This window comes from Artemia franciscana, chromosome 8 (assembly GCF_032884065.1).
Source record: "Artemia franciscana chromosome 8, ASM3288406v1, whole genome shotgun sequence".
NCBI lineage: Eukaryota > Metazoa > Arthropoda > Branchiopoda > Anostraca > Artemiidae > Artemia > Artemia franciscana.
This window is the reverse complement of record NC_088870.1, coordinates 52,943,290-53,087,381: the sequence shown is the minus strand read 5'-3', so window position 1 is coordinate 53,087,381 and position 144,092 is coordinate 52,943,290. Positions and strand designations below refer to the sequence as shown.

General features: G+C 35.3%; 2 protein-coding genes across 2 annotated transcripts in view; both read right to left on the bottom strand.

The window, feature by feature from the left end:
* Positions 1-22,515: 22,515 nt before the first annotated feature.
* Positions 22,516-121,084, bottom strand: LOC136030562 (probable helicase with zinc finger domain). The gene is made up of 12 exons (XM_065709623.1): positions 120,935-121,084; positions 107,253-108,735; positions 101,072-101,171; positions 93,711-93,837; positions 82,834-82,960; positions 79,461-79,579; positions 78,406-78,552; positions 70,626-70,772; positions 64,579-64,762; positions 62,452-62,668; positions 51,057-51,245; positions 22,516-26,735 (listed from the first exon to the last, which is right to left on the bottom strand). The coding sequence occupies exons 2-12, from the start codon at positions 108,715-108,717 to the stop codon at positions 26,072-26,074; spliced, it is 3,486 nt and encodes a 1,161-aa protein (XP_065565695.1). The 5' UTR covers positions 108,718-108,735; positions 120,935-121,084; the 3' UTR covers positions 22,516-26,071.
* A 12,721-nt stretch (positions 121,085-133,805) lies between these two features.
* Positions 133,806-144,092, bottom strand: part of LOC136030717 (paramyosin-like) — a 37,884-nt gene continuing 27,597 nt past the window's right edge. The window contains exons 10-12 of the mRNA XM_065709788.1: positions 140,952-141,166; positions 138,095-138,222; positions 133,806-134,186 (exon numbers count right to left, since the gene is read on the bottom strand). Coding sequence (XP_065565860.1) covers positions 133,990-134,186; positions 138,095-138,222; positions 140,952-141,166 — 540 coding nt within the window. The 3' untranslated portion in view covers positions 133,806-133,989. The remainder of the gene's footprint in view (positions 134,187-138,094; positions 138,223-140,951; positions 141,167-144,092) is intronic.

Below are 144,092 nucleotides of genomic sequence, written 5' to 3'. Positions count from 1 at the left end.
GGGGGGTGCGAAGCGCCCCACCAACTAGGAGTTGGGCTGGCGCGAAGCGCCCCACCAACTAGGTGTCGGGGTGGCACGAAGCGCCACCCCAACAGCTAGTATATATATATATATATATATATATATATATATATATATACATATATATATATATATATATATATATATATATATATATATATATATATATATATATATATATATATATATATATATACTAGCTGTTGGGGTCACCCCAACACCTCGTTGGTGGGGGCACTTCGTGCCCCCTCAAGCCCCCCCCCGCGCACCTAAGTCGTTACGCGCCATTGTAGTTGTGTCCCTGTGTTTTACCTGTGAATATAGATAGATATATGTATATGTTTTTAACTACGTATAACTTGCAAATATACAACATTCTTCGATGTCCCATTGTCTCTGCATATCAATAGATTGTCAGGTTTACCGACTCTTGAACATGCAATATTAGATTGTCCATGGGGAAAAAAATACGAATTCAGATATATACCTCATTATTCAAATGATTGCCCTTGAGCTTTGTTGATGATGATTGCTAATCGAACATTCCCTGTGTCCCCGTCGTCATTTATATATCTCCCTGTGCCCCTGGAATCCCCGTTGTAGTTGTGTCCCTGTGTCCTGGTCGTCATTTATATTCCCTGTATCCCGGTCCTTATTTGTGTCCCAGTGTCCCAGTCTGTAATTTTTCTTTGAGTGTCCCTTTCGTCATTTATATTCTCTGTGTTCCGTTCTTTAGTTTTCTTTTTCTCCTTTATTTTTCTGTTTTTTCTGTTTTTTAGTTTTTTTATTAGTTTTTAGTTTTTTTCGTAGTTTTTATCTTTTTTTAGTTTTTTTTGTTTTTTTTCTTTTTTAGTTTTTCACCTTTTTTCAGTTTTTTTTAGTTTTTTAGCTTTTTTAGTTTTTTTAGTATTTTCTTTTTAGTTTTTTTTTCTTGGCTAAAGCCAAGGTTCGAAGCTGGAACCTCTCGCACCTAGAACCTGGAACATAACACTTTACCAACTCAGCTACTTCGGCTTGAATACATTCGTTTTTGAATTGGTATATGATGAAATAATTCAAACGTCATATAATGACGTCACTCGACAGACACAAAGACAACTTATTTATATATATATACTAGCTGTTGGGGTGGCGCTTCGCGCCACCCCAACACCTAGTTGGTGGGGCGATTCACGCCTCCCCAAGCCCCCCCGCGCGCGTAAGTCGTTACGCGCCATATTAGTTACGCGCCATTGTAGTTGTGTCTCTGTGTCCCACCTGTGAATATAGATAGATTTATATATGTGTTTCAAACTACGTAAAAATTGCGAATATACAACATTCTTGGCTTTCCCATTGTCTGTGCATATACAAAGCCGTATGAACTAATAATGACGTCATATGCAAACGCTCTTTTTACAAACAAACAAACATGCATACACACAACTCGTTTTTATATAGATAGATAGATAGATAGATACAATACAAATTAACTGCGTAAAACTTGCGAATATACAACATTCTTCGCTGTCCAATTGTCGCTGCATATAAATAGATTGTCAGGTTTACCGACCCTCGAACATGCAACGTACAATTGTCCATGGGAAAAACAATCAGTATTAAGATCTATACCACATTTTTCTAATGATTGACCTTGAGCTTTGTTAATGGTGATTGCAAATGCTAATCGAATTGGGAATTGCAATCTTTTAAATTGAAAAGGCAGATCCGTTGGAATCATGGGAATGCGAGGAATAAGAACAGCCTCACCCTCAAAAGGCCCTGTCAAGATTGTGGCCTCTATTAGGTTTTCCAATGTTTTTTTACGGCAAGTCGCGTGCCATTGCAAAGCTTTGGTGGGTTGATATTTCTTAAAAGTATTATTGGTACGCCTATTTTTAGTTGTAGCACGTGTGGTGGTTACCCTGAAAGATCTATGGAATTTAAAAATTCAGATGGATAATTAACCGCTTCATTTGGTTCCAAAACTGTGTCGACTGACTTGTAAAGGACTGCCTGGTCTCGAATCTTGGTCAAAACAATATTTTTGATTTCGTGGACGTCTATATTTTTGGGTGCGAGAATCGCTCTTTCACTTAGCCATTTATTATTTTTTTTATTTTTTAGAATAATCGGAAATACTTTTTCAATCAATTCATTTTTGGACGTCACTAAATTACAGAAATCAGCAGGTAGTTGTATACGTCCTGAAATTGAGTATACTGGGAGCTTTCCGTTTCCAATTGCCAGCAATTGATCTGAAATTGCTTGACCAGAGTCATCGTTTTGCAATCGGACACGCATATTTGTAGTTAATTTTAATATTTTTACGTGTGCCCATAAATTAGAATTTTTCAGGCAAGCATTCATTTCGTCTGCAGGAGTTGATCTAGGTATTGTAGGTAATGTTTGCCTGAAATCTCCCGCAAGCAATATTAATGTGCTGCCAAAGGGTTTCGACTTCCCTCTCAAATCTTTCAAGCATTGATCCAGAGCCTCGAGTGATTTTTTGTGTGCCATTGTGCACTCATCCCAAATAATAAGTTTGCATTGCTGCAATACTTTACCCATCCCAGATGATTTGGAAATATTGCACGTGGGAGTTTCTGTAGAATGCAAATTCAGAGGCAATTTCAAAGCGGAATGAGCAGTTCTTCCACCAGGCAGCAATGTTGTGGCTATTCCAGACGACGCAATTGCCAACGCTATATCATTTTTTGATCGAATTGATGCCAAAATCAGTTTTCTCACAAATGTTTTACTAGTACCTCCTGGCGCATCCAAAAAGAAAATTTCTCCAACGTTGTTATCGACACAATGCATTATCGTATCATAAATGTCTTTTTGTTCCGACGTTAACTTGGAAATGTTATTTTGTACATACGACAATAGATCACTCGTACTGTAACTTTGTTCACGATCCAATTCTACATATGTCGAAACAGCAGCGATACGGTTAGGTGAAGGCATTCCCAAATCCTGAAGAGGTTTGTTTGCCATACGTACACACAAATCTTCTATAATAACTAAAGTGTAGTTATAAATTTCTGATGTAAAATCAAAAGTCATATCTGACGTCTCTAACTGTTTTCGATGGAGTATATCTTCGGACATTTTTGACTTATATTTTTCCCATAACTCTGTAGAAGCTGATGGAGAGCAAGTTGTTAAAATGATGCCAAACAATGCACGAATTTGACTTGGGGTTGACGTTTCGCACGCGTCATTGATGCAGTTATCCCAGTGTATGTCATTCTCCAATAAATTCAGAGCTTGGCATGCACTACGGTAAGTGTCATGTATAGTACCGTTTACAGTTCTCAAATACTCAAAGGATGTCAGACCGGGTACATTCACCAAAAGCAGGCGTAGAAAGAAGCATTCATGTTGATTGGGTTGTAAAGTCTTTCTATCGTGGTATCTTTGAAGATGGTAGGTTGGCCGTCGACTGACTTACCCTGTTTTCGACGTTCAAATACTTTATTTTTAGTATTCCACGTGTAATACGAAGGCACTTCAGTATACAGCAGTTTTTTTGCAAAAGAATCATTTTTGCAAAGCGAAAAAAAAGCTGTTAATGTTGTATCCGGTGGATTCAGGGCTCTTTGTTGCACGTTGGTTTCCGTGAAATAAACACGTTGACCATTCTGTAAATGTACCGCTAAGTGAACAACAGCTGGACTACGTTCATGTATCGGAAATGAAAGAATTCGCGAAACAGCTTCATTACTGCTTATGTATCTTCCAGCCTGATATTGTACGATTTCGTCGAAATCTTTGATTTCGGGCTGCAAGCCAAAAACTGCCATGTCACTGCCTTTGTTGACGTCTTTACATATGTATTTGATTGCCTTTACGGAGTTACAGTATTCAACGTTTATGTGTGCATTAAATGTTTTTGATAATAATGGGGAATATGGAACAACCGACTGGTTATCTACTTCGATGGTGGTACCGTTACGCTTCTTTATTATTGCTGTTTTACCGCCATCTTCAGTAGATCTTCTTCTATATTGTGGGTAACCATCATTGCCAGTAATTGTGTTTGATACTAAAAGTCGAGAATATTGCTTTGTGCACCTTCCTTTGGCCATGCATGGTGAATTTTCGTTCAGTGCACCGCAAGGTCCATGTATCATATTTTTTACAATAATATCATGTAACCCCTTATCGACATTTTTATCAGGTATTTTAGCGGAAATCACATCATCAATTTCGTTCGAAGTAATTTTCTATGTAGCCAGATTAGTATATGTGCGTGTGGCAAACCTCGTTTTTGCCATTCCACTGAGTACATCCAGCATCTCACTGACCCAAACACTTCAAGTTTTACTATGTAGTTCATCAGTGATTTCAACTTTTGCCGGAAGACACGGGCCGTAATGTCATGCCTATGAACCGCCGATTGGGCTGTACCTGAATGCCAGGCGATAACTTTCAGGTTGCTCTGATTCATCGGCACGCTTTCTTTTCTTACTTTCTCTATCAGCAGCAAGCCTGATTTCTTGCTGTTTTTGTGATTCCTCGGCACGCCTTCTTTTTTCACTTTCTCTTTTAGCAGCAAGTCTGCTTTCGCCTTGCTCTGGTAGTTCCTCGGCACGCTTTCTATTCTTTTTTTCTCTATCAGCCTCAAGCCTGTTTCCTTGCTGTTCTTTTGATTCCTCGGTACGCCTTCTTTTTTCACTTTCTCTTTTAGCAGCAAGTCTGCTTTCGCGTTGCTCTGGTAGTTCCTCGGCACGCTTTCTGTTCTTTTTTTCTCTATCAGCCTCAAGCCTGTTTCCTTGCTGTTCTTTTGATTCCTGGGCACGCATTTTTTTCTGACTTTCTCTATCAGCAGCAAGTTTTTTGGCATAGACTCTTTGAGCATCTTCATCGGCTTTGCCATTGTAAGTTCATCAGTCATTTTAAACTTAAACATTAATAGATTTCTACGTGAACATATATGTCTTAAATATCTTTAATGACGTCACCGTCATAGCAAAAATTACGACAACTAACTTCATGACGTCAGTCCACACAGAAACATGACGTCACCTGACAGACCCACACACACAGACAGACAACTTATTTTTATATATATAGACTAGCTGTTGGGGTGGCCAACCCAACACCTATTTGGTGGGGGCGCTTCGCGCCCCCCCCCCAAGCCCCCCCACGCGAAAGTCGTTACGCGCCATATTAGTTACGCGCCATTGTAGTTGTGTCCCTGTGTCCCACCTGTGAATATAGATAGATATATATATATTTTTAACTACTTAAAACTTGCAAATGTACAACATTCTTGGCTGTCCCCTTGTCTGTGCATATAAATAGATTGTCAGGTTTACCGACTCTTGAACATGCAATATATAATTGTCCATGGGAAAATGAATCTGTATTCAGATCTATACCTCATTATTCTAACGATTGCCCTTGAGCTTTGTTGATGGTGATTGCTAATCGAACATTCCCTCTGTCCCTTTCGTCATTTATATATCCCCTGGTGCCCCCCGGCGTCCCCGTTGTTGTTGTTTCCCTGTTTCCCGGTCGGCATTTGTGTTGTCCCGGTCTGTAATTTCTCTTTGAGTGTCCTGGTCGTCATTTATATTCCCTGTGTCCCGGTCGTCATTTGTGTCCCGGTGCTTTGTTGATGGTGATTGCTAATCGAACATTCCTTGTGTCCCGGTCACTTTCTCTCTGAGTGTCCCGGTTGTCATTTGTGTCCCGATGTCCCGGTGTGTAATTTCGTCAATCAACAAACATGACGTCAGTCGACACACAAACATGACCTCACTCGACATACAGACACACAGACAACTTATTTTTATATATATAGATAGATGTCCCGGTGTCCCGGTCGTCATTTGTGTCCCGATGTCCCGGTGTGTAATTTCGTCAATCAACAAACATAACGTCAGTCGACACACAAACATGACGTTACTCGACACACACACACACAGACAACTTATTTTTATATATATAGACTAGCTGTTGGTGAACTAGCTGTTGGAGCACCTAGTTGGTGGGGGCGCTTCGCCCCCCCCCAAGCCCCCTCGCGCGCTTAAGTCGTTACGCGTCATATTAGTTACGCGCCATTGTAGTTGTGTCCCTGTGTCCCACCTGTGAATATAAATATATATATATATATATATATATATATATATATATATATATATATATATATATATATATATATATATATATATATATATATATATATATATATATATATATATATATATATATATATATATATATATATATATATTAGTTTTTTTTATATATATATATATAAAACTTAGTTGTTGGGGGCGCTTCGCGCCCCCCTAAGCCCACCCCGCGTGCGTAAGTCGTTACGCCCCATATTAGTTACGCGCCATCTTATCCGAATATTGAACATGCAACATATACTTGTCCATGGGAAAAACAATCCGTATTCAGATCTATACCTCATTATTCTAATGATTGCCCTTGAGCTTTGCTGATGGTGATTGCTAATCGAACGTTCCCTATGTCCCCATCGTCATTTATATATCCCCCTGTGCCCCCCGGCGTCCCCGTTGTAGTTGAATCCCTGTGTCCCGGTCGTCATTTATATTTCCTGTGTCCCGGTCGTCATTTGTGTCCCGGTGTCCCAGTCTGTAATTTCTCTTTGAGTGTCCCAGTCGTCATTTATATTCCCTGTGTCCCATTGTCCCGGTCGTCATTTATATATCCCCCCTGTGCCCCAGCGTCCCCGTGGTAGTTGTGTCCCTGTGTCCCGGTCATCATTTATATTCCCTGTGTCCCGGCCGTTATTTATGTCCCGGTGTCCCAGTCTGTAATTTCTCTTTGATTGTCCCGGTCGTCATTTATATTCCCTGTGTCCCGGTCGTCATTTGTGTCCCGGTCTGTAATTTCGTCAGTCGACAAACATGACGTCAGATGACAAACAACTTCATGACGACATACAGCTCAATCCTTATAATGACGTCAGTCCACAAACATGACGTCAGTCGAGAGACACACAAACAACTTATTTATATATATATATATATATATATATATTCACAGGTGGGACACAGGGACACAGCTACAATGGTTCGTAACTAATATGGCACGTAACGACTTACGCGCGAGGGGAAGATTGTGGGGGGGTGAAGCGCCCCCACCAACTAGGTGTTGGTGTGGCGTGAAGCGTCATTTCTCTCTCTCTATCATCTTTAAAAAATCCATCACAAATGATGTCAATTTCTGATTTCACTGCAGATCCTCATTAAGTTGTTGTTTCTGAGGAAAAGATAGTTTTATGGAGTTTAATAGGAACTTCAATAGCGAAATGAACATACATAATGATTTTCTTTTTTATTCAGGAACTTATTCACGATTTGCACGTTTGTCAATTCTCATGTAGAAACGTCTAGCTCACAGCGTGCGGTTTGCATATGCCGTTAAAAGGGCTCGCCTAATATCCAAAATTTGAAAAAACTCGAATATAAAAATCTCTCGTCAGGAACCTCCTTTGAAGATATTTTTTTACACTATTTCATGCCCTTTAAATTTATAAGTATACTCACAGAAATCTTCAACACATAATAGCACCCGTTGAGTTAGGACAAAGAAATCAAACCAGTTCTCATTGATTATGCAATATCAATGTCATGTTCATAAAAAAAAACTTACCACTCAGGTTTATTAATTGTCCAATGACAATTACGAAAATCCAGCGTTCACTCAATGAAAGTTAGTTTGCTACTAATTGAACCTAAATCCAGAAATTCTCTAGACATCCACAATGCTATCACATTGTATTGTATTTGTATAGTCAAAGTATAAATGATAGAAAATATAAATACGAAAATGAAATTATGAAATGAAACAGCTATTCCTACAATGCAATACCGTAGTAGACAAAGCTGCACCTATTAAGTCAAGGTTTGCAGATTCATTCCCACGTGTCGCAAGAATTCATTTATTTTTTACTTACATACTTTGTAAAAAATGTGCAACCAACAAACAACCATCCACCTTCCTTGCGACAGCTGGAATCGAACTTAAGTCCCGAAACTCTCTAGACACGGATGCATCCACAAAGCTGTCACAAGTTATTAAATTTGTATATTCAAAGTATAGATGATAGAAAATATGAGACAAAATGACATACTTCAGATAAGTAAATGTCAATATGCAGAGAAATTGTAGTTAATTAATTTTGAAGGTGTTTCCACGTTATTTTAACCTTCTACCTCTTATGTTCAAGTACATGGCTCAAACTGTAGATTTCCCAAGCATTTTGCCATGCTTAAATCGTGTTTCTTACCTAAAAATATGTAACTTTCGCTATATATTTGCACATTAGGGGGGGGGAAGAAAAAATTCGCCCCCTGGACCTATTTCATGACCTATTTATGAAAGAAAACCACAATTTCTTAAAATGTTTCTCTTGACCTTTCCGAATTATGAAGCCATTAGCAATCTATAGATTCCGGTAGACAAATAAATCTTCAAATGAAGGCTACACCTTATTCAGCTGTTTGGGGCTAAAAATAGACGTACCAATAATATTGTTACGAAATATCAACCTATCAAAGCTTTGCAATGGCAGGCGACTTGCCGTAAAAAAAAACAATGGAAAAAGTAACAGAGGCAACAATCTTGACAGGGCCTTTTGAGGGTGAGGCTGTTCTTATTCCTCGCATTCCCATGATTCCAACGGATCTGCCTTTTCAATTTAAAAGATTGCAATTCCCAATTCGATTAGCACTTGCAATCACCATCAACAAAGCTCAAGGGCAATCATTAGAAAAATGCGGTGTAGATCTTAATACAGATTGTTTTTCCCATGGACAATTGTACGTTGCATGTGCGAGGGTCGGTAAACCTGACAATCTATTTATATGTTGCTGCAGGCAAATAGCCCCCCTCCATTAGCAAGTCAAGCGATACTGTTCTGGTTCAGTGAATACTGACTGAAGTGAGACCCAAGCAAGCTAGTGATTATAGAAGGCACAGAACAACTGAGTGATTCGAACGCATATGACCTATTGGTCGAACGCGTCAAACCCCAAACAACAACAACAACAATCTATTCATATGCACTGACAGTGGGACAGCGAAGAATGTTGTATATTCGCAAGTTTTACGTAGTTAATTTGTATTGTATATGTATCTGTCTGTCCGCATATGACGTCTGAATTATTTCATCATATACCAATTCAAAAACGAATGTATTCAAGCCGAAGTAGCTGAGTTGGTAAAGCGTTATGTTCCAGGTTCTAGGTCCGAGAGGCTCCAGGTTCGAACCTTGGCTTTAGCATTACTACAAAAGAAGAAAAAAACAAAAAAAGGTAAAAACTACAAAAAAATCTAAAAAGAAAATACTAAAAAAAACTAAAAAACCTAAAGTCCGTTGACCGGACTTTGAGTCCGGGTGAGTGTCGAGAAAAAGCGTTGAGTGTCCCGACCGGGACACTCAAAGAGAAATTACAGACTGGGACACCGGGACACAAATGACGACTGGGACGTGTGTGTCGACTGATGTCATGTTTGTGTGTCGACTGACGTCATGTTTACAACTACATTGTGGACGCCGGGGCGCACAGGGGGATATATAAATGACGATGGGGACAAAGGGAATGCTTGATTAGCAATCACCATTAACAAAGCTCAAGGGCAATCATTAGAATAATGATTTCCCATGGACAATTATATCTTGCACGTTCAAGAGTCGGTAAACCTGACAATCTATTTATATGTACAGACAATGGGACAGTGAAGAATGTTGTATATTCGCAAGTTTTACGTAGTTAAAAACATATATATGTTTTTATACTTAGTAGTTTTACGTAGTATATATATATATATATATATATATATATATATATATATATATATATATATATATATATATATATATATATATATATATATATATATATATATATATATATATATATATATATATATATATATATATATATATATATATATATGTATATATCGAATATATTCCCTGTGTCCCCGTCGTCATTTATATATCCCCCCCCTGTGCCCCCGGTGTCCCCGTTGTAGTTGTTCCTGTGTCCCAGTCGTCATTTATATTCCCTGTGTTCCGGTCGTCATTTGGGTCCCGGGACAAAACTAAAAAAAAATAAACTAAAAAACTAAAAAAATAACAGAAAAAAAAACAAAAAAAGGAAAAAACTAAAAAAAGATAGAAAAAACCTAAAAAGACAAAACTAAAAGAAGAGTATAAGAACATATTTTTTGTTTGTTTCATTGTTATGGTGCTAACATACTAGAAATACCATGAAGAAATTTATAGAAATACGAATTTCTTACGACACATGGGACCGAACCGGTCAATCTTTAATCAAGAGACACAGCTCTATCCACTACGTTATCGCAGGGTGTAAGAGAAAGTAATTCTTGTACAACTTCATGAACTCACTTTGGTAGATTTACCTTCCTATAATAGTCACTGGCTTGCATGACGTTTTCTTCTGCTTCAAACATATATAAAAAAAGAAAAAAAGAAAAAAAACTAATAAAAATAACAGAAAAAAACAAAAAAAAAGAAAAAAACTAAAAAGAGGATAGAAAAAAACATAAAACTAAAAAGAGAAAAAGGAAAAAATTAAAAAAATAGAAAAAAGGAATTAAAACAAAGAAAAAGAAAAAAATTAAAAGAAAAAACTAAAAAGAAATAAGGAAAAAAAACTTAAAAAAAACTATACGCAATTAAAAATTAGCACCTTGCATACGTGTTGCTGTGGCGCGCACCGCAGGACCGCATGGCAGTGGTGTTGCAACCTTTTGCTGGATCACGCAGCAATACAGCAACGCGTGGAAGGGGCGGGGGTTATAGGGGGAGGGTTGTAGTTGACACTCCACGTGTTGCTGGGGCGCAGAGCACCCCAGCAAGACGTAGCAGGGGTAAGCTAGTTTAATATAAACTTATCCATACAATGAACTCTTCGATTTTCCCACATAAATGTGACAAGTGTGACAACAGCTTTTCAATATTGTTGGATATGAAAATGACGTCACTCACATAAATACTGATTTTTCAAATTTAAGGCTCTTAGCGAATTTCCTCAAACTTTTGACCTATCTTCTATCTAGATCATTTTTTAGGGCACAATATCCTAGGAAACGAATTTTCCCGAAAAAATATGGAGCTGTTTTTGAGAAAAATACATAAATACATATACAATTATATATATATATATATATATATATATATATATATATATATATATATATATATATATATATATATATATATATATATATATATATATATATATATATATATATATATATATATATATATATATATATATATATATATATATATATATATATATATATATATATATATATACATTAAATTTTGTATCAAGGTCGATGTTTGAGGGATAATGAGCCAACATAATTGTCGGAAAGGCAGTAAGTTTTTTCTCCCACGGTGCTCTTTTAAAAGCTGAAGAGGTAATACACGGTGAGCTTGCGATCAGTTCTAGATTAAACAAATGTCAAAAAGGACGACGGTAATGTTTTAGATTTATTTAAATGGTTGTTAAGGCAGCTAAAGAGAAATAAGTCATACTATTATTTGCAATCTTTTCTCCGAGTGACACTCCTGTTATTGGTGATGCTGTTGCTGCTTCTGTGGTCTCGCAAGTGAATGTACTCAACCAAAAAATTGATGAACTTATCCAGAGAAAGTCGAACAAACAGAAATATCTGGCTTTACAAGCCTCCACACACCTCCCAATCAACTCCAGCGCAACGCAGAGCCACTTACTTATGCTGTAGTCCTAGAGAATTGTCCAAACTTGTCTTCAACTGAGGGAGCAATTTCTAGACAGTTTATGTCCGGTTGCTTCGAAAGATATTGAACAACTAAAGCGTTCTGATAACAAATGGAAAATTGTCCTACGAAGAGAAAATGCTGCCAACTATATCGCTGAAAGTGTGAAACAGTCCCAGCAAAATATAACATCGTCAGTGAAGTCTCCGACTTTCATCGCAATCGTTAAAAGTGTTCCACCAGAAATGGATGAGCTCATAGTATGTATTATTAAATGCTCTACAGTAGTTCAATGTGGTACATCTAGGGCATTTTAAGTTTATTTTGAACAGCGCCTTCATTTGCAGACATCCTTGAGTGAATTTGTCAAAACAGGCTACGAAAGACTGCCCGCTTAACAGTTCATTTTCTTGCCAAAAAACTGTTTTAATTGTCACCAAGTTGGCCACAAAGCAGCGGAGTGTAAAAATATGACCCCGTGTTCAAGATACTGTTCTGCCAAGCACATCGCATCCCGTGAGAATCCGTGCTCTAAGTCAATATTCTGTATACGTTGTAAGGTTGCTGGTGACACCAGTAACAGCGTAGAGTGCCCGTCCGATCTAGATAGTGAAAAAAGAATTTGTATTGCACCCGCCAGGGATCTCTACTAAACAGAACCAAGATGTGAGATTTGTTTTGTGGAACATAAATGGTAATTTCTAGAGTAAAATATCAGTATTGGAAGGTAAGCTGCTGAATAATGACATTATGTGTTCAGAAACATTTCCTTACACGTCCTAGTCTTTGTTTATTGGATATGAGTAGAGACTTTGGTACTTTTTCCGTTTTCGCAACTTTAGTCTCAGCGAGTATTTAATCAAGTTTGTTTAGTTCTAGTGATACTTTTCTGTAAGGTAGTGAGGCAGAAAAGGCAGGGTCTTGCGTAATAATAAATGTTTATTTGCCCACTAATCATAAGAATGATAAATCGGAAGTATTATTTGCAAAAGCCCGTGAGAAATTGCATGCATGGATTAGACTTATGTTGGGGACTCTAATTGTGATAATAGTTTTTTTGAATTTGCAGTATCACTTTGTGCTTCTATTCTCCGTGGCATTTTTTTCTGATGAGCTTATTATGCAGCCGAAAACAGAAAATTTCACATATTCACACTTCGTCTCGTACATCAAATTTGGATCATGTGCTTACTTCGATTGATTTCCCAGTTTCTGTGGTCACCGTAATATCTAATTACCAATTATCTGTTCATACCCCCATAGCAGCGTTTTTAAACTAGATATAACATAAACAACAATGAAAGGTACACCCAAGCCTAAGCGGTTTTTAAAGATAGACTGGGGTAAAGAAACACTAGGGTCGTTTAATTAGAACAATGGTGAGCCTTATTAAAAGTATTTAAACAATTCATCTTAAAGAGTGTTGAGGAAGGGGAAACCCCCTTCATATTTGTAGTAATTTGTGTTTTTGTTCGTTTTTAGTTTTAGTGTTACTCTCTGCCATCAGTTGAAAAAACTATTTTTTTTTTTTTATTTGATATCAGATAGAAACAAATCTGACTATTGTTAGAAACCTCAAATCTGTGTCTAAATAACCATAAAATAAATAAAAAAAAGTTTTTTTTAACTTAAAGTAAGGAGTGACATTAAAACTTAAAACAAACATAAAAATCATTCCGCATATGAAAGGAACTATTCCCTCCTTTACGCCCCGCTCTTTAAGCTAAAGTTTTTTATTGTTTTAAAAAATAGAGTTTTTAGAAAGAGTCAAGCATCAGCGTAAAGAGCGAGGTGTTGAGGAGGGGATAACCCTTTCATATACGAAATAATTTATGTTCGTTTTGAGTTTTAATGTCGTTCCTTAGTTTTCGTTAAAAAAAAACTTGTTTTTTTATTTCATTTCTGAACGTTTTTGAATTGATGCACGTTTCAAGGATTGCTCACCGTAAATGAATAGCTAGAGCGAAATGTGCATATAATTTTACTTTTTTTAACTAATAATAACCTTATAACAACCTAAGTTAGATATCCGTTCCAGTTACTTAAGAATGACCCTTGAATCACAAGGGCTGTTAGTTAGAATAATAACCTCTTTTAAAAGTTAAAAAAATAGTATAAGAGCCATCTATTTAGGAGAGGCAACCCCCCTCATATACGTAATATTTTCTGTGCGTTTTAAGTTTTAATGTTACTCCCTACTTTCAGTTGAAAAAAAAACCTATTTTTATTCAGTTTCTGATCGTTCATTAAATAATGCTGAGAAATCCGGCACCCCCTTCATGAAAAATTCCTCTCCCCATGAATCCTTTCCTCCATGGAAAGATCCTCCTATGTAACCTTCTCCCCCGACCTCCCTACCAGAAAAACACCCTGAAAACATCTGTATATTTCCCAATAACCAATACTACATGTAAACAATGGGCAAAGTTCACAACTTGAAGCCCTTCCCACGGGGACTATGGGGATTAAGTAATCCTCAAAGACATAGTTATTAGACTTTTTTGACTATGCTGCACAAAATGGCTATAATCAAATTTTGATCGGGTGAGTTTGGGAAAAATGAGCATGGTAGGGTGTCTAATTGTCCTCCGATTTTTTGTCACTTAAAAAGGGCACTAGAACTTTAAATTTATGTTCGAATGAGCCCTCTCGTAATTTTATAGAACCAATGGGTCGATACGATAATTCCTGGAAAAAAAAAACAACAAATAAACACACATCCCTGATCTTTCTTCTGGCAAAAAAATGCAAAAATTCCACATTTTTGCAGATAGGAGATTGAAACCTCTACAGTAAGGTTCTCTGATACACTGATTCTAATTTACGATTTTCCTTAAGATTCTACGACCTATGAGGTGTTCCATTAATTCTTTCCATATGACATCCTCCCACCCTAACCGTGGACGACATGCTCTACGTTTGGCTTTGAATGGTTGGCTGAAAAGAATATCTTTGGCAATCTGTCACCTTTTATTCGTAGAACGTGCCCTAGCTATTTCAACCTTGCACTCATTACAGCCCTAGAATGCGAAATTGAACCAAATTTTCGCACAGCCTACTATTTGAGATACGGTTAGTCAGTCGGGTACCTAAAACAATCCGTAGACAATTTCTCTGGAAAATATTAAGCACACCATGCGTTTTTCGGAGCGTCCATGCTTCAGAGCAATACTCGACCACTGCCATCGCTGTAGCCTTCAATATTCTAATCTTGGTTCTCAGACTTATCTTCCTATTTTTCCAAACTTTTTTTTTTAAACTGTGAAAAAACACATTGGGCTTTGGCTATGCTACTTGACTACTACACAATAATACTACATAGGTAAGTCAATCTGTCCACTTGATCCATCGTCTCACCATCACCTTTTCATCTTCAGCTATTCCTAGCCTTAGCGACTTAGTCTTATTAACATTAGTTTTGAACTTTTTTTAATAGTCTGAACTGAAAAACTTCTAAAAGTTCAATCATTTTGCTAACACTAGCATCTAGGATGCTTAAATCATCAGCCTAATCTATGTCTCGGATATTTTTACTTCCTCATTTGAATCCATTTTCTCCCCTTGTCTTTCCTGTGCTCCTTATGACAAAATCCATCAAAAAGATCCATGTAAAGGGGGATAGGACACAGCCCTGCTTAATTCCTGATTTAATAAAAAACCAGTTGCTAAACTCATTTCCTACCTTAACAGCAATGTTATTCTCGTACGTAGCACTAATCACTTTCTTGCATTTGTCTGATATATCATATAAGGGTGCGACCTTCGCTAAAGCTCTTCTTTCAGCTGAATCAAACGCTTGCTCATAATCTATAAGACCGGGGACTAAAGGTGTTTGATCACTCAGGCACTTCTCATTTATTAACCCGAGGGGGAAAATTCGGTCAATACATCCTCTAAACCTTCCTAAAACCATTCTGTTCTTCTCTTGGGACTTTATCTATAGCATTTTTAGGTCTAAATAGTATCATCATACTTAGTAATTTGGTACCTACAGAAACCAGACTAATGCCTCTATAATTACCACGCTCATTCTTAAAACTTTTCTTATAGAGAGGTTTAATTAGGATTTTTCTAAAATCCCTAGGTACTTCCCCTGCTTCAAAAATCATATTCAAAATCTTTAGTAAATTATTTCTAATTTTATAACCACCATATTTAAGAGGCTCATTTACCAAACTATCAGCACAAGGGACCTTCATATTCTTTAATCTTTTTAGTACTGTCACTAATTCTTGCTCGTAAAATCAATCTTCCTTCGCATTCAAAGTGTCACTAATTTTTCCATCCTCATCTGTAGATTTTCCAGTAAAGGAAAACATATCTTTATCTTTTCCTTTTTGATAATGAAGTGCTTCCACCTTACTTCATGCACTCTTTGAAGTAGACACTGTTCAGTAAGCTTTTTGTTGAGGAAATCACTCGGTGATGCACATAGAATCGAATTGTTATAGAAACCTAACCATCATATAGAATACTAGCCATCAGAAACATCAGACAAAATTTAACTGTATTAGTTTTAGGAGCAAATTAACGTAGTCTTAGCTCAAACACGCTGCAATTCAAAAATTGTCCAGAGCATCTAGCTTTGAGCTTAGTCAGTGATTGACTGAAGACTGGAAATCTGTAACTAAAATCAGTCTAAAATCTGCAAGACCTGGTAAGCTGCAAGACCGATACATAGCTGTCAGTAGCCGACAGATGTTGTTAGTTTTTTTCTTCGCTTTCCTCTTTGGATCAGGAATACTGGTGTCGCTTAGAAAAAAAAAAACAAAAAAAAAACAACATAGTTTTCGATATTACTGGGAAAATGTAAGGACTTCCGCTAAGGTTTCAAGCGCGTAGAGAACGTATTGTTAATTTTCCTCTGAGTTGCATCCGTATTTAAATGTTAATGTTTTATCAGAGGTGTTTTCATTTTCTTAATTTTTTTAATTAGGGATTCCAAAAGAATCCCTGAGGTCTTTGATGCAGGTGCGAGCAAACTGTCTCCCTCTTTATAGTGTTTGGAAAAATAGGTGTCACCCGGAAATGCGGTATACTTGCGGTTGTCTTGACGGGCTGGACAATTTCTTTTCATGTGTCAGGGGCTAAATGAGCTAAGAGGGAGCTTTCTTTGTGTGGGTGATCATGAGCCTCTTCTTGCAACTTTGAAGTCGACGTCGAAAATAAATATAGTATTAATGGGAAATTTTGTCCGGAAGGGTCTTATTATACGAAAGTCGAGTGTTACATGATTTAGTTTGTTTGTTGTTGTATATGTATGTATACGGCCTGAAAAATGGATTTAAATACAGTCATTCATTCATTTCCTATGCTGTAGTTTTGTTTAATGTAAATCAATTTTTGTTGTTTTTTACTTCTATGTTGTTTGACGGTATTTTCTTTTATCCTTTATTTACTAGTAATGTTGATAAAGAGTGCATAAATAAATTAGTATTATTATTATTATTCATCTTTAAACGAGTAACAATTGTGTATGTATGTATGTATGTTTATGAAAATGTTCAACATTTTTATGTTTGAGCATTGACGAGTTTAACAACATTTTACAAGGGAGTTGGGTAATGGCCACCACCAAAGATTTTTCAATATCCCGAGACTCATTTGCAAAAGTCACAAGGTTCGAAAATAAATTTCGAGATATAAAAACTAAAAATACAATTATTAATATGATTTTAGATGGTGACATTTGATATATCAGGTTAAAAATGTTCATGATATTTTATACTTGAGCATTGAGGAGTTTAACCACACTACTAAGTTCTTTAACAGCTGCCTCTGATAATCAATCAATATCCCAAATTGAACTTGCAAAAATCACAAGGTTTGGAAATAAACTCTAATACATTAAGAAATAAAAATACAAGCATTTAATGTACTTTTTGGGGGTAATATTTAATGTATAAGCTCAGGACTAGAATCCCAAGGAATGGAAGGTCCGAGTGGGGCAATGTGGCACCTAAAAATGATTTTTTATATAACTCATCTTCATACGTACAGCTCAATACTAAAATGTACTACCACATTCAATACAGCAATAGAAAATAAATTTACCACCAAATGATTGGTACAAAATACTAAACGAAAAGTGCATCTTCTTTAGCAGTCTTTCATTTTATTTTATTTTTATTATTTTATTTTTATGAGGGTTAATCAAATTGGCATCTGATCCGATTATACAAGGTGTAATTTTGTCTCTAATGACAAACACTATCTTCAATAACTATACATGATAGACATAAGAATTTAGCGCCAAAACGTTGTAATATTTGCAGGTTCCCTTAATTTGGCTATGACGTAAAAGTTGAAGTGTCCAAGACACTAATTATCTTCAATTTAAAAGCGAGAAAAAAAAGGACTGATTCCTAATTCAAATCATATACACATTAATTATCTTGTTCTGTTGTCTTTGCAATTTACCAACTTTCCAATTTATATCCCTCCCCCTGGACATATGCGCTAAATTTTTGATAAAAAATCGGAGCTGATAGTATATATATATATATATCAGTTACAGGTTTACACAATTCGTATGCACAAAACACAAGTATATAACATGTTTCTAACAGAATAAGCCTATTACCAAGAACGTCTCTTTAACGACTAACCGCATTTATTTCTTAAATAATTAGACAACACGAAAATAAGAGCACTTTAGCGAATTGGACATATATTTTCTGTACAATTCCAACAACACTAGTTGGACGCCATAGGTTCACTTAAACTAATCAATTTTGTAGCAATAGACCGCGCTATATCACCAACTAGTTGCTCAGGATTAATCATAAGGTACCTTATATTTCAGAGAATGGTAAGAATCATTATTGCCAGGGACGGACCCAGGGGGTTGTTTATGGGCACACGACTCCCCCCAGAAGATCGGAAATTTCCCTAATTACGGGTCAGAGAGGCGAAAGATAGTGATGGATGAGCTAAACAATCCTCTGATTGTTATGAAATTAAGATCTGACATACACAAGAAAATATTTATTTTTGAGTTCAGCCAATGAATTGCTATATGGAAAACATTCCTAGCCAAATGTAAGATTTTTAAAAGCAAAAAACATTCAGATTTCTTTGAAATAAACTTCCCAATTATCAAAATAAAATTAAGAATGATGAAAAAAAGTGACGTAAAAAAAAGCCACATTTAAGGTTTTAAAAAGCAAAAAACACTCAGATTTCTTTGAAAACAAACTTCTCAATTATTAAAATAAAATTAAGAATGATGAAGAAAAGACTGATGCAAAAAAAAGCCAAATTCAAGGTTTTTAAAAGCAAAAAAACACTCAGATTTCTTAACAGGAACTATCCAATATTTTTTAAAAATAACTAAAAAAATTTCTTTAACTTTTTTATTTTCAAATACATGATAAGTACCTTATTTTAAAAGCAGTAAACCTCAACCAGGGTTTCCAATGCATTTACTTGCTGTAATAAGCACCCCACCCCCCTTATTATTAGTATTACATACAAATACGTGCCACAATGAATACTGATATTCTAGAGCTAAAGTGCTACACGCTCAGAGGGAGCTTTCGAGACCGGTCCCTTGAATTTTGTATAATTTACTGAAATAGTTTTTGTCTTAATTTTGCAGAATTAGACGGGTTTACTTTAATGCAGTCATATTATTTGAAATAGGATGTAAGACCAACTAATTGTAACGATAATAAACACGAAATGACTGAATATTACTTGGTAGAAGGGAACCTTCTTTGGTTAAAAAACCTTATGCCATTACGGTACTTAAACGACAAAGAAGAAATGTTAAAATGAAACGCTGCAATCACATAAAACAACGTCGCACTCAATGCCGTGGAGGATAAGAAACAATAGACCAAAAGCACAGTGCCCTCCCCCCCCCAAAAAAAAAAAAAACTGATAAGTATCATTCGACAGAAGGAAACCTTCTTCGGGACGAAAACCTTCTGTCAAAAAAAGATTTATACGGTAAAGAAAAACATAAAATATAACACCATAAACACGTTCAACAATACCATTTACAATGAGAAGGAAAATTAGACTAAATGCACCAAATTCACCTGCACAGCAAGCAAAATCTAAATGGGTAGCTAATATTCAACAGAAGGAAACCTTTGGGACAAAAGCCTTATGCGAAAACAGCATTTATACGGCAAAGAAGAAATGCAAAATAAAACACCATAAACACTCTAAACAACACAATATACAATAAGAGGGAAAATTAGACTAAATAAACCACATTTATCTAAATACCAAGCAAAATATTAAGGAATAGCTAATATTCAACAGAAGGAAACCTTTGGGACAAAAGCCTTATGCGAAAACAGCATTTATACGGCAAAGAAGAAATGCAAAATAAAACACCATAAACACTCTAAACAACACCATATACAATAAGAGCAAAATTAGACTAAATAAACCACATTTATCTAAATACCAAGCAAAATATTAAGGAATAGCTAATATTCAACAGAAGGAAACCTTCTTCGGGACGAAAACCTTCTGCCAAAACAAAAATTAAAACACTATAAACACCCTAGACAACATCGTATGTAATAAGACCGAAAATTAGACTAAATATACCAAATTTTTCTGAATAAAAGCAAAATATAGAGACAGATTCGATAGACAGAAACCTGCAAAACACTATTCAAAACAAATAAAGGCATATAATAGAAATAAACATTGCAGTATTAATACTCTAACACTCTCGACCAACCACAGGCCCCTAATAACATTGAATATAAATTTTTATATAATTTGTATGATCTTCCTTCTACAAAAAAATAATTGGCGAAAAGTAATTTCAGTATAATTTAGGCAGTCTGCTAGAAAATCGAGCTGCTCTTATTTTGAACTTTTAAATGAAATTTTAGTTTCAAAGCAATTGACGTTGTATCGTTGAACAGAAATATATTAATAAAAATAACTGTTAACACCCTAAAATAAAAAATAAAAAATGCCATTTTGACATCATGTTATTTTTGAAATTAGACGTTCGTTCAGATATAAGGTGGTGGGGGAGTTAGGTATGCCTGAATAATATGCAAGATATATATATGCTGAAAGATATTCTAAAGAGGCTAAATATTCACCTTAATTTGGATATATGCAAATAAAAAAAAAATAAAAAATAGAACAGCTATCTCAAGATCAAAAATAAATGTTACGAAATAAAATAAATTAAGGCAAAACGACACGCAAGAAAGATATCAAACAACTGGCACATAAAGGGAAAAATAAAACAAAAAGAGAGAAAGATATACAGTCTATAAGTATGCTACCGTGAATATCCAAAATCTGGTTAGTGTCGACATTCACCGGTCATAAATTCCTTTTTCTCTGCTTGCATTCAATTAGCTTTACGAGTCAACTTTGTCAGTCTTATTCAAGCAATGATGGTAAAAGTTAAAGTGAGGTTAGATTAGATTATGTTAGTTTAGGTTACATTTGGTTCTAAATATCAGAAACGGGTTAAAAACCTAACCTAACTTAATCAAAACTCATCTAAGCTAACCTGTCATCATTAAACCTTCATTAAATTGAAAAGTTGAATGGCAACGCTGACTAAATCCAAGAAGAAAATAATAGGTATTTCAGACATTCATCAATTTACGGACATATATATATATATATATATATATATATATATATATATATATATATATATATATATATATATATATATATATATATATATATAGAGAGAGAGAGAGAGAGAGAGAGAGAGAACTAGAGGAAGAGGAAGAGAAAGGAATGGCCGATCTAGTTTATAACAGGGTAACCACCTAAAAATTTAGAATACCCCAAGATCCTCCAGCAAAATTCCGATATCTGAAAGAAATTTCCTAGATATAAAATAATAATAATATCACCGGGCTTATATTCAAAGAAACAATTTAAACTACCAGACAATATGTTTTTGCGTTTTTTCAAATGTGTCTCAAGATGTTATTAATAAATATTCGCACTTTCATGTACTTGAGGTCAGCAGTTTGACACAATCCACTGTGTCTTTATACGCCTCATACCTGTATTTACAGGTTAGTCCACTAGGAGAAAAATCCAGAAAAGAAAAGAAACAGAAAATAAAAATTTAGACGAAGAAGAAGAAGTTTTTACAGAAAAAGAAGAAGAAGAAGTTTTTACAGCAATAAATAATATAAAAAACAAAGAAATCTTAAAATAACTGCGATTCTCCACTTTAAAAAGGTACAAGGCTTTTAACACACCTTTTGATTTTAGGAAAGAAACAGATCTTTTGATCAATTATTCGTGTAATAAACACAGCGAGAGTCATTTTTTTTCAAGGCAATCAAAAGATAAGGACAAAACAAAAGTAAAATGAAAACCTGAAATTAATACAATACCCACAATTTTTGCGCAATGAGGTAAATTGACATCTTTAAATCATTTTCATTTTTGAGCAAATATGCTTTAAAAACTGGATTTATACAATTTAATCAAAACTCATGCATACAAATATATATACATATATGTGGAGACAGGGTGGAGCAAGGGGACTAGAAGGGCCAAATTTCCACAGTCCTGATAAGTAACTACATAGAAACTACAAACTGCAATTGCCAATGTCAATGCTGCATGCTGCAATGCTGCGTGCTGCAAAATGTCAATTTCTCATAATGTCAAATTGCAAAATGTCAAAATGTCAATGCTGCATGCTGTAAAATGTCATTACAATGAAAAATTGACAGAACTTGATAGAAAAGTAATAGCTATTCAATTTTTTTTTTTTAATACATTTTATATATAAAGAATATTGCTGTAGCGTAGTAATGGAAAAATAGAAACATTAAGCCGACGAAACGTAAAAAGTTTGATATTAAATCAGAACAGTGGCGTCAATTGGAGGAGGGGGGAGAATTTGCCCCCAGTGATCGAGCATAGAGAACAAGATTAAATATGTTTATCATATTTTTCTACCGTTGGGCTTACTGAGTTGTGCAAGGCCTTGTTACCCAATTTACCATGGACGCACACGTGAATAGTATTTAGAGGGAGTAAAGTGAGTATACAGAAGCTTTCTAAGGAGGGAAATATCGGAATAAGAAAAGTTGTTCTAAGAAGGGAAAGATTGGAATAAAAAAAGTTATTCTAAGGAGGGAAAGATCGGAATAACAAAAGTTATTCTAAGGAGGGATAGATCGGAATAACAGAAGTTATTCTAAGAAGGGAAAGATCGGAATAACAAAAGTAATTCTAAGGAGGGAAAGATCGGAATAACAAAAGTTATTCTAAGGAGGAAAGATCGGAATAACAAAATTTATTCTTAGGAGGGAAAGATCGGAATAACAAAATTTATTCTAAGAAGGGAAAGATCGGAATAACAAAAGCTATTCTAAGGAGGGAAAGATCGGAATAACAAAAGCTATTCTAAGAAGTGAAAGATCGGAATAACAAAGGTTATTCTAAGGAGGGAGAAATCGGAATAGCAAAATTTATTCTAAGTAGGGAAAGCTCGGAATAACAAAAATTATTCTAAGGAGGGAGAGATCGGAATAAAAAAGGTTATTCTAAAGAGGGAAAGATTGGAAAATCACATTTCGAATGCATGGAAGCTATCAATTTTTTTCGAGTACTGCAAAAATTCACACTAAAACACAATTTTTACTTTCTATAGAGAGCCAGGGGAGCCCATGATACCCCCCCCCCCCTTTCAGACAATGTTCAATAGGTGTTTTAGACTGCATATTAGACTAAGCTCAAAGAGCAAAGTAATACTTTAAAAACAACACTGTTAAATGAGTAAACTTACTGAAAACTTGCACTACAGAAATCAGGTGGCTTAATAAAACCTCTGTATTTAAGTAATGAAGTCGGGAATGCAAAAAAAAACTAAATAAAATAAGCAGTTTTAAATTCTATAATTAACTTGAGAAACAATATTAGGGACAAGAGGTCTCAAACCAGTGTTGTCTATTGGAAGGAGGGGCCATTGGCCGCGAAATATCCCCCCCCCCCAAAAAAAAAGAAATTGAAAAATACCCCTTTCCGGTATTAACTTTGAAAAATGGCGTTTTTAGGGCACTTTAATTGAAAAAATCATGTAGCAATAAAATTGCCCCTTCCCCTTCCTAGATTTTGAAAAATATGTTTTTGTCCAGCCCCCTAATTTCTGTGAACTGACACCACTGTCTTAAATTGAAGTTGTAAACTTCATACGAAAGGTCCGGCCATAAAAGGCAACTTATGTAAGCAGCTAAAACATTCATTAGCTTGCGCATCCCGTAAGGCAATAGATAATCGAAAATGATGCACTAAAAACAAGGGTGTAATTAAAAAACAACGAATAACAAGTAAAAAATCTCTTATTTTAACAGCTATGAAAAGTATAGTTACAATTTACATAGATTACAATGCAGAAAGCTCTCCTAATCTGTCATCCATTTATCTATATTATCTGTTCATAATCATATATTCATAATTATCTATTATTTTTTATTATAATTATGTATTATAGTTTAATCCATCTTAGTTTCAATAAAGTCACTAAAAAACAAACAAATATGAAGCTCATAGATCTACTTTTCGAATGGTTAAAATTTACAAAGACAAAAAACTATTCGTGTATGTAATTAATGAGCATCTTTAAGAGCATTAATTAAGAGCATCTTTATCGCAATCTTTTATTTTAACCTTAATCTATCTTAATCTTTAAGAGTATTAATTTAAGAGCATCTTTATCTAGTTTCAACCCTAGTTTGTGTGGCCAGTAGGCCTACTGGATAATACATGTATATACATGTGAAAAATTGTTAGAATATTATAAAAGTAAATTTAAGTAATTAATCTTAATCTAGTTTCAGCTACTGACTGTGTGGCCAATAGAACTTGAACAACTCGCAAGTTAAAGGATAAAATACAACTAATAAAACAATTAAATTTACTAAGTTACTAGTGTTTTAAAACACTTACTAAATTTACATTAATTAAACTAATACTGGCAGCAACTTCAATATCTTCTGATTGCATTCGAATTGAAAATAATCAAATCAATTGAAACTCTTTTCTCAACCGTTCAAGGCTATAACTTCACAGATTGTTAAAAAAAAAATATTCAAAAGACTCATGTTTCTTCCTTTAATAGGTAAGCCATTCCTTTAAAGAAAATAGAGCTTGATTAGATCAGATCCTAATTTAGGGTATATAGTCCCTCTGAAACAAGTGAATTTATGATGATCACGCAGCCGTAACTTGCACTAGGAGGACAAGCATTGAATTCATTAGTCACAGACCTATCAATTCACTTAGCCAGAATTGTGATATGCCTAACACTTTTTCTTGGAAAAGGATTTAAACGTGCTTGAAAAATAACAACATTATCATTCTTAAAAGATTTTTCATCAGTATTTAATGTATTTTGAATATAAAAAACTATGTCAAAAATATAATTCAGTAGATGGATAGTTATATCTCAGCTATGGAATAATAGCGAAACTACAGTTTTTCGCTGATATTATTAAGACCATAGGAGAGCAGAAAAATTGAACGGGGGACCAAGGCTGTATTCATGGTGAGGGTTAGGGAGTTTGGACCCCCTCTCCTGAAATATTTAACTGACTCGTACAAATATAGTAAAAATGCAAAGATACCTTTTCATCCGTTTTTTTTAACTTTTTTTTATACTTTTTGGATACAATTATTTAAACTTTTTGTACTCCTCTTGGATACAATATCCCAGATACGGTCCTACAGGAAACACAAACTCTAAAGAATTTAAAGCTTGACAAAGTTAGCCCGTGTTTAAAGAGTGCAACCTCTAACACAGACTTCAGTTTACATACAAATGACATAAATGCACAAATATAGATTCAAAGAAGGGGAGTCAAAGGATTCAGACGACGGAGGGACGGAGGTTAAAAATACCAAAGAGTGTGTTTTACATCATATTTGTTATTTCTAGAGAGAGATCCTTCAGACCAACATCATCATAGGTTGGAGTAACTAAGTCTCTAGCCTATGTTTAAAGATTTCAGAACGAATAAATTCTCTATGATGCAAACAAAAATAGAAGGGGAGGGAGAGGGATTGATTTTCAGGATTTAACAGAAAAGATTGAGAAAAAAAACAAAATTTAATCTTCTTTCACGATGAAAAACTCCATTTTTTTACAGATAAGAAATTTGCATAAAAAGTTTTCGATTAAGGAAAAAAAAATCCAATCATCATTTCTTTTAGCAAAATCACAATTTCACAGGTCGCGCTGCAGTGTGATGACAACGTAATGCACTTACAGTGTCTGTATTTTCAAATATTTAAACTATTTAAAATGAGAGCGAGAATCGGAATTCCTTAAGTATCTTCTTGATCACTCCCTTCCAAACTTCCATCTAATGCCGTATCACCATTACAAATAAATACACCATTTTCAAAATGAGGATCACTATTGTTTCCATTCCCAGTACTTGCCCTACTTTCTACCCTTGAATCAGATATTCTACCCTTCATTTCGGCAGATACATCCATGGATAAAAGTGATGCTTCCAGTTCTTCTACAGTAATAAGCCTGGGCGATGAGGATGTATTCAGTCTAGACGGAGAGGCTGTATTTTGAGGAGAAAAACCCGGTGGAAACCCGGTTCTTGTGGGTTCACTCGACGCTTGCTGCAGTGGCATACGACTTGCTACATGTGGATATAACCCTCGCTGCATCTGAGCCTGCATAGCCTGGAGTTGCAAAAGCTTCTGCATATGAAACTGAGCTTGTCTATTGATGGACTCAAAATTCAAATGATTCATCCCATGCTGCGCGGTCACTGGCTGACCCAGAAGGGAACGACTTCGACTTAACAATGGATTAAATGGAACAGACGTAGCTGGTGGCAGACGAGAAGGCATTTGTAAACGGTGTGGCATTGCAATGAGTGGAGCTCCTTCCACTGGGAGTCTGACAGGTGCCACTCCGTAGATTGGCTGAATCAAATATACCGGACGCAAGTGATGCAAAACATTGTCCCTAGAATCAAGCAACTGTTAAATCTAAGGTAATTTTGCATGATCAAAATGTAGAAAAGATGGAAGAGGCGAGATTCGTTCCTATTATATCGATCTTGAACATCTAAATAAACTTTAACTTAAAAAAAAGCAAAAATCAGAATTTTCCAGGCTAGAAAATCTGCTGGCAAAGGAAAACGTTTGCTATGATTCCGGATCATAATACAGATATTATACTTCAGATTTTGCAACATTTAAGTATATTTTTGAAGAAGAGAGTAGAGACAAGAAAAAAAGAGCTTTAACTCGTAAACCCTCACTAGCCCACACCGTCAAAAATTGAAATACACCAGTGTCTTAAAATTTCACTTAAATCCCGCAACGCATAATTGACAAAAAAAAAGAAGTCAAATAAACTTTCTTTTATTTGGTTTCATGATCTATCCCACCCGCTTACAACAAAATCACAACGTAATAAATATATAAAAACAGAATAAAGGAAATATGGAACAGAAAAATAATGAAAAACACCAAAAGCCATTGCTTTAATAGGTTGTAAAACAAACCTGAAAGCGCAAAAACATAAAATAAATATAATGATGTATCATTCCAGTGCTTTTGGTTCAATGAAGACAAATCAAGAGCGCGTTTGCCCCCCCCCCGCCCAGATTTACAAAATACGCTGTTTTGGCATTTTCATTGAAAAATTTCTTCTTTTTTTTTTTGGTATTTTCACAGAAAACAAGCAAAACAAATTCAATTTAACGCTTAGATTTTGAAAAAAAAATTTCACCTCCCCTCAAGCATTTTCATTAATTGGTGCCAATGAACAATTCGTTTTACAATCAAATTGGCCTTATATGAACTTGCGAAAACCGTTAACATTCGTCAAAATCCATGTATAAAACCAGATATATTAACCAGAGGCAAGAGGGCCGATACATATGACGGAACAAGGATACTTGGGGACCGAATTCCTACGGCCCTTAGTAAGTAACAATGTAACAACAAAACATGAGAATTTAGCAGAAAACTGATAATAATTCAGGCTTTGTAAAGTATAATTAAAAGTAAAACCAAGAAGTAAAACACGTGCTTGAGGGAGTAGAAATACACAAATGAGTAAATATGTGTAAAAAAAAACAAAAAAAAACTAACAATCAGTTTACAACACAATTCCCAATCGAGATCATACACCTCATAACAACCCATTTCACTGAATGTTCCATTCTCTTCATGCCCTGAGAGCGTATATATATATATATATATATATATATATATATATATATATATATATATATATATATATATATATATATATATATATATATATATATATATATATATATATATATATATACTAGCTGTTGGGGTGGCGCTTCGCGCCACCCCAACACCTAGTTGGTGGGGGCGCTTCGCGCCCCCCCAAGCCCCCCCGCGCGCGTAAGTCGTTACGCGCCATAATAGTTACGCGCCATTGTAGTTGTGTCCCTATGTCCCACCTGTGAATATAGATATATATATATATATGGTTTTAACTACGTAAAACTTGCGAATATACAACATTCTTTGCTGTCCCATTGTCTTTGCATATAAATAGATTGTCAGGTTATCCCCCTGTTTCCCCCGGTGTCCCCGTTGTAGTTGTGTCCCTGTGTCCCGGTCGTCATTTATATTCCCTGTGTCCCGGGTCCCGGTCATCATTTGTATCCCGGTGTCCCGGTCTGTATATACATTCGTTTTTTAGTTTTGTTTTTCTCCTTTATTTTTTTCCTTTTTTTTTCTTTTTTAGTTTATTTAGATTTTTAGATTTTTTAGTTTTTTTATTAGTTTTTAGTTTTTTTTTCTTTTTAGTTTTTTTGTAGTTTTTACCTTCTTTTTAGTTTTGTTAATTTTTTTTTTTACTTGTGTCTTGGTCGTCATTTATACTCCCTGTGTCCCGGTGCTTTGTTGATTGCTAATCGAACATTCCTTTTGTCCTGGTCGCTTTCTCTTTGAGTGTCGTCATTTATTTTTTTCTTTTTTAGTTCTTTTAGTTTTTACCTTTTTTAGTTTTTTTTTAGTTTTTAGTTTTTTTAGTTTTTTACCTTTTTTTAGTTTTTTTAGTTTTTTAGCTTTTTTATTTTTTTTATTAGTTTTTAGTTTTTTTGTAGTTTTTGCCTTTTTTTTAGTTTTTTTAGTTTTTTAGCTTTTTTATTAGTTTTTAGTTTTTTTTGTAGTTTTTGCCTTTTTTTAGTTTTTTCAGTTTTGACGTCACCTGATCCAGTTTTTTCAGGTGACGTCACCTGATCCACGATCCACAGATCCACAGACAACTTATTTTTATATATATAGATAGTTTTTTTTTTTTTACTTATGTCCTGGTCGTCATTTATACTCCCTGTGTCCCGGTGCTTTGTTGATTGCTAATCGAACATTCCTTTTGTCCTGGTCGCTTTCTCTTTGAGTGTCGTCATTTATTAGTTTTTTCCTTTTTTTTTTAGTTTTTTATTGGTTTTTACCTTTATTTTAGCTTATTTTTCAGTTTTTTCCTTTTTTTTAGTTTTTTTTTATTTTTTATTTTTTTTAGTTTTTTACCTTTTTTTAGTTTTTTTAGTTTTTTTAGTTTTTTAGCTTTTTTACTTTTTTTATTAGTTTTTAGTTTTTTTTTGTAGTTTTTGCCTTTTTTTAGTTTTTTCAGTTTTTTTTTTAGTTTTTTATTGGTTTTTACCTTTATAGTTTTTTTAGTTTTTTAGCTTTTTTATTTTTTTTATTAGTTTTTAGTTTTTTTTGTAGTTTTTGCCTTTTTTTAGTTTTTTCAGTTTTGACGTCACCTAATCCAGTTTTTTCAGGTGACGTCACCTGACACATCCATCCATCCATCCAAAGACAGACAACTTATTTTTATATATATAGAAGATATATATATATATATATCTATATATATATATATATATATAAATATATATATATATATATATATCTATATATATATATATCTATATATATATATATATATATATATATATATATATATATATATATATATATATATATATATATATATATATATAAATGTATATATACTAGCTGTTGGGGTGGCGCTTTGCGCCACCCCAACACCTAGTTGGTGGGGGCGCTTCGCGCCCCCCCCCAAGCCCCCCCGCGCGCGTAAGTCGTTACCCGCCATTGTAGTTGTGTCCCTATGTCCCACCTGTGAATATATATATATATATATATATATATATATATATATATATATATATATATATATATATATATATATATATATATATAAATAAGTTGTCTGTGTGTGGATCTGTGGATCAGGTGACGTCATGTTTGTCCGCATATGACGTCTGAATTATTTCACACTAATACAAAAGAAGAAAAAAACTAAAAAAGGTAAAAACTACAAAAAAAACTAAAAAGAAATAAAAACTAAAAAAGCTAAAACACTAAAAAACTAAAAAAAGGTAAAAATCTAATAACTAAAAAAAAACTGAAAAAAATAAAAAAAGGCAAAAACTACAAAAAAAATAAAAACTAATAAAAAAACTAAAAAAGCTAAAAAACTAAAAAAACTAAAAAAAACTAAAAAAAGGTAAAAAACTAAAAAAAAACTAAAAACTAAAAAAGAAAAAAACTAAAAAAAGGAAAAAACTGAAAAATAAAAGAGAAAAAGAAAACTAAAAAAATATGAATAAATATATATAAAAATAAGTTGTTTGTGGGTTATGTCTGTCTGTCTGTCTGTCGAGTGACGTCGTGTTTGTCCGCATATGACGTCTGAATTATTTCACACTAATACAAAAGAAGAAAAAAAACTAAAAAAGGTAAAAACTACAAAAAAAAACTAAAAAGAAAAAAAAACTAAAAAAGCTAAAAAACTAAAAAAAACTAAAAAAAGGTAAAAAACTAAAAACTAAAAAAAAACTGAAAAAACTAAAAAAAGGCGAAAACTAAAAAAAAAACTAAAAACTAATAAAAAAACTAAAAAAGCTAAAAAACTAAAAAAACTAAAAAAAGGTAAAAAACAAAAAAAAACTAAAAACTAAAAAAGAAAAAACTAAAAAAAAGGAAAAAACTGAAAAATAAGAGAAAAAGAAAACTAAAAAAATATTAATAAATATAAAAAATATAAATATAAATATAATATAAATTAGCAATCAACAAAGCACCGAGACACAAATGACGACCGGGACACAGGGAGTATAAATGACGACCAGGACATAAGTAAAAAAATAAAACTAAAAAAACTAAAAAAATGGTAAAAACTACAAAAAAACTAAAAACTAATAAAAAAACTAAAAAATCTAAAAATCTAAATAAACTAAAAACGAAAAAAAAGAAAAAAGGAAAAAAATAAAGGAGAAAAACAAAACTAAAAAACGAATGTATATACAGACCGGGACACCGGGATACAAATGACGACCGGGACACAGGGAATATAAATGACGACCGGGACACAGGGACACAACTACAATGGGGACGCCGGGGGGCACAGGGGGATATAAATGACGACCGGGACACCGGGACACAAGGAATATAAATGACGCCCGGGACACACAAAGGGAAATCACAGACTGGAACACCGGGACACAAATGACGACCGGGACACAGGGAATATAAATGACGACCGGGACACAGGGACATAACTACAAAGGGGACGCCGGGGTGCACAGGGGGATATATAAATGACGATGGCGACTCAGGGAATGGTCGATTAGCAATCACCATCAACAAAGCTCAAGGGCAATCATTAGAATCATGAGGTATAGATCTGAATACGGATTGTTTTCCCATGGACCATTATATGTTGCATGTTCAAGAGTCGGTAAACCTGAAAATCTATTTATATGCACAGACAATGGGACAGCAAAGAATGTTGTATATTCGCAAGTTTTACGTAGTTAAATATACATATATATATATATATATATATATATATATATATATATATATATATATATATATATATATATATATATATATATATATATATATATATATTCACAGGTGGGACATAGGGACACAACTACAATGGCGCGTAACTAATATGGCGCGTAACGACTTACGCGCGCGGGGGGGCTTGGGGGGGGGCGCGAAGCGCCCCCACCAACTAGGTGTTGGGGTGGCGCGAAGCGCCACCCCAACAGCTAGTATATATATATATATATATATATATATATATATATATATATATATATATATATATATATATATTTTTAACTACGTAAAACTTGCGAATATACGACATTCTTTGCTGTCCCATTGTCTGTGCATATAAATAGATTGTCAGGTTTACCGACTCTTGAACATGCAATATATAATGGTCCATGGGAAAACAATCCGTATTCAGATCTATACCTCATGATTCTAATGATTGCCCTTGAGCTTTGTTGATGGTGATTGCTAATCGACGATTCCCTGTGTCGCCGTCGTCAATTATATATCCCCCTGTGCCCCCCGGCGTCCCCGTTGTAGTTGTGTCCCTGTGTCCCGGTCGTCATTTATATTCCCTATGTCCCGGTCGTCATTTGTGTCCCGGTGTCCCAGTCTGTGATTTCTCTTTGAGGGTCCCGGGCGTCATTTATATTCCTTGTGTCCCGGTGTCCCGGTCATCATTTGTGTCCCGGTGTCCCGGTCTGTATATAGATTCGTTTTTGAATTGGTCTTTTTTTTAGGTTTTAGTTTTTTACCTTTTTTAGTTTTTTTAGTTACACCTCATGATTCTAATGATTGCCCTTGAGCTTTGTTGATGGTGATTGCTAATCGAATATTCCGTGTGTCCCCGTCGTCATTTATATATCCCCATGTGCCCCCCTGCGTCCCCGTTGTAGTTGTGTCCCTGTGTCCCGGTCGTCATTTATATTCCCTGTGTCCCAGTCGTCATTTGTGTCCCGGTGTCCAGTCTTTAATTTATTTATATATCCCCCTGTGCCCCCCGGCGTCCCCGTTGTAGTTGCGTCCCTGTGTCCCGGTCGTCATTTATATTCCCTGTGTCCCGGCGTCATTTGTGTCCCGGTGTCCCAGTCTGTAATTTCTCTTTGAGTGTCCCAGTCGTCATTTATATTCCCTGTGTCCCGGTCGTCATTTGTGTCCCGGTGTCCCGGTCTGTAATTTTTTTTCGAACATTCCCTGTGTCCCGGTCGTCATTTATATATCCCCCCTGTGCCCCCGGCGTCCCCGTATCAGTTTTTCTCTTTGAGTGTCCCGGTCGTCATTTATATTCCCTGTGTCCCGGTGTCCCGGTCGTCATTTGTGTCTCGGTGTCCCGGTCTGTAATTTCATCAGTGGACAAACATGACGTCAGTCGACAAACAACTTCATGACGACATACAGCTCAATCCTTATAATGACGCCAGTCGACAAACATGACATCAGTCGACACACAAACATGACGTCAGTCGACAGACACACAAACAAACAACCTATTTTTATATATATAATAGCTGTTGGGGTGACGCTTCGCGCCACCCCAACAACTAGTATGCGTAAGTCGTTACGCGCCATTGTAGTTGTGTCCCTGTGTCCCACCTGTGAATATAGATCTATATATATATATAAACGTGACAATTGTCTGTTATGTGGATGACGTCCTTAATCTTAGCAGGTCATTACAGCGTATTGAAGAAAACTTCAGCATACTCGAGAGTGAATATTGTAAATTGGAGCGGGAATTCAACTCTGAGAAATCGGAGATTCTTTTATTTAATTGGGTAATTTGGCCCCCAAACCGTCAGTCCACCTGGGACGTTCTTTAGGAATGCCATTTGAAATTTTTTTTTTATCTTGGTGGCCCATCCCTAAAGCAAACTTGAATAAAAAATAAAGCAAACTAAAGCTTGAATAAAAAATGTGATACATCTCCTCGCCAAACTGTATAATTTAAATACACTACCGCAATTTCTATACACAGCACCATTTTGGAAGATTTTCTCACAAACAGATAGACGTAAACTCCGTTCAGAATATTTCAATTTTGCAAAATATCTATTTCATTTAACCCTTGTGGACCCGAAATTCAGCATTAATTTCGTAATTATAAAATAGCCGACCCAGTAACAGTTCTATCAAAACGTATTTCGAAACACATTCACAACATCAGTTTTCATCAACGGTATCCCCTTCTTATACCCTAATATCTAAAGTTGAATGTATGCAAAAGTTGTTCAGTGCTTTGTAGATATACTTCATAAATTGTACCGATAGTTCAGATGTCTCTTTTCTTTCTCATATTCCTGTTTTTTGTTGTTTTATCTACATATTCCGTCTCTGTGTACTTTTGTAATGTATGATGAGTTCAAAATAAATGATTCTATATATATACAAATAAGTTGTCTGTGTGTGTGTGTGTGTCTGTCGAGTGACGTCATGTTTGTGTGTAGACTGACGTCGTGTTTTCGACTGACGAAATTACAGACCGGGACTCCGGGACACAAATGACGACCGGGACACCGGCACATAGGGAATATAAATGACGACCGGGACACCGGCACATAGGGAATATAAATGACGACCGGGACACTGAAAGACAAAGCGACCGGGACACACGGAATGTTCGATTAGCAATCACCATCAACAAAGCACCGGAACACAAATGACAACCGGGACACAGGGAGTACAAATGACGACCAGGACATAAGTAAAAAAAAAAAACTAAAAAAAAACTAAAAAAAGGTAAAAACTACAAAAAAACTAAAAAGAAAAAAAACTAAAAACTAATATAAAAAAACTAAAAAAGCTAAAAAACTAAAAAAAACTAAAAAAGAAAAACAAATAAAAAAAGGAAAAAAAATGAAAAATAAAGGAGAAAAACAAAACTAAAAAAAATAAAAATAAAAAAATAAATAAAAAACTAAAAAAAAGTAACAAGAGCTAAGAGCTCATATGGCACTTGTGACGAGGTCGGAAGAGCCGAGAGCTCATATGGTACGAGTTCGGAAGAGCCAAGAGCTCATTTGGACGAGGTCGGAAGAGCCAAGAGCCAAGAGCTCATTTGGCACTTGTGAGAAGGTCAGAACCTAAAGTTAAACTTTATAGCACAAGATCCTTCTAAATATCAAATTTCATTAAGATCTGGTCACCCTTTCGTAAGTTACAAATACCTCAATTTTCAAAATTACCTCCCCCCTCCCAATTCCACCAAAGAGAGCAGATCCGGTCCAGTTATGTAAGTCACGTATCTTAGACAGGTTTCTATTCTTCCCATCCAGTTTCATCCTGATCTCACCGCTTTAAGTATTTTCTAAGATTTCCGGTCCCCCCAACTGTCCCCCCCCCAATTACGTTTGATCCGGTTGAGATTTAAAATAAGATATCAGAGTTACGAGGTCCTTCTAAATATGAAGTTTCATGAAGATCCGATCACTCCTTCGTAAGTTAAAAATACGTTATTTTTCTTATTTTTCAGAATTACCCCCCCCCCCCGCAATTGAGCGGATCCGTTCCAATTATGTAAATTACGTATGCAAGACTTTTGCTTATTTTTCCAACCAAGTTTCATCCCAATCCTTCCAATCTAAGGGTTTCCCATCATTTTAGGTCTCCCCACCCCAAACTTCCCCCAATGTCACCAGATCCGGTCAGGATTTAAAATAAGAGCTTTGAGCCACGATATCCTTCTAAAAATCAAATTTCATGGAGATCCAATCACCCATTCGTAAGTTAAAAATACCTCATTTTTTCTAATTTTTCAGAATTAACCCCCCCCCCCAACTACCCAAAAGAGAGCGGATCCGTTCCGTTTATGTCAATCATCTATCTAGGACTTGTGTTTATTTTTCCCACCATGTTTCATCCCGATCCCTCCACTCTAAGTGTTTTCCAAGTTTTAGGTTTCCCCCTCCCAACTCCCCGCCCCCATCACCAGATCCGGTCGGGATTTAAAATAAGAGCTCTAAGACACGATATCCTTCTAAACATCAAATTTCATTGAGATCCGATCACCCGTTCGTAAGTTGAAAATACCTCATTTTTCTAATTTTTAAGACTTACTCCCCCCCCTCCCAACTACCCCAAAGAGAGCAAATAAGTTCCGATTATGTCAATCATGTATCTGGGACTTGCGCTTATTTTTCCCATCAAGTTTCATCCCGATCCCTCTACTCTAAGTGTTTTCCAAGATTTTAGGTTTCCCCCCTCCAACTCCCCCCAATGTCATCAGACCCAGTCGGGATTTAAAATAAGAGCTCTGAGACACAATATCATTCCAAACATCAAATTTCATTAAGATCCAATCACCCGCTCATAAGTTAAAAATACTTCATTTTTTCTATTTTTCCGAATTAACCGGCCCCTTCTCCCCCCCCAGATGGTCAAATCGGGAAAACGACTATTTCTAATTTAATCTGGTCCGGTCCCTGATACGCTTGCCAAATTTCATCGTCCTAGCTTACCTGGAAGTGCCTAAAGTAGCAAAACCGGGACTTTAGGTTTTCCCCCTCCAACTCCCCCCAATGTCATCAGATCCGGTCGGGATTAAAAATAAGAGCTCTAAGACACAATATCATTCCAAACATCAAATTTCATTAAGATCCAAATACCCGCTGATAAGTTAAAAATACTTCATTTTTTCTATTTTTTGCGAATTAACCGGGCCCCCACTCCCCCCCAGATGGTCAAATCGGGAAAACGACTATTTCTAATTTAATCTGGTCCGGTCCCTGATACGCTTGCCAAATTTCATCGTCCTAGCTTACCTGGAAGTGCCTAAAGTAGCAAAACCGGGACCGACAGACAGACCGACAGACAGACCGACAGACAGACCGACAGACAGACCGACAGACCGACAGAATTGGCGACTGCTATATGTCACTTGGTTAATACCAAGTGCCATAAAAACCAAAAAAAACTAAAAAGAAAAAAGGGGAAAAATACAAAAATTTATTTTATCATATACCATTTCAAAAACGAATGTATATACAGACCGGGACACCGGGATACAAATGACGACCGGGACACAGGGAATATAAATGAGGATATATAAATGACGACGGGGACACAGGCAATGTTCGATTAGCAATCACCATCAACAAAGCTCAAGGGCAATCATTAGAATCATGAGGTATAACTAAAAAAACTAAAAAAAAGGTAAAAAACTAAAAACTAAAAAAAGACCAATTCAAAAACGAATGTATATACAAACCGGGACACCGGGACACAAATGACGACCGGGACACAAGGAATATAAATGACGCCCGGGACAATCAAAGAGAAATCACAAACTGGGACACCGGGACACAAATGACGACCGGGACACAGGGAATATAAATGACGCCGGGGGGCACAGGGGGGCATATAAATGACGACGGCAACGCAGGGAATGGTCGATTAGCAATCACCATCAACAAAGCTCAAGGGCAATCATTAGAATCATGAGGTATAGATCTGAATACGGATTGTTTTCCCATGGACCATTATATGTTGCATGTTCAAGAGTCGGTAAACCTGACAATCTATTTATATACACAGACAATGGGACAGCAAAGAATGTTGTATATTCGCATGTTTTACGTAGTTAAATATATATATATATATGTATATATATATATATATATATATATATATATATATATATATATATATATATATATATATATATATATATATATATATATATATATATATATATATATATATATATATATATATATATATATATATATATATATATATATATATATATATATATATATATATATGTATATATATATGTATATATATATATATCTATATATATATAAATAAGTTGTCTGTCTGTGTGTCTGTCTGTCAGGTGACGTCATGTTTCTGTGTCGACTGACGTCATGAAGTTAGTTGTCGTCATTTTTGCTATGACGGTGACGTCATTAAATATATTTAATCATGAAGTTAGTTGTCGTCATTTTCGCTATGACGGTGACGTCATTAAAGATATTTAAGACATATATGTTCACGTAGAAATCTATTAATGTTTAAGTTTAAAATGACTGATGAACTTACAATGGCAAAAGCCGATGAAGATGCTCAAAGAGTCTATGCCAAAAAACTTGCTGCTGATAGAGAAAGTCAGAAAAGAAAGCGTGCCGAGGAATCAAAAGAACAGCAAGGAAACAGGCTTGAGGCTGATAGAGAAAGAAAGAACAGAAAGCGTGCCGAGGAATCAAAAGAACAGCAAGGAAACAGGCTTGAGGCTGATAGAGAAAGAAAGAACAGAAAGCGTGCCGAGGAACTACCAGAGCAACGCGAAAGCAGACTTGCTGCTAAAAGAGAAAGTGAAAAAAGAAGGCGTGCCGAGGAATCACAAGAACAGCAAGAAATCAGGCTTGCTGCTGATAGAGAAAGTAAGAAAAGAAAGCGTGCCGAGGAATCACAAGAACAGCAAGAAATCAGGCTTGCTGCTGATAGAGAAAGTAAGAAAAGAAAGCGTGCCGAGGAATCAGAGCAACCTGAAAGTTATCGCCTGGCATTCAGGTACAGCCCAGTCGATGATTATAGCTTGAGTAGATGTGTTCAAATCGGGACAATGTCTAAAATTTGTCCCTATTGCAAGGCCTTGAAATTCAATGGTGAAACAATGGGAATGTGTTGCGCCTCAGGAAAAGTTAAACTTCCTCTATTGGCTGCACCACCAGAGCCATTGAAGACTTTCCTTACTGGAACTACGTCAGATTCTAAGCGTTTTTTGTCAAAAATCAGAAAATACAACTCATGTTTCCAAATGACGTCGTTTGGAGCCCAAATCGAGAATCCAGATCAATTTATGTCTACTTTCAAAGTAAAAGGGCAAATTTATCATTGAGCAGGGTCCCTTCTACCATTCTCAGGCGAGAATCATAAATTTTTACAATTGTACTTCATCAGTGATAGAAATTCTGAATTGAATGCACGTTGCGAAATTTCTCCCAACGTTGAAAGGACAATCGTTTCCCAATTGCAACATCTTTTCCACGAAAATAATAATTTAGTGCGTCTGTTCAAAACAGCCATCGATTTGATGCCTACTGATACGCATAAAATTGTTATTTCCGCTGACAAAACGCCTCCTGGCCAACATGCGCGTAGACACAATGCTCCAACTATCGACGAAGTGGCAATCGTTATGGTCGGTGATCAGTTTTTACCTCGAGATATTATTCTTCATAAGCGAAACGCTCAGTTGTTAAGAATTGCTGAAACTCATCGATGCTACGATGCCCTACAATATCCTATCATTTTTTGGGATGGAGCCGACGGCTATCACTTTAATATTAAATTGATGAATCCAGCCACTAACAAAGAAATGAATAAGAAATGCAGTGTAGTGCATTATTATTCCTATAGACTAATGATTCGGCAGGATGAAGAAAATTATATTTTAAAATGCCGTGAATTGTTTCACCAATTTGTCGTTGATATGTATGCTAAAATTGAATCAGAACGTTTGCTAAATATCCGCCTGAATCAGACCAAGATCCGCTCTGAACAATACAATCATTTGCGAGATGCAGTTATAAATGACGGTAATACCACAAACGTTGGAAGATTAACAATTTTACCTTCGTCATATGCTGGCAGTCCCCGTCATATGCATGAATATGCTCAAGATGCTATTGCGTATGTTCGTCTCTATGGTCGTCCAGATTTATTTATTACAATTACATGTAATCAATCTTGGGACGAGATACTGCAGCTTTTACTTCAAGGACAATCGGCGGTTCATAGGCATGACATTACGACCCGTGTCTTCCGGCAAAAGTTGAAATCACTGATAAACTACATAGTAAAACTTGAAGCGTTTGGGTCAGTGCGATGCTGGATGTACTCAGTGGAATGGCAAAAACGAGGTTTGCCACACGCTCATATACTAATCTGGCTACATAAAAAAATTACTTCGAACGAAATTGATGATGTGATTTCCGCTGAAATACCTGATAAAAATGTCGATAAGGGATAAAATGTACATGATATTATTGTAAAAAATATGATAAATGGACCTTGCGGTGTACTGAACGAAAATTCACCATGCATGGCCAAAGGAAGGTGCACAAAGCAATATCCTCGACTTTTAGTATCAAACACAATTACTGGCAATGATGGTTACCCACAATATAGAAGAAGATCTACTGAAGATGGCGGTAAAACAGCAATAATAAAGAAGCGTAACGGTACCACCATCGAAGTAGATAACCAGTGGGTTGTTCCATATTCCCCATTATTATCAAAAACATTTAATGCACACATAAACGTTGAATACTGTAACTCCGTAAAGGCAATCAAATACATATGTAAATACGTCAACAAAGGCAGTGACATGGCAGTATTTGGCTTGCAGCCCGAAATCAAAGATTTCGACGAAATCGTACAATATCAGGCTGGAAGATACATAAGCAGTAATGAAGCTGTTTGGCGAATTCTTTCATTTCCGATACATGAACGTAGTCCAGCTGTTGTTCACTTAGCGGTACATTTACAGAATGGTCAACGTGTTTATTTCACGGAAACCAACGTGCAACAAAGAGCCCTGAATCCACCGGATACAACATTAACAGCTTTTTTTCGCTTTGCAAAAATGATTCTTTTGCAAAAAAACTGCTGTATACCGAAGTGCCTTCCTTTTACACGTGGAATACTAAAAATAAAGTATTTGAACGTCGAAAACAGGGTAAGTCAGTCGACGGCCAACCTACCATCTTCAAAGATACCACGATAGGAAGACTCTACACCGTTCACCCCAATCAACAGGAATGCTTCTTTCTACGCCTGCTTTTGGTGAATGTACCCAGTCCGACATCCTTTGAGTATTTGAGAACTGTAAACGGTACTATACATGACACTTACCGTAGTGCATGCCAAGCTCTGAATTTATTGGAGAATGACCAACACTGGGAAAACTGCATCAATGACGCGTGCGAAACGTCAACCCCAAGTCAAATTCGTGCATTGTTTGGCATCAATTTAACAACTTGCTCTCCATCAGCTCCTACAGAGTTATGGGAAAAATATAAGTCAAAAATGTCCGAAGATATACTCCATCGAAAACAGTTAGAGACGTCAGATATGACTTTTGATTTTACATCAGAAATTTATAACTACACTTTAGTTATTATAGAAGATTTGTGCGTACGTATGGCAAACAAACCTCTTCAGGATTTGGGAATGCCTTCACCTAACCGTATCGCTGCTGTTTCGACATTTGTAGAATTGGATCGTGAACAAAGTTACAGTACGAGTGATCTATTGTCGTATGTACAAAATAACATTTCCAAGTTAACGTCGGAACAAAAAGACATTTATGATACGATAAGGCATTGTTGTCGATAACAACGTTGGAGAAATTTTCTTTTTGGATGCGCCAGGAGGTACTGGTAAAACGTTTGTGATAAAACTGATTCTGGCATCAATTTGATTAAAAAAATGATATAGCGTTGGCAATTGCGTCGTCAGGAATAGCCGCAACATTGCTGCCTGGTGGAAGAACTGCTCATTCCGCTTTGAAATTGGCTCTGAATTTGCATTCTACAGAAACTCCCACGTGCAATATTTCCAAATCATCTGGGATGGGTAAAGTATTGCAGCAATGCAAACTTATTATTTGGGATGAGTGCACAATGGCACACAAAAAATCGCTCGAGGATCTGGATTAATGCTTGAAAGATTTGAGAGGGAAGTCGAAACCCTTTGGCAGCACATTAATATTGCTTGCGGGAGATTTCAGGCAAACATTACCTATAATACCTAGATCAACTCCTGCAGACGAAATGAATGCTTGCCTGAAAAATTCTAATTTATGGGCACACGTAAAAATATTAAAATTAACTACAAATATGCGTGTCCGATTGCAAAACGATGACTCTGGTCAAACATTTTCAGATCAATTGCTGGCAATTGGAAACGGAAAGCTCCCAGTAGACTCAATTTCAGGACGTATACAACTACCTGCTGATTTCTGTAATTTAGTGACGTCCAAAAATGAATTGATTGAAAAAGTATTTCCGAATATTCTAAAAAATTATAAAAATAATAAATGGCTAAGTGAAAGAGCGATTCTCGCACCCGAAAATATAGACGTCCACGAAATCAACAATATTGTTTTGACCAAGATTCGAGACCAGGCAGTCCTTTACAAGTCAGTCGACACAGTTTTGGAACCAAATGAAGCGGTTAATTATCCATCTGAATTTTTAAATTCCATAGATCTTTCAGGGTTTCCACCACACGTGCCACCACAAGATTGCAATTCCCAATTCGATTAGCATTTGCAATCATCATTAACAAAGCTCAAGGTCAATCATTAGAAAAATGTGGTATAGATCTTAATACTGATTGTTTTTCCCATGGACAATTGTACGTTGCATGTTCGAGGGTCGGTAAACCTGACAATCTATTTATATGCAGCGACGATTGGAGAGCGAAGAATGTTGTATATTCGCAAGTTTTACGCAGTTAATTTGTATTGTATCTATCTATCTATCTATCTATATAAAAATGAGTTGTGTGTATGCATGTTTGTTTGTTTGTAAAAAGAGCGTTTGCATATGACGTCATTATTAGTACATACGGCTTTGTATATGCACAGACAATGGGAAAGCCAAGAATGTTGTATATTCGCAATTTGTACGTAGTTTGAAACACATATATAAATCTATCTATATTCACAGGTGGGACACAGGGACACAACTACAATGGCGCGTAACTAATATGGCGCGTAACGACTTACGCGCGGGGGGGCTCGAAGCACCCCACCAACAAGGTGTTGGGGTGGCGCTTCGCGCCACCCCAACAGCTAGTATATATATATATATATATATATATATATATATATATATATATATATATATATATATATATATATACATATATATATATATATATATATATATATATATTCAATTCGTTCGAAAAATATTTGGAATAAATTTCCCCGCCTCAACCAAGAGTTGCCTTCTATACCCATAAGTCGTTTCTATGGTACTTATTTGGTATTTCCCCAGGAATTAATCATTTTGGCAGATATTTGTTGCACCATTGCTGCCGATTTGGTTTTGTGAAATTTAATCTAACTGTTTATTACTTATCTTTGGTGTAAAACCGATACCCGGATTCAGAAACAGCTTAATACCATCATACCAATATGGAATGGGAGTATAAGAAAAAAGAAATCTTGCATGTCTTTTTATGAATGTCATACAGTTAAGACCACCCAAAAGTGAAGAAATTGATAAGGCATTGTTAATCCAGATATTTTTGGCTATCACTCTTATAGCAGAATGCTCTGATACGTGTCGTGTTGCCTTTTTTATACATGCTCATCACACAAGCGTAAAAACTAGAACTATAAATTGAGATAATTCTAAGCTAGTTTCTAAAGAAATAAAAGTTTTTATAATAAAGAAAGAATATAATATAGAATATAATTAAGAAATAATATAATAAAGAAAGTTTTTATGAAAATGATTTTCAAAGAGAAAAATATTACAAAGTTTGTGAAAACATTAAAAATCGACTGTGTTTTGTCGCTCTTTTGCTAAAACAAGAGCCAAGAACTCTTATGGCATTTGTGACGAGGTCGGAAGATCCAAGAGGTCATATGGTACTTGTGACGAGTTTGGAAGCTAAAATTAGACTCGGTACTATAGTTATCGATTTTGCTGTTCTTTGTTTATTGGCAATTATTACGAAGATATACTTGCAAATACAGTGTTCCTGTAATATCTTCTTGTTCGGTATCATAACGTTTGTCCCACCACATTTCATCCCGATTTTTCCACTCTAAGCATTTTCAAATATTTCCCGTTTCTCACTCCAACTCCTCCCAATGTCACCAGATCTAGTCAGGATTTAAAATAAGAGCTCTGAGACACGAGGTCCTACTAAATATCAAGTTTCATTAAGATCCAATAACCCGTTCGTAAATTAAAAATACTTCATTTTTTCAAATTTTTTCAAATTAACCATCCTTCCACTCCCCCCCCACCCAGATGATCGAATCGAGGAAGCGACTATTTCTAATTTAATCTGGTCCTGTCCCTGATATGCCTGCCAACTTTCAGCGATCGCTACATTGATCACGTATTTAGTTTCGTAATGTCTTCACGTAAAAATTGAGGTTGTCCGGGATTTTAACCAGAGACCTGTCGCATCTTAATCGGGAATCATACCCCTAGACAAGAAACCACACTTAAGAAGAACAATCATTTGTTTTATGGGCAAATAAAATTGTCCTTAACTATCTCATCCCCTCACTCGCCCCCCCCCCTCCCCCCAGATGGTTGAATCGGGGAAGAGATTATTTCAAATTCAATCTGTTCTGGTTCCTGATTACGCCTGCCAACTTCCATCGTCCTAGCTTATCTGGAAGTACCCGAACTAGCAAAACTAGGACCAACAGACGGACAGAACTGCAATCGCTACATGTCACTGGGTAAATACCAAGTGCCGTAAAAATACCTAATTTTTTCTAATTTGTCCGAATTACCGAATTGTGCCCCCCTCCCAAAAAAAAACTCCCCCAAAGAGGGCAGATCCGGTTTAGGTATATCAATCACGTATCTAGGACCTGTGCTTATTCTTCCTACCAAGTTTCATCCCGATCTCTTCACTCTAAGCGTTGTACGAGATTTCTGGTTTCCCTTTCCCACTCCTCCCAATATCACTGGATTTGGTCGGGAATTAAAATAACAGCTCTGAGACACGAAAACCTTCTAAAAGTCAGATTTCATTAAGATCTGATCACCCATTCGTAAGATAAAAATAACTAATTTTTTCTAATTTTTCCAGTTACCCCCTCCCCGCACAACTCCCCCAAAGAGAGCGGACCCCGTCCGGTTATGTGGATAACGTATCAATGCCATGTGCTTATTCTTCCCATCAACTTTCATCCCGACATCATCAGTCTATGTGTTTTCGAAGATTTTCGGTTTCCCCCTCCAACTCCTTCCGATGTCACCGGATACGGTCGGGATTTACAAAAAGAGCTCTGCCCCATCAGGTACTTTTAAGAAAGGAAATTTTATTAAGATCCGATCACCTCTTTGTAAGTTAAAAATGCCCATATTTTTCTAATTTTTCCGAATCCCCCCCCCCCCAAGAGAACAGATCCATTCCAGTTATGTCAATCACGTGTCTAAGACTTCTGCTTATTCTTCCCACCAAGTTTCATCCCTATATCTCAACTCTAAGCGTAATACAAGATTTCCGGTTTCCCTCTTCAACTTCCCCCAATATCATCAGATCCAGTCGGTATTTGAAATAAGAGTCCTGAGACACAAGATCCTTCTAAATATCAAATTCCATTAAGATCCGATCACTCGTTCGTACGTTAAAGATACCTCTTTTTTCTAATTTTTCCGAATTAACCCTCCCTACCTGAATCGCGGAAAGCGACTATTTCTAATTTAATCTTCCTGTGTGTGTCAGGTTCCTGATACACGTGTCAAATTTCATCGTCCTAGCTTATCTGGAATGCCTGAACTAACAAAACCAGGGACGACAGACAGACTGACAGAAATTGCGATCGCTATATGCCATTTGGTAAATACCAAGTGCCATAAAAAGGATAACAAACGGGTTGCAAACTACCCTAGTTCCTGTACATAAAAGGTATGAGGGCACGAACCAAAGGATGAAGACACAAATGCAGGATCGAAGTTAAAGAGGCATAGTTATGTAGATTTACGACTTGAAACTATACAAAATTATGTCTACTTTAAGTGATATCTGCTTCTACGAAAATCCTTACGAAAACTCCCCCAAAGAGAGCGAATACAGTATGGTTAAGTCAATCACATATCTACGACATTTGCTTATTCTACCCACCAAGCTTCATCCCAATTCCTCCACTCTAAACGTTTTCCAAGATTTCCGATTTCCCCCTCCAACTCCCCCTAATGACAACAGATCTGGTCAGGATTTGAAATAAGAGCTCTGAGACATGAGTTACTTATCAATAGCAAATTTCATTAAGATCCGGTCACCCGTTCTTAAGTTGAAAATACCTCAATTTTAATAATTTTTCAAAATTAACAACCCCCAGTTCCTCCAAAGAGAACGGATCCGTTCCAATTATGTCAATCACGTATCTAGAAGTTGTGCTTACTCTTTATATCAGTTTCATCCCGATCTCTTTACTCTAAGTGTTTTCCAAGATTTTTGTTACCCCTCAACTCCACCAAAGAGAGCGGATCCGGTCCGATTATGTCAGTCACATACCTTGGACTTGTTTTTATTCTTCCCATCCAGTTTCATCCAGATCTCTCCGCTTTAAGTATTTTCCTAGATTTCTGCCCCCCCCAAATGACACTGGATCCGGTCGGGATTTAAAATAAGAGATCTAAGTTACGAGCTCCTTCTAAATATGAAGTTTCATTAAGATCCGATCACTCCTTCGCAAGTTAAAAATACGTCTTTTTTTCTAATTTTTCAGAATTAACCCCCCCCCACTCCTCCAAATAGAGCGGATCCGTTCCGATTATTCCAATCACAAATTCAGTATCTACGTCAATATACGTATCTACGTATATATCTAGATACATTTTATGTATCTAGAACTTCTGCTTATTTCTTCCCCCCCAAATTTCATCCCGATTCCTCCACTTTAAGCGTTTCACAAGATTTTAGCCCCCCCCCCCCCAACTCCCCCCAATAATACCGGATCCGGTCGGGATTTAAAATAAGAGCTCAGAGACACGATATCCTTCTAAATATCAAATTTCATTGAGATCTGATCACCCGTTCGTAAGTTAAATTACCTCATTTTTTTTATTTTTCAGAATTAACCCTCCCCCGTCCAACTACCTAAAAGAGAGCGGATCCGTTCCAGTTATGTAAATCCCGTATCTAGGACTTGTGCTTATTTTTCCCACCAAGTTTCATCCTGATCCCTCCACTCTAAGCGTTTTCTAAGATTTTAGTTCCCCCTCCCCCCCCTCAATGTCACCAGATCCAGTCGTGACGTAAAATAAGAACTCTGAGACACGATATCCTTCCAAACATCAAATTTCATTAAGATCTGAGCACCCGTTCGTAAGTTAAAAATACTTCATTTTTTGTAATTTTTCTGATTTAACCGTCCCCCACTCCGCACCAGATGGTCGAATCGGGGGAACGACAATTTCTAATTTAATCTGGCCTGGTTCCTGATATGCCTGTCAAATTTTATCGTCCTAGCTTACCTGGAAGTGCCTAAAGTTGCAAAACCGGGACAGAAAGACAGACCGACAGAATTTGCGATCGCTGTATGTCACTTGGTAATTACGAAGTCCCATAAAAACGGAATTTTGATACTAATAGATACATCAAAAGAATTGGATGTTTATGCTGATTTTAAATATAAAGGTCTCATCAAGTTTAGTGTTACCCATCAAAAATTACGATTCTGAGAAAATTTGCCTTATTTTCAAAAAGGATTACCTTTTAAAAATAAACCTATTTTCAAAAATTCCCCTAAATGTCATATAATCTTAATGAAAATCACATCATCAGATTCAGTGTATCAGGGAACCCTACTATAGAGGTTCCAACCTCCAATTTCCAAAATGTGGAATTTTTTTTTGATATTTTTTTTTTTTTTTTTATAATGTGGTTATAATTTTCAGTGTCAATGTTTTGTAATTTGAAATTTATGCAATCCTAATTAGGGGAGGATTAATGCCAGAATTGCCACTCACTCAATTGGACTAATGTCTTGGGTTTTTCTACAATTAGCCATGACTTGATGCCCACAACTATTTTATTTTAATTCAAATTCCATTTTGCGTTTTGATTTTTGAATTAAAATGGAATAGTTGTGGGCATCAACCCATGGCTAATTGTAGAAAAAGCCAATAAAGATAGTGAGGGGCAATTGTGGAATTAATCCCCCCTCCCATTATTAGGATTGTATGCATTTTTGCAGAGCACAGGGTTTTGAAGGGATTGCACATTTCTATCTTTCTCCAGCTTTGTGTACAACTTGACAGGGCCCGATTGAAAGCAGCAGTGGCCGATAAATACTCCTTATGGTTATGACTGTCATAAGGGGGTTGTCTGGGTATTGCTTTTATACTAGATGAAGGAGCTTTTTGTCTTGAAGATTCTATTTGAAGTCTTTTGTCAAGAAGCCTCTACCAGGCTTACCGGCCTTAGTGATTGATCTCTATTGTTGGTGATTTTTTATGTTACCTGAACAAACAAAAAAGACACTACAATCGTTAAGCCTCCTCTTCAATGAAAAAAAAATTATTTTTACTTAATCTATAAGATTTATCTCAACGTGACGTCTACCCTAACTCAATTTTCGCTTTGTAAGTGGTATGAAATCTAAAAAACATTCAAATTTTAAGTGAATGAAATTTTTAGGGAAAAATCTTCTCTATATAGTTCCTTCTCTCCTAACATTTCGGCTATATGATGTCTGGTTTTCCATAGAAATCGTCCTTTTATCTCATGAGTGAGTACTACCTCAACTTAGTTTCTGCCTCTGTATGCGCTGTCAAATAATCTATTTAAAATAAGATACGTTTTTATATTTCTGTCTTAAATATGGAATTTTTTAGTCAAAAATAAAATGCTACAATAATCAAAATATGGTCAAAAAATATAAAAACGAGCTTTTTATATTTTCAAATGGTGTCTATTTGAAGTCTTTTGTCAAGAAGCCTATACCAGGCTTACCGGCCTTAGTGATTGATCTCTATTTTTGGTGATTTTTTATGTTACCTGAACAAACAAAAAAACAGTACAATCTAGTGATTTTTTTAACCAGGTGGCAATGTTGGGTAGCTTCAAACCTGTAAGAGGTCGTATATAGGAAGTCAGAATGAATGAGAAAATTTATTTTTGTGAACTCTGTGTACGGGTGACATACCCAACCCTGATATCTTTAAGGACAGATTTGACTCAAATTTGTCTTTTTATCTTTTACCCACCTGTTTTCATCTCTTATGTGGAAATCCTAATGGTGTTGCGGAAAAACCCCAGTGTTCTTCATTTCCTTTTTTAAAAATTATTTTAGAATATAGTATTATCCTTCGAAATCATCTGTATCTCATCTTGATTTTTAGCAAATAATTTTGGAAAGGTCAATATGGATATTTTCAGGATATTCAGAATTTTCGCATTCTACATTTTTTTTTTACTTTTTTTCGACTTTTCGTAAGCATATAAAGCTTGACGACTTAAGTAGACTGAAAAAATTCCAGTTTCGATCTGACTAGCTGGTGGGGGGAGGAGGGACTGTCCAGAATCTTGGTCACTTTCATATCTACCGGTAGGAAACGCCAAATTTAAATCAAATGTGATAGGACATGAAGGCTATCGTCCCTGTTGTGCTTTTAGGATACCGGGACACAGAAGGATGTCGACCTCTCCTTATCCTTGTCGTATGAAAATCTATCACAATGGAAAGTTGGATCTCAACCAAACTTCATAGGAAGCTAGGAGTTGCGTCCTAGTTTGATCTTGTATGGATTTGAATCCAATCCAGCCTCTTTGAGTGATAATTAATTATTAACTTGGTTTTTTTTCCAATTAGCCATGACTTTCAGTTGAAAAAAATTGTTTTTTATTTAATTTCTGATGATTGTTTTAATTAATGCTGGAAAATCTAGCACCCTCTTCATGAAATTCTTTTCCCCCACGAAAAATTCCTCCATTGAAAGATCTTCCTTGGTAACCCCTCCCCCATTTAACCCCCCCCCCCCCCCCTAACAGGAAAAAGTCCTCTTTGAAAGTGTATGTATACTTCCCATTAACCAGTACTATGTGTAAACAGTGGGCAAAGCTCATAGCTTACAGCCCTTCCCCCGGGGACTGTGGAGGATTAAATAGTCCTCAGGAATATTATTCTTGGGGTTTTCGACTATGCGGGACAAAATGACTATTTCAAAATTTTCCACATTATAAAATTTTAAGACATTATAAATAAAATGCCACGACAAATAAAACACAACAAATAAATATAACTATATATATATATTTATATATATATATAAATAATATATAAATAAATATAATTACCGTCAGTGCAGGAGTTTTGTTTTATAATGTGAGTTTATTTCTTATTTATTTTATTGTTTATATTTATTTGTTGTTTTATTTGCCGTGGCATTTTGTTTATAATGTCTTTAAAAAAAAGTCTTAAATTGTTGGTTTTCAATTTTCTTCTTTTTTTCCGCTGAGAAAGGCTTCCGGTCGTGGGGCCGAAATATTCGGAGTATTTTTATTTTGTTAGCTGAAGTGCAATTTATATATTTTATTTTTGTTCACTGCTTTATACAAATTAAACCCGTTTTTTCTTCAATCAATTTTTCGTAAATAGAAAAGCAGTGTGGTCTAAGAAATTATTTATAGCTCTTGATGAGCTGATCAAAGTATATGTCATCCATTTTTTGATACACAAATTCCTTCATGAGATATACTAGTTTGAAAGTTTCAAGGGGTTGACGACTTCAGTAGTAGGGTACACACTGAAACCAAAAATAAGCCGATACCAATTGTGAGACATGTAGGGGACTTGTAAGGAAAGGTCAGCTGTTAGCTCATAATCATCTTCGGCAGTGAGGGGTTTGCAAATTTTGCTATTTGGTGTATCTTTTATTTGTTTCCAGTGTATTTGATGATAAGACCGAGTTGGTTCCAGTGGTAAGACATGTAGGGGACTTGTAAATAATAATCGTCTGTTAGGCTACAATCATCTTTAGTGAAGAGGGGTTTGTAACTTTTGCTAGTTGGTGTAGCCTACCCATACTCACTGTAACCTAGAATTAAGTGTTTACGCAACGGGTACAGACGATAACGGAAAACAACGAGGCAGTTTCGTAATACTTAATAGAGTGTCATCTATGTTATTTTGATCCTGCAAAGTTACGGATAGCTTTATAATACCAACTAGATTATATAAGATATTGTTCCAAGTCTTGATCCGTCACGATGTCTACGGTTGAAAACGATAAAGTACAACTGGCTGCAAAGTCAATTTAGTCCCTTCTTTCGATATTCTTTTGTTATTGTTATTTTTTCAACGCTGAGGAATAGCCTTTGATCAAGTGATTACTGATCGCGTTCTTCTTTGAACATGACGTTTTAAAAGCTATAGGCTGACAACTTCAGCGTTTAACCGATAGCAAAGAAACAAAACCAAAGTGTTGCTCTCGCAACACTTTATTCGGCGAAGCCAGACAAAGGTTGCCGCAACACTTCACGTTGCTCAGGCAACGTAGGTCTAGTTTTGTCTACTTTTGATAAATTTTGTCCGCACAAAAAAAAAAAAATCAATAAATAAAATAACCATTTGAATGGCTGAACATAGGAAATTTTATTATGAAGCAATATTTACCAAACTTGTTTTATTCTCCTTCTCGAACAAGAAAATGTTTAGGCATAAAAGAATATGACGTCAGAAAAACTTAAAGAAGTAACTTACACATCATAGTAAGATCTGTTTTCAAAGGGGCGCCAAGTCCGCCCTGGAACAAAAATTGGAGCAAGAGGATTTAAGCCATAAAGTATCTGGAGATCCACAGCATCTAATTCAAAGCGAAGCCAACGACTTTGCATCCCAAAGAAAGAGCCATTCCTTTCACAAGTATGTATGTATTTTTCCCATAGTTTCCTACAAAACAAAGGAGATAAGAAAGACGTTGGGTCAAGGGCGCATCCAGAATTTTTGTTTAGGGGGGGGGGAATTTAAAAACACACCAATTATTTCTATGCATTTTTGTTACATGTTTACGAGTCAGACAAAAATTTCGGGAGATACAACCCCGTAATCCACCAACAGAATTGAACTTGATTTGGGCAGTATTCCAATGACTGTTCCAGTCTGCTAAAAAAAAAGGAGAAAAAAACAAAAAAATAATAACAAGCAGTAAGTAAAAAAATCTCTTAAACCATCTATGAACATGAGACAGATCGCCCTGAAATTGGGATATTAGGGCAAAAAACAGAACTCTTTCAAATAGAAATTAAAAAGAAGATAACATATTTTGGGTACAAGTATCTTTCTCCTAAAGACTACTGGCTCTGCGGGCAAGGCAGGTCAAAATTTCTCCTTTTCAAAATTACATTAATCTTGAAGATAAAAGTCGATTCATCCCCAAGATGGATGAAATAAAAAACATAAAAGAAACTTACGATTTTAAATTTTTCAAGAAATTACCGTTTACAAGAAGTCATATTTTTCAGGAAAGTAAAAATAATGCTTGGGAGAGTTCCAAGAGCGGTTTCATGGGAGGGACAGAGGTGGCACTTGCCCTGGGCGCAGAAATATTAGGGGCTCGAAACCTTAAATGAATAATCTAACGGTTAAAATCATTTTACAGCTTTGAGATTTTATTATTATTATTAAAATAAAATAGAGGCCACAGTTAATAAATGGAAACAATTAATGAATCATCGATTAACTGATTAAATAAAAATAATTAATAATAATTAAATAAACCAAATAATAAATTAGTACATAATTAAACACTACACTATTAATAAATTGAAAATAATTTTATTAACAAGCAAAAAATTCGTTTAAATTTGGTATGAAAATTTTGTGGGAGACAGTGGGGAGCTAATCAAATATTAGCCCTATGCACATAATAGGCCAGAACCGCTTCCATAAGGGCAGGTACTAATTTGATCGTAGTTAGTTTTGCCATGGTTGATTTCCACCCTTCGTAAACAGAAGTCCGTGTGAACGTTTCTTTTGCTTGGAGAGCAGAAATATTTAATTTGAAAATAAACCAAATTCACATTGGTTGATTAACTTTCTGTTGTATTGGATACTTTTTTTCGGATAATATGAACGAGCATTACTCCAAAAAAAACAGATAAATAAAAAAACTTTATGGAATGATTTTAGGTATTCCAAACTAAGTAAAAAAGTACCTTATAGTTAATACCATTACTGTGTCACCTAAGTCTTACAACTACTTTTAAACAGGGGTGGTTGCTCCCCTGTCTACATTAGAACTAGTCATAATAGAGGGTTTTTTTTCTCAAATTCCGCTTATTACATAGTTTTATCTCTGATACTAAATAGGACAACTGACAATTAACCAATGGCAGATCCAGGAGGGTCGAAGGAGACCCCGGGCCCCCCCAAGATTTTATTTTTAACACCCTATTAACCTGAATTTCCTTTTTTTACTTTTTTTAGAAAAAATTTGTCAATTTGATCCATTATTGGCATCTTTGTCGCATTGCGTTCCCCAAGATTTTGCTCATTAGCGCCCTTGTCACATTGGCCCTCTTCTAAGGTTTTGCTCTAGATCCGCCCCTGCGTTTCAGTTAAAGGTCGCAACTTCCAGACCAGTCAAAAGAGGTAATTTTTCTCAAGTCAATTATGAAACGTAGCAAAAAATTACGCTATTGAAAGAAAAAAAAACGATAGGAAAATATAGTAGCAACAAATGATAAGAACATGTTTTGTTAATTTAGGGTTAACGTAAAGGGGAACTTGCAATTGATTCAAAAGTTTGTTAAGTTTAAAAACTTTTTTTTCCTCTTTGAAACTAAAAACTTAGCAATAATGACAATTCTATAAAAATAGTAGAGCAATAAGACTGTCGCCTGGCAGGGCTAATATTATGCCCTTTTAGCAACCTTTTTATCTCAAGCCCTTTTATGCTCGTCCTAAAACATGAACCTAAAATATTATAATTTTTTTATTGGCTTAATAAATTTGAAAAAAAAAACCAGCGAATATATTCTTGAGTACTTCTTGCCTAAAAAAAAAAACTTTGATCTAACTATTTTGATGATTATCTGAATTTATTTTTAAACTAATAACGTGCTGTTCCAGCAAAAAAAAACAGAAAAAAAAAGAAAAAAATGTACCACCACAGCTCCAATCATCCATAACTCAAAAATATGTCATTTTGTTTTTAAATGTTTCATTTTTTTGTTTCATTTTTATAAAGTGTGCCCGATGTCTAAAAATGTCGGTTTTATAATAAAAATGTCAGTTTTAATTCACTTCAGTTCTAATGGAAACCAAGTAAGTATGTATGTAAGTATGTATGTTTATGTATGTTATAGTATGTATAGTATGTTACTAAGTATGTTTTCTACTCGAATTTTATCTTTTGTTGAATTTTCTATAATGACTCCAAATTTTAGAAAAAAAATGTGCCTAATTAAAACTACTGAGTTAGAAAATAAAGATTTAAATACAAAAGTTTACAATCGAAAGGGACTACTTTTTAGGAGAAGCTTATTAACTTAATTAAGAAATTCTCTGGAAGACTCTTAGCCTCAGGCTGTTTAAAACTTTAAACTACAGGAAAGTTCTCAATCCAAGCCGAGATGAAAAATATCAACTTATTTCTCGTCAATAAAGAAAAACGGTTTTAAGAGAGTCCCCAGAACCTTTCATTAAGTTTTATTCTTTTCGGTTAGAGGCAAAATGGAAAGCACAAGATATTGGATGAAAAGAAAGAAGAATATCCTTTTTTATAGGGTTGTGGAGTCGGAGTTCTAGTAAATTTTTGCTGAATGGAGTCGGGATCATTATATTGAAATGTCTGGAGTCGAATATTCTACTACGATGTTTCAGAGCCAAGCTATCTGAGGAGAAAAAAAAAGATACTTGAATATGAAAATATCATAGTTCAAGCAAATTTTCTTGTTTTTCAAAACAATAGATTTTCGTCGTCATTCAAGTCAATGGACAGTTAGTTTCCTATATAGGGATGTTAGGTAAGGCGGTTCGAATAGTTTTCTTCTTTTTTTGATCTGACTCTAGTTTCAGGAGTTATACCTTTTATATTTCTTAGTAAGGGACGTGATCGTCTGTTACTATGTTTCTAGCTACCGCTGCAACCCAGATACCCACCAACTAAACAGTCGACCTATTTGCCATCAATGGCCCTCGGGAATCTTCATTTTTTATCCTGTACTTTAGTTCTGCTAATAATATCAAGAAGTATTTGATGGGGTTCCGGTTCAATCTTGTGCCACCAGACTCGTTATAAAAAGGAAAAGTAGGAAAAAAACAGTGAAGGAAGCGATTCTTTTTTACTTTTTTGATTTGACTTGATCTATTGACAAAATAAAAAACAATACATACACTTATTCCCGTACTGCCAACATGCTAGAGGCTATAAAAAGCCAATACGCGGATTTGAGAAATCAATCATTTGATAAAAATATTACGAAATATTTGACATTTATTGACAAGCAGAAAAACTAAACAAACAACAAACGAACAGAAAATAAAAACAAAAAATGAAAGCATTTTTTCCATCTACTCAATAAATTTTTTTTCAGATTAGGGAAATCAATTCTTCTATATATTGGGGCAATATAAGAGTATTCCACATATGAAAAGAAATAAATCACTTCACAAGATTATCGCATATACCTTATTCACAAAACGTTAAATGGAAAAACTAAACAAACAACTTTTATCTACTCAATAAGATATTTTTAAAACTTTTTTCGGAATGAAATTGAAATTGATTCCTTTATATAGTTGGGCAACATGTTCCACTCCTCTACACAAGCATGTGGTAATGACAGTGCCTCTCTATGGCTGTGGCTCATTTCTGATATGAGTAAATTATTTTCAGATGAGGTTGTTGGGTATGAGTGATATTCTGAAGCCGTTTGAAACATATTAAGCTGTCTTAGTCCAAGTGGTGCTGAAGAATTAATACACGAGTAAATCAAACTTACAACTTGGAGCGTAGATATTTTAGAATATATATTCATATTTTGGAGCGTAGATATTTTAGATATTTCACAACCTTTGCCAGTCGGATTGAATCACCTGAAGAGTATTAACGAAGAGTATAAACGTTAAAATAAACGTTTCACTGCCCGACTTGTGCTACTTGGATTTTACGTGCATTATAATTAAACAAATTAGACCAAAGAGCGTATCCACACTCTAAATCTGAAGAAACGAGAGAATATAAACTTCGAACATGAAGAAGGTTATAAATAATATAACGTTCTTGGCACGTGATTTTCATTGAAATGTGCAGTAATCAAACAGTTCGTGGTAACGAACTGTAGTAAGGAGCAACCCGGCTCAATAGTAACCGAAACTCTAAAAATAGAATTTTGATACCAATAGTTACATCAAAAGAATTGCATTTTTGCGCTGATTCTAAATATATAAGTTTCATCAAGAATAGTTTTACCCATCAAAAGTTACGAGCCTGAGAAAATTGGCCTTGTTTTAGAAAATAGGGGAAAACACCCAATAAAAATCAAAGAATCTTAACGACCATCAGATTCAGAATCACACCATCAGATTCAGCGTATCAGAGAACCCTACTGTAGAATATTCAAGCTCATATCTTCAAAAATGTGGAATTTTGTATTTTTTCCCAGAAGACAGATCACGGATGCGTGTTTATTTGTTTATTTTTTTTTCTTTTCCCCAGAGGTGATCGTATCGAACCAGTGGTCCTAGAATTTCGCGAGAGGGCTCATTCTAACGGAAATTAAAAGTTCTAGAGCCCTTTTTAAGCGACCAAAAAAATTGGAGGACACCTAGGCCCCTTCCCACGCTCAATTTTTTCTCAAAGTCACTGAATCAAAATTTTGAGATATGCATTTTGTTCAGCATAGTCAAAAAACTAAATAATTATATCTTACGGGACGACTTAATCCTCAAAGTCCCCGGGGAGGGGCTACAAGTTGAAAACTTTCACCATTTTTAATATATAGTAATGGTTATTGTGACCTGTAAAGACGTTTTCAGAGGGAATTTTTCACGTTAAAGGGAGTCGGGGGAGGGAATAATGTGGGAGGATCTTTCCAAGGAGGATTTTATCACGAGGGAAGAAAATTTTCATAAAGGGGCCGCAGGATTTTCTAGCATTATTTAAAGAAAAACCATGAGAAATAAATAAATAAAAGTTTTTTCAGGTGGAAGTAAGAAGCAGCATTAGAACCTAAAACGAACAGAAATTATTACGTATATAATAGGTTTGTATCCTCCACAATACCTCACTCTTTACGCTAAAGTATTTTTAGTAATTTCAACTATTTATTCTACGGCCTTTGTGATTCAGGGGTCATTCTTAAACAATTGGACCAAATTGAAGCTTTAGCGTAAAGAGCGAGGTATTGACGATGGGGAGAATCCCCTTATATACGTGATAAAAAAATACAAATATAGAAGTTCGTTAGGTAAGTTAATTCATAAGGTACTAATAAAACTATTTATTACTAATAGAAACTTTCGTAAAAAAATAAAAGTTCTAATTGCCTTTTTAAGTAACCAAAAATTGGAGTGCAACTAGGCCTCCTCCCCCACCCCTTGATTTTATCAGAATCTTCCGATCAAAACTATGAAAAAGCCATTTAGCCAAAAAAATTAATATGCAAATTTCGTTTTAATTATTCATTTGCGGTGAGCCTAAATTAAAACATGCATTAATTAAAAAACGTTCAGAAATCAAATATTAAAAAAAAATAAGTTTTTAACTGCAAGTAAGGAGCGACATTAAAACTTAAAACGAACAGAAATTATTCCGTATATGAAAGGAGTTTATCCCCTCCTCAACGCCTCGCTCTTTAAGCTAAAGTTTTTTATTGTTTTAAAAAGTAGAGTTGTGAGAAAGAGTCAAACTTTAGCGTAAAGAGCGGGGCATTGAGGAGGGTATAACCTCTTTCATATACGGAATAATCTCTGTTCGTTTTAAGTTTTAATGTCGCTTCTTCCTTGCAGTTAAGAAACTTGTTTTTTTTAATTTAATTTCAACAAGGATTAGTCGAGCGGTTAACCAGGAGATCGATTTGGAATGGTGCCAACTTGAATGCTAGTTTAGAAAAAATTAGACAACAATCTAAGAAGTATATTAACTTCATAAAGGAATCCTATACTGAATTTTTTTTTCCCTAGGGCCTTTAAAAGTTTTCAAAGTACATAACCTTCAAACCGATCCGCGATGGAAAACATAAAGATAGGAGAGAGGGAATATTTGAGCAAACTTTGGACACTTCCGTAAAGATTTATTCTTTTCGGTGGAAGTAAAGCTAACAGAGTCGTTAGGGTTAGAGAAGAAAACAGATATATTAATTGAAAAAATTTACAAGCCCTGAGATACCACTCATTATTCCATACATACCTTCATATCCCATGACATCAGGGATATGCATTTTTTTTATATTCCTCAAATATAAATCTTTATATTTATGTCCTTAAGAATATAAATCGGATATAATCTGATATATATATATATATATATATATATATATATATATATATATATATATATATATATATATATATATATATATATATATATATATTACTTTATTTTGGATAGGCTAATGTTATAAGATTCTAGGTGTATTAAGCAAATTTAATGGGTGAAATTAAAATGGAAACAACACAGCTCGACTTCAGCAAGTCCAGATAACCAGCTCTCGAGATGCAGGGTTCTTTATCGAAACCACTGAAAGATAATTATTTACTTCCATTATAATCATATCAGACGAGCAGAAAATTACCGGTCATAATTTTCCGGTAATAATCATACCGGTAAATACAATTTACCGGTAAAAATCATACAAGTACGAAACCATGCAAGACCAAAACAAACTTGTGGAACCGATTCGTTGCAATAAATATGATAACTTTCTGTCAGAAGCTGGAAACTAGAAAGAGAATCCAGGTATAAAGACGAGACGGTTAAAGACGAGACGGTAACCGTATAAAGACGGTTAAAACCAAGATTCTATCCTGGAGATGGAGTTTTCACTTACTATTCAAATTTATTACTACTACTGCTGCTGCTAGCAACTTACTGAAGTACCAGGCCACCTGAAAGCCAACACAGCTACTTACACTCCTTCTATTCACAGATTTCCTCTTCATACCCTCCCAAGAAGTCACTTCCCTTAAATATTTTCTTACGACATCCTCCTACATTATTCGGGGACGACCTGTTTTCGTTAGGTCCTAGACATTTTGACAGGCAAGGACGACATTTGGCAGTCATTGCTCATCCGCAAAACGTGTCCTAGCCATTTCAATCTTTTTGTCATTATAGCCCTAGGAAGCGGGATTGAACAACTTTTTTCGCAGAGTTTACGGTTTGAGAGTTAGTCTGGTACCCAGAATAATCTCTAGAAACTTTCTCCAGAAATCATCTAGCGAATCATTCTCCGTTTTTCGGAGCTCCCATGCTTCAAAACTATACTTGACCACTATAGCTTCCAGTATTATAATCTTGGTCCGCAGACTTACCTTCCCAATTTTCCAAACTTTTTTCAACTATGAAAAAACACATTGCGCCTTGGCCCTTCTATTTTTAACATCTTTACTGTTGAAAAATAGAAGGTTCGAATCCTAGTACACATAATTATTATCAGCTATATTCAAATCAAACGAAATAGAAGACGATTAAGAGCTGGGCTGTCACAAAGATCGAGGGCTCGCGATTAGCCATGGCACAAACATTGTCACTTTATATTATTTCCAGTAAAAAGGAAACATACATATGAGTTAGACATACTGTCTTCAATATGTTTGAATAAGTCTTCATTAAACAGCAGTGGGATAGTAAAGGGATAGTAAAGGTGCTAAATAAATACAAAGCACAGAGACATACGGGCCAATGCCCACTCCTAGATATTGTAGGAGATTTTTTTTTCCAGTGTGTAGTGCAAGAACTAGTGTTTTTTTGGTGTAAAAGTTTTTTTTTTTACATTGTCCTACACCAAACAAAAGGTTGAGTATGTATTCAAGTTACGGCTTAATAAAACAAATACTGATACTTAGGTAAATTTTCGGAAAGCACCGAATGTAAAGACAAGGACATGGCTTCGACGAGACTGACTGGAGACAATAAGTATACCGGAGATAACTGGAGATACCCGTTGATATATTGAATATAAAATTTTCTATCTATAAAGTACACACTGAAAATAAAGTTTATCCATAACACTCCTATCCGAATGGGGTAGTCCTATCCTATCCCCATCTGTGACCTAAGACCTTTGGTTCCTCAGAAGCATTGATCATATATTCGAGCCTTCCAATCGGTTAAGCTCTTTACCATCCACTAGTAATAAACCAAATCACGCACACAATCACTGCAGGATACGCAACCGTAGCTAACGCAAAATTACGTTTCAGCCGAGATCTGATTGCATCTCTTTTCAAGCCAATCCCTTTTTCACATATTCTGCACGTTACCCCCCTTCGGAAGATGCTTAATAAGTCAAATAATAGAAAAAGCCATTGACATCAGCAAAATAACTGCTTCAAACCCCTTCAATGGGCCAAAAATTTAAATCTAGTTCACAGATTTGGAGTTGCTGATCCCCAGTAAGCTTAAACTTGACCAAATGAAGACTAATAGAAAGATCACGAGCTTTCCTTGCTACCCTCTCCTAGTGCGAAGTGCATAGCTGAAATTTCATTATATAATTTAAATATAAGTTGCTTCTTATTTCTTATGAAATCAGTTTATTTTATTTTGTTGATTTTTTATTTTCTGCGGAGTGCACTAACTGTATATCAATTTTTCAATACAAAATAGCAAAAATAATAACAAAAAGCAAGGGTTAGCAAAAAACTAAGGGACTTTTATTAGAGACTAAGGTACTTTCTTTTTCATCATTGCGACGTGTGATGGAATGAAAAGACGATTATAGTAAATTAGAGCATGTCAATGGGCTAAGACATAGTAATACCTTCATAAACATGAAAAGGACTTGGCTTTGCATAGATCACACAGAAAAACAAACCCAGTTACCTGGAGTCCTAAAGTGAAATTGTCTTGTACTACGGAGGAGGAGGAGGCTCCTCCCCTGGGACTTAAAAACCAAAATTGTTATTTTTATATATTTTTTATATGGTGTCCAAATATTGTCTAACATTGGAAAATGTCAATTTTGGCACTCTGTTCTATGGGCTCTTCTAAAGGAAATACTGTGAAAACAAAACTGACATATTATAATATGCAAAAATTTATATTACAAAATACTACTCGGTCCTTTCCACTTAAATCCATGTTTTCTAATATGTTTCCATTTTATTTGAAATGATGTAATTAAACAATGTTAACTTTCCCAATGTTTCTGCATTTTAAATCATCTATAATATTAAACATCTATTCCTTTACAAATAAAGATTTACAAATACCTATTTCAAAGATTCTAGAATTTTAAAGAGGCTTAAATTGTTATTAGATCGGTAAAGTTGCATAAATGTAAATAGAGGCGCGGAAGGAGGGGGTTACTATTTCATTGTAATAAATTATTTACAAAATTATTTGGCAGGCATTTCAAAATATTTCAAACCAGAATATGTTACGACAATATTGAAAACGAAATAAAAATATAGTGGATAAATCGTGAATTAAGCGGAAGCATCCCCTCAGAACTTTGTTATTACAGATTGAAAAATGACCCTGACATGATTTGGAGACACAACCTTTTGATCTGGAGTCAGACATCTGGAGTCAGACGCGCTACTGTTGCGCCAAAAGGTCTTAATTAAGTATTTCGATTCAAATTAATGAAACAGTTCGCAGAAACGATCTTTCAGTAAAGAACGAATCGGTCCGATAGTAACTGAAATTCTAAAAAAAAACAAAAAAAAAACAATTTTGATAGCAATTGGAACATCCAAAGAATTGACATTTTTACTGATTCCAATTCTTTAAAAAAATTTCCATCAAAAGCTACGAGCCTTATAAAATTTGCCAGATTTTCGAAAATGGGAGGTAAATATCCTCACTAAGTCAAGCGATCTAAATGAAAATCACACCATTAGATTCAGCATACCAGAATACTCTTCTGCTGAAGTTTCAAGTCTGTATCAACAAAATGTAATTTTTTTTATTTGCCGATGAGACAACTTTGTCTTGTTTTTCAGTGGTAATCGTATCAAACTGATGGTCCTACAAAATCGAGAGAGCGTTGATTCGAACGGATATAAAAAGTTTTAATGCCCTTTTTAGGTGATCAAAGAGAATGGAGGATACATAGCCCACCATCCTTGCATGATTTCCTGGGATGATTTGAAAAACGGTCAGGAACTAAATAAAAAAGTTGTTCTTAACCGGAAAGCGGGAGCAACATTAAAAAGAACAGAAATCATTCCGTGTACGAGGGGTCTAACCCTTCCTCAATCCTCGCTCTTTACGCTAAACTTGGATTTTTTGTCTACATTCTTCAAGAAAAAACTGCTCAAGCACAAGGACCGTTGAATTTAAATAAGAAGTATTTTTAAAGAACTTTAAAACTTTAGTATGAAGAGCAAGGGTTGAGGAAGGGAAAGCCCCCCTCCTATATGGAATAATGCCAAGATTAAAACAAATGCCGGACCTTTTCACAATATGGTTAAGTAAAATTTCAGAGTTAGCTAGAGCCAGCCCCAAAATCCAACTTATCTGAACTATTTTGGAATTTAACCGCGGTAAGCTTCATTATCAATTTTCTGCTGTAAGAAAAAAAAACCATAAAAATTTAACCCTAGATTGAACACTTTGTATTTTAATGTGAGCTACCCAATCATACGAAATTAGCTAAAATGTTGATGTTAGCTATTCCTCATTGTTAAGTAATTGACATTAGCTAAATATCATGGTTAATGAACTTTTACCAGAAAAACTTATCCATCTAAATGTTGCATTATTCCGTTTTTGTTTGAATTCCCCATTATTTGTTTTATATATTTTACTTATATACTTATATACTTTAAGCATAAATAAGAACACTAGCTTTCCTGGGCTCAAACATCACTATATCTTACAAACAACGAAATTTAAAAAGAAATGAGAAAGAGAGAAAGTAAGGTGCAGAGAAACCGAGAATGAGAGAGAGAGAGAGAAGAGAAAGGGGCGGAGAGACTATACCTGCATCTTCCAATAGCACAAAGCGCAATCGGATCACCAACGGTGATTACAAGACTCTGTGCTCGAGTTAAAGCAGCATTAACAAGACGTTCATCAGAGAGGAGTCCATAATCTTCATCTGCCAATACAACTAAATTCGCTTGTCTATCCGTACGAGGCATACGAGTAGTCAGTCGTGTTCTTACTGTGCTCATTATTATTACACGATATTCTTTCCCTGTGAAAAAAATATACGGTTAAATCTTACTTTCTTCTACAGACAGTCATAGGCCAGTGTATTCTCCTGATGAGCCCTTGTGTTGGGTTGTTGCCTCTGAATTATTTGTCTTTATTATTTTTTCTATTGTTAGGTAAATGACGACTTATACTTATTGACGACATGACTGCCTGTCCATGGATTATTCTTTATGGTTGATTATGTTTGGCTATGCTGTTTGACCTATGTGATTGTATGGATGAGTAGGGTTAAGGCCTCATTCAAGTGCTGGTCTATATTAATCACCAATTTAGGAAAACAGTCTCTTTTTTTTATGTGTTTGTGCTGTTGCATTGGTGATTTCTCTTTTCATGATATATATATATACATATATATATATATATATATATATATATATATATATATATATATATATATATATATATATATATACATATATATATATATATATATATATATATATATATGCACCAAACACTTGTCATTTTGCGTGCGCGAAGAGGTGGAGTCATTAAGAGTACTGCTCAACCACGGACGTCAACAGATGGTGTTCTCCCCGAAATTATTTTCTGTGTAATTCTTTTAGCATTTAGACTTTAGACAGAATCCTCAACAAGAACAGTTCCTAGAACTCTATATTATATCCCTATTAAGACGACAGGATCTCATTAATTTCAATAATTTGGTATTTACTCCATTTAATACAGAATTTAATTTCAATAATTCAAATTTGGAAGGATACTTGCATTGATGAAGTCAGAGCTAGTGGATGTGATGAATATCACAGTAGACCATCCGCAGATGATTGATTCCAATATTAAGAACTTTCTTTAAGTGTCATTATTTTTTTTTCTTCTTTAGCCTTGCTTGGTTATTATGACGCTTGTCTTATTCAACATGTGGTAAGTTGTTACGGATGTAGTAAGTGACCGTTGTTGAGATAAATGACTGACATATGTATAAAGTACAGGCAATATTGACGAGTGCCCTCACGGGAAAGACTGGGCATAAAAGATTGGGGCTGTTCCGGTGTTGTGAGGTCGTTTAGGGTGTCCGTTCCGTCATAAGCTCCTGCCTTCACCCCTATTCCCGAAAGGGAAATCCTGCTTACGTGGCCCAATAATGGCGTTAGGGCGACCTTTCAGAGTTTTTCTAACTAGAACTGTGACTGCAAACAGCGCTGCAGAATGACCCTGAGGAGTGGCACCCCTTGAGGAAATTATAGCCTAGTAAAAGATAAAGCATTTAGTGCCAAGTGCCAAGTCTTGTTAAGGTTGAGAAAGTAATAATAATTGAATGCCAGCTACTCATTTAACGACTAAAAAGTGCAAGTTATTAGTCTTAGTTGTATATGACCTGTAGAACCAAACAGATGAGGAGAGTAGTGACTCAGATTAATGTTACTTACAGCTACAGACAAGGGCGTAACCATGATTTTTGTTCGGGGGGGGGGAGTTCACAAAAAACTTGAAACAAACGAATCGTAAATTTGTTTACATGCATTTTCGTTGTTTTTATGAGCTAGGCAAAAATTTTAGGAGGGGGAGGTTCAAACCCAGTGTACCCCAGTGGATATGGCCTTGGCTACAGGAACAAAACAGACAGGATCCCAGGTAGAAATATGACATTTTTATTATGGGTTTCAATGTCCAGATTGTCCACATGAATAGAGAACAAAGAAAAAACTATCAAGGTGAACTTAAAAAGAAATAGAAATATCTAAAAAATTGAGAGCAATATTTTCTGCAAGGTTGTTGGTGGTTGGGTAAAAAAGGTTACTAAGAGCCTAAAAGAGATAACAATATGAGCAATCAAAACTTACGACATCAAAACAACAAAAATATAATCCATTGATTCCGCTCCAGAGTGTCTTAATGAATAGAAATAATCAATTAAGAAAAGCAACAAACCTTGAACGTTTACGATGCGTTCTACTGATATTCCGTGTAGCTGACGACGTCTTAGCTCTCCACGTATTCTGAACACCTGATCAGCATATGGCGAGACAACGCCAATGCTAGATTCATTAAATTCTCCCCAGCACGCAGGCCATTTTTCTTTGAGAGACACAACCCTTTCAACTACCTCGTATACCTAGAAAAATGGAGAAATACATGGAGCAAAAATAGCAGAACAACACAAATACCAGTTTACTCCCACGGTTGAGCGAAAGAGTAAACAGACTCAATAGATATGGTAATCACAACAGAATCACAACTCAACACATATCAAAACTTAAATCGCAATCAATCACACCACAACTCAAATATAGTTACAGACGATGGTGTATCGTAGAAACCCGAACTGCTTTAATTAAAATTTAATCAACGGACTGTGTTAACACTTCAAATAAAAGGAAATTACCCTGTATATAAATAGGTGTGCAACCCCCTCAATCCCTTACACCGTTTACCCTGAAACTTAAATAGTGGTTCATGAAAGGAATTATGAATACAACAAGTATAGCCATCCATGGATGCATGTGTTTTATTTACCGGGTGCCTTTCAAGATAACTGAGCTCAGGGATTTATTGTTTAATAATAAACAATAAATCAACTGCTAAATAAGGACTTTCGTTCAGCAAGATGCAGAAAGAAAGATTTAAGCCACTCATAATATCATAGAATTTTCTGATTGACTAATTTTCTGCTTTCTGACTGACCAAACAGATAGTTCTGTAAAATTATGACTGGCTCAAATTAGCGCTTGGTGAGTTAAGTATTAGTAAAAATTCCGTTGTGAATGCATAATTAAAGTTAGAAATATCAAAACTAAATTTTCAGTTCTCTGTTTTCAAACCTTTGAAAAGGTTAAGGGGGGGGGGGAGCGATACATGTATCAGTGAAACAGACCCACATGTACATATGAGAAAGTTATTTCTGAAATTTATTTTCAGAAAGTTCATACTGTACTCCGTTTTTCGACATAGTTTCCAAGTTTTTTCAAATACTTATCATGCCTCTCAACTACTTTTAAAGTAGAGTCTTCACAAAAACTTGTCGCCGGCTCCAATACGCAAGAGTTGACTGCTGGTTTTACGTCGTCGTCATCTTTGTAACGGTTACAACTAAGGTGGCAACCGGTTGAACTAGAGATGAAACACGGATTTCGTATATTACATCCAAATCGAGTGAACAGAACATGTAAAAGAAAGACACACACTCCTCTAAAAATTTGAAGGCCAAACAGACTCTCCCCCAGCGCAAAATCATGGCGTCGGTGTTTTGGAATAGGCATGGTGGTTTTTTTTTGTCAACTTCATGCAACATAGGAACAACTATCAATGCAGAAGCATACTGCCCACCCCTCAGAAAGCTCCACAGAGCAAATAAAAAAAAACTTTCTGCTTATCCTTCATAAGCACTAAAGAAAAAAAATGATTGCCAATAGAAGTAAAAAACCTTATAAAAATTCCCCCCCCCCTCTTTTTTAAGCGAAAAACAAGAGCTAAGACCTCATATGGCACTTGTGACGAGGTCGGAAGAGCCAAGAGCTCATATGGCATGAGCTCTAGCAAAATTGTAAGAATCAATAGATTGATTTAAAAGGATAATCAGAGGCTTAATGCCGGTCGGGATTTAAAAAAAGAGCTCTGAGACACGAGGTCCTTCTAAATATCAAAACTCATTAGGATCCGATCACCCACTCGTAAGGTAAGAGTATCTCATTTTTTCTAAATTTTCCTCTCCCTTCAGCTCCCCAGATGGTCGAATCGGGGAAAACGAGTTTATCAAGTCAATTTGTGCAGGTCCCTGACAGGCCTACCAACTTTCATCGTCCTAGCACGTCCAGATGCACCAAACTCGCCAAAGCACTGGACCTCTCTAACTCCCCCAAAGAGAGCGGATTCAGTCCGGTTACGTCAATAACATATCTACGACAATGGCTTATTCTACCCACCAAGTTTCATCCCGATCTCTCCACTCAAAAGTTTTCCAAGATTTCCGATTTCCCCCTAAAACTCCCCCCAATGCCACCAGATCTGGTCAGAATTTAAAATAAGAGCTCTGAAACATGATTTCCTTCTAGATATCAAATATCATTAAGATCCGGTCACCCGTTCTTTAATTAAAAATAGCTCGATTTTTCTATTTTTTCCCAATTAACACAGCCCCCCCCCTCCCCCAAAGAGAACAGAATCAGTCCGGTTGTGTCAATCACGTATCTAGGACTTGGGCTTATTCTTCCCACCAAGTTTCATCCCGATCCCTCCACTATAAGTGTTATCCAAGATTTCCTGTTTCCCCCTCCAACTCCCCCAATATCACCGGATACTGTTGGGATTTATAATAAGAGCTCTGAGACACGAAGTCCTTCTAAATATCAAATTTCATTAAGATCCGATCACCCATTCGTAAGTTAAAAATACCTCATTTTTTCAATTTTTCCTCTCCCTCCAGCCCCCCAGATGGTCGAATTAGGGAAACGAATGTTATCAGGTAGATTTGTGCAGGTCCCTGACACGCCTACCGATTCTCATCGTCCTAGAACGCCCAGAAGCTCCGAACTCGGCAAAGCACTGGAAATCCCCCCGACTCCCCCAAAGTGAGCGGATCCATTCCAATTATGTCAATAACGTATCCAGAACTTTTGCTTATTTTTCCCATCAAGTATCATCCCGATCTCTCAACTCTAAGTGTTTTCCAAGATTTCCAGGTTCCAAGATTTCTGTTTCCTCCCTCCAGCCCCTGATTGGAATTGAAAATCGAGCATCTGAGACATAAGATCTGTCTGTATAACAAGTTTCATTAAGATCAGATAACCCATTCGTAAGATAAAGATACCTCAGTTTTCACGTTTTCCAAGATTTCCGGTTCCCCCTCCGTCTCCCCCCCAATGTCGCAGGATCTGGTCGAAATTTAAAATAAGAACTCTGATGCACAAGATCCTTCTAAATATCAGCTTTCATTCAGATCTGATCACCCGGTCGTAAGTTACAAATACCTCATTTTTTTCATTTTTTCGAATTCCCCCCCCCAACTCCCCCAAGAGCAGATCTGGTACAGTTATGTCAGTCAGGTATCTTAGACTTCTTATTGTTCCCACCAAGTTTCATCCTGAGCTCTCCACTCTAAGCGTTTTGCAAGATTTCCGGTTACCCCCCCCCCCAACTCCCCCTAATGACACTGGATCCAGTTGGGATTTAAAATGAGAGATTTTAGTTACGAGGCTCTTCTAAATATGAAATTTCACTTAGATCCCATCACTCCTTCGTAAGTTAAAAATACCTAATTTTTTCAATTTTTTTCAGAATTAATCCTCCCCCCAAATCCCCCAAAGACAACGGATCCTTTCTATTTACATCAATCACGTATCTAGGACTTGTACTTATTTTTACCACCAAGTTTCATCCCAATCCCTCCCCTCTAAGCGTTTTCCAGGATTTTAGGTCTCCCCCTCCAATTCCCCCCAATGTCACCAAATCCGGTCGGGATTTAAAATAAGAGCTCTGAGACACGATATACTTCTAAATATCAAATGTCACTAAGATCCGATCACCCGTTGGTAAGGTAAAAATACCTCATTTTTTCTGATTTTTCCGAATGTCACTTGATAAATACCAAGTGCCATAAAAAACGGTATGTTTTGCTTTCAAAAATCAGACGGAATAGTTGGATCTTCAGTATGAAAGAGGTGAGCGGAACTGCTGAAGATACTCCACCCGCTAAAGAAGAAAAAGAAGTGTCCACAAAAACTCGAAAAAGAAGATATACAAACAAAAAACCGCACAAAAGAAACATAAAAGAGGTACACACAAAAGGGAATAGTTGGTATTTCAACTAGGAAAGAGGTTGATAGATACTCCATGCGCTTAAGAAAAAAAAAGGAGAGTCCGGAAAAAACTAAAAAAGGAAGGAATCCAAACGAAAAAAAGAACTACACAAAAAAAAATAAAAAAAAGGCAAAGAAGAAATCTTTAGTTATCAGGAATCACAGAAAAAATCAGAGGGAATAGTTGGACCATCAACTATGAAGGAGGTGGTTGGAGGTCCTGAAGATAGTCCAGGACAGTTCTATATAATCTTTTTATAGGGAACTCTCGGCTTTATAGTTAGTTTGGTGGTAATAAAGCTCATACTACCAAGAAATAAAATCTCCACACGCCCCGCAGTAAACCTAAGCCAGAAAAAATAAGACAAAAAAAGTAAGTTTAGCGCAAAGAGGGAGGCATTGAGGAGAGGTCAACCTCTTCATATACGTAATAATTTCTGTTCGTTTTAAGTTTAAATGTTGCTCCTTACATTCAGTTGATTTTTTTATTTTTTTTAAATAGTCCCAGGAAATCCAGCTCCCCCTCCATGGAAAATTCCCTTCCCCCACTAAAGTTACTTCATCAAAAGACCCTTCTCAGTACCCTCCCCCGTCCAAAAATCCCCCCACAAAAAATATCTGTATACTTCCCGATAGCCAATACAATATGTAAAGAATAGGCAATGTTCATAGCTTGCAACCCTTCTCCCGGGGCTGTTGTGGTCAAGTCATCCTCAAAGACATAGTTATTAGATCTTTCACCTTAACTGAACAAGACAGTTATCTTAAAATTTTGATCAGACGACTTCGAGAACCTTGAAATCTTAAAGTTTTGATCAGACGACTTTTACCATCACCCCTTAAAAAAAAAAAAAAAAAAAAAAAAAAAAAAAAAAAAAAAACCGTGATCTTGCTTCTGGCAATAATCTTTATAGTAGGGTTCTCTGATACGCTGAATCCAAAGGTGTGATTTTCATTAAGATTACTTAATATTGTGGGTTTTTTCGCTAAATTTACGAAAATTCGGCAAAATTTCTGAGACTCATAACTTTTGATGGGTAAAATTGAACTTGGTGAATAATATATATTTTGAATAAGTGTCAAAATTCGATTCTTTTGATGTATCCATTACTATCAAGATTATTTTTTCTTATGGTTACTATTGTTACAGATTATTTTTTATTATTTTTCTTAAGGTTTCGGTTACTATTGAGCGACGTCGCTCCTTACTTACTGTTCGTTACAACGAACTGTATGAGAGACATTTTCAGATTTCTATTTTTTTCCTCATTTAATGGCTTTGTTTACGTTTTTGACAAATCCTCCCCGGAACCCCACTAACAGTCTCCGCCCTAAAGTCTAGCTCCGCCTTAGGTTATATAGAAAAACCAAAGATTAGAAATAGTTAAAGTCTTACTTATTAACATGCAGCACTTATCAATGAATCATATTTCCGTGTTTTTTCTTATTTTCATCCATATTTTTCGATCATTTTCCATACGAAAAACCTTGCAGAATTATGAAATAATAATAAACATGGCACCATTCTGTTTGAATTCTTAAGATGAGTTTCGTGAATTTACCTTCACTTTTTACGCTGCCAACTCTTGTCAATATAGAATTGTTGCCGTCAAAGGTGATATAAAAGAGCTTGTGTTTTGCAAGGGAAACATATAATTTGGTGTTTATTCTGTATTTGCACAATAGAGGGGGGGGGCAGTAATGGTTTATGCCTCATAAACTGGGGGGGGGTTGAGTACACAAAATAATCTTTTAGTCAATTAAGTACCTAAATAGGAGCGTAAAAATACAAAATTTAAGGATTTTAATGTCAGCTATCAGAAAAACTGGGAGGGGCGTCAGCTGCCCCTGCCGATCATTAGGGGAGGGGCGTCAGCTGCCAATCATTAAACGTGTTCTAGTGACCGATATAGATCAACACAGTGGACGAAAACGACCTAGAATTGAAACTGTTGCTTATCAAATTTTTTTGTCAAATTAAGCGGGAAATTTCAAGGCAAAATACTATGGTGAAATTTATTTTTACATTATTTGTCATGTCACTAAAAATCTAGCTGAACCTACCGACCAAGTAGTATAAATGGAAGAAATGTAAATTTCAATTTGAGAAAAATATAAAAAATCACTAGAAACAGTGATAAATCACTAGAGATGGCAACCCTGTCTGAAGTTAAGGCTACTTACTTCGGCTAAGTTATAATACGCAGTACTATTGCTATCCTGTACATCTTTGCCAACAGCTGTGTAAAAAGCCAGAGGGTAAATATCAGGGTGTCTGAGCGCGTTGCCACTACTTTGTAAACGACCATTGTAAAACAGTGTAGATGTAAACTAAAAAAGAGAAAATAAAAATCATATGGTAAAAATATATTAATCGAATGCTTGTGGAAGATCTACAGTCTTCAGAGCTCGAAACGGATAAGTGTCGCTAGCTACTGGCTTCAGAACGTCTTGAGGATGAAGACCATCTTTGCAGGAGATGAAATAAAAAGAAAGAAAGTTTTTTTTACTGAAAGTAAGGAGCAACATTAAAACATGAACCGAAGAGAAATTATTCCGTATACAAGAGGAGCTGCACTTTCTACTGCGTTTACACTATAATGCTAGCCTTAAAGCTCTTTAAAAATATTTTTCATTCAGCCACCCTTGTGTTTGAGCAGTCTTTCTTAAAGATTCTTGACAAACAGTCAGACTACAGCATTTAGAGCGAAGGTTGAAGAAGACGCAGCCCCCTCATATGCGGAATAATTTCTATACGTTTTAATTTTTGATGTTTGCTCCTTACTTTCAGTTAAAAAAAAATCATTTTTATTTAATTTTTGACCGTTTTTCAACTACCGAGGAATCCCCTCTCACCACCCCGTGTAAAATTCCACTCTGAATATTTCTTCCCAACGGACAGTTTTCCCCTACAAAATGCCAGCAGCAGCAAATCCTCCCCTCAAAAAGCGTTTATTTCACAGTAACAAATAATATGTTTGATGTAAATTCCATTATTTACAGCCCTTAGACCGGGGACCGTGGGGGGGGGCATGTTATCTCCAAGGGCATAGCTATTAGACCTTTCAACTATGAATGAATGACTGTATTTAAAGCCATTTTTCAGGCCGTATACATACATATATAACAACAAACAAACTAAATTATGTAACAATCGACTTTCGAATAACAAGATCCTTCCGGACAAAATTTGCCACTGCTACTATGTTTATTTTCGACGTCGACTTCAAAGTTCCAAGAAGGGGCTCACGACTATCCACTCCAAGAAAGCTCCCTCTTAGCTCATTTAGCCCCTGACACCTGAAAAGAAAATGGTCTAGCCCATCAAGATCACCGCAAATTGGACAAGTATACCGCATTTCCGGGTGAAACCTATTTTTCCAAATACTGTGAAGAGGGAGACAGTATGTTCAACCAAATGGCTAACTCAAAATTTTGATCATATGTTTTTTGGGGAAAACGGGGCAGGGGAGAGTGGTTAATTGTCTCAAATCTTTTTGGTACTTAACAAGGGCACTAAAACTTCTGATTTTCTTTTGAATAGCCCCTCTTTCGATTTTCAAGAACCATTGGTTTGAAATGATCACCTAAGGTAAAAAAAAAACATCTGTGATTTTTCTTCTGACAAAAATGTCAAATCCAACATTTTTACAGATAAGTGCTTAAAACCTCTACAGTAGGGTTCTCTGATATGTTGAATCTAATGGTGGGATTTTCATTGACTTTTCGGATCGCTTGACTTTTTGGGCGTGTTTCCTCTCTTTTTCGAAAATCAGGTGAATCTTCTCTAAAAAAAGCATTCTGTTTAGACTGAATCGATTCATAAGATAATGAATGCTCAAAGATTTAGTCCTTATCAAACAGTGCTTGATAACAAATTTTAAGTAAGGAGCGACTCGGTCCTATAGTAACCAAAACTCTTGGTAATACGGATTAAACAGAATTCTCCTCGATTTGACGGATTTACTAGAGCATGAATAACTTACAATGACGCCCCAATAGTAACCAAAACTCTAGAAAACGGAATTTTTTTAATTTAGCCTTGTAATAGGGGACCCAAAAATAGAACCCGGGAGTAGCAACAGGGGGGGGGGACGACGCAGAGAACTTAGTAGTCATGAAACGTCGTTAATCTGATTACTTACTTTATTTTACTTTACTTATTACTTTATTACTTTTTTCATTTTACTTTATTACTACTTTTGACTACTACTCCAAAAGATTGGAGACATTTAAAGCCAAATACTTCTAGCTTTACGAATTTCATATATTTGGAATCAAATAAAAAAAAAGGAAATTCTTTTCATTTATCAAATCAAAATTCCGTTTTCCAGAGTTTTGGTTACTATTGGGCCGAGTCGCTCCTTACTTAAAGTTTGTTATCAAGCACTGTTTGATAAGGACTAAATCTTTGAGCATTCATTATCTTATGAATCGATTTAGTCTGAACAGAATTCTTCTCTATTTGACGGATTTACTAGAGTATGGGTAATTCATAACGACGTGAATTAGCACCAGTGAGAAAAAAAAATCATCAACTCCATCTAACATTTATCGCTTCGCGGCATTTTCTTAAACTTCGCCCTTGTGTTTTTGTTTTTCCAATTAGTCTTGTGGTGGAGCAGTGGGTTTGACCTTTAGCTTGGTAATACGGGACCCAGAGATAGAACCCGGCAGTATTAACACACCTCAGGGACGATGGAGGGACCTCAGTAGTCATGAAGTATCGTTAATCTGATTACTTACTTACTACTACTTTTGAGCTCAGAAGAGACCTCAGAAGTCGAGAAGCGTCGATAATTCGATTACATACTTTTGCCAATTGGTTCTGTGGTGGTGCAGACGTCAAACCCAGCTGTAGTAACACACTGCAGGCCCGAAACAAGAACCTGACTAGTCAAGAAGCGTCATTAATCAGATTTGGCCAATTACACTGATTGCAATATTGCCTTGTTGCTATAGTGAAAAACGGTCAACTGGTAGATGGCGCTGGTGATTTTTTCGTTTTTTAAGTTACCTATGCTCTTTGAGGTTTATCCTTCATAAAGGCGGTGACTATATAATGGTTGCAGCGGTATAATGTTAGTTTGAAAACAAATTCAAAAACAGCCTGAAACCCCCTAAAAATGGCAATTAAAAATCGATACGATTACCCCTGAAAAAAAAAACAACAACAAAAAACAAATAAACACGCCTCCGTGATCTTTCTTCTGGCAAAAATCACAAAACTCCACATTTTTGCAGATGAGCTTGAAACCTCTCCAATAGGGTTCTTTGATAAGCTGAATCCGATGGTGTGATTTCCATTAAAATTCTATGACTTCAAGGGGGGTCTTCCCCCCTTATTTCGAAAATCAGACAAATTTCTCATGCTCGTAGTTTTTGATGGGTAAGACTAACCTTAATGAAACTTATATATCTGGAATCAGCATAATAAGCCAATTCTTTTGATATATCTATTGGTATCAAAATTCCGTTTTTTAATGTTTTGGTTACTATTGAGCCGGGTCGCTCCTTACAGTTCTCTACCACGAAGTGTTTGATTACCCATCAAAATCCAAACAGAGATCACTGAAATATTGACCTTTTTTTCTACCTTACCAAAAGTATAGTATTCATAAAACTTTAGTTTCATGATATGTAATTAAATAAATAGAAAAGGTTTTTCAAATAAAGTTTAGAACTTAAAACAAATATAAATTACTCTGTATATAAGGGGGCGGCCCCCTTCTCAACACTATGCTCATTTAACGAACGTTTATTAGTGCTTTGAAAAATCTTATCTTTCCAATTGCCAATTTTCTTAAAAATTTGAAAAAAGCCTAACTTCACATTAAAGAGTTAGGAGCTAAGGAGGAGACAGCCCCTTCATATAAAGAAAAATCTGTTCAAATATGTTTCAAATCGGTTCCTTGCTTCTATTTGAAAAGCTCTTTTTTTTATTTAACTTCTGATTGTTTTCCAAATCATACCCAGGCTTAAACAAGATATAATTTGATGTACCGGTCCCTAGAATCCCTGATTAATTGGTTTTAAAATGTAATTGTACGTTGATTAGAACAGGACTACATTTAAATTTGCAATATCAATTTTGGATAAAATTTGAATATACTTTAAAAATTGGTGGCGAATAGTAATTTTGGTAAAAATTCCTTGTTAATATTACTACTAAAGAATTTCGGTTGGATGAAAAGGAGTATTATTTTTAGTATGGATGGAAACTCTGTGAGGCTTTTGATCTTCTACATAACTGAAGCCATCTACATACATACTACATACATATTACATGCATACACTACATACATACTACATAACTGAAGCCATCACAGCCTCTACAATAGGATTTTCTTATCGATAAACGCATTACCTATACTTCTTTAAATACATTAAAGTAATTCATACAAATAGAAAAAGAAAGTAACACCATTTAAAATTGCTGAAACTAAGTTACCAGCAGTACTTGCCATCCCAAAGAAGCTTCCTGGCAGAGCTGATGATGACCTGCCTTGCCTTTTCCACCTGTGTGCTGGTAGGTATGAGAATGTAACATTTTAGCTGTATAGAAAACACTTTAATTCATTCCTACTTCCGCCCTACCCCATTCAACATTTAACTGAAACTTCATGAAGATTATGCAGCCTATCCATCAATATTCGTTTTAGGAATCTACCCTAGCTTTAACCTAAACAGTTACTCACCCCCTCTCATTACAGCTGATACACCATTAAAATCACCAAACGTAGCCTAACTTCACTACAAATAAAGCGAATCAACTTAGTTGAATCCAATGCTACCACCCAGTGGCATTACTTCTTATGCAACTGGGAAGCCTAAAATATAGTTATTGACACCTTTAAGTCTATTAGCTTTTCAGAATTTGGGATAAAGTCGTAGTTTCGTGCCCTAAAATAACAAGAAAACAAGACTTTCCCCTGACCCAATCTGTGTGGTCACTTCAATCAATCAATCAATCAATTTATTGATACTAAAAGAGAAAACTATTACAAAAGTAAAGTGGTTACTAGGCCCAAGAAGCTTTGCTTGTAATGGACCACAGAGAACAAGAATAAAACACTACTATAAAATATATACAAAAAAAAAAAACAAAAAAAAAAAAAAAAAAAAAAAAAAAAAAAAAAAAAAAAAAAAAACACTGGAACAAGACAAGGACATTGAATAAATAGGATATTTAACAGATAGAAGATTTAGAAGGAGATTAACATATAGCTGAAAATGATTTTAAAAGAAGAGAAGAGACATACAAATTAGGAAAGGATTAATAAAGAGAGAAAAATTATTGAATTGGAAATACCCGACGAAATAATGCCTTTGCAGAAAGAAAAAGAGGGACATCCGAAGGGATGGAGTTCCATAATAGAATTGATTGATATACTGGAGACCTCTGGCTTGCTGTAGAAGATCGTTTTGGTAAAATAAATCGTCGAGAAGAATTACGTAAAGAAGAAAAGTACCTACCTGAGCCTGTCCGTGAGAAAAACTGCTGTAGGGGCGGTGGGAGAGTACCTAGAAAAGCAGAATGCGCAAAATAAAGGGTACTTTTACCTATAATATGATCCAGTGGAGCTATTCCAGTATCATTATAAAGATCAGAGGAAGGGTAAAGCCGAGGGAGAAGAAAAGTAGCCTTCACTGCCCTATTTTGGGCTCTTTGAAGTGAGCAGAGAAGAGATTTATTATTATTACCCCAGACAGAGCAGCAATAAGAAAGGTAAGGATAAATAAAAGCATAATAAAGAGAAACCATAATATCAGGAGGAAGAAATGAGTTAATCCGGTTCAACATTGAAGACTGGCGGAGGATTAAGGAACGGGTGTGAGTTATATGCGGTTTGAAAGAAAGAAAACAGTCAAGATACACACCAAGAAATTTCACCACAGTAGCTTGTGGTATAATATCATTCCCAAAAGTCAGGGTGATTGGCTCCTGTACGTCTCGCATACGGTAAGGGGTCCTGAAGTTGACAATGGCACTCTTTCGGCTGTTAAGAGCCATACCATTTGACCAGCACCAATCCTTTACTTTATCAAGAAGACCTTGAGCCATAGAAGTGGCAGATGGCAGGTCCACCGCAGCAATGAAAAAGTTACTGTCATCAGCAAAAAGAACAGGGTGAACATGGGGATGAAGACCATCAACAAGATCATTGATGTAAATTAGAAATAAAAGTGGACCAAGCACAGAGCCTTGTGGGACACCTTTCAATACAGGCAAAGTAGAGGAAGAAGTACAGTTAACCAAAACATACTGAGATCTCTCTGAGAGGTAGGACCTAAACCATTCTAGTGGGACTCCATGCACTCCAAATAAAGATAGTTTAGACAGAAGAACATTGTGGTCAACCATATCAAAGGCCTTAGAAAAGTCGAGAAATAGACCCAAAACACACAAGCCCTTGTCCAGATTAACACGCACAAACTCAGTTGCATCAGAAAGTGCGTGCAAGGTAGAGAATGAGGGACGAAAACCATACTGATGGTTAGTGATGAGAGGATTTCCAGCAGTCGAATTTTAACACGTCTGGGAAAAATCAAAACAAATAAACATGCATTGACGACATTTTTTCTGAAAAAAAGGGTGAAATTCTACACTTTGAAGATTGAAGCTTGAAACCTCTACAGTAAGATTCACTTATATGACGTATCTAATAAAGGGATTTTTAATAAGACCGCTTGCTTTTTTGGGTGTGTTTCCCCTCTTTTCAAAAATCAGGCACATTTTCTCAGATTGTTGGTTTTGGGTGGGTAACAATACACTGAAAGAATTTTTATATTTAGAATCAGCATAAAAAGCCAATACTGCCGGTGTAGCAATTGTCATGAGAATTCCATTTTTAGTTTTGGTGAATATTGGTCCAAGTCTTTTTTTACTTCCAGTTTTTTTTTTATCACAAACTATTTAATAAGATTCTCTTATGACGGAGTTTTTTTTTAACTTGTTCATTTTATTTACCTGAATAGGACAATAAAGACAAAGAGGGTTAGTTTGACAGCTGGATAGTAAGATTAAATTTTGTTTTTCTTTCGCTATTCTATATTTTTAATGTCTAAATATATAAGGGATTTAAGTTTGAGGGGGGGGGGAATTGTCCTGTTTTGAAAGAGGTACATTTTACTCTTCCGTTATAAAATCAAAACGTGGTATCTATGCAGGCAGGATGATTTTTGATCATCTCTACTTTTTCTGTAAACTATTCTAAGGCGTAGAAAATTGCATAACGACAAGTCTACATTTGTTATAATCTACGAAAGTAATAAATCTTTCTGTAATTTTGGTTTGAGTTTACTTTTCTTTTAAGATTAAATGCATAATAATTAAATGTATTATTGATGAAATAAATTGATCCCTTTATCAGGAATCCTTGCCGTTTAAAATTTACTGTATTTCGTTCCATTTTGCATGCAATTTGATAGCTATTTTTGTTTGAGAGTTTTTTCCTATAAGTATTTAAAAATAAACTTATTCCTACCGAAAAATTCCCGGTCCTATTAACCGACCACCACTGATATCTTGGCGTTTACCCCCCCCCCCCCCATAGGAAAATTTTCTGCTGGCACCCTGGTTACAGGGTGACTTGAACTTTAATCTTCCCTCGTTTAATTAGAACCATAAGTAACCTATTTAAAGGCGCCAAAAAGCTTTCGCGTGTAGAACGAGGCGTTGAGGAGGGGGCAAACCCCTAATGTACCCAATAATTTCTGTTCGTTTTAAGTTTTAATGTTGCTCCTTACTTTTAGTTGAAAAAACTTGTTTTTTATTTAATATTTATCTATGCTTGAGTTTGATACAGTTGATCCTATACAAATTATATCAACTGACAACTATCAATTTTGAGTTTGACTATCTCCTCGTTTTCTACTTTCAACAAATTCACGAAAAAAATAATCATAAAAAACTACAATTAGAAGAAAACAAAGTACAAGCAAGGTCTTAAATATGTCTTACGTCAACAATTGCTGGATGTGATCGGTAGTTTTCAACTAACAGGATCCGACAAGGGAAACCCTCAGAATAGAAATTGTACAGCCTTTCAAGAAGGGACACGTGGAACCCCTTCTCTTTGGCCAACGCTGAATACACTGTTGGAGAAAGCTGAAAAAGAAAAACCAAGTCTTAGAAAAAAACGAACGAAATAATACTGAATTACATCAATACTTATTTCATGACCAACTAGCGCTATTCAACTTCTGCTGGCAACACCAAGACGCTTATTACACAGCAATAGTGAACTCAATTTGAATTTTTATTAAAGGAAGTTGTGGGTCCGGGTGGCTGTCCCCTGGATTAACCACAGTTTCCATTGACCTGCATACGAGTTCTTACCTTTAAACGTGAAAAAAGATTGGTAAGGAATTAGTCCAGCAAAAACAAGAAAAAAAAAACATAAATCCAGAATCCAACACAACTTTGGGAGGAGGAAGGGGCAAGAATATCACCACAAGGACTGACGTGACTGCATGAAATATTTTTTTATATATTATTTTCAAAAGAAATGTTTCCACTATTCGTACATGTTTCATGAATTCTCGAATCTTACGGGACATCACAGCCATATTGCCAATTCTTCAAGATTTCAAAGCCCGAGGGGGAAGGGTAAAAAAAGAAGATCTAATTGATTTTATTCTGAAAATTCTGGAAAAGGGAGAAGAAAGATAGAGACAAAAAACCTCCGATTGGTAAATATGTTGGCGAAATTGAGGAAATTCTATGCCACAAAGAATAAAATGAGACTTACTAGAAGACTGATGTGAAGGGGGGGGGGCAAAACTGCCTTTTCTTATGCAAGTACCTAACTTGCGCATCAAATTCTGATTTATAGAGACGCAGTCACCAGAGTTAACTTCCAATCACGTTAAACAATGAAAAAAAAATTCAGCCAAGTGAGAGTTGATACAGATCACCAAAAAGAATAAGAGGAAAAACAAACAAATATGAAAGAAACAAACAAACATATAAGGAAAATAAACAAAAAAAAGAAGAAATAAACAAATATAGAGTACCTGCATATAATCACCAGCTAAAGCAATTCGAGTCCTCTCGTTTGCTAAACTCAACGATATCAGCGCATCTGCTTCTAAACACTGCGCTGCCTCATCAATTAAGATGTGGGTGAAAAACCCTGTAAAAAAATATTATTAAGAAAAAATTTTGTAATGTTTTTATCGGTAAGATTGCATGATCGTGACCGAGGGACACACAAATTCAAGCACTAATAATAACTAAAAATAGGTGAGCAATAGTACAAATAAACAAAAATTATAGGGAACATCAAGGAAATTTTGGAGACCGAGATACACGGGGAGTCGCCCGTGTTATTGCTACGTTTATAAATCAATGCATAATCTTAAGCCATCTATAAGGAAAATGTATTTACAAAACTAGGACCATTCGATGCTACCATACCTTCTCAATAAAATAGTAAAATGTAGATATTAGAACACAGAATTAATCCCATAAAAAGATTCTCGAACTTGGCTGCCCAGTATTTTGGTGATGATTGGGCTTTATAATTTGTGGCAGAGTTGACTCAACCAGACCAAGGCTCAGACGTAAGAATCAAATTGCCTCCATGCCCCACGTGGCTGAGCTTGCAGTGTCACATCACTAACCCCTACTCCACGCCTTGACTCGAAATCAGCAACACCAGGACTCGAACCTGAGCCCCAAATAGCATAAGATTGCAAGTCCAGTGTGTCATTCGCTCGGCTAGGTTAGTTTGGCTTTAGTTAGACCCCGAAGCCGCGCCAAATTAAAATTCAGCGGCGGCGGCCACAATTATGACGGCGGCGGGGCCGAAATTTTTTGCGGTGTGCTACCAAAAATTATCAGCGGCGTGCCGTAAATTTATCGGCGTTTGTTCTATTTTTAGAATTTTTTGACTACTTCTAAAAAGTTTTGAAAACTAAAGTGGTATCAGTTTTTATAAGAATTCAGTCCACTATTCCTTTTTAGCTTCATTACCATGATCGAACCTCGAACAAAATAAGGGCGAGATATCAATCTTAACTTGTCACAAACATTCTTTTAACCAAAATGATAGACAGTGAGATCTTAAAATGCCTGATATTTGAATTAATCCGACAAAATAGGTAATTTAAAATTTGATTTAAATTAAACTCTAAAGCTTAAATTAAACAAATTTACTTGCACCATAAATCCTTGACTAATTTATGAAACCTCAATGGAATCTGATGTGTATATCTTACTTCATGTCTGAATTTCCTGGTCTTGCAACCTGCATTCCACTTCTTTGACTATCCTACCTCTCAACCCCTCGCTCTTTACGACACAGAACCAAGACTATTTCATCCCTCGGACTTTTGTGAAGAGCAATTTGCATATTAAAAATTTTGCATGCATGTTACCTGGTAATGTTATTTGTAAGACAACTAATGTAATTTATTTATTAGAATGTAAGAAATGCTGTTTACAATATGTGGGGAAAACAACTAATAATATAAATATGAGATTTTCTGCGCATAAAACAACAATTAACAAGGGAAAAACTACTGACTATCTAGTTCAACATTGTAATGATGGTGCTTGTTCCATATCAGATATAACTATTACGATTTTAGAAAATTTGGACTTTAGATAACTTAAATAAAGAAGAGAAGAATAGTAGACTTCGCAAGCATGAGGATTTCTTGATCCATACTATCGGTACAACTTAACCTTTTGGGCTAAATGATCGTGTAGCTAAATATGGAGACATGTCTCAGATTCTTATTAAATTTTATTGATGGTTTTATGGGCCATCCATCTTTTACTTGTCCCACTAAACGTAAAAAACGATCGAGGGGACATAGGAAAAATAATAGAAAAAATGAATTGGATTTAAATAAGTTTTCTACCGATCTATGCCAGCTATTTGAGGCTAAGGGTATGACTTGTGTAATACAATGTTTAAATAAAGTATCCAGGAGGAGTTTATTAAAACTATTCAGGATCGTTAAATAATATAGCTCTTGAATATAGAATTAAATTAATATACGATGCAATTTGGATTCTAGCTAAAATGAAATTTATTTCAAAACATAATAAATCTTATAAGATTGTTAACGAGTATAACAGATTATATACCATAAGATCATCACTCGGGAAGCAAGGCTCAAACTTGTTTTTCACATTTTTTTAAGAATCAAAATACACCTACAATCATTAGGTTGCTCCTCAAGGTGACCTTTTAGGAGGCCCCGACAGAGCAGAGTAACATTTAGGGTGGGAAGCAATAGCCTCGACTGTAGTAAAAAAACTTGGTAGTACAGAGCAAAAGTCATACATCAGTTCATATTCCTCATCATCTAGAACATGGTTAGGTTTCCTAATTTTACGCAAAGCACTTGCCAAAGGGCCTTTGTATTGAATAATACTTTGCACCATACTATATGTTGCAGAAAGATAATCTAAAGTTCATACATGGCGAGTTCAAAAACATTTTGAGAGGGTCCAAATTTTCGCATGTACCGTTAGATAGTAAATTTTGCATTATATTTGCCTGTCAATAATCTCAGAAAACAATTCGGCACTTAGAATTTCCGATGGCGGTGTCAGCGCGCTGAAGCCTTTTCGGCGTGCGGCGCGATACAAAATTTTCGGCGGCGCGCCGCCGGTTTTCAACGTGGCTTCGGGACTAGCTTTAGTGACAAAAATAAACCCAGACTTCTTATTACCTTTTTAAAAGACGTCATAAAACACTTTCAAATAGATATTTGCACTATTTTTTACAACACTATTTTTAGAGCTTTAGATTATTCGGTCAATCATCTTTCGATAATAGAAACACAGAATAAGGTGCAAAACAACCAAAGAAACAACATAATAACCAAGATTACGGAATACGTGCAAAAGAGTACGGAAAATGATTAAAAGGTAGGAATCCACAAGAATCAAACAAAGACCCAAAAGATACCATATATGTGTCACTAATAGTATTGTGTATTACTTATAATATTTATATAATAAAAATCAAAATTATCAAGGCTGTGGTGTCATTTGGATATGGGTAACTGAGAAGAAATCATGACAGAAAAATGGATTATATCACATCGGCTATATTTTATAAACAGTTGTTTTTTTTTGGATATTAATTATTTTGTGGTGGCACAGTGGATTGGTGCTTTACGTCGCAATACGAGGTCCAGAGATCGATTCCCCCTGCGGCAAGGTTGGGCGACAGAGTAGCTGGGTTGCTACTTATTCCCGTGGACGACCCAGAGGGTGAAATAACACTTTAACGCCATGTGCGGCAGCAATAGCACTGGAAGATCTTTATCCTATTTGTATCGTATTCCTACTCAAAAACTCATCCTTACAAATAACTGGGATCCTACAATGGCCCTGGAGAATCTTCATTCTTTAGTTAATTCTTACCTCTTGGCAATCCAACTTCAAGGAGTTTTCTCGACAAGCTGAGCGTGGTGACAATGATTCTTGAATTTTCTAACTCTTCTCGTGTTGGATACCGGAACATTCGAACTTCCGGATCATAAAGACTATACTGAAATAATTAAAGTTTTGATTTGTCAGCCCAGTTAAAACTGAATTCATTGCCCAGTTCAAACTGAATTCATTGCCTACGATCCTCTACTTGATCCTAAACATGTTTGCACGTAACGAGAATACACATCGTCTCCAAAAATATGCACACACTGAGAAGGGGATGGGGGGTTGAGACTGGAATTTCAACAAAGATTGGATAGAAAATCTCCCGTCCCCCCCCCCCAAAAAAAAAAAACAATGCTCCTGATGGCCTCACTTCCTCACCTAAGAACTTAGTCTGTAAGCAACAGTAGTTTAGATAAATACGATAATAAATATTAAAACAATTGACGAAAGAAATCGGCTGCAACCAAGAGCACAGCTAGGATTTTTTTCGGAAGGGGGAGATACAAAATAAAAACTTTTAAAAGAGCATTAAAAATCTGTTTATATGCATTTTTGTGACGTTTTTACGAGTCGGGCAAATATCTCGGGATACAACCTTGGCTGTCACAAATCATAAGGCGTTATATTACAAGGTAAACATTTTACAATTGAGCTGATGAACTAGAAAATTTGTCTCTAGCTTTTAAAATAAACTTGTTTCTAATAGGTGTCTAGATTTAGTTATGTTCTAATTATTCCTATCAGAGAGAAATAGGGATACAAGACATTTTGGAAAAAACAAAACTTCTAAGCATCTGCAGAAACAAATAAACACGTGAAAATCTATTGGGTCGATCGGTAGAACGTAGTTTAAGAATCTAGTCAACGGATATTAGTTTGTCAAAAATGTCACATAACACATTTTGAATTACCACAACCAATCTGTGTTCACAAAATTTAGATGATAACAAGTTTTTTTCTCTCTGGATGAGAAGCAAGTGTGGAATACAATGTAATTTTATTCAAAAAATTAGAATAAGAATAGCAGAACAGCACCAGAAAATAGAGTATATAGTTAATTTGAAGATAGCGCATTCTCTTCCCACATAAAAGCAAGAAAGGGAAGGGAAATTGAAATTGTATTCCATGCAGTCATTTGCACATTTGCAAAGATTTGAAATTATATGAAAAATAAAAATTTAAATACAAAAATAATAATAGTAAGTCGGAATATTGGGTTTTGTTTCAAAGACTCCGAGTCCGAAATATTGGGTTTTGTTTTAATGTGAGTCATCCTTTGTTGTTTTTTTTTTGTATAGCATCTGTTATGTTTTCTTCATATGTTTTTTATACATGTTTCATATGTGTCTTCGTATATTTTCTATGTATCTTTTTTTATAGCGTCTGTCGAATTTTTCTTTATAAATTTTATTTAGCTAAATCATGTTGTATGATTTTTGTTTTTATTGTCATACAATTATTAAGATTTTTTTCTTTGAGTAGCTTTTGTCCTTCGTTGCCATAATGAATCGTAAAAGGAAACACGCGGAAAGTTTTCCCGTTTACAAGCAAGCCCAACCAAATAGCTGCAACACCCAATTTATCTATATGATGTGGTCGAAGAGCCATTCAACAGTCAATAGTGCGGTGCCAACGTTATGTTCAATAGGGTTATTAAACAAATATAGGCTGGTGGGTATTATTTCTTTGCATTGGAGTCCCCTTTGCTTTAGATTTTTCTTAAGGCATAGGTTTAAAGCCACTGAAAAATGTCGGTTCATTTTTTGGGGCCGTAGCCCCCAACTTATATTTTTTATGGCACTTGGTATTAACCAAGTGACATACAACAATCGCAAATTCTGTCTGTCGGTCCCGGTTTTGCTACTTTACGCAATTCCAGGTAAGCAAGGACGATGAAATTTGGCAGGCGTATCAGGGATTGGACCAGATTAAATTAGAAATAGTCGTTTTCCCAGTTTAACCATCTGGGGAGTAGGGGGGGGGGGGGTCGGTTAATTCGAAAAAAATAGAAAAATGAAGTATTTTTAACTTAGGAACGGTTGATCAGATCTTAATGAAATTTGATGTTTGGAAGGATATCGTGTCTCAGAGCTCTTATTTTAAATCCCGACCGGATCTGGTGACATTGGGGGGGGGGGGGTTGGGAGGGGAGAACCTAAAATCTTGGAAAAGTGGAGGGATCGGGATGAAACTTGGTGGGAAAAATAAGCACAAGTCCTAGATACATGATTGACATAACCGGAGCGGATCCGCTCTCTTTGGGGTAGTTGGGGGGGGGGGTTAATTCTGAAAAATATGAAAAAATGAGGTATTTTTAACCGACGAACGGGTGATCGGATCTCAATGAAATTTGATATTTAGAAGGATATCGTGTCTCAAAGCTCTCATTGTAAATCCCGATCGGATCTGGTGACATTGGTGGGAGTTTGGCAGGGGGAACCTAAAATCCTGGAAAACGCTAAGAGTAGAGGGATCGGGATGAAACTTGGTGGGAAAAATAAGCAGAAGTCTTCAATACGTGATTGACATAATTGGAACGGATCCACTCTATTTGGGGGAGTTGGGAGGGGGGGTTAAAAATTAGAAAAAGTGACGTATTTTTAACTTACGAAGGAGTGATGGGATCTTCATGAAACTTCATAATTAGAAGGACCTCGTAACTCAGATCTCTTATTTTAAATCTCAACCGGATCCAGCGTCATTGGGGGGGGGGGGCAGTTCGGGGGGGGGGGACCAGAAATCATAGAAAATACTTAAAGCGGAGAGATCAGGATGAAACCGGATGGGAAGAATAAAAACAAGTCTAAGATAGGTGACTGGCATAACCGGGCCGGATCCACTCCCTTTGGTGGAGTTGGGGGGGGGGGGGGGGTAATTCGGAAAAATGAGGCATTTGTAACTTACGAACGGGTGATCAGATCTAAATGAAATTTGATATTTAGAAGGATCTTGTGCTTTAAAGCTCTTATTTTAAATTCTGACCAGATCCTTTGACATTGGGGGGAGTTGGAGGGGGAAACCAGAATTCTTTGAAAACGTGAAAATTTGGGTATTTTTATCTTACGAATAGATGATCGGATCTTAATGAAACTTGATATATGGAAGGATCTTATGTCTCAGATGCTCCATTTTCGACTCGAATTGGATCCGGGGATATAGGGAGTTGGAGGAGGGAAACAGAAATCTTGGAAAACGCTTAGAGTTGAGAGATCGGGATGAAACTTGATGGGAAGAATAAGCACAAGTTCTAGATACGTGATTGACATAATTGGAACGGATCCGTTCTCTTTGGAGGAGCTGGGGGGTGTTAATTTGAAAAAATTAGAAAAACTGAGGTATTTTTAACTTAAGAACGGGTGACTGGATCTTAATGAAATTTGATATTTAGAAGGAATTCATGTCTCAGAGCTCTTATTTCAAATCCCGACCAGATCTTTTGACATTGGGGGGAGTTGGAGGGGGAAATCTTGGAAAACACTTGGAGTGGAGGAATCGGGATGAAGCTTGGTGGATAGAATACGCTAATGTCCTTGATACATGATTGACGTAACCGTGATGGATTCACTCTCTTTGGGGGAGTTGGGGGGAGGGGTTCAGTGCTTTGGCGAGTTTGGTGCTTCTGGACGTGCAAGGACGATGATTTATGGTAGGCGTGTCAGGGAGCTGAATAAATTGACTAGACAAAGTCGTTTTCCTAGGTTCGACCATCTGGGGGGCTAAAGGGAGAGGAAAAATTAGAAAAAATGAGGTATTTATAACTTACGAGTGGGTCATCGGATCTTAATTAATTTTAATATTTAGAAGGACATCGTGACTCAGAGCTCTTATTTTAAATCCCGACCGGCATTAAGCCTCTGATTTTCCTTTTAAATCAATCTATTGAGCTCATACCTTATGAGCTCTTGGCTCTTAGCTCTTCTGGCCTCGTCACAAGTGCCATATGAGCTCTTAGCTCTTGTTTTTAGTTAGTTTCCTCATGGCCGAGGATGAATTTTTTTTCCAGTTTCAGTCTCATTTTCTGGACAGTCAACATATTTTCCTGTGCATTGGGGTTCCCTTGCCCCAAGAACTAAAAGGAATAATGTTTATGGAAATGACTTGTTTTTTTCGTTCCGCAGCCATTGTCTCCCAACATAAAATATACGGCCCGCCTGGCCAAACACCACGAAACCAACCAAAGGCCGAAATAAAACAAGTCCATCTTTTTTCCACCATGAAAAAAACCTCCACGAGCAGCATAATGTAAAGCCGAGCCTTAAGGTTCAATTCCTTTTCTAAAAGATACAGGTACATATATTTTTCATTTAAACGCAGCCGAATGTAAGGGTGTGGAACTTATGGAATCTAAGGCATCTACAAGTAACTGGTATTATGCTTCAGCAAAATTTAAAAGTATGACTCCACAATAATATCTCAAGCTTGCGTCTACTTCTTCTTTTTAAATGATATTCTACCACGTGTTTATCACTCCTAAACGCAGCCAGTAGTATAGGGGCAGTATTCATGGGATTTAAGTAACGATTAGCGCAGTGTTGTCTTATTTAACATATGGCACCATTACTTGTTCGGATGAAGATTTTATAGTATTCTATTGCGCAGTCATATTACAGGACATTTTTAAAACTTAATAGAGAAATTAAGAATGCCAAGACAAATGAAAATGAATAATTTATAAACAAAGGAAAACTCTAATGCTTTTGATGAATAAATTATAAAGTATAAAACATTTCATCTTCTTTTTTTTTCATAGAGAAAACGTAATTAACAGGCAAAGACGTTTTTAGTTGTTTAATAGCTTTTAGTTGTTTAAAAGCCAATGACGCAATTCAGCACCCATATTACGCTATACCAAGCAATGATGTAGTCTATACGGCCTGCTTAAAACCTTTCAAGGCCTTAAGTTGTTGCAAAATTCGCTACAATCATTTTAATAGAAAAATCTTACTGTAAGATTAATCTTAACGCTAAAAGTTTATTACTATGATCCAACCCAGGACCTATGTAGGCTACATTGGAACGTTTCCATTTTTTAGGAATTAATTTCCCATTTTGTCCTAGTTCAGTAATTTCTGATAAAGTATTAAGGAAATGTTTGAACAGATTTTTGTATTCAACTAGAAGACTGATTTGATGTTAATATATGATATTTATACCTGATTGTAGCATTTATAAGTTTCATTTATTCTAGTTTTTTTTTCTGTCTTTGTAGTGTTCGCTTGTAGACATTTAGCAGTGAAATACTTGTAAAGGTTTAATCACTTAATAAAAATGATCATCATCATGTACATTGGACATAAAATAATACACTTTCTGCTGTTTCTTCATTACCTATTTTAACAGAAATTACCGAAGATTGTCCTTTTTGGCGAACCGTCTGGGGCTACACGGAAAGCAGGTCGTCCTTGTCTGGGTTGGGAGGATATCATAAATAAAGATTTAAAGGAAATGGAAACTTCCTGGGAGGGTGTAAAGAGGGAGGCTTTAAATAGATTAGGTTGGAGGAGGAGCGTGCGTAGCTGTGTTGGCCTCAGACGGCTTAGTGCTGCAGTGAGTTATTAGTAGTAGTAGTAGTAGTAGTAGTAATATTTTAACAGAAAGGAATTTTAGAAACAATGAATAACAATGAGACGGGTGACGTTTTGAGGCAGACCGTTGACAGAAATTTTAGAAACCATGGTTAAACAATCGTCTTGGGATCTTTGAAGCACCATCCGTTCAGGTACCCTAATTCTTACAACTTTTTCTCAAAAGAAATAATCAAGCATGGACGTGAATAAATCTCTTGTATGTATATACTGTGCTTAGTCGAACGAATCCCAGAGGCAGGAGAAATACTATACAATAAAAAAAAAAGGATAAAAAAAACAAAGAAAAGCAATTTAATAAATAAAGATAGGTTTTAAACTCGAAATGGTACCCCAGAAATAACTATGACGTAGTACCTATGAGAAACCTTTAAAAAGAATCAACATTTATAGACGGTTCTCATTTTCACTGAAGAAAATTTTCTGAATTTTTAGCGGTTGCAGATATACTCGAGCACAAAGAACTCTTAGAAAATTTCTCTGAACCTGAATTGTATTAACCTTTTAGAGGCCAATGTAAGTGAGACCACGTTTTATAGCATTTTGGGGTATACAAGTTTTAATTCTGCCAAGTCTAAAAACTAAAGCATTTTATTCTGATCTTCAAGATAGTATTGAGGGATGAGAGATACATGCTAGTCCTGTATATTCCTCCCGTCTTCTAATACCAGTTTTTCCTTATTTACAGGGGAAGGGGTTACCCCGACCCATGATAAGGAGCCTTTCAAAAATCTGCCTCTTCAATGCATTTCAGCATGTACTTAAGTTTTTGGCATTTTTAGGCATTAATCCATCTTTTTAGTAAATATCCTTGGAAAATTAAAGAGTTAAAATTCATTAAAGAACTTCCAGAGCCTAGATAGCTATAAAAAAGATCTCACATTGACCTCAGAAAGGTTCAAGAAATGATACCTTTCATGCAATTTGTTAGAATAATTAGATTTTCATTTGCTTTCTCAGAACCGAGAAATTCTAAGCAGCTTGTGGTAGCATGGTTTTCACAGTTCAGCTACCAATTTCCTAGAATGTTTTTATCTATGGTCTAGAAACAAAATTATCATAAGAAATGCCAACGAAATCTAATAAGATAGGAAATAGGGATAAATGTTGACCCTTAATCCTTCCTCCTCTCTTCTGATACTTGGTAGTCGTTAAGATAATTAAATTTCATTTGTTTTCTAAGGCAACCTAGGAACCCTGTTCAGCTTGCTTCACTATGGATTCTGCAGTTCAGGTACCAGTTTCCTAAATTGTTTTTAGTACGGGGTTCAGAAACCAAATTATCATTAGAAATAATAATGAAATTTAATAAAATAGGAACAAGGGATAAATGTTGGCCCTTCATTCTTCTCTCTTTCTTCTTATACCCGTTTGCCGTTGGGATAATTAAATTTTACTTGTTTTTAAGGCAACCGAGAAATCCTATACAGCTTGTAGTACTATCGCTTTCACAGTACAGGTACAAGTTTCCAAGATTGTTTTTGTCTATGGTTTAGAAACAAAATACTCATAGTAAATACTAAAGAAACCAAATAAGTTGGGAATAAAGCATAAATCTTGGTCCTTCATTCTTCCCCCCTCTTCCAATACCCGTTAGTCTCTGGGACAATTAGATTTATTTATCTTTAGGGTAACAGAGGATTCCTGTGGAGCGTGCTGCATTATGGCCTCCACAGTTCAGCTACCCGTTTCCTAGATTGTTTTAGTCTGTAGTTTAGAAACAGAATTATAATAAGAAATACTAACAAAACATAATAAGAATAAGGGATAAATGTTGGCCCTTCATCCTTCCCTATTTCTTCTGATATCCGTTTGCCGTTGGGATAATTAAATTTTGCTTATTTTTTAAGGCAACCGTGAAATCCTGTTCAGCTTGCTTCACTATGGCTTCCACAGTTCAGGTACCAGTTTCCAAGATGTTTTAGTCTGTGGTTTGGAAACAAAATTCTTACAGGAAATATTAACGAAATCTAATAAGATGGGAATAAGGGATAAATGTTGACCCTTCATCCTTCCCTATTTCTTCTGATACCCGTTAGCCGTTGGGATAATTAAATTTATTTATTTTTAACGTAACTGAGGAATCCTGTGGAGCTTGCTTTGGCCCTTCATCCTTCCCTCTTTCTTCTGATACGCGTTAGTCGTTGGGATAATTATATTTTATTTGTTTTTTAAGGCAACCGAGAAATCCTGTGCAGATTGCAGCACTATGGCCTCCATAGTTCAGGTACTAGTTTCCAAGATTGTTTTAGTTTGTGGTTTAGAAACAAAATTTTCATAGGAAATACCAACAAAATGTAATAAGATGGGAATAAGCGATATGTGTTGGCCCTTCTTTCTCCCCATCTCTTCTGATACCCGTTAGTCGTTGGGATAGTTAAATTTATTTAATTTTAAAGTAACAGAGGAATTCTGGGCAGCTTGCTGCACTATGGCCTCCATAGTTCAGCTACCCGTTTCCTAGATTGTTTTAGTTTGTGGTTTAGAAACAAAATTTTCATAGGAAATACCAACAAAATGTAATAAGATGGGAATAAGCGATATGTGTTGGCCCTTCTTTCTCCCCATCTCTTCTGATACCCGTTAGTCGTTGGGATAGTTAAATTTATTTAATTTTAAAGTAACAGAGGAATTCTGGGCAGCTTGCTGCACTATGGACTCCATAGTTCAGCTACCCGTTTCCTAGATTGTTTTAGTCTGTGGTTTAGTAACAAAATTATCATAAGAAATACTAACAAAATATAATAAGATAGGACCAAGGAACAAATTTTGACCCTTCATCCTTCCCCCTCTCTTTGAATACCCATTAGCCGTTGGGATAATTAAATTTTATTTATTTTTTAAGGCAACCGAGAAATCCTGTGCAGATTGCAGCACTATGACTTCCAGAGTTAAGGTACCTGTTTCCAAGATTGTTTTAGTCTTTATGTTATTGTTTTAGTCTTATAGCTCATATGGCATGAGCTCTTGCAAAATTCTAAGAATCAATAGATTGATTTAAAAGGAAAATCAGAGGCTTAATGCCGGTCAGGATTAAAAATAAGAGCTCTGAGACACGAGGTCCTTCTAAATATCAAAATTCATTAATATCTGATAACCCATTCGTAAGTTGAAAATTCCTCATTTTTTATAATTTTTCCTCTCCCTTAAGCCCCCCAGATGGTCGAATCGGGGAAAACGAGTTGATCAAGTCAATTTGTCTAGGTCCCTGTCACGCCAACCAATTTTCATCGTCCTAGCACGCCCAGAAGCACCAAACTCGTCAAAGCATTGGAGCCCCCTCCCTATCTCCCCCAAAGAGTGTAAATCCAGTCCGGTTACATCAGTCACGTATCTACGATATTTGCTTATTCTACCCACCAAGTTTCATTCCGATCTCTCCACTCTAAGCGTTTTCCAAGATTTCCGCTTTCCCCCTCTAACTTCCCCCAATATCACCAGATCTCGTCGGGATTTAATGTAAGAGCTCTGAGACATGGGTTACTTCTAAATATCAAATTTCATTAAGATCCGGTCGCTCGTTGGTAAGTGAAAAATACCTCAATTTTTCTAGTATTTCCGAATTAACAACCCTCCCCCGACTCCCCCAAAAAGAGCAAATACATTCCGGTTGTGTGAATTACGTATCTAGGACTTATACTTATTCTTCCAACCATGTTTCATCCCGATCTCTCCATTCTAAGCGTTTTCTAAGATTTCCAGTTTCCCCCTCCAACTCCCCCCAATATCACCCGATACGGTTGGGATTTAAAATGAGATCTCTGAGACACGAGGCCCTTCTAAATATCAAATTTCATTAAGATCCAATCACCAATTCGTAAGTTAAAAATACATCATTTTTTCAATTGTTCCTCTCCCTCCAGCCCCCCCCCCAGATGGTCGAATCGAGGAAACGACTGTTATCAAGTCAATTTGTGAAGGTCCCTGACATGCCTACCAATTTTCATCAACCTACCACGTCTAGAAGCACCGAACTCACCAAAGCACTGGAAATCCACCTAAACTCCCCCAAAGAGAGCGGATCCGTTCCAATTATGTCAATCACGTATCCAGAACTTGTGCTTATTCTTCCCATTAAGTTTCATCCCGATCTCTCCACTCTAATCGTTTTCCAAGATTTCCGGCTTCCAAGATTTCTGTTTCCCCCCTCCAATCCCCTATGTCCCCGGAACCGATTGAACTGAAAATGAAGTATCTGAGACATAAAAGTATCATGAGACCGAACTCACCAAAGCACTGGAAATCCACCAAAACTCCCCCTAAGAGAGCGGATCCGTTCCAATTATGTCAATCACGTATCTAGAACTTGTGCTTATTCTTCCCAAAGTTTCATCCCGATCTCTCCACTCTAATCGTTTTCCAAAATTTCCGGCTTCCAAGATTTCTGTTTCCCCCCTCCAATCCCCTATGTCCCCGGAACCGATTGAATTGAAAATGAAGTATCTGAGACATAAGATCGTTTTATTTATTACGTTTCATTAAGATCTGATCACCCATTCGTAAGATAAAGATATCTCAATTTTCACGTTTCCAAGAACTCCAGTTTCTCCAACCAAATCCTCCATTGTCACTGGATCTAGTCAGGGTTTAAAATAAGAGCTCTGATGCACAAGATCCTTCTAAATATCAAATTTCATTAAGATCTGATCACCCGTTCGTAAGTTACAAATACCTCATTTTTTCTAATTTTTCCGAATAACCCCCCCCCCCCAAAGAGAGCAGATCCGGTTCGGTTATGTCAGTCACGTATCTTGGACTTGTGCTTATTCTTCCCACCAAGTTTCATCCTGATCTCTCCTCTCTAAGCGTTTTCCAAGATTTCCAGCCCCCCCCCCCAACTCCCCCCAATGACACTGAACCCGGTCGGGATTTAAAAAAGAGATCTGAGTTACGAGGTCCTTCTAAATATGAAATTTCATTAAGATCCGATCACGCCGATCCTTGATACGCCTGCCAAATTTCATCATCCTAGCTTATCTGGAAGTGCCTAAACTAGCAAAACCGAGACAGACAGACCGAGAGAACTTGCGATCGCTATATGTCAATTGGTAAATACCAGGTGCCATAATTATAATAATTTACTGTGCAATTTTAATGCTGCAGCTTGAAGCACTATGGCTTCCACAGTTCAGGTACCATTTTCCTAGATTGTTTAAGTCTATAGCTTAGAAACAAAATTATCATAAGAAATAGTAACGGAATCTAATAAGATATAAATATTGGCCATAAATCCTACCCCCTCTCTTCTGAGACTTGTTAAAAAAATGTAACAGTTACCTCTAAGACATCATCATGGACAGAATTCAGCCAGCGCTGATGATAGTATATCCTCAAAGGTCGAGCGTGGGCATTTCCAGCTTTAACATAGGGATGAAGGTGATACCTTATATACAGGTCTGCAGCGCTAAAAAGATGGACTATGTAAGTGGAAAAGATCAAACAAATCCAATCATTACAATGTAGGCTGCTTCAAAATTTCTCCAGTTTTCTTATTTCTGCAATCTCAAAAATACATTTAAATAGGCAACGCGAAGAAAAGTAAAAAAGAAGAAATTATAAAAGTGCAAAATATAAAATTTTATGCTTAGTATAAATTTGGTGTATCAAACAGTTCGTGGTAACGAACTGTAGTAAGGAGCGACCCGCAATAGTAACCGAAACTCTAAAAAAAGGATATTCGATACCAATAGTTACATCTAAAGAATCGCATTTTAATGTTGATTTTAAATAGATAAGTTTCATCAAGTTTAGTCTTACCCAAGAAAAGTTACGAGCCTGATAAAATTTGCCTTATTTTAGAAAATAGGGAGAAACACCCCCTAAGAGTCATAGAATCTTAACGATCGGACTTATAGAATCACACCATCAGATTCAACGTATCAGAGAACCCTACTGTAGAAGTTTCAAGCTCCTATCTAAAAAAGGGTGGAATTTTGTATTTTTTGTTTATTGTGTTTTTATTGTTTTAAAAAGTAGAGTTGTGACACAGAGTCAAACTTTAGCTTAAAGAGCGGGGTGTTGAGGAGGGGACAGCCCCTTTCATATAATGAGTAGTTTCTGTTCGTTTTAAGTTTTAATGTCGGTCCTTACTTGCAGTTAAAAAAACTTGTTTTTTTTTATTTAATACTACTAAAAAACGATGAGGAATGCTCCACTGGCCTGAACTCCTCGAAGTGTATGTGGGATTTTCCTTTTCTTTAAAAGGTTGGTGGGCTATATTTAATAGTGCATTTTTTGAACATTAGAAATATCATTTTTTGTTAACCTTACTTTATATGCACACCTCACACAGGCATAGGGGATGAGGGAGGAGAAGGATAGCCCCATCCATGATTGGTTTAAAGGAGTATTTTATAATTAAACTTTTAATATAAGCTTATATCATTTTTATGAATCCCACCCGCAAAAAATTAAATCCATAAAACCCCACCCCCCAAGAGAAGGAACAATACTCACGTTCTCATAATTTAACATGATACATAAATTTTAGAAAATGGGCAGAATATTTCAAGAATGCATTAAACCTTGACAAAGTTACATAGAATGATATTGAAGAGACTGAAAAATTGGGTGACAATTTGGAAGTGAAGAAAGATTTATTTTACAAGGAAGAGTTAGAGACAGTATGAAAATGACTAAAAAATAATAAGGCCTCAGATACTAATAGCATGCTAAATATTTTTCAAATATCGTGATATTGAAGTTACGGATAAATTAGCCTACTGAAGATTATAAACAAAATTTTTGAAAAAGTGGAAGTAACAAGCGACTTTAGAGAAACTTTGATTGCTTCTTAAACTTAAAAATGATTGTAAATAGAGTCTTAAGAGAAGAACTGTGTGGTTTTAAGAAGGGAAAAGGCTGCGTTTCCAAGTTTTTACCCTTAGATTAATATAATTGAGAAGGGTCTGAGTCATCTGACCCTTTATCCCTCAGTTTATACATTATGAACCAGCGTTTGATTCAGCCGAAAGAAAGGCTTTAGCAAAGGCCGTATCCTTGTATGGTATACCAGATAAATACATTAAAGTGATATATGGTATACACGAGAACAATATTGCTGTGGGCAAGGTAGAAAATGACATTAGTAGCTGGTTTTATACTGAATCAGGGGGTTAAAAGGGTTATATTCTGTCCCCATTTATATGGATCATTTTAACGAGTTTGTCCTAAGGAACACAGCAAAGGCTATGGGTGAGCATGGAATCAAAGGGAAGGTGACATTCTCCTAGGCTAAGATTATGCTGATGATTTGAGTGTCTTGGATGATGATGTTAGTGAAATGAATGATTTTTTGGAAATTTGCTTGAGAGTTCAGGGTTTCACAAAAAAAACTTCAAAACGCATCAAAAATTGTTCATATGCAATTTGTCACGTTTTTAAGAGTCAGATTTTTTGTGGGGGGGGGGGGTAACCCCAGATCCCCCCCTGGACACGGCCTTATTTCAGGGTGCCAAAAAAAGCGGTTGGAACTAATGCTGATGATTTGAATGTCTTGGATGACGACCTTAGTGAGATGAATCATTTCCTGAATTTTTTTTTGAGAGTTCGAGGTTTTACAAAAAAAAAAAACTTCAAAGACACATAAGAAATTGTTTTTATGCAATCTGTCGGGCTTTTACAAGTCATATTTTTTTGAGGGTTGGGGGGTTGACCCGGACCCCCTCTCCGGAACTAAGGAACTAAAAATGTGGCCTTAGTTCAGGGTGGAAAAAACGGTTGGTGTTAAGAAGACTATTTCACTAAGACTAGGAATGAATAGAGGTAAGGAGGTATGCCAAAATATATCGAGAAGATCGATCAAGTATATACATTCACATAACTGGGTAGTATTATTAGTAAAGACGATAGATGCGATGAAGATGTTAAAAGTAGAATATCCAAGACCCAGGGTGTTTTTTCACAGTTGAAAAAAACTTTAGAAGAAAAGGAAGATAAGTCTTCGAAACAAGATTAGAAGGATATTAAAAACTACAGAGATGACAGCGACCAAGTGTGGTTCTCAAGCGTGAGCGCTTCAGAAGAGGGATGAGGGTTTTGTTAGATATTTTCCGGATGATTTGTTCAAGGGTTGGTTTAGGTATCCGATCGACTGACCCTATTTCAAATAGGAAGCTGTATGGAAAAATGTGGATCTATCCCGCTTTCTACAACTATAATGAAAGAAAGGTTGAGATGGCTACGACACGTTTTGCAGATGAAGGATGAGAGATAGCCAAATATTCTACAACTATAATGAAAGAAAGGTTGAGATGGCTAGGACACGTTTTGCAGATGAAGGATGACATATAGCCAAATATTCTACAACTATAATGAAAGAAAGGTTGAGATGGATAGGACACGTTTTGCAGATGAAGGATGACAGATAGCCAAATATTCTACAACTATAATGAAAGAAAGATTGAGATGGATAGAACACGATTTGCAGATGAAGCATGACAGATAGCCAAATATTCTACAACTATAATGAAAGAAAGGTTGAGATGGATAAGACACGTTTTGCAGATGAAGGATGACAGATAGCCAAATATTCTACAACTATAATGAAAGAAAGGTTAAGATGGATAGGACACGTTTTGCAGATGAAGGATGATAGATAGCCAAATATTCTACAACTATAATGAAAGGAAGGTTGAGATGGCTAGGACATGTTTTGCAGATGAAGGATGACAGATAACTAAATATTCTACAACTATAATGAAAGAAAGGTTGAGATGGCTAGGACGCATTTTGCAGACGAAGGATGACAGATAGCCAAATATTCTACAACTATAATGAAAGAAAGGTTGAGATGGATAGGACACGTTTTGCAGATGAAGGATGATAGATAGCCAAATATTCTACAACTATAATGAAAGAAAGGTTGAGATGGATAGGACACGTTTTGCAGATGAAGGATGACAGATAGCCAAATATTCTACAACTATAATGAAAGAAAGGTTGAGATGGATAGGACACGTTTTGCAGATGAAGGATGACAGATAGCCAAATATTGTACAAATATAATGAAAGAAAGGTTGAGATGGCTAGGACGCATTTTGCAGACGGAGGATGACAGATAGCCAAATATTCTACAACTATAATGAAAGAAAGGTTGAGATGGATAGGACACGTTTTGCAGATGAAGGATGACAGATAGCCAAATATTCTACAACTATAATGAAAAAAAGGTTGAGATGGATAGGACACGTTTTGCAGATGAAGGATGATAGATAGCCAAATATTCTACAACTATAATGAAAGAAAGGTTGAGATGGATAGGACACGTTTTGCAGATGAAGGATGACAGATAGCCAAATATTCTACAAATATAATGAAAGAAAGGTTGAGATGGCTAGGACATGTTTTGCAGATGAAGCATGACATATAACTAAATATTCTACAACTATAATGAAAGAAAGGTTGAGATGGCTAGGACGCATTTTGCAGACGAAGGATGACAGATAGCCAAATATTCTACAACTATAATGAAATAAAGGTTGAGATGGATAGGACACGTTTTGCAGATGAAGGATGAAAGATAGCCAAATATTCTACAACTATAATGAAAGAAAGGTTGATATGGATAGGGCACGTTTTGCAGATGAAGGATGACAGATAGCCAAATATTCTACAACTATAATGAAAGAAAGGTTGAGATGGATAGGACATGTTTTGCAGATGAAGGATGACAGATATTTAAATATTCTACAACTATAATGAAAGAAAGGTTGAGATGGATAGGACATGTTTTGCAGATGAAGGATGACAGATAACTAAATATTCTACAACTATAATGAAAGAAAGGTTGAGATGGCTAGGACGCATTTTGCAGACGAAGGATGACAGATAGCCAAATATTCTACAACTATAATGAAAGAAAGGTTGAGATGGCTAGGACTCGTTTTGCAGATGAAGGATGACAGAAAGACAAAGATAGTCCTTTTGAGCCATTCATCTAGGGACACATGAAAAACAGCTCGTCCTTGAATAGGATGAGAAGTTCGTAAGAAAGGATTTAAAGGAAAATTAGAACTTCAGGGGAGGATGTAAATAAGGAAGTTTTGAATAGATTGGCACTGAGAAAGACTGTACACGGCCATGTTGGCCTCAAGCGGCTAGGTTCAAGTGGCTAGTGAGTTGTTAGTACCATTAGTATATGTTGCGCAATGTTAAGAACTGGACCATTATTTATGCATACAAGATAATGCTGATAATGCATGGCATAGATAGAGTTTAAATTAAAAGCCACCGAGGTTCCTGAACAAACATTTTTGAGAAAAACGTAAATGATGGCCCAAAAAGTGACCGTTTCTGTCTACTAAAGTAAAAACTTGTTTATTTCAGGCCCTAATCATTCATTTCACACATATTTTCTACAAGCGTAGCAACAACTAATGATAGGTGGATAGCCCGTTCAAAAACACATATCTAATTAATCTTCCAAAAATCAAACCTGAATTAGAAAGCAGGTTTCAGTGAATTCAAAATTCCCTAAATTAGAAAGCATGTTCTGAATTAAATACGACATATATGGCAACCGCTCTTGCTGTATAAGTTGATGAATATTGTAAAATGCTGAACATTTTCTTTTTTGTTTGCTCTAGTTAACGACTTTGACTTTTACAACAACAAAAGAAAGAATAATGAGGACTTTTTTCCCAAGACAGTGAACCAACAAAACCTATTTGAATATTTCGGCCCTATATCTAAGGGCCGTCTTCAGCAAAGAAAAAATAAAAAACAATAAAACACTTACAATAAAATTTCTCAGTTAAAAATCCATTTGTTTTTATTTTAAAATAGCCTTGGCATCATTACTTCTTAACGAAAAGTTGAGCCAAGACTGTCTGATAAAAGCTAACATTTTACAAGATAAAAAGGTTCATTCATTTCACTAACTGTATTTATTTAAAATTGGAATGATTTCTTATTGCGATATTTGCCTTCTCTGCAGCTAATCTGATAGTTCTTTTGATATTGGGCTTGTTTTTGTTCGTTCCTATTTTTGTTTTATTTTGAATTAGATTATTTTCTATAATTAATTTTGTGTACAAAGGGTTGAGTGTGTATTCACCCAAGTCTCTATTTAGGGATGTATTATTATTTAAGTTTCGTTTGATTTCGATTACCTCACGGACACTTTGTTTGATTCCTAGGTCATTGCTAATTAGAATTGTTTCGTCAAATAGAACATAATGGTTTGGATTTTCAAAAATATGATTACTTAAAGCTGAATCGAAAGATATGGAGTTATTTTTAGATTTTAATGCTTTTTCAATACTTTCTTTGTGTTGCTGCAATCTTGTTCCTAAATTTTGGTGGGTTCGACCAATGTAATAATTTCCACAACTACATGGCATTTGATACACCCCTCGTAGACGAGTAATTGGGGTTTTATCCTTACCAGAATTGACAAGATTCATTATACTTAAATTGCTTGTGAATACAACACGTAAATTGTTCTTTAAACAAACTTTTTTCAGTTTTGAAGTAATTTTCGGAATATAAGGTAGGTAAATCGTGCTTGTGGGTTTATTCGAATCATTTACTGGTGTGGGATATAAGGCTTCAGAAGAATGCATCTTTAATCTTTGAGCAATAACAGTATTTATGAGAGAAATTGGGTACCCGTTGCCAAAAAGTATGTCTGTAATAAAATTTAATTCTTTTTTAACATACGGCTCTGAACATATATTAAACACTCTATCCACAAACGATATTACCACACCTCTTTTAACCTGTGGAGGATGGTTAGATTTGAAGTGAAGGTATCTATTATTATGCGTAGGTTTTCTGTAAACCGTAAAATCAAGTTTATTCACACTGCGTATTATCAATACATCTAAAAAAGGTATTTTTCCATCTCTTTCGGTCTCTAGAGTGAATTGCAGGTTTCTATCGTAAGTATTTAAATGTTCTAGAAAACCTTTAAGTTCACTTTCGCCATAATTCCAAACTGAAATTATGTCGTCCATGAAACGTCCCCAAAACTTTATTGAATGAGAAACATACAAATAAGAATACAACTCCAGGGGCTGATCGATAATCACTAGGGCCTAAATGTTAGCCCCAGGAGAACGTGGAGTATCCATTAATACATCAATGATTTTTCAGTGATATATCAACTATTGGTTGTATATTTCTATAAATTTTTGCAAGTTCAAACAAGAATTGCTCAACAATTGTTTGTTGCGCGTAATGTGTTTTGATTACGTGTGTTTGATTTCGTAATGTGTTTGATTACCCCCTTAAAATAAAATGCTGCGTTATGGCTGAAGATGGAATATACAAAACGCTTGAGGATTTACCATAATGCATGTGTGCTCAATGGTAATTCTCGGCAATAAACAGCTTCCACACAACATACGTGATATTCTATGTTAAGTGGATAAGTTAGATTATGTTAAGGCGTTAACTTTCACGCTTTAGCAAGTCCTTTCAAACTAGGCTAACGCAAAAATCCATATAACTAATATAGTCATCGTCTAAAATCATCACCATTATCTTAAGCAAAATATTGTTTGTTGCTCAACACTTGCTTGTTGCGCGTAATGTGTTTTGATTATAGACACTGAGCATACATGTACATATATTCAGTACAATAAGAAATTCTTAGTAAATAAACAACCCTAAAGATAAATTTTTTTACAGCATACCTATTGGAGTAAGTACACACAAGCACACGGTTTTCTGGAAAGTCTGCGAGGGCTTTAATGGCTTCAGCAAATGTAAAAGTTTTTCCAGTTCCAAAGGGTCCTGAAAGGCAGAACATTTTTATCCTGAAATATTGATATTTCCACTTTTGCTTGTACACCAATTTTCTATATGAAAAGAGGAAGAAGATAAGAAAAGAACCTTGGAATATCTTTCTTTTTTGCTTCATCAATGAATCAGTCAATGAATTTTCAAATTGAAAAATAGAAAATTTTCAAAATTACTGACTGAATCAAATCAGTTAGTAATTTTTAAAAATTATTTTTTTTTAAAAGGCAGAAGAAAAAAGGAAGAAGATAAGAAAGAACCTTGGAACATCCTTCTTTTTACTTCATCAATGAATCAGTCAATGAATTTCATTAAGTTATGAAATCAGAAAAAAAATGAATAAAACCTAATAAAAAGAGCTGAGAGCTCATATGGCACTTATGACGAGGCCGGACGAGCCAAGAGCCAAGGGCTCATATAGTATGAGCTCTAGCAAAATTGTAAGAATCAATAGATAGATTTAAAAGGAAAATCGGAGGTTTAATGCCAATCGGGATTTAAAATAAGAGCTCTGAGTCACGAGGTCCTTCTAAATATCAAAATTCATTAAGATCCGATCACCCACTCGTAAGTTATAAACAACTCGTGTGTTACAAACACACCACCAAGTTTCATCCCGATTTCTCTACTCTAAGCATTTTCCAAGATTTCCAGTTTTCCCCTCCAACTCCCCCCAATGTCAACAGATCTGGTCGGGATTTGAAATAAGAGCTATGAGACATGAATTCCTTCTAAATATCAAATTTTATTAAGATCCGGACACCTGTTCTTAAGTTAAAATTCCTCGATTTTATTAATTTTTCCTAATCAACACCCCCAGCTCCTCCAAAGTGAACAGATCCGTTCCAATTATGTCAATCACGTATCCATAACTTGTTCTTATTCTTCCCATCACGTTTTATCCCCGACCTCTCCACTCTAAGCGCTTTCCAAGATTTCTATTTCCCCCCCTCCAACCCCCAAGTCCCCTGATCCGATTCGAATTGAAAATGGAGCATCTGAGACATCAGATTCTTCTATATATCAAGTTTCGTTAAGATCTGATCACCCATTCGTAAGATAAAGACACCTCAATTTTCACGTTTTCCAAGAATTCCAGTTTCCCCCTACAACTCCCCTCAATGCCAATGTATTTTGGACTTTTTTTATCCTTTCCACCAAGTTTCATCCTGATCTCTCCGCTTTAAGTGTTTTTCAAGATTTCCGGTCCTCCCCCCCCCTTAATGACTCTGGATCCGGTCGGGATTCAAAGTAAGAGATCTGAGTTATGAGGTCCTTCTAAATATAGAATTTCATGAAGATCCCTCCCCCCCAACTCCCCCGAACAGAGCAGATCCTTTCCAGTTATGTCAATCACGTATCTAGGACTTCTGTTTATTTTTTCCACCAAGTTTCATCCCGATCCATCCACTCTAAGCGTGTTCCAAGATTTTAGGTTTCCCCCCTCCAACTTCCCCCAATATCACCGGATCTGGTCGGGAATTATAATAAGAGCTCTGAGACAAGATATCCTTCTAAACATCAAATTTCATTAAGATCCCATCACCCCTTTGTAAGTTAAAAATACTTCATTTTTCTATTTTTCCAAAAACAACCGGCCCCTCCCCCCCACCCCCCATATGGTCAAATCGGGAAAAACACTATTTCTAATTTAATCTGGTCCGGTCCCTGATAGGCCTGCCAAATTTCATCGTCCTAGTTTACCTGGAAGTGCCAAAAGTAGCAAAACCAGGACCGACAGACAGACCGACAGAATTGCGATCGCTATATGTCACTTGGTTAATACCAAGGGCCATAGAAATTTATACTAAAAAGATCAATGGAACTGAACATCATGGTAGAGAATCAAGGTATGTTAAGGCAGAGAATCAAGAAGTACTTAAATGAGAAGTTTTGCCCAAACATCACTTGGATCGTTTTTGAACAGAAACCAGCCGAAGTGAAACAACTTTCATCAATTCGGACAAACAAATCACTAAAAATACTGCCTAAGTTACGCAAAATATGCCAGCCAGAGTCCACCAAAATCTTATGTAGAAAAGCTGGGAAAAAATATGAAAGAAGGTATTAAAGACTAGGGAATATTAAATCATCTCCAAAAACTAATCACCACAAACATTGATTAGGGCTTGGGAGGTTTCAATAAAACTGAAATCACCACAAACATTGATTAGAGCTTGGGAGGTTTCAATAAAACTGAAATGCTTTGTATATGAATTGGAGTCATTTAACAGGAGTCAAAACTGACAGAAATTATAACCTTGCAGCCAACTCTAAAAGACAATCAAATACCAAGGAATCAAATGGCTCTTTCAAGGTTCTTGTAGGCAGAAATTCATGGGAAAACTTAGTCCAAACGGTTCTCCTTTAAAAACAACCAAACACATTTCAGGGGCCATGTTCCTTTACAGGGGATAGAAACTTTGTGGGAATCCGTGAATCGTTTTTGTTTAACGATTTTTTTATTTTTTGGTGGGACAAATGGGACAAACCGCTGGGACAAATATACCCGAGTCAATGAACTCTTCAAGTAAATCAAGAGGAAGTGGACCGAATATAAATGATGAAGATAATGACTGGAATATCTTTTTCAGCTAAAATACTGTATGATGGGTTTTATATTTGGATATTGTCATTAGGATCCTTAACCTTATTCAGGCCAGGATTTACGCATAGACCAAGTAGACCTGGGCCTAGGGCGCAATTAACACCACTGAGCGCCTTTTTTCTTGACAAAAACAAGGCTGATGTGATTTATCATCCCATCATCCTGGCAAAGTGTCAGGTGCACTTTGCTGCTGTGCTGCCCATTCACAAAAAAGGTGATTTTAAAACAACACAGGAATTCCTTAGCCGCTTATTAACTGTCAGGTATCTCCCAAGAATAGTAGCTGAGAGCTTGGTATCACCTCTTTCTTGAATTACTCTAGGCTCATCACTCATCAGTTACCTTCTGTTCAGGGCTTCCACTATCCCCGAATTTTCGGAGATTTCCTTGTAAATTTCTGCGTCTCCCCTAGGGACGCCAAACGTTTGGGATCTAGGGGCACCAAATATTTAAATCCGGCCCTGACCTTATTCTGAGGACTTGAAATAGATATAACTAGATTTTTATAGAAGATGGTAAAAGATTATCAAAATCCTGTAACATTCTAGACCCCTTCAGGTCAAGTTTAGTAGGTTACCCAAAGATCTACGAATGTTCCTCAGAGATGTATTCGAATCCAACAAATTCGAACTTTGATGTGGATTCAACATTTCTCTTTAACAAGCACTTACACCTTTTTCTGAAAAGCATTCTCAACTTTTGCCAACTTCAATTAAGGCTACAAGAAAAATCCCGAAGTTGAGTACCCAAAGATATATGATTGTTTTCAAGAGCTGGATAATGATCCTTCGAATTCGAATTTTGACGTGGATACAAAGCACCTCTTTAACAAGTACACAAGTCTTTTTCTGGAAAAATTTCTCTCCTATTGCCAACGTCTAGTACGGCGACAAGTCAAATCCATAAGAACACTGGTTCTCTGGTTATCAAACATATTTGTGGTAACAATCTTTAAGTAAGGAGCGACCCAGCTCAATAGTAACCAAAACTATAAAAAACAGAATTTTTATACCAATAGCTATATCAAAAGAATCGGCTTATTATGGTAATTTTAAATATTTAAGTTTCATTAAATTTAGTCTTACCCATCAAAGGCAACAAGGAGGAAGTTTGTATTACTTTCGAAAAAGGGGGTAAACATCCCCTAAAAGTCACGGAATATTATTGAAAATCACACCATCAGATTCAACGCATCAGAGAACACTTCTGTATGTTTCAAGCTCCTATCTGCAAAATTGGGGAATTTTGTAATTTTTTGCTAGAATACAGATCACAGATACGTGTTTATTTGCTTGCTTTTTCCCCAGGGGTGATTGTGTCGACCCAGTGATCCTGGAATATCGGAATATGGCTCATTCAAACGGAAATTAAAACTTCTAGTGCCCTCTTTAAGTGACCAAAAACATTGGAGGGCAACTAAGGCTCCTCCCACGCCCGTTTCTTTTCAAAATTTTGAGATAACCATTTTGTTCGACATAGTTGAATAGCTGAGTAACTAAGCCTTTGGAGATATCATGACCCCCCCCCCTCACAACCCTTGGGGAAAGGTCTTTAAGTTATAAAATATGCCCATTGTTTACATATAGTATTTGTTACTCGGAAGTATGCATACATTTTTGGGTGGGAAAGGACACATTTTTTGCTGGGTAGGGGGAGGGGATTTTTCACGGGGAGAATTTTCCACGACGAGGGAAGCTTCCAGCGGGTGAATTTTTTAGAGGAAATTTTACAGTCGGGGAATTTGCCAAAATTTCAATACGAAATTCTTCTTATGTCCTGCTTTCTCTTTCTCGACTCAATTTTACAGGTGGATATGCTAAGGGTAATTGCCCGCGATAAATTTCCAAAGAATGTATTCGTGGGGAGGAGGGATTTCCCGTGGAGCTGAAGCCAGATTTCCAGGCATTATTTAAAAAACGATCAAAATTTAATTAAAAAAAAAACAAGTTTTTAAACTGAAAGTAAGGAGCAACATTAAAACTTAAAACGAACATAAATTACTACGTATATGAGGGGGGTTGCTCCTCCTCAACACTTCGCTCTTTACGTTACAGTTTGAATTTTGTCCCAACTCTTTAAGAACGACTCCTGAAACACAATTTTCGTTTTATTAGAACAATAAGAGACTTTTCTTAAAAGTACTTAAAAACATTAGCGTAAAGAGCGAGGTGTCGAGGAGGAGCCTTGCTATTTTAGCAAGGTTCTTAGCACAGCATAAACAACTATGAATTTCATCTCAGTTTTTCTTCAGTGAAAAAAGTAAGAGCTAAGAATTTTTGAAGGATGGAATAATCTTTTTTAAATCCTGGTTTCAAAAGAAATATCCTTTTTACGTTCAAACCAGGGATCAAAATTCCCTGGACTTATCTAAAATTGTTTCGTTAAATAGCTAGCAGAAGCATCATTATTCATTTTTTAATAGCTTGCTAGCTGAGCTACAAGAAACAGCAAAGATCAATGGCCAAGCAAAGCCACCATTCATTGTGCTCAGCGTCCTTTTAAACGTCAAAACTTTATTTAAGAACTAAACAGTTTCGTGTGTTCTACAGAAATAGTTTCCGCAACCTCCCCCCCAAGACACAGAAATGTTGTCCATAGCCTCCCCCCTCCCCCTAATAAAAAAGACAAGGAATTTGACAATGCTTCAGAAAAAAAACCAATCAATCATTTTACAGTAAAAAAAAGAGAGAAGTAGCGTTCGCACCACAGAGAATTTCCCAACATTTCAAATAATTCTGTGAGAGACACACAATTTTCAGAAAGAAAAAGAAAATTTATTAATTTTCCAGTGTATACCCCCCCCCCCCCGAAAAAAAGTATATTTTTGGGGTAAATAAAATTACTTTTCTTCATTACAGATCAAAAGAAATCCTTCATAGTGTTTCCAAGATTGCCAGGAGAAGGTGACGTTTTGTAAATATTTATTAGCTATAAATCCAACCCTTGTTCTCGAGTCTTAGTTTGAGATAAATTCAGAACATTCCATAGTAATTTTGGAGATCTTTTTTTATTTTTGTAAAATACTTCACTGCACAATAGTAGAAAGAAGTTTAAATTCATTAACTGACCGAAAATAAAAATAAAAATTGTTTGGATTTTTGGTTCGATAATTACCTATCTTTATATTTGAGAACTCGGAACTGTTTTTGCTAGTTCGACACTTATCTAATTTTTTTATCGAGCAGACAGAAAATAGTAAAAACAGCCGTGACTCAGAAGATAGTTAATAGCGAGAAAGGGCCAAGATGAAAGTGGAGACAAAGGAAAATAGAGGAACTAATTAAAAATTTGGCAAGGATCAAGACAAAAATACTCAAATTTACAAGAATAACAAGAGATGTAAGCATATTAATGCTATCTCATTGGCCCGCATTTAACTCAACTAATATATAGACACCTAGTGCATTTTTTCTTAAGGAAAAAATAAAAATTGGTTAAATGATTAAAAGTGTTAGTTTTCCACTTACCTACTAAAGTAACTACAGGAATCCGATCGCTCAATGGCGCTGTGATTGCTTCCACTGCTTGCCGCTGCCTTTGATTCAGCTTTTCATAATTTCCAGTAGCTGGAGCGGACAAAGGAATGTCACAATATGCAGAGGGGCAAACATGTTCAATATATACACGATCATTTGCAAAAAGCCTTTCGCAGAAAGGAAGCCTATTTAACTGAAACTGAACCTCTGCCGTCACTGGCTCTTCTATCTTCAATTTAAAGTCACTCACCAAGCTTTTGGATAGTCTTAAATAAACATACTCTTTTAATTTATCTTCTATAATAGCTTCATAGACAACAGGACGTTCTTCTTCTGGTATTTTATCACCAACAATTTTGAGGAGGACTTGATTACAGCTACTCAGTACCAAACGGCCAGCAGCAGTATCTCCAGATAAATCTCCAGTAAGATGCATTACAGCAAAGAGCTCCCCCTCTCTAGAATATTTTGTTACACAGTCTATACCAGGGGTAAGCATATAACTACTACAAATCGCCAACATTGAGCAAATATTGAACTTGGATATTACCTTTTGTTGTTCAAGCTCTTCAATTGTTACTAGAACTTTCATCCTCTCTTTATAGTTATTAGGAGTGAATTTTGGTTCATTCACAGCTTGTGTAGGTCGAAAATTCTCAGGGTTCGGTGGTGGATAGTGTTTCATCAAGAACTCTTCTGCCTTGGTGAGTTTTTCTTTATCATCAAATTCAATAATTTTTGAATTCGAATAATCCCATCGTATCGAATCACTCCATATAGTTCTCTCAACTTGTTCAAGTTCGATGCCAGCGTTACCACATAAAATATCAAGACACATTTTTTTTGTTACATATTGATTATTACCAAAATCAAATACAAGCTCCTGCCGAAAAGTACCATAAATATCTGACTCAAAAACTATGGTAATTACATAGCTGATAATTCCACAAATTTGATTAGGAAAACGGTTTACCCACTCAATTGACTTTGGAGTATTTTTTCCTTCTGGACTTTCAACAGCACTGATAGAATAATACTCAGAACTACCTTCAGCAAAAAAGAAAACGGCCTGTAACACCTTATCACTTTCTACTACAAAAACCCACTCCATAGAGCATGGTCTGGATTCAGACGAAACAATCAAAGCTTTATCACAAGTAATAATTACACCCGCAATTTCATTGTGCAAAACAATTCCTTCATTTTCATCACTCATTCGAGCTTTAAGCTTTTGGGCTATTGATTGATCCTTTAAATGCACCATTTTGATTTGATACTGTGATTTCCAGTGTTCTAGCTCATCAACTGAATGTGCTTTGGCACACTGATCACCTAGACGGCAGAAACCCATAGACAAATACTGAGCACATATTGCTAAATCAGCAAAAGCAACTCCACGTGGAAGTGATCTACCTTCTGGACCCTGGAAGGTAGATGAAACAACCGGCCCAAGCATGTTTGAATAATAGCTGACCTGAAAAACACGAAAGAAAATAAGTAATTATCAGTATTACAAAACCAAATTACTATTTAGGCAGTGATGACATTACAGTAACGACTTAAAATATTAGAGGTTTTCGAGGTATGGGTAAGACCACGCATCAAAAGGTGAGGGCAAGCCTCAAGGTCCATCCCTCCTTCTGAAATTCGAAAACTTCTATAGTTTTTCCTATAGTTTCTTACATCTTCCAAATGATACACCTATTGTTTCTGGGTGTCACTCCACTACCATTAAATGACAGCATAAGTATCAGTCTAACGAAGAAGGTTTAGACGGTTAAGATGGAGGACTTTCCACCAAGGTACCAGCCCAATTATCTAAAGGGTAAAAACACAAAATGCACATACTTGATTTTTGACCAACAATTTTTATGAAAAGGAGTCCTTCAGATCCAGCTTAGGGGTATCCTCCCCCAAAATATCCCCAAATATACATGGTCATGTCTCTTGAACTAGTTATAACCTTGGTAATGAGAACAAGGAGCATTTTACTTACAACATTAAAGGAACCAATTGCAAGATATAAGAACAAAATAACAAAAGGATAGCCTTAAAAAGTAAAACAAATTAAATATAAAATACCAGGTGTTTAGTAAAAACACTGCCTTGCAAGTTTTTGCGGGGTTTATGATTATTTTTCCTTCATGTTAACTTTTGCAGGTACATTCAATTTACCTTTATGCTACCTAGGTGAATGTGTACATTTCAACCATTATGAATAGAGCCGTTACAGCAAGTCTTAAAGGAACTGAACAATCATTTTATAACGATAATGCAGGGACATTTTTGACTGGCTGGAAAAGATATGACATTGCAAGCCAATTAGTTAAGGGTGGCTGTTCTGTTTGTTTTATTTAGAGAGCCAGTGCTGTACCTGTGTTATGGTTTGACAGTATTGATCTTATGGTTTGACATTAATTGATGTTATTTCAGAGACCAGCCAAAACCCCTTGAACTTGACAACAAACCAACCTATGCTGTTAACATGAGTCACATCAATGTAGACCGGGCTTCACAATGCAGAATCAAAACCTATTACCTTCAAAGATCTGTCTCGCCGGGACTCCCCAGCGAGACAGATTTGTCTTAGAAATGCAGTAGACGAGATTTTAAGAGATGAACAGTGTGGTTTCTGGAAGGGAAGAGGATAAATTGACAAAATTTGTGCTCTTTGATTAGTAATTGAGAAGTAACCGAGTCATCATATCCCTTTAGTCCTTAGTTTTATGGATTATGAGCCAGTGCCACACCTGTTTTATGGTTTGACATTATTGATGGGTTGGTTGATGGCATGGTTTGACGTTAACTTGATGTTATTTCAGAGACCAGCCAAAACCCATTAAACTTGACAACGAACTAACCTTTGCTGTTAAATGACACATTAATGTGATGCATTGCAATTGCCATTAATTTATGATTTCAACAAACACTGGCACACAGCTCTTTCTGGAATGGTCAGTTCTTGCATTGATAGGATTTAAAACCATTTTTTGTGTGCTTTTGATCGGAATAAACGGGGCTTTGGAGGACAGTAAGGGGCTGGGAATATACACTGAAAGCGTGGGTTACATCGTAGATTATTTCCGAAAATGGTACAAAGAGTAACACGCCAGACTGCTATGGTAGGGAGGCGGAATTCCTTGAGGAAGAGAATGTAAGGCACTTTCCCCTGACAAATGAATAATTCTCAGGGCTCTCTTCTGGATAATTTCTAGCCTATCGGAATGATCCACCGTAAGACCACAATGCCACACCGGACAAGCATACTCAGGCTGTGGCAGAGAATTTGTGCTTTTGGACATGAAAATTTAGCAAGCTTAAGGAGCGACAGAGATGTACTACCCTGTTTAACAATAGACCAAATTTGGGCCTCCTGTTTCAAATTGCGAGTCACTGTGATCCCTAAGAGTTTATTTTTTGTTATAATTATTTCCGGTATTGGAGTTACGATTTTCAGGTATTGGGATAATACGATATTTATGGGAATTCCCTTTCATTTTTTGACTGGGCTGTTTCACTTGCAACGTCTTCAAGAATTTCCATTGCACTACTCATAATATTTCTTCTGCTCTTTTTGAGCAACGACATATCATCCATAAAGTTCCCTCAATCAGCTGATTCTTTAGCAAGATTGTTAATCATTACCAAGGAGCAAGTAGGGTTTGTACAATAGTGGTAAGGTGTTTATTTAATGAACTAGCTGTAATTTCAGGGGGAACATCAAGATTAAAGTCAACATTTTAGACTTTTTAATTGCTGATTTTCTTAACTGTATTATACCATTGCTCAAATCATACTTTAAAGAATTCACTTACTTTATTATAGTAATACTGAGCGGAAGCTTTCCAAATATGCTTTTTTTATAGATTTCCTTAGTAGGTTAGCTTTTTCAGTTTCTCCTTGGCAGAACAGCCTTAATTTTGTCAGATTAAACTTTTTATTGCATCATTTATATAAAGCTTATCATTAGAATATCTTTTCTTTTTGACCTCTGCAAATGATGTAAATAATTATTAATGAGTATTTTTTTGGAAAAGTTTGGCTTTCTTATTTGATTTGTAAGCAGTGAATACATCTTCCCATTGCTCTTCTGAAACGTCATTCACAACAAATTAATTTTGTCACCTATTCATACTAGATTACATAGTGTTATATTACCATCTGAAATATGGTACCCTTCTTCTCAATAGTTTGTTGTTTAATTAGAAGTTATACCACTACCCTCTATGCCGTGTCTGCTTCTCAACTGAAAAAACTATCCAGCATGTCTTGTTTGATTGTCAGCCACTGAGTGTGGAGACTATTTTCCTTAAGCTCCTCTGCTACACGGCTAACATACCAAATACCTACACTGGAATCCTGAATTATAACCTCTTTGTAACATAGAAAGATATTTAAGTCATCTATTGACATCTTAACGAAGCGATAAATTGATTGGTGATCACTAAAGCACAATGAAGACTATAGAAAAGGGGTTATTCATCAGTTGTTTTGGAGTTTGCAGAAGAGAGCAAGAGTGAATGGGAAGAACTGTATTAGTATCAGCAGCCTTAAACTGCTGGGGATAGGTAGCTTAAGTACCTTCCCACAACCCATCAAGAGAATTAAGAGCTTCATGTCTTCATACCTAAATGAGTCAATTTTTCTGATTAGAATATTTCTCTCAATTGTGCAATGGGGACATTCTGAAAGGACACGGTCAACTGTTTAATCAATATTTACACAGCTATAAAAAGAGCATGACTTGCTATCTGAAAATAAATTGGTGTTTGATGCAGTGTTTGCATGCCCAATTCTCACCCAGAAAATAGTGTTTGCATGCCCAGTGTTCCATTGGGAATACAATACCCAGTAAAAGACAAAACATATATTGTAGCTGCAATACAGGTTCTATTAATTCTATAAAAAAAAAATTGCAGCAGTACTTATTAACTTTGAGGTTTCATTTACCATGATAACAACTTTCCAAGAGATAAAAAAAAGGTAAAGGATACGGCATTAGACTTTACAGTCCGTACCGGCGGTGCTGATCTCTGTTTCTTGGCCCTTCAGCCAGGAAGTGCAATGGGGGGTTGGGGGCCATACATCCTGTGCTTTCGCACACCCTTCCTGTTTACCTTCCCCAGATTCCTCCAGGTACCCATTTAGAGCTGGGTTGACTCTGGCTAAGCTTACAGAGTCACACCACTGACCCCCATCCCAAACTGAAGAATTGGGTACACTGGGATTCGAACCTGCGTCCTCTCAGACGAAGGATCCCGAATCCAGCGCACCAACCCACTCGGCCAGGACGGCTTCAAGAAAAAATTGACGCCTTAGAAAGGCTGATAGAGAGTGTTGCTTCCTTGCGCCACGAGGGATTGAACCAGAGAAATTCTGATCGCGATGACTCGGCCTGTTCCACTACGCTGGCACAATACTGTCAGCAATTTTGCAATTTTGCTGAATCATTATGTGAGAAAGAACCCAAATAATTTCAAGTTGAACAGCCTGGGAAGACATCATTCTTTTTAATCTTTTGATGTAAAAGCAGAATGATTAGAATAACTCTTCCCTGTCTCTTTTTCAAATTAAATAAAAAAAAACTAATTTTTTAGCTGAAAGTAAGGAGCGACATTAAAACTTAAAACGAACAGAAATTACTCCGTATATGAAATGGGTTGTCCCCTCCGCAATCCCTCGCTCTTTACGCTAAAGCTTTTAATTGTTTTAAAAAGTAGAATTGTGGCAAAGAGTCAAACTTCAGCGTAAAGAGCGAGGGATTGCAGAGGGGACAACCCATTTCATATACGGAGTAATTTCTGTTCGTTTTAAGTTTTAATGTCGCTCCTTACTTTCAGCTAAAAAAATTAGTTTTTTTTTATTTAATTTCTGAACGTTTTTGAATTAATGCATGTTTGGTTTTGGCTCTCCGCACATAAATTATTAAAATGAAATTTGTATATTAATTCTTTTTTTGGCTAAATGGCTTTCTCTTAGTTTTGATCAGACGATTTTGAGAAATAAGGGGTGGAGAAGGAGGCCTAGTTGCCCTCCAATTTTTTGGTTACTTAAAAAGGCAACTAGAACTTTTAATTTTTAATGAACGTTTTTATTAGTAAAAAATACACGTAACTTAAGAATTAACTTACGTAACAAACTTTCATAACCTTATATTTTTATTATGTATACGAGGGGGTTTGTACCCTCGTTAATACCTCACTCTTTACACTAAATCGTAAGTTTTGTCCCAATTCTTTAAGAATGACCCCTGAATCAGAAAGGCCGTAGAATAAATAGTTGAAATTACTAAAAATACTTTAGCATAAAGAGCAAGGTATTTATCTCCTCCTAAATACCTCGCTCTTTATGCTAAAGTATTTTTAGAACCCCTCATATGCGTAATTATCTCTGTTCGTTTTAAGTTTCAATGCTACCTCTTCCTTTCATTTGAAAAAACGTTTTCATGTTTATTTTTCATTGTTTTCTTATAGTAATGCTAGAGAATCCTGCGCCCTTTTCATTGAATTTTTATTCCCCCATGACAGATTCCTCCAAGGAAAGATCCTCCAACATAGCCCCCTCTCCTCAGCCCCACCCCCAAACAAAATAAAATCCCCCTGAAAACGTCTGTACACTTCCCAATAACCATTACTATATGTAAACACTGGTCAAAGTTTGTAACTTGCAGCCCCTCCCCCAGGGATTGTGGGGGAGTAAGTCATCCCCAAAGACATAGTTGTTATAGTTTTCGACTATGCTGAGCAAAATGGCTATCTCAAAATTTTGATCCGTTGACTTTGGGAAAAAAATGAGCGTGGGAGGGGGCCTAGATGCCCTCCAATTTTTTCGGTCACTTAAAAAGGGCACTAGAACTTTTCATTTCCGTTAGAATGAGCCCTCTTGCGACATTCTAGGACCACTTGGTCGATACGATGACCCCTGGGGAAAAGAAAAAAAAAAAAAAAAAAAAAAAAAACAAATAAACATGCACCCGTGATTTGTCTTCTGGCAAAAAATACAAAATTCCACATTTTTGTAGATAGGAGCTTGAAACTTCTAGAATAGGGTTTTCTGATACGCTGAATCTGATGGTGTCATTTTCGTTAAGATCCTATGACTTTTAGGGGGTGTTTCCCCCTATTTTCTTAAATAAGGCAAATTTTCTCAGGCTCGTAACTTTTGATGGGTAAGACTAAACTTGATGATACTTATATATTTAAAATCAGCATTAAAATGCGATTCTTTTGATGTAGCTATTGATATCAAAATTCAATTTTTTAGAGTTTTGGTTACTATTGAGCCGGGTTGCTCCTTACTACAGTTTGTTACCACGAACTGTTTGATTATAAAGAGTGCTTTCAGAATCAGATAGGATGACAAAAGTGCCTGATCCAGCCTCCAGCATAGTATCCACTGCTTTTAAAGAGCAAGACATTTTGAGTGGAAGATGGAAATCCTCCTAATACCTTGCTCTTTATGTTTAAGTATTTTTAGTAATTTCAACTATTTATTCTATGGCTTTTGTGATTCAGGGGTCATTCCTAAGAACTTGGGACAACATTTAAGCTTTAGTGTAAAGAGCAAGGTGCTGACAAAGGGGTGACCCCCCCCCCAATATATGTAATAAAAACATGAGAATACAGAAGTTTGGTATGTAAGCTAATTTGTAAGTTATGTATATCTTTTACTAATAAAAACATTCATAAAAAAATAAAAGTTCTAGTTGCCTTTTTAAGTAACCAAAAAATCCCATCTGAAACTAATTCCCACTGATGTATTATTCCATTTAGAAAAAATACATATGAATGCCTTTCCATCTTTGGAAACTGATCCATCAGTAAATATCTTTTTCCAACTGCAAAGTTCTGCCAGTTTAGCTAACATTAGTTGACAATTAATTTGAGAATTCATCTTAGTCTTAGGGCAGTCTATACCAGGGATATTTAAATCTATGTTATCAGGGGGAATGCTGGAGGCCTGATTCTGGCAAAAAAAAAATTAGATTTGCAGGATTACTTTCTAGCAAGGAAATCAACTTGCCAATAGCTGGACTAATGTATTGCTTCTGATTTTTACAGGAAAATGTGCAATTTGTGAGACACTCTTGAAAACATGGTGGTTTTGATTGGTTTTAACTTTTATAAAGTAGTTCGAGGATAGTTTCAAGAATTGTTCATCTAAGGAAGGGATATTAACTTCTTTGAACAATGCTACAATGGGTGTACTTTTTAGTGCACCAGTGATAAGCCTTAGGTCATGATGCGTTATTGATTTTATTTTAGAAAATAATTTTTAAAGCTGAATAACAGACCAGGAGACATTATTCTATCTTTCCATATATTATGGACAGGAATAGTTTTTAGAGACCATCTTGCCTTGCACCCCACTTTGATCAACTAGGCAAAAAAGTAAACTTGCAAAGTAATCAGATGACAATATCCAACTAGCTAGAAGTTAAACATGACAATATCCAACTAGCTAGATACTTGTCTTAGGTATAGCATGAACATCTATCTAGGTGGATAATGCTTTATCTTAGCCCCTCTGATATATATCCAACTAGGCAGATAAGCAAATTCTCTAAGCAGATAAGTTTTAATATCCAATTAGCTAAATAATATTTTCTCTTAAGTATTGCATAAGTTTGAATAGTATTGCATCTACCTAGGTGGATAATACTTTGTCCTAACCTTTCTTATATTATCCAACTAGGCAGGTAAGTAACTTTTCTAAGTAATTTGGTAACGATATCCAACTAGCTAGATAACTATTTCTCTTAGGAGTAGCATGAACATCCAACTGTGTGGATAATGCTTAACATTAGTCCTTCTGATATATATCCAACTAGGTGGATAATATATTTTCTTATCCCTTCTGATTTTAATCAACTAGATAGAAAACTCTCAATGTAATCAGATGACAATATCCAACTAGCCAGAAGTTGGATATGATAATATCCAACTAGCTAGATAATTACTTCTCTTAGGTATAGCATGAACATCCAACAAGGTGGATAATGCTTTATGTTAGCCCCTGTTATATATATCCAGCTAGGCAGATAAGTAAATTCTCTAAGCAGATTACAACTTCTCTAAGTAATCAAACAGTTTGTGGTAACAAACTGTAGTAAGGAGTGACCAGGCTTAATAGTAACCAAAACTCTAAAAAATGGGATTTTGATACCAATAGCTACATGAAAAGAATCACACTTCAATCCTGATTTTATATATATATATATATATATATATATATATATATATATATATATATATATATATATATATATATATATATATATATATATATATGTATATATATATACATATATATATATATATATATATATATATATATATATATATATATATATATATATATATATATATATATATATATATATATATGTATATATGAGTTTCATCAAGTTTAGTCTTACCCATCAAAAGTTACAAGCCTGAGAAAATTTGCCTTATTTTAGAAAATAGGGGGAAACAACCCATAAAAGTCATAGAATCTTAACAAAAATCACACCATCAGATTCAACAAATCAGAGAAACCTATTGTAGAAGTTTCAAGCTCCTATTTACAAAAATGTGGAATTTAGCATTTTTTGCCAGAACGCTGATCACAGATGCGTGTTTATTTGTTGTTGTTTTTTCCCAGGGGTGATTGTATTGACCCAATAGTCCTAGCATTTTCCAAGAGGGCTCATTCTAAAGGGAATGAAAAGTTCTAGTGCCCTTTTTAAGTGGCCAAAAAAATTGGAGGGCACCTAGGCCCCCTCTTGTGCTAATTATTTTCCTAAAGTCACCAGATCAAAATTCAGAGATAGCCATTTTATTCACCATAGTCGAAAAACCTTATAACTATGTCTTTGGGGATGACTTATTCCCCTACAGTCCCCATGGGAGGGGCTACAAGTTACCAACTTTGACCAGTGCTTACATATAGTAATGGTGATTGGGAACTGTACAGACATTTTCAGGGGGATTGTGTGGTTGGGGAGGAGGGGTTGAGAAGAGGGAGATATGTTGGGGAAACTTTCCATGGAGGAAGAAAATTTCCATGAAGGGAGCACATAATTTTCTAGGATTATTTAAAAAAAGAAAGAAAAAATAAATATGGAAATTTTTTTCAACTGAAAGTAAGGAGCAGCATTAAAACTTAAAACAAACAGAAATTATTATGCATATTAGGGGCTCTCCTCCTCCTAATACCTTGCTCTTTATGTTTAAGTATTTTTAGTAATTTCAACCGTTTATTCTATGGCTTTTGTGATTCAGGGGTCATTCCTAAGAAATTGGGACAACATTTAAGCTTTAGTGTAAAGAGCAAGGTGCTGACAAAGGGGTGACCCCCCCCCCATATATGTAATAAAAACATGAGAATACAGAAGTTTGTTATGTAAGCTAATTTGTAAGTTATGTATATCTTTTACTAATAAAAACATACATAAAAAAATAAAAGTTCTAGTTGCCTTTTTAAGTAACCAAAAAATTGGAGGGCAACTAAGCCTCCTCCCCTGCCCCTTTTTTCCTCAATATCTTTCAATCAAAACTATGAGAAAGCCATTTAGCAAATCAAAAAAGCAAATTTTATTTTAATTATTCATCTGTGGAGAGCCAAAATCAAAACATGCATTGATTCAAAAACGTTCAGAAATTAATTAAAAAACAAACAAGTTTTTTAACTGAAAGTAAGGAGCAACATTAAAACATAAAACAAGCAGAAATTACTTCATATATGAAAGGGGCTGCCTCCTCATCAATGCCCTGCTCTTTATGCTAAAGTTTTTTACTATTTTAAAAATAGAGTTAAGATAAAGAGTCAAACTTTAGCGTAAAGAGCAGGGCATTGATGAGGAGGCATCCCCTTTCATATACAAAGTAATTTCTGTTCGTTTTCAGTTTTAATGTTGCTCCTTACTTTCAGTTAAAAAACTTGTTTGTTTGTTTTTTTTATTTAACTTGGTGACAATATCCAACTAGCTAGATAATGTTTTCTCTTAGGTGTAGCATGAACATCCATCTAGGTGAATGCTTTATGTTAGTCCTTCTGATATATATCCAACTAGGTGGATAATGCTTAGTCTTGCTCTTCTGATGTTAATCAACTAGGTAGAAAAGTAAACTCCCAATTTAATCAGATGACTATATACAACTAGCCAGACACTTAATTCTCTTAAGCAAAGCATTGACAACTATCTTCCCAGGTGACAACTGGCCAGGTACACTGCCTAGCCAGATATAAGCTATTCTTGCTAAATTGCCTTATAAAGTTTCTAGCCAGCTAGCTGGATATTTTAAAATAGTTAATAACACTATACCCTAATAGTCAGATATTATCACCTTTTGGCTTTGGGATCTTTTTTTTTGTTACCTTGTTGGATATATATTAGAAGGTTTAAAATCAAATTTATCTATCTAGTTAAATGTTGATCATATGCCTAAGTGATATAATTGTCTGGCTAGTATGATATTATCAACAAATTGCTTAAAGAAACTACTTATCTTCCTAGTTAGATATACAATAGATGGGCTAGGACAAAGTGTTATCCACCAACTTGGGCATTTATGCTACTCTTATGGGAAAAAATTATCTGGTTAGTTGGATATTGTCACTAATTTGCATGAAGAAATTAATTACTTGTCTTCTCCAGTTGACTAAAGGGTAGTTGTATGATATACGCCTGACCACTCAAGCTTTTCATCCAATGACATACTATAAACCAGTTTTTTTGCTAGTTTCTTTCAGCTTACCAGGAGACAAGACAGAGAAGTGAAAGAATACATAGAAATATGTAACTTGGGCTATATGTTTGCACATTAGGGATGGGGGAAAGGTGGTGGGGATAAAGTATTTGGAAAGTGCAATGTTAGAAAACAATTCTGTTAATATGCAGAATAATTGTACCTAACACATTAGGCATGCAGACCTCCTATACTGTACCCCCACCCCCTAATGTGCAGATACATAGCCCAAATTTGTTTCTAAAGTATTATTATTCCCTTTACCCATGGGTCTACATAGCTTCTTGTCTAGGGGGAGGAGCAGCATATTCTGTGATGAAGGGAGGGGGGTTGAGAAGAAGATATACAAGCAGTTCACAAAACATTACATTGCCAGCAAGTTTTATCATACTTATGAAATCTTTATCAATAAGCAAATAACCAAAAACCATAAATCATCAATAAGCTTCAGCATTAATCATCTTAGATCAGACCTAAACCTTTCCAAAACATTATGGATAACTGCTTCCTGTTTGACTTATATTCCAGATTTTTCAATCATCTACCTTTTGTCAACTGCTTTTTTGCCCATCTAGCTTTTTTGGTAAATTCTAATTAATTGACTTTTTGCTGTCTTGGAAAGGAAAATGAAACTTTCAGGGATGGGTCTACAGGCTAAAGTATGTCCTGGGAAGGTATTTTAAAATGCCCACCTCTGCCCCTTCTCTCTCTAGAGGGCCCTGGAAGTTGCCTAAATGACAGATCTAGTACCTATTGAAATTTTGACAAAACAACATTTTCCCTTAATTTTCAGTTACTAGGCTAGTTGCTTTTCCTCTGCCTTTAGTTCTGAAAATGCAATTCCTGTTATTTGAGTAGAATTTTGAGCCATATCAATGTTTTTTTTTTTCAAAATTTAGGAAATGTATTTGCATATCTTTAATACCTTAAAAAATGGAATTGAGCAAAGTTATGAAGCTGAAAACAATTTTGTTGTACTTCAATTAAGGAGAAGCTATTTTGTAAGGTTTCACTTTTATAACACACATATGGTAAAATTCTAGTTAATTGACTTCTTGCTATCTTGGTAAGGGTTTAGGTTAGGAAAATGAAACTTTCAGGGGATGGGTCTACAGGCTAAAGTATGTCCTGGGAAGGTATTTAAAGTACCCACCTCCACTCCTCCCTCTAGAGGGCCCTGAAATTTGCCTACATAACAGGTCTATACCTATTGGAATTTGGACAAAACAACATTTTACCTTAATTTTCAGTTACTAGTTGCTTTTTCTCTGCCTTTAGTTCTCAGAAGGCAATTCCTGTTATTTGAGTAGAATTCTAAGCCATATCAATGTTTTTTTGTTTTTAATTTAGGAAATGTATTTACATATCTTTAAAACCTTATTAAATGGAATTGAGCAAAGTAATGAAGCTGACAACATTTTTGTTGTACTTCAATTAAGCAGAAGATCTATTGCAAGGTTTCATTTTTAAAACACACATATTTTTAAAGGTCATCAAAGGTTGGGTCCCTCTAGAGGGAGAAGGAGTAGAGATGAATACTTCTTTCCTGATGAATAGATGAATACTTGTTCCCAGGACATACTTTAGTCTGTAGATTCATCCCTGAAAGTTTCATTTTTCCTAACCTAAACCCTTTCTCAGATAGCAAGAAGTCAACTAACTAGAATTTTACCTGCACATATTTTTGAAGGTTATCAAAAGTCAGGGCCATCTACAGGGAGGAGTGGAGGTAGTTGCTTCAAAATACTTTCCCAGGACATACTCTAATCTGTAGGCTAGATTCATCTCTGAAAGTTTAATTTTCCTAACCTATACCCTTTCTGAGATAGCAAGAAGTCAATAAACTAGAATTTTACCCTTTTTCAGCCATATCTAGTGTAAATTTGAAGTTCTAGAGAGGCATCTGCCCTCCCTCCCCCCTCTGTACACCAATGGCTTTACCTTGGACTAATATTGAAGACTTCCAAACTACTGTAAGACAGCCATCTTCTATAAAATAGTTAACCAGTTGTTGTTATTGTGAGCGAGGGATGATGGAGCACACAGATTGACTCTCTTCACTCCAGATAGCCTACACTGGTTTCATATAATATTCCTCTTCTTCTTTTTCAGCAGTCGCGGACTTTTCAGTCAAGACGATTCAGCCCTTTTCCTTTTGTCTCACACTGTGAGATGGACAGAGCTACGGAGTTGGCGATTGCACCAAAAATATTACATAATTATACTACACTATTATACATACATTTCTAATATGTTTATATGTATATGCTTATCCATAATATATATAATTATTTTTCGCTTAAAGAGTAGCTAAGTTGGTTCCAGGTTCTAGGTCCGAGAGGTTCCAGGATCGACCCTTGGCTTTAGCATTAATACAAAAGAAGAAAAAAAACTAAAAAGGTAAAAACTACAAAAAAAACTAAAAATAAAATACTAAAAAAAACTAAAAAAACTAAAAAACTAAAAAAAAGGTAAAAAACTGAAAACTAAAAAAGAAAAAAAAGAAAAAAACAAAAAAAAAAGGCAAAAACTACAAAAAAACTAAAAAGAAAAAAAACTAATAAAAAAACTAAAAACTGAAAAAGAAAAAAAACTAAAAAAAGGAAAAAAACTGAAAAATAAAGGAGAAAAAGAAAACTAAAAAAAATAAAAATAAAAAAAAACAAAAAAAGGTAAATGTATTCAAGCCGAAGTAGCTGAGTTGGTAAAGCGTTATGTTCCAGGCTCTAGGTCCGAGAGGTTCCAGGTTCGAACCTTGGCCTTAGCTTTAATATAAAAAAAGAAAAAACTAAAAAAGGTAAAAACTACAAAAAAACTAAAATGAAAATACTAAAAAAACTTAAAAACAAAAAAAAACTAAAAAAAAGGTAAAAAACCAAAAACTAAAAAAGAAAAAAAACTAAAAACTAATAAAAAAAACTAAAAAAGGAAAAAAACTGATAAATAAAGGAGAAAAAGAAAACTAAAAAAATAAAAATAAAAATAAAAAAAAACTAAAAAAGGTAAAAACTACAAAAAAAACTAAAAAGAAAAAAAAAACCAAAAAGGCTAAAAAAAAGCTAAAAACAAAAAAAAACTAAAAAGAAAAAAAGGAAAAAACTAAAAATTTATTTCATCATATACCAATTCAAAAAAGAATGTATATACAGACCGGGACACAGGGAATAAAAAAAAATAAAAAGAAAATACTAAAAAACTAAAAAAAACTAAAAAAAAGGTAAAAAACTAAAAACTAAAAAAGAAAAAAAACTAAAAAAAGGTAAAAACTAAAAAAAAACTAAAAAGAAAAAAAAACTAAAAACTGTAAAAGAAAAAAAAACTAAAAAACGGAAAAAAATGAAAAATAAAGGAGAAAAAGAAAACTAAAAAAATAAAAATAAACTAAAAAAGGTAAATGTATTCAAGCCGAAGTAGCTGAGTTGGTAAAGCGTTATAATCCAGGTTCTAGGTCCGAGAGGTTCCAGGTTCGAACATTGGCTTTAGCATTAATAAAAAAGAAGAAAAAAACTAAAAAAGGTAAAAACTAAAAAAAAAACTAAAAAGAAAATATTAAAAAAACTAAAAAAGCTAAAAAAATAAAAACTAACTAAAGAGGTAAGAAACTAAAAACTAAAAAAGAAAAAACTTAAAAAACTAAAAAAAGGTAAAAACTACAAAAAAAACTAAAAAGAAAAAACAACTAAAAACTAATAAAAAAAAAACTAAAAAAAACTAAAAACTGAAAAAAGAAAAAAAAACTAAAAAAAGAAAAGAATTGAAAAATAAAGGAGAAAAAGAAAACTAAAAAAATAAATAAAAAAAAATAAAAAAGTAAAAACTACAAATAAAACTAAAAAGAAAAAAGGAAAAAAAAAAATAAAAAAGGTAAAAACCAAAAAAAAAAAACTAAAAAGAAAAAAAAGGAAAAAACAAAAAAACTATTTCATCATATACCAATTCAAAAACGAATGTATATACAGACCAGGACACAGAGAATAGAAATGACGACCGGGACACTCAAAGAGAAATTACCGACTGGGACACAAATGACGACTGGGACGTGTGTGTCGACTGACGTCATGTTTGTCATGTTTATCGACTATAAATGACGACTGGGACACAACTACAACGGAACGGCGGGGGGCATATGGGGGATATATAAATGACGATGGGGACACAGGGAATGCTTGATTAGCAATCACGATCAACAAAGCTCAAGGGCAATCATTAGAATAATGAGGTATAGATCTGAATACGGATCGTTTTTCCCATGGACAATTATATGTTGCATGTTCAAGAGTCGGTAAACCTGACTATCTATTTATATAGATAGGGATGAGCCCTTATGTTGGGTGTTGCCTCTGAATTATTTGTCTATATTATTTTTTCTATTGTTTGGTAAATGACGACTTATACTTATTGACGACATGACTGCCTGTCCATGGATTATTCTTTATGGTTGATTGTGTGTGGCTATGCTGTTTGACCTATGTGATTATATGGATGAGTAGGGTTAAGGCATCATTCAAGTGCTGGTCTATATTAATCACTAATTTAGGAAAACAGTCTTCCTTTTCTCCTTCTGTCTCTCTTTTTTTTCTTTTTTTTTTGTGTTTGTGCTGTTGCATTGGTGATTTCTCTTTTCATGATATTATTCCAGGTTGGATCCAGTGCTGGTGGAGAAATTTTTTTTAGTTTTCTCCCCGACAGACCTTTACCCTTTGATTGTTTGATTTTGATTTGGATGTTGGTTTGTTTTGGATTTATTTTCAATAACTTTTTATGCAACAAAACACAAATATTAGCCTCGGAACTCGGAACGATTTTTTGAAAGTTAGTAAGTGTAAAAGTCGTTGTTTTCTTTGCCAAGATCATTTTGTCCCACGGACTTCTGTTAAGAGTACATTGCATAATAAAAATTTTTTATGCAAGTTACGTGGTAATGTTAATTGTAGAACAACCAATGTAATTTACCTATTAGAATGTAATAAATGCTGCCTACAGTATGTGGGGGAAACAACTAATAATATATATAAAAGATTTTCTGGACATAAGACAACAGTTAATAATGAAAAAACTAATAACTATCTAGTTCAACATTGTAATAATGGTAAATGCTCCATATCAGATATAACTGTCACAATTTTAGAAAATTTAGAATTAGAAAATTTAAATAAAGAAGAGAAGAATAATAGACTACGTAAACAGGAGGATTTCTGGATCCATACTCTTGGTACAGCTTATCCTTTTGGGCTAAATGATCGTGTAGCCAAATATGGTGACATGTCTCATGTTGTTGTTAAATGTATTGATGGTTTTATGGACCATCCTTCTTTTACTTGTCCTACTAAACGTAAAAAACGATCGAGAGGACATAGGAAAAATAATAGAAAAAAATAATTAGATGTACATATGCTTTCTATTGATCTATGCCAGCTACTTGAATCTAGGGGTATGATTTCTGTAATAAATTGTCTAAATAATTTATCCAAGAGGAATTTAATCAAACTTTTCTGGATTGTTAAGAATAATACAGCTCTTGATTATAATTAAATAAAAAAAACTAATTATTTTAGCTGAAAGTAAGGAGCGACATTAAAACTTAAAACGAACAGAAATTACTCCGTATATGAAATGGGTTGTCCCCTCCGCAATCCCTCGCTCTGTGCGCCAAAGCTTTTAATTGTTTTAAAAAGTAGAATTGTGGCAAAGAGTCAAACTTCAGCGTAAAGAGCGAGGGATTGCGGAGGGGACAACCCATTTCATATACGGAGTAATTTCTGTTCGTTTTAAGTTTTAATGTCGCTCCTTACTTTCAGCTAAAAAAATTAGTTTTTTTTTATTTAATTTCTGAACGTTATTGAATTAATGTATGTTTGGTTTTGGCTCTCCGCACATAAATTATTAAAATGAACTTGTATATTAATTTTTTTTTTTTGGCTAAATGGCTTTCTCTTATTTTTGATCAGACGATTTTGAGAAATAAGGGGTGGAGAAGGAGGCCTACTTGCCCTTCAAATTTTCGGTTACTTAAAAAGGCAACAAGAACTTTTAATTTTTAATGAACGTTTTTATTAGTAAAAAATACACGTAACTTAAGAATTAACTTACGTAACAAACTTTCATAACCTTATATTTTTATTATGCATACGAGTGGGTTTGTACCCTCGTTAATACCTCGGTCTTTACACTAAATCGTAAGTTTTGTCCCAATTCTTTACGAATGACCCCTGAATCAGAAAGGCCGTAGAATAAATAGTTGAAATTACTAAAAATACTTTAGCATAAAGAGCAAGGTATTTATCTCCTCCTAAATACCTCGCTCTTTGTGCTAAAGTATTTTTAGAACCCCTCATATCCGTAATTATCTCTGTTCGTTTTAAGTTTCAATGCTACTTCTTCCTTTCATTTGAAAAAACGTTTTCATGTTTATTTTTCATTGTTTTCTTATAGTAATGCTAGAGAACCCTGCGCCCTTTTCATTGAATTTTTCTTCCCCCATGACAGATTCCTCCAAGGAAAGATCCTCCAACATAGCCCCCTCTCCTCAGCCTCACCTCCAAACAAATAAAATCCCCCTGAAAACGTCCGTACACTTCCCAATAACCATTACTATATGTAAACACTGGTCAAAGTTTGTAACTTGCAGCCCCTCCCCCAGGGATTGTGGGGGAGTAAGTCATCCCCAAAGACATAGTTATTATGGTTTTCGACTATGCTGAACAAAATGGCTATCTTTTTGTGTAAAAATGGCTAAAATTTTGATCCGTTGACTTTCGAAAAAAAATGAGCGTGGGAGGGGGCCTAGATGCCCTCAAGTTTTTTTGGTCACTTAAAAAGGGCACTAGAACTTTTCATTTCCGTTAGAATGAGTCCTCTTGCGACATTCTAGGACCACTTGGTCGATACGATGACCCCTGGGGAAAAGAAAAGAAAAAAAAAAAAAAAAACAAATAAACACGCACCCGTGATTTGTCTTCTGGCAAAAAATACAAAATTCCACATTTTTGTAGATAGGAGCTTGAAACTTCTATAGTAGGGTTCTCTGATACGCTGAATCTGATGGTGTCATTTTCGTTAAGATCTTACGACTTTTAGGGGGTGTTTCTCCCTATTTTCTTAAATAAGGCAAATTTTCTCAGGCTCGTATCTTTTGGTGGGTAAGACTAAACTTGATGAAACTTATATATTTAAAATCAACATTAAAATGCGATTCTTTTGATGTAGCTATTGATATCAAAATTCAATTTTTTAGAGTTTTGGTTACTATTGAGCCGGGTCGCTCCTTACTACAGTTCGTCACCACGAACTGTTTGATTTTAAAGTAGTATGTGATACAATTTGCATTCTAACTAAAACGAAATTTATTTCAAAAAAGAAAAAGTTCGATAAGATTAGTAATAAGGATGACAGATTATATTTACCTATTAATTTTACTTGTAAGCAGATTGAAGATATTAATTTACCAGAAATTTTAAATCAGCGGCATGTGAAACAGGCCCTTCCTAGTAATTTGAATTATAAAGATAGTCCAATTTTAACTTATAAATTTTCAAAAACTATTGGGCAAATTATTTTTAATTATAATTTAATACTAAAAAGACTAGATAGTGATATAAATTGGAAACCGGTTTGTAATTGTAAGCAACTTGGCTAATTTGTAAATCCTACTTACAAACATGTTATAACAGGGGACTTGTCAATAATAAAGCAAGATGATCTTCAAATTATAATGAATAAAGGGGCTAATTTCCGTCTTTCTCATCATATGAAACCATCGAGTGTTCTTGATGGCTTGGAAAATGATTTTGATTTATTTATTGATAAGTGGTGTAAGAAAGAGAATAAAAATAAAGAGAGTTTTCAAAGTTGGAAGAATTTAATTATTAATAGAATAAGAAATAAAATATATTCTAACTTAAAAAATAGTAACACTAAATCATTATTTTATAATTCGAAGATTAAACAAGCAATTGCTAATCTAAAGAATGAATTTGTAATTGTGCCAGTGGATAAAGCTAATAATAATTTTGCCATAATTTGTCAGAAGCTGTATTGTGATATCTTAAAAAAGGTAGTTATGCACAACTAATGTTTACGAAAAGGTAAATATAGAGGATGAGAATTTAATTGAAAAGACTGAAGAAATGCTTTTTAAAAATTTTAATATTAAAATAAATGACAATGATAAAAAGTTCCCTTTTTTATTTTGGACTGTAAAATTTCATAAGAATCCCCCTAAACCACGGTTTATTGCTGGAGCAGCTAAATGTCCAACCCGCATTGCTGCTACTGACCTTTCTTTAATTTTAAAGGAAATTGTAAATAAACTTAAAACCTATTGTTCTGGTATTAAAAAATTTTCGAATTTTAATCCATATTCGAGTGTTAATAATTCACTGCAGGTGATAGATTCTTTAACAATGGTTTCAGCTAAAAGAATTGAGTCTTTCGATTTTGCGACAATATATACTAATTTATCACTTAATGTAGTGTTTGATAATTTAAAAACTGTTATCAAGAAATCTTTCCTCTTATCTAGTAAAAGGTTCTTAAAAATGGATATTTATAATAAAAAAGCTATATGGACAAATTGCTTTAATACTACAGTTAACTTGAGATGTTACAGCTTGGATATGATTTTTGAGTTATTGGAATTTGTTTTATACAATACTTATATAAGATTTGCGGGTGATTTGTACAAGCAAATTGTGGGAATTCCAATGGGGGGGAATGCCAGCCCATTTATACCTGACTTGTTTTTAAGTCAACTAGAATATAAATATATGATGGATAAGAATAATCCAATTAATTTAAAACATGCTTTGTCAAATAATAAAAGATATTTAGATGATATTTTGGTCTTAAATTGTAAGGATTTCATTGATATTTCTAAAAATATATATCCACCAGAGCTTATTCTTGAGCCTAGTCATGGCGCTGGTCATGAAGATCATTTCTTAGATTTAAATATTAATATTTGTGATAATAATAAATTAAGTTTTAAAATGTATAATAAAACGGATGATTTTGATTTTGAAGTGATTAGTTTCCCATTCCCTGAAAGTAATATACACTCAAATATCACATATTCAGCGTTTTTCTCACAGTTACTTCGTTATGCAAGGATTTGTAGTAATTATATTGATTTTAAAAATAGATGTAAAATCTTAAGCCAAAAATTGATATCAAGAGGTTTTTCTGCAAATAAATTAACTTGGCAATTTAAAAAATTTAGTTTTCATTATAACGAACTTTTAAATAAATATCAAAAGAATTATCTAGAAATACCTAAAGAAATTTTCAACTAATTTCGGAGGTTCGAGAAATGTTGTCGCAGCGCCATTTATTTTGAATTGTGTTTCTTATTGAGCGGATTTTCTTAAAAATTAGCCACATGGTAAAGATGAATTCTATAATTGTTTAGTTCATTCAGGTTTTTCGCAATGTGTCAATATTTGTTATTTGGTAAAATTTATAATATTTAGTTTACCTATTGTTGCTAAAGGGAGGGATATATTAACAGGATAAACTTGTTTTGGTTTTACTTGGTTGTTTTACATTTGCTGGGTTTTTTTCTTTCATAGGCATATATTTTGGGGGTGATACCTGACGCGGGGATGCCATGGATATTCTGTGGTAGCCACAACACTGTGCTGGGTAGAGAATTTAGAGTGGCGAAACCCTATATAGGCCAGTGTATTCTCCTGATGAATCCTTATGTTGGGTGTTGCCTCTGAATTATTTGTCTATATTATTTTTTCTATTGTTTGGTAAATGACGACTTATACTTATTGACGACATGACTGCCTGTCCATGGATTATTCTTTATGGTTGATTGTGTGTGGCCATACTGTTTGACCTATGTGATTATATGGATGAGTAGGGTTAAGGCCTCATTCAAGTGCTGGTCTATAATTAATCACTAATTTAGGAAAACAGTCTTCCTTTTCTCTTTCTGTCTCTCTTTTTTTTCTTTTTTTTTCTTTTTTTTGTGTTTGTGCTGTTGCATTGGTGATTTCTCTTTTCATGATATATATATATATATATATATATATATATATATATATATATATATATATATATATATATATATATATATATATATATATGTATATATATATATATATATATATATATATATATATATATATATATATATATATATATATATATATAAATATATATATATATATATATATATATATATATATATGTATATATATATATATATATATATATATATATATTCACAGGTGGGACACAGGGACACAACTACAACGGCGCGTAACGACTTACGCGCGGGGGGGGGGGGCTTGGGGGGGCGCGAAGCACCCCCACCAATATATATATATATATATATATATATATATATATATATATATATATATATATATATATATATATATATATATATATATATATATCATCGTCTTTTCAAAAGACGACAAATGTGTCATATCATCTTGTGTGTGAAGATGTAGTTTATATTTGTTATATTTCAAATATTACGTTTCTTATTATAAAAGTCAGTCGATATTGAAATTTTGTGTCAAGTAAGCCTTTGATTCTTTCCATGGTGTTCCAGTTCCATGCTAGCAGTGACAAAAAAAAGCGAAAAAAAAGGGACACATCAGTACTACAAATGCAGAAAAAGCAATGTCCCTTGTTGCTCTTCAGGGGGGCTGCGAATTGTTTCTACGGGGTTTTCAGTAATATTGATTCCAACGGGGTAGTTTTTATTTCAATCCGGTGTCGCTTACGAGGGGGTAAAGTCTATTTTTTAAATTCTATTAATTTAAAGTCTATTAAAGTCATAGTTGTAGCTATCGCTGCAACTATGATCAATGACAATGATCATTTTACGTGGCTCAATTACCAGTTTTTGAACAGTGGACTTCGAATTCTCCTACAGCTTTCCCCAACAACGATTCGATCGATTAAAGAGAAAATTAGTGTAAAAAAATATATAATGTTAAAACTCAGTAACTTTTAGTTTTAGAATGAGACTATAACCAATCCAAGCATGGAGGGGAAAGCTGGGATTTATTTATACTTAAAAGACTGAATCCTATAAACCGAAGTTTTATGAACATAATGAAGAAAGAATTCGTTTATGTAGTGACTATCAAAGAAAAAAATCTTCCACTGAGATTATCAAAAGCATAAGACCTGTTGCAATAATAACTATCAATAAAGTCATGTAATCAACATTCATGATAAGCAAAAGTATGTTAAAGTGACCTGCCTGTTCATTAAATCCAAGAACCTCTCCCCCTCCACCTGCCAACAAAAGTTTGCGATATATTTAACTACCAAGGTAATCTGAAGTAGAATTGAATGAGATCTTTTAAACCAGGTTTTTATATAGAATTTGGATAATAAGCTGGTATGTCACTATTTCTTATAGAGAACTTGTTCGGAAAACATTGCTGAGAAAAGAACACCAATCTGTTTTACTTGAAAATCAGGGCTGGTGGACCCTTTTTTCTGTTTGTCAGGAGAAATAAATGTTTTTATGAACAAAACTTAACGATTCTCAGAATCGTTTTAGCCTGGCATAAGTGCACAAAAAGCAAACATGGAAAAAATGTTTTAATGGCTTGTTGGAATAGCCTTTCACTGATGATATTTGTAAGACAAAATAGATCATTTGACCTCTAGCTCATCTTCATGATTTTCCAGTGGCCTCGTGGCATTCGGAGAAAAAGTGGGACACATCAGTGCAGTCAATACAAAATGATTTTTTTTTTTAACCTAGGGGACAGTAAATAACTATCCAACAGATTTATGACGACGGCAATTTCAGTTGTGCGCTTTTCATTTCAATTTGGTGCCACGACATGATTAAGGGACCCTAGACTCTTTTTAAAATTTAAAGCAAATATTTTCATAATTCAAATTATTGTTCCTTGAATCTTTGTATTAGACACCTTTTTCGTATTTGTGTGGATTTATAATTTATCGACTCTAGTCATTTCTTTCTAAAACGCCCTTTAAAATTTTTCAGCTGTATATTTAAGTGTTCGGGCCATGTTTTTCTCCTCACAATGATATTATGATATTCCAGCCAACTGTTAGTACTGGCGGAAAGATAAAAGGGAGGAGATGCATCAGTACTACCCATGGAAAAACGGCTTTCTTGCTTTGTCAAGAAAGAGGGTGTAAACCTCCAATTTTTGGTTTCCGACGATTGGGATTTCTATGATGTAAATTAGTTTAATTTTTATTCCACGACATGTATGATGTTGAGTCAAATTCAAGCCTCACATTCTGTGATACTTCAGGCAAATTTGAGTGGGATATTGAACTAAACCAGAAGACACTATTTGTATCCAAAATATCAGAAGGGTGCATTTGCAATATTTCAGGAACGACTAAGTGTATGAGGTTGATACTTTCACAGCTACTGCTAGTAATAATACTGCTTCTATGACTGCTTAAACGGTCCCTCTGACTACTTTTGACTATGACTACTCACGATGGCATTTATTCTTGACTGTGACTGCGACTAGCTGCTGGTCCGGCTGATTGTGACTGCGACTACTTGTGATTACAATTGAGACTACTTGTGATGGTGACTGCTTGATACCAAGACTTCAGCGACTGTGATTACTTCTGCCTACAGCTACTTGTAACTGTGTATACTTCTGACCATGACCACTTGCAACTGTGACAGCTTACAATAGCAATTACTCGTGACTACGACTGTGACCATTTGCGACTACTGTTGACTGTAACTGTGACTGCTTGCAACCAGTCGTGACCACGACTTTAAATATGACCACTTATGATTGCAACTACTTGTGACTGAGAGTGGGACTACTCGCACCTGTAAGTACAATCGCTTACGACTGTGACTACTTGTAACTCTGATAGTGACTAATTGCGACTCTAATCGCTTGTGAATGCAACTACTTGCGACAGTGACTTGACTATTTGTAACTGTGACTATTTTGAATGGAATTACTGGCGACTGCAACCATTTACTACTTATGTTGTGACTACTTGCAACTGCGACCACGGGTGACTGTGACTATTTGCGACTGAGGCTACTTTTGACTATGACTCTAGTTACTTGCAGCTGCAATTACTTGCGACTGGAAATTTTATATTATGAGTTTTAATCAGTAATAGTTCTCGGAACTTTAAAAATATATGTCTTAGTTACTTTGTTGTCAATGATTGATGTGAATCTTAATTTTTGAATGAATGAAAACGAAAAAAAGATGGTAATGGTAAATTATTCTGAGGTATTTTTCTGAGGTGCAACCTTTACATTAAAAACAAAATTAGTTAATAATAGGTCTCTTCCTGATGATTTTGACCAATTTGAGGACCGATTTGCTTGTAGTGCTGAGCCAATTTGGGATGAAAGTCTAGCGTGACAAAACTCACCAACGTCGTAGAAGGAGGAAATTAAAATTGGACTCTGCATTGATAAGAGAGGAGAATCTTTGGGTGAATGGTGAATTTTTGGTAAAATCCTTCTTTTAAATGCGTTTAGTGTTCGTCAGAACTTGCAATTGTTTTTGTTGTTTCAGGCTATGTTTTGACTATGATGTAATTGTGTTTGTACTGGTTTATCCACACTTTTTAACTACTAAGGTCCTTGCGTTAGCCAGGCAGTTTTGCACAGCTTAGTTTGAACTATGAGCCCCGCGTTACTCAGCCAAAATCAAACCTACTGCGCCATCACATGTCTTGTCATTGATATCCTTGCTGAGTGGTTCCATTTCAACAAGTAGTGGCATCTAGGATTACTTGGTCACGGTATGTCTTTGATTCAAAGCGATGACGCATTATGTAGCCCAAAGCCTTTTAAACGTGTTTAGAAGAAATAAATGGAATAGGCTTAATCAGGCTCCTATAATTAACTAACAACTTTTTAATTAACAAATGATAAGCTGACTTTTTCGCAGAAAAGGTTGAGTATTCTTGGCAAATTATTTTAAATTTCTAAAACATTGACAACGAATAAAGATAACTTGCTTGTCAACTATCAAGAAGCATATTAAACGAACTAGTAAGTCCACAAGTCTTAAAAAAAATAATCCAAGAAAATGAGAAAATCGCTCAAGTTTAACAGCTAACCTTAAAAAACCCTCAAAAAGAGCATTTAACTGGCGTGAAATACGGATTTTTTGAATAAACATGAGACCGTCTTTAGCCTGAAAACACATTTTTGTACAGTACATCTGGGTAGCCGGGTTGGTAAGAAGATATTTATTCTGGAACAATTCGGAACGTTAGAAATATTTCCAAAGAACGCATTACCTTATAAAAAAAATACCGTATTAAGTGTAACAAAGTATTATTAAAAGAAAACAAATTAAAAATGAAAATAAAATCTAAAATCAAAGACAAACTCTTCTAGCTACCCAAAAACGCCACTCTATCGAGAGCCCAAATAAGATGGGTTCTAGGAGGTTAGCTTTTTACAATGCTTTTAACAATTTTTGTGGATCATCTAATGATTCTGTTGATGAAATCTGATGGAGGATTTTATATAAAAATTAAAGAAATCAGCTGAAGTTGATATAACAGGAAACTGTAGGAAGTCAAATTCTAGACAAGCTACTTTTTGCTGCCTTGGTAAATGGTTAGGTTAGGAGATAATAAAATTCTAGTTTAGTGACTTCTTGCTATCTCAGAAAGGGGTTGGGTTTGGAGAATGAAACTTTCAGGGATGGGTCTACAGGCTAAAGTATGTCCTGAGAAGGTATTTAGAAGTACCTACCTCCACTCCCTCTCCTTCTAGAGGGTCCTGACCTTTGATGACCTTTAAAAATACATGTGTTATAAAAGCGAAATAAAAGTGAAAATACATGTGTTATAAAAGTAAAATTTTATTCCACGCATTCAGATTCAATTAAACAATGCAACAACAATAAAAGTCACTTTTGGCACAAAGTCACACGTGTATCACAATCACTTTTTAGAAGCTTTTCGAGTCAGTTTCTTCTCAACTAGACGGTGTGCCGGCTCTTCAGCGACAGAAGAGACTGGGGAACAATCTAAAGGGTCATACGATACGGTGAATAGCTTCTTTGATGACTAGGGACCTGACCCAGGGGTTTCTTGGTTGGGGTTGGTGAAACTGGGAATTCACTTGTTAGGATAGTAGAATCGCCTTGATTTTCTTTCGTTTCTTCACTAGCTTCCACTTTAGAAACATCCTCTTCATTTTTTTTTCTTGGTCTTAAACGTCTTACTAGAAACGACAAAATCTAGATTAGTTTAGGTTTAGCCTTCATTGTTATCACTTATTTTTTCTTTTTTTATTTAACCTATCTCAATTACCAATGTTCAACTTTTTACATTTAGTTAGTTAGTAGGCTAGTAAATTTTGTTGAGTCAAAACAAACCTCTTAAGCTTGTCACCGTCAATAATCTAACAAGGTCCTTAATAATCCTTAAAAAAAAGAAACAATAGCTTCCAGACTCTCAATATCAGCCCTTCCCATTCTTTAAATTCTAATCTTCTCATTTTAAAACGAAAAAAGGTTCATATTCACTACTTTGCAAACTCGCCTAAAAAACTGAGAATGTTAAGGCGGGACCAAAAGCATTTTAAATGATCATGTCCGTACAGATATGGACACAAGTTTCTTTTTTTTCTTCTTTTTTTAAGGGGCGGCCACTGACAAGAAACGAATTTATCCATGATTTGAACCAGACTACTATTACTACTACTACTACTACTACTACTAACAACTCTCTGCAGTTCCAAGCCGCCTGAGGCCAATACAGCTACGCAAGCTCCTGCTCCATCCAATCTAATCAAAGCCTCCTTCTTTACACCCTCCCAGGAATTTCCTATTTCCCTTAAATATTTCTTTATGACACTCTCCCACCCCAACCAGATACGACCTGCTTTCTGTTTAGTCCTAGATGGTTGGCCAAAAAGGACTATCTTCGGCAATCTGTCATCCTTCATCCGCAGAACGTGCCCTAGCCATCTTAACTTTTCTCTCATTATAGCCCTAGAAAGCGTGATTGAGCCATGTTTTTCATACAGTCTACTCTTTGAGGTACGGTCAGTCAGTCGGGTACCAAAAAAAAAAATGCGTAGGCAATTTCTCTAGAAAAAAAATTAACAAATAAATGAAAGTGTTCATCTATCAGAAGTGCCCAGAAATTCGAAATAAGTCAGAAATTCAAGAGTAAGTTTGACCCCGATGCCCTCCGTATGCGTCCAACCCTATTCTATATATAGGATATACACTCTATGCAGAAATAGAATATAATATATAGGTATAAACAGGCCTGGATTTACCAATAGACACACTAGGCCCGGTCTAGGGGCGCAACAAATCACTGAGTGATTTTTTCTTAGCAAAAACGGGACTGATGTTATTTATCGTCCAGCTGCCAGGTGCACTCCGTCATGGCACTGCCTATTCTCAGAAAAATGATTTTAAACAACATAGGAATCCCGTGGCCACTTATAAACCATCAGATATCTCCCAAGAATGACAGCCGGGAGTTCGATATCAACTCCCTCTTTCATTATTTTTCGCTGATCAGTTATGTTGTGTTCAGTGGTTCCACTATTCAGAATTTTCGCGTATTTCCCCAAAAATCTCATAAAAACAGAGCGGCAAAAATGCTCGGGCCAAGTAGCGTTAAAGCTTCAAATCCGGCCCTGTGTATAGAATATATAGATATATCTATATATAGATATATATAGAATATATATATATATATATATAGAATATATAAATATATATAGAATATACAGATATATACAATATATAGAATAATGCTTCTATATATCCAAATATTTCTGAGGAATTTTTCTCTCCTTAAGTCATGTAGAAATATAACACTGGAAAAGTTCTTTTGTTTTTAATTGGTAATCAAAATACTTGAAGGGCTTTTTTTCAAAATAGGTTAGAATGTGTTTTCTCGCTTGCATAGGCAGTTGTGAACACACGGTTTTCATATCAAGAATTGTCTTTGCTTTGTCTAATAGGTTCAATTTTTTTTATTTGTACAAACAACTTTTAAATAATAAGAGAGAGAAAAAAAAAATAAAACCTGATTGGCGTTTTTCCAGTTTATCCGCTTTTTCTGCTTTCCTATACATTCTAACAGTATAATATAACACATTTTGACTTTCTGCACATGCCCTTTCTACTTCTATTCAATGTTTCTGCTTTTCTAACAGCATAATATAACACATTTTGACTTACTGCACATACCCTTTCTATTGTGTACTCAATAGAGAACATAAATGTCATAGAAGACCACCGCTGATTAAGTTCCCCTGTCAAATACAATTCAATATGGCTCTATTAAACTCCATGAAAAAGAGAGAAAATAAAAACCCCAAAAGGCAACCGATTTGGCAATCTTATGAGTTTAACATATTTGCGGGCTTGAATTTCTTATCTTAGTTATACTCTTTAGCCTTGAGTGTTCTCGTTTATTCCCGTTTCTTGAGTGTTCTCGTTTCTTGAGTGTTCTTGAGTTTATTCCCGTCAATATTACCATTTCTAAAAAGTTTAAATTTTAGTTTTTGACTATTTAGAAGTTAATATTTTTACTTCGCGAACGAATATTTACAAAATGAAATCTACAATCAACTTTATACCAGAGATACCAGTTTTTTTTTGCGGGGGAGCAACAAAACATTTAGGGGACCAAATGATAATAGTTTGTTTACGAATAATTTTGAGCAGTCTTGAATAAGAAGTGCCTAGAAACTAAAGGGTGATTTCAGGGTAGAGGAGGGGGGTGGGCCCGAAATCAGCTAGAAAGATAATTTGACGATTATAAGTTGGACAAGTAAATAAAACTCTTAAGTTTGACAGCCACATAAAACTCTGGAGAGGCTGAAGTTTCGATTTGAAAATCGGATAACTAGAATGACATTAAAGAAATGTGACGCTTTAATTTTTAGAAAATAAGACGAAATTTCAAAGAACATTTATTTTGAAAAAATTACATACAAAAAGGTAGGAACAATCACAAGTTTTCTAGTTTCAGGCTGTTTTTAAGGACCCGTTGGACAATTCTAAGCGTTTTAAGGGCATATTCGAACAAATGATAAGCTGACTTTTTCGCAGAAAAGGTTGAGTATTCTTGGCAAATTATTTTAAATTTCTAAAACATTGACAACGAATAAAGATAACTTGCTTATCAAACTATCAAGAAGCATATTAAATGAACTAGTAAGTCCACAAGTCTTAAAAAAAACAATCCAAGAAAATGAGAAAATCTCTCAAGTTTAACAGCTAACCTTAAAAAACGCTCAAAAAGAGCATTTAACTGGCGTGAAAGACGGATTTTTTGAATAAACATGAGACCGTCTTTAGCCTGAAAACACATTTTTGTACAGTACATCTGGGTAGCCGGGTTGGTAAGAAAATATTAATTCTGGAACAATTCAGAACGTTAGAAATATTTCCAAAGAACGCATTACCTTATAAAAAAAATACCGTATTAAGTGTAACAAAGTATTATTAAAAGAAAACAAATTAAAAATGAAAATAAAATCTAAAATCAAAGACAAACTCTTCTTTTTCTTTTTTAAATGTGTTTCAAATTCTTACTTTCTCAACGCTGAGGATTCCGTGCTGCATACAGGCAAAACTTTCGTTTCAACGTTTTGATTAAATTAAAAAAAACTTTTTTTTTAACTGAAAGTAAGCAGCAACATTAAAATTTAAAACGAACAGAAATTAATCCATATATGAAAGGGGCTGTTCCCTCCTCAACGCCCCACTCTTTACGCTAAACTTTGACTCTTTCTCTCAACTCTACTTTTTAAAACAATAAAACGCTTTAGCATAAAGAGCAAAGCGTTAAGGAGGGAACAGCTCTCCTCAACTCAACTCCTCCTCCTCAAGATTAAATATGAAACTTATATATTTCAAATCACCATTAAAATGCGATTCTTCTGATGTAACTATTGGTACTAAAATTCCGTTTTTAGAGTTTCGGTTACTATTGAGCCGGGTCGCTCCTTACTACCGTTTGTTACCACGAAATGTTTGATTTGCCAGGTTTTTCACACGTTCTTTTTTCGAAGTTTTAATCTACAGCTTTATTATGATAAGCCAATCTGGCTTTATATCTTTTTATATTCCTACGTACATTAACAAGATAACTAACCAGTGGGAGGTATGAGTTCATCATCTGCTTCAATTGCTTTCCGGGTCGGTGTCTTAGTTCGTCTACCGCGTTTTCCTTCATCACCACGAGAGGGTTTGCTGACACTCTTGGAGGAATCACGAGCAGGGCTGTAGAAGTGAAAGAATTTCAGATATTTTATCAAAATTCCAGACTTTATTGGAGGTTTAAATAATAAAGAAACGATAATAAAGTAAATCTGACACTGAAAACCTCCAAGCTGTAATAACTTAATTGAAAAAAGCTTCCAATTAAAAGTAAAGAACAATATCGGTTGGTATTACGATCTGTAGACTGAAGGTTTCAGATGTTACGAATGTGGAACATCATCTATCTGCTATTTTGATCAAAAGTGACAAATTTTAACGTTAACTACATAAAACAAGTTAAAGTTTTTTTTCAATTCCTTCAAATAAAATGTTTTTAGACAAGAAAAATAAAAAAAAAGATTTAGTCATAATTAATTGATCATATATGGAATACATGGGGCTAAAAACCAGAAGACACAGCTTGCATCCACGTTGTCAAAAAGATATATCTGCAATATGTTAAGAAGTACTTAGTTGAAACACTAAGAGAATATTTAGGGGGATCAGGTGGGATTGCTTCAAATTTAACTTTAACTGCATATTTCTAGATTAAATCATTAGAGCACCTAAACTGTTTTTTTTTAGGAATAGTGAATTAGAACGAAAACAAATTGTACACGCTTAAATATTCGTTTCAAAGGGGTTTACTAGCTCTGATCCCCCTCCCCTGAAAGAGTGTGGGCAACTCATGAGTGGAAACTGGCACTAGTGTCGGCAGGAAAATCAACGCCATCTAGCTTTTGGCTTAGCTTGGCATTTCTTCAGTCGTTGTAATCGTTTTCTGTCAGAAACTGAGATCAGACGCTTATTACTACACTAATTTTTACCAATTACACACAATAAATTAATTATTCTCATTAATACACTGAAAAAAAACTGCCAATTGTCCCCAAACGCTAGATTACGTTGATTTTTTTTTTGTCGACACTAGCGGCAGTTCCCATTTTTGTAAGTTACCCATACTCTTTCATCCTCTACCCTCCTCAGACATGTAAACAACATATGAATATGTTACACATTTTTATACTTGAGCTTATCACTTAATTTTTGAATTTTCATCGGTTACGCACTTTTTATTTCAATGTTCATCGATTCCAAATTTATATAATGGCATAGAATTAATATTGTGATATACTATTATTATATTTAAAATTACTGTCAATTAAGCTATGTTTTTTAGTAGTCCTGCCCGGAGATTTAGCACGCATTCCTTTTTGAGATGGGAGAGGGGGGGGAGAATCAGTAAAACAAGGTGAAGTAAACAATCAATATAAGAACTGAGATTAAAAATTTTGGCGTCCATACGCGAAGGCCCCTCTACCCATCGTGTACGACTGAATATTGCAAAAGTCTACGATCATTAGAGCTTGAGTTTTTAAAAGTCCATATAAATCGTTAGTTAAGGTTTTCACAAGACATTCTCACTAGAAGTTAAATCTTTGAAAAATAAAGTATTTAACCATTCACTAGATGGTTCGAGAGAAGGGTGTAAAAAAAGAAAGAAAAAAAAGATGAGAGAAGACCTCTTCAATCCCAATGGGGTATATTCACGTTACCAATACCATAATCCAAAATAGTAAGAAAAGCTTTTTTGTGATTTTTTTTCTTCTCCAAGTTTCAAGGCTTTTTCTGCCTCTAATCGTGGTTGCCTACCCAAAAGCTTGTAATAAAACATTAAAATTTGGTAAAATCTCCGCTAGTTGTGTCAAAAGTCCTAGAAACACACGCTGTTCCTTCACAGAAACATATGTAGATCATAGAAAAAAAAGAAATAAGCCATAAAAGAAGAAAAAAAGTTTTAAAAAACTACAAATAATATGTTAAAGAATAAGTTAGAAAGAAAGTACATGACGATAAAATGAAATCCATTTCAAAATTCGTCGGTTCACTTTACATGCAAAAATTATTCAAAAACACTAAATATACATTGGACAGAAAACCCACACTCAATTCAATTTCCAACAATTTCCTAAACTTTCCAAAAAATTCCTCAAAAGACAAAAGGAAATTGGTTAGTCGGAGAATAAAGAAGAAAAAGATAAAGGTAAGATATAAAACCGCCTTTGGAATGAACCATATTTTCTGAGCAATCTTATCCTCCTCGTCTCCCCTACTAATAGATCAATTGTAAAATCAGTCCCTTTAAGACCTTCCTATGATGGATACAATTTTCTGTAAGAACTGAAGCAATTATGGAGAGAAATGCTGATGAATCCAAAGCGCAAAATTTTCAAAACTAGAACTAAAACCTGGCAATTTCGTCGTTTGAGAAACGCCTACACATTGTTTTGTCATTTAGAGTATTGTGGTTTTACACTTATTTTCAATACTCCACGTGTTTGAACGGTTTAAATATTCCAATCTTTGTTTACTTACTGGTAGTTCCACTTAGGGGTAGTTAAACTTATTTTCAATTTTAAGTTTTTTCATTGGTTCCGACTATTCATCAGTCAACGTTTATGCTCTTACAAGATACCAGAACCTTGTCAGTGAACTAGAAAAACATACCTTTTGCACTTAAAAAACAACAAAACAAACGAATTAAGAGCTATATATAAAACTAATTACTGCTCTTTCGTAAAATTACCAAGTTCATTGTAACTTAAAATAGTTATGCATAAAATAATTTTATATGAATTACTATGAGTTCGATCTTACGAAATCCCAAATTTACCTATTTTCGAAAAAACAGAAGAAAAATCTTTTACGAAAGTGCCTAGAATAATCTAGTAAAAAAAAAGAATAAGAACCTCGGTTTGGTAACTCTTATAGAGATGTCACTCGGCAGCATGGATATGCTCATAAAATTGTCGGTTTCTTCCTCGGTTTCTGTTACCTCTTGAAAATAGAGGAGTTCCTCAGGGGATAATGTGATCTTTTTGTCGATTTTGTAAACGAGACTCTTCAGCCGTGTAACGTCTGATTCACTAGTCTCTGCTTTGTGCTTCGATTCCTGAAGCTGTTCCTAGAGAAAATAAATTCATACAATCGAATAAGTACAAAAAATAACACGAAATAAAGTAAAACAAGACAGAAATGATAAAGAATTGAAAACATTTCTTTATTAGTTGGCTCTTTCAGCAGAATTTTTTTCTATTATACACTCAGTAGAATATTGTATTGTTTTTAGACACTCAGATTTTCTGTATCAATTATGAAAGTGTAGGCAAGTTGAAAAGTAATTTTTTCCCTGTTACATGGAAAAACCGACATTTTTTAAGACCCTAAATGAATAGGGCAATGATAAAGAAATTTTTCCATCAATAGAAATAAATAACTAATGACTGGCCAACACTTTCGTTTTTATTTTTAAATTCTACATTTTTCTGGTTGCAAGGGTTTGTTTCCTACTCTTTAGTGCATTTGCAGACAAACTTCATACCAAGACCACCTCTTCTTTGAACTAACAATAACACAACGACTTGTAACTTCCATGCCTATAATGTACGCATTTCTATGAAATGTACGTACTTAAAGCTCTATCTGAATTGGCACAGGAGCTTATATTAAGCGGCTTAAATTAAGATGTTATAATTTTCAAGAAGTCCCCAAGTCTTGAGTTTTTAAAATGTAGAAAACCCATACAATATAATAGATATTTCTTTATCCCCCCCCTCTTTGCAAAAAAGGAGTGGTCATCTCCTTGGTTGATTGTACGATGCGGGTATTCTGTGAAGCAAACCTCTCAGAAATTGAGTGCATAAAATACATACTATTTTGTAATTGAATAAAAAAAACAAGTTTTTCAACTGAAAGTAAGAAGCAACATTAAAACTTAAAACAAACACAAATTATTACGTATATGAAGGGGATTGACCCCTCCTCGACATCTCACTATTTACACTAAGATTTTTTAGTACCTTTAAAAAAGCTTCTTATTGTTCTGATTAAACGACCCTTGTGCCTCAGGAGTCGTTCTTAAAGAATAGGGACAAAATTAAAACTTTAGCGCAAAGAGCGAGGTATTGACAAGAGGGCAAGACCCCTCATATACATATTAATTGTTAATGTTACTCCTTACTTTCAGTTCGAAAAACTTGTATTTTTTAAATTTAATTTCTGATCGTTTTTTAAATAATCCCAGGAAATCTAGCCCCCTCCACGGAGAAATTCCCCTCCCCACGAAAATATCCTCTAGACAATTTAATCCCGGTGAAAATTTACCCCGGACAATTACCCTTAACGACTCCAAGAGTTAAATTGAGATAAAAAAGACAAAGCAAGAGGTATAAAAAGAATCTTGTATTGGAATTCTGGCAAATTCCCTCAGTGTAAAATTCTCCCTCTGGAAACTCCCCCACCCTTGCAAAATTTTCCTGTGGAAATAACCCAAACTGGAAATCCCCCCCCCCAAAAAAAATGTAAACATACTTCCCAAAAGCAAATACTATGCGTAAGCAATGGACAAATTTTTAAACTTAAATACCTTTCCCCTGGTGTTATTGGGGGCCATGTAAAGTCCAAAGACAGGGTTTTATTGGACCTTTCAACTATGGTGAAGAAAATAGCGATCTCAAAATTTTGATCGAAAAAAAACACAAATTTTCTCAGACTCGTAACCCTTGATGTGTAACACTAAACTTAATGAAACTTATATACTTGTCATCAGAGTAATAAACCGATTCTTTGATATATCTATCGGTATCAAAATTCCGATTTTGAGTTTCGGTTACTAATGAACCACGTCCCTCTTTACTTACAATTGTCAACACGTACTGTTTGATGGATATCCAATAAATTTACTGGAATCATTATAGAGAAAAGGTTAAAAAAGCAGTAAAAGATACTAAAACAACACAATCTCTAATTGAAAGCATTGCAGTCAAAATTGGGAGTCAAAAAGAAATATTTTACAATTTTACCCTATTTTCCAAAATTGGGAGACCAACCGAAAAAGATTCTTAAAAGCATTCAGTAGCTCAGATAAACTACACAACATCTACAACTATGGGAAGGGTAAAAGCAGCCCCATGCAGGGGAGTGGTATTTACTGGATACCCTGTTCTTGCCATCGTCTCTATATTGGTAGAACCCACTTCAAGTTGTGAGAAAGGTTGTTAGAATACAATTCTTAAATCGAAAAATCGACAAGCCACGCTAAAGGCCCGAGAATTTTTATTCTGCCTCGGCCCAACAAATGTAGGACAACCTACATCATTTTATTTTGTTTGAAAATATCTCCATGATTGCTTCTGTTAAAGGTCTATTAAAAGTTTTCAGAGCAGCCGAAATAAAAAATATACACCAAAAATTAGCCTTCAATAGAGAGGAACTTTTTGAGCCCCAATTATATAAACTTATTAGTACAGATTTTTCAAATTTACATCATAATATTTGGCAACCTAATAAAATGCCAGATGATAGCAGACCTGGTAAGCAATTAACCTTTAAAAAGGCATCAAATAGAATGAACCCAGATTTACTTTCTTTAATTGCCATTTAATATCATTAAACAATAAGCACTATAAGTGAAACTAGCATTATTTTAAGTATGGAATTATAAATGTTTTAAGAGTGTTTTTACAGTCAAACCCCCTACACCCTTGTCTGCCCAAATGTATCCAATCAAAATTTTAAGATAGCCATTTTGTCCAAAATAGTCCAAAGTTCAAATAGCTATGCTTTTTGAGGTGACTAGCCCCCCCCCCAGCCTGCAGAGCAAGGGCTTTAAGTTACGCAAGTTGATCATTATTAACAAATACAATTTTTTAATTGGAAAAGAGGGCATGTTTATAATGCTAGTTTTACTTATTCCATTTTAAGTATTACTTATATATTCCAAGCAGCATTTGTATTACACACACACACAAAAAGAGAAGATAACGAGGAAATTTGGGAAGAGAGTGAATACAACCAAAGCGGGTGTGTCGACTACGTAAGCAACAGCTGTC

Coding starts and splice junctions, on each gene's coding strand:
- LOC136030562 (XM_065709623.1), bottom strand. CDS start 108,717: ATGCTTGGGCCGGTTGTTTCATCTACCTTCCAGGGTCCAGAAGGTAGA. Junction 82,961..93,710: donor TCCATGATGATGTCTTAGAG/GTAACTGTTACA, acceptor TAATTATTTCAG/TATAGTCTTTATGATCCGGA. Junction 70,773..78,405: donor CACATCCAGCAATTGTTGAC/GTAAGACATATT, acceptor TCTCTTTTTTAG/TTTACATCTACACTGTTTTA.